The sequence below is a fragment of the Engystomops pustulosus genome, chromosome 7 (assembly GCF_040894005.1).
Source record: "Engystomops pustulosus chromosome 7, aEngPut4.maternal, whole genome shotgun sequence".
Taxonomy (NCBI): Eukaryota; Metazoa; Chordata; class Amphibia; order Anura; family Leptodactylidae; genus Engystomops; species Engystomops pustulosus.
The window spans coordinates 181,781,187-181,897,013 of NC_092417.1; the positions used below are offsets into that span (position 1 = coordinate 181,781,187).

The 115,827-nt window shown below is 45.4% G+C and overlaps 2 protein-coding genes across 2 annotated transcripts; one reads left to right on the plus strand and one right to left on the minus strand.

The window, feature by feature from the left end:
* Positions 1 to 1,590: 1,590 nt before the first annotated feature.
* On the minus strand, positions 1,591 to 56,092 carry LOC140070300 (vomeronasal type-2 receptor 26-like). Its single transcript, XM_072116652.1, has 7 exons — positions 55,997 to 56,092; positions 55,683 to 55,747; positions 42,403 to 42,691; positions 19,111 to 19,926; positions 5,503 to 5,724; positions 5,208 to 5,331; positions 1,591 to 2,507 (listed from the first exon to the last, which is right to left on the minus strand). The coding sequence occupies exons 1-7, from the start codon at positions 56,090 to 56,092 to the stop codon at positions 1,591 to 1,593; spliced, it is 2,529 nt and encodes an 842-aa protein (XP_071972753.1).
* Positions 56,093 to 83,387: 27,295 nt separating this feature from the next.
* On the plus strand, positions 83,388 to 112,300 carry LOC140070301 (vomeronasal type-2 receptor 26-like). Its single transcript, XM_072116653.1, has 6 exons — positions 83,388 to 83,437; positions 83,501 to 83,792; positions 104,230 to 104,904; positions 109,194 to 109,418; positions 109,587 to 109,710; positions 111,384 to 112,300. The coding sequence occupies exons 1-6, from the start codon at positions 83,388 to 83,390 to the stop codon at positions 112,298 to 112,300; spliced, it is 2,283 nt and encodes a 760-aa protein (XP_071972754.1).
* The last annotated feature ends 3,527 nt before the right edge of the window (positions 112,301 to 115,827 follow it).

Here is a 115,827-nt window from a genome sequence, read left to right on the forward strand (position 1 = left end):
ACCCGGTCCTCTGTTTTAAACAATTTTTGGGAGTGCCACATACAGGCACTCAATCTATTCAATTTTTCTGGAGGGCCACCTACCTGCTCCTCTGGTTTGAAAATTTTTTTGGACTGCCACATACAGGCACTCAATCTATTCCATTTTACTGGAGGGCCACCTACCTGCTCCTCTGGTTTGAAAAATTTTTGGGACTGCCACATACAGGCACTATCCAAATTAAATTGTCTCCATAGCAGCCTCCACACGTTGTCTCCATTGCTACCTCCAAAAGTCGTCCATATAGCTGCCTCCATACATCGTCCCTTTATCAAACGAGGTGTGTCAGGCAGAAATTTGGGTTGTTTTCATGGATTCCACATCAAAGTTGTTAACTTTGTCGCCACCCTGCTGTGTTATCCACAAAATATACTGGCAAACTTTTATCATTTACCAATATTATTTCAGCGCTTCTTGCGCATCTGTTTACATTCCCCTCACCCGGCATATCCTAAACTTATAAGAACGCTACTACACTTGATCTTATACAAAAGGTTCTTAGAAGTGCTGTTTGGGGAGTAGCCTAGAGACAGGGGCTTGGATTGGCGAAAGCTCGCCTGGCAGCGGAGCGCCAGCTCCATGCCAAGATCCAACTAACATAGTTTTAACTGCAGCACCTTTAATCTACTACTAGTTCACTGCCTCCATACATGGTCCCCTTATCAAACGAGCTGTGTCAGGCAGAATTTTGGGTTGTTTTCATGGCTTCCATGTTAACTTTGTCGCCACCCTGCTGTGTAATCCACAAAATATACTGGCAAACTTTTATCATGTACCGATATTATTTGAGCGCTTCTTGCTCACCTCCTTTGGTTCCTCTCTGCCACCCATTGGTTTGAAGCCTGAGTCCATTTAGGGTATGTCGCCATGCCACTCTCTAGCCTGCTGCCGCTGCCTCTGCATGCCGTCCCCTATAGTGTCAGGGTCAATTATTGCATGTTTTAGATGCTATCTAGCTTCATTCTGTCACTCTGTCATGGCCATGCTGTTGCCCATAATTTTGGCATAATGGTGCGATTATGCAGCCTCAGAGGCATCCATGCATGCTGCCCCTGCTGTTTCCTGTCCATTTCCGTGGTGTTTCCATCCTTTTCTGAGGTTCCCAGGTGTTTGGCCAAGCTTCCCTGTGCAGAGCCTTGGTCCCCTTGAAAAATGCTCGAGTCTCCCATTGACTTCAATGGGGTTCGTTATTCGAGACGAGCACTCGAGCATCGGGAAAAGTTCGTCTCGAATAACGAGTACCCGAGCATTTTAGTGCTCGCTCATCTCTAATCCCTACACTCTGGAAACAAGAGAATAATGGAAGAATAAAGTGATGGAAATTTACCGGTTAAAAAAACTCATATCCTGGGCGTAGGGAGATTCTTAGCAATATGGGACAGATGGGTAGATAATCATAAGAAAAGAGATATAGCAAAATGAGCTAAGTGAGGTTGAAAGAGCAGAATGAAGTAAGGTTCAGCCTAATGAAAAATAATAAGTGTATTATGTAAAAGAGGAGAGGAACCCGAATAATGGGAAACCCTAATTTACTCTCATCCCCCCGGATTACTAATGTAAGATAGCTTGTTTGTGTTCTATTATATATTTTCTTGCATTTAGTTCAGGCTTGAACAGAATTATATAACATTTTGGGAGGAATAGACATCCCAGCAGCCCAGCGTTAGAGGTCAGGATGGCAAATATCTCCACGGCCACCATGTATTTCCCTCTGGTGCTGAGATAAGCCGGGATCATGGCGATCCAGACACTGCAGAACACCAGCATGCTGAAGGTGATGTACTTGGCCTCATTAAAACTGTCCGGTAATGTCCTGGCTAAGAAAGCTGTAATAAAACTAACCGCAGCCAGAACCCCCATATAACCCAGGACAGAGTAGAACCAAAGATCTGACCCTTCATTACACTGAACTACAACCTTCTCCTTATAAGAGTGTGTGTCCAGCTCCTGGAAGGGAGGAGAGAGGGTCACCCAACTTATACAGAGGACAACCTGGACCGAGGAGCAGATCAGGAGCACACAATTAGGGAGTCTCACTCCAGTCCATGTTCTCCACACACTTCCAGGCCTGGTGGCTTTGAAGGCGATGTAAACCATGATGGTCTTGGCCAACAATGAGGAGATGGACACTGAGAGGAATATTCCAGTAGAGATCTGACGTAACATGCAGGTTATATCCACAGGACGACCGAGGAACAAGAAGACACAGAGGAAGCTCAGCATGATGGAGACCAGGAGAACAAAGCTCAGGTTCTTGTTATTGGCTCTCACTATGGGGGTGTCATGATTTAAAACAAATATTAAAAGTAATAAAACAGTCATAATACAGAAGAAAAGTGATGAACAAAGAAGAGCGATGGAAATGATATCCTCAGCATAAGATAAATATTCTAAGTCTTTCAATACACAGGATGTTCTGTTCTCATTGGGCCACGAATCTTCTGGACATTTCATGCAATCTTTACTATCTGTAAAAGAGAAAATAAAAATTAAGGATTATCCCGATATTTTTTATATGTAAAATGCACTGCAGATGATTAACCATTTAAAGTTACAGGGGAAAACAGAACTGTTTAGCTTTAATAAAGACAGAATTTTCAATCAGATTAGAAAGTCAAAAGTTCATCGAAATATATAATGTAAATAACAGTAATATTGAAAAATAGAACTCACCCCCTAAGAAACAAGCCCTCATACTTCCCTATTTAAATGCATAGATCTCTGATGCATTGATGCAAAAACAATTACATTAATTAAATGTTAACCCTGTTAGGACCGGGTTTTTTTTCGTTTTATGCGCTTTGCATTTTACCTTTAAAACGCTTTGGGAATTAGTTTTTATGCCTTTTGTGAACTCCAAGTGACCCCTGTGGTTTATTCCTATGGTTTTTTTCATTTTGCCCTATTCGGACACCAATAACTTTTTTACTACTTTTTACATAACTTTATATTTTACTTTCTGATCTTTCCTACCATATAATTTAATGCTACATTATGTGGAAAATGTGCTATGGATCAGGAATGACGGGTCATGGAGCCTCATACAGAGTCCAGGCTGCCGTGGGATTTGATCATTGGGGACCTTTGTGAAGCAACAAGCACATCCAAGATGGCGGCACTCAGGCAGGTAAATGGTTAGTCCCCCTTCGTTTGCACTTGTTAGCAGTAGGTGTTTGCAGCATAATGCAGCCAACACTCATCATGTATGAATATGGCTCAGCCTCTGAGACCTCTTCATATATCCTTAGTGGCATTATGTAAATGTCTATGACAATTCTTTTAGTGGTTAAGTAATAAAATGGTCAGTCATGGTTTTTCTATGGATAATGGAAAGGGCAAAACATAATAAGAAAATAGAAAAACAAATTCAGACATTCTACCAAAATCGAGATATTTCTTATAGTAGCAGGTGGACTCGCAGTGATACAATAAATCCAATGTAGGTTGTATCTGAGCAATGAATATAAACAAATAAAAGAGCCTTTCCCCATTCATTTCTCCAATGATCATTCACTGTCTTTTGATTGTAGTACTGAGTCTACAAGAGCGGTTCAATGAAGTCACCATTTTTTTTAAAATTTTTCAATATAGTCTTTTAGAAAGATTCACTTCTCCCAACGTTTCTGCCATTTTTATAACCCCTCTAAAAAATTCTCCAAAAAAACTCTCCAAAATACACCTCTGTCTTGGCCATGACTTCCTCGTTTGAGCTAAATTTTTCTCCCACGAGCCATTTCTTCATGTTAGGGAACAAGTAAAAGTCACAGGGAGCCAGATCAGGTGAATGCTGGGGGGTGCGGCAGCAAATTATAACACAATTCATGCAGGTAGGTGGCGACAACTCCGGATGAATGTGGTGGTGCGTTATTGTGGTGAAACAGCACCTTCTTTTTTGCCATTGCCATGTCTCCTTCAATTTTTTGTCGAAGCCGTCCAATAACTCACTGTAGTATTGTCCAGTGATCGTTCTTCCTTTTTCTAAAAAAATCCATGAGGATGACGCCATTCGCATCCCAAAAAATCATCGCCATGACCTTTCCGGCCGATGGGACCGTCTTCGCCTTCTATAGAGCAGATTCACCAGGAGAAATCCATTGTTTTGCTTGTTACTTAGTTTCGGTTGTGACATGATGAACCCAGGTTTCATCAACGACTTGATGCAAAAACTCCTTCAGATCTCTCTGAAATTTCTCCATACACGAAGCTTAGAAGTTATCAGCCGCATCCACTTGTTGTCCACTGTGAGCAATCACGGCACTCATCGGGCCGACAATTTTTTCATCACCAACTTATCATGTAAAAGTTTAATTGCCGTTGAGGTCGACGCACCTACGCCTCTGCTACTTTGCACACTTACGTTCGTCGATCAGCAAGTATTATGCCGTGGACTTTTTGAACAATTTCCTCAGCAACCGTGTCTGCCGGGCTTCCTGGTCGCTCCTCATCAAAAACATATGTTCGCCCACGTTTAAATTTGTTGAACCAATATCTAACTGTGCTCATAGATGGCAAAGTGTCCCTCATAAACAGCATCCAACTTTGCTTTTATCTCCTCACATTTTTTCCCATCCAAAAAAAAAAAGCGAATTACCGAACGATACTGCTCTTTTTCCATCACCAAACACGTCGTAGGAAAATGGCTGCCAAATCCAAACCAACCAATCAATCAGTCTGCAATTTGTTTTGCCGTTGTTTGATAGATAGCAGCACACGATGATAACACCAACTTCTCTCAGGAACGCCCTCTGTCGTTAAACTCGGGGACTTATTGAACCGCCCTCCTATAGTGATGTCATATGGCGCTGCTACAGCTTCTCCTACTCCTGCATGGATTTTAGAAGCAGGATGAGTCTCTGGCTGTCAGACATAAAACAAGTCCTTGAAAAGTCACATTAATGGTAAAATAAAAACGTTTACATTTTTTAGACTACCTAAAGCTAAAAAACCATTGCTAATAATATGTGAAATACTGATTTTGACTTTTCCCCAATATCCATAGTAATTGAACAGCAGAGGTTGAGTCTTTACTCAGTGCTATGAGTAAGTGTCTGAGTTGTGTCTCTCAGGTTCTCTACTAACACGAGTGTGTTGTAGAGCGATGCCCTCGGATGTACTAGTGTTACATGTGACCTGTCATGTGTAGACAATAGATGGTCCATCAGATCTACCTGATGTATTAGATATTTCCCCTTCTGCACATGGGGAACATTGGTAACAGCACAGGTGTATGTCAGAACCTGTCACTTTCCTCTCTCCAGGTAAACATCTTGGTGAGCATCGAGAGATGGGGATCTGAAGAAAGCAGACAAGATTCATATACAAGTTCTCCATCATGATTACGGCTGCCCTAATATAAGAGACCAAGATCCCTGTATTTTCTCTTTCCACATTCCCCCCTGCCATAAAATATTCCAGTAATAAACGTCCTGAGAAAGTAAGAATAGAAATCCTCCCACAACTCACTTTTGCATTATTTTTCCAAATTATATTTTTAGTTTTAAGCCCAAATTTCAAGCCGCCCATTGAGCTTATTTTGGATATTCCCACTCGATTCCAGTTCAACTGATTCTTTAAAATAACATTATTAATGATGTAGGTGACTTCTGTTTGTCCTTTCTCAAGGAAACCTTTTTGTTGTGTCCCGGATCCATTCAGCTGCATCATTGCCTGTAGATAACGGTGGACCTTCCATAAAGAAAATGAAATCAATTAAATGTATTAGTAAAATTATGTCAAATATGGAGGAAGTCATAAAATTATCCTCTTAATAACTTTACACCATTTTGCGTCTTCCGCCCTTTTTTTCTAATCTGACTTATGATTATAACGTTGGAAGACTTTACCATATCCAGGTGATTCTGACATTGATTACTCCTGGGGGGATTCATTATGATTGGCAGGTCTGCTTCTTAATATTGGGAGGAAACTCCACCAGCTTGGACCAGGTCTGAACCGGCTGAGTTTTTGGCTATAGTCTATGCCGATTTTCTGGCAGATACTATAGTAAAAGCAGCGGGCCGGCCGTTCACGCCCTTACCTGACCCTCTCTCTTATTCCCTCCGGGACTCTTCCCTGAAATGCCTGAAGTATTGTGCAGGTTGGAAAAGCCAGGAAAGAGGAAGAGAGGAGGAGATTTATGTGACATTTCTTTTACAGCATAATAAATCTCCCTAATTGTGCTTCACGTTAGTTGAAAAATTTTTGTGATACTTCTTGCAACTACAAAATCAAATTTGTGGAAAATTCTTAAAAACAAAATAGATTTTTTCTAATTTTTTACATTTTCAGCTTTGCAGAATTATTTGCCCAAATGTTTTAAATACCGTATTTTTCGGCCTATAAGGCGCACCGGACTATAAGGCGCACCTCTAATAAATGCCTACTAAGACATCTAGGTTCATATATAAGGCGCACTGGAGTATAAGGCACAGGATCAAATTCAGTACCTAAAAATGACCAGCAGGTGGCAGACCTGTGCACAGTCTGTGCAAGCCAGCTACACTTCCCGGGAAACTTGTCTTCAGCGTGTCAGAGAGCTCCGATCTCAGAGGTATGGGCTGCTGGGGGTTAATGCAGGGTGATGCAGCAGGGGTTAAGCGGTCTCCCTCTGCCCCTTCTCCTTCCCTCCTCAGCCAGGGTGTTATTCCTGTGGGGTTCCCTGTGGCTCCTTCTCTTCCCCCTGTTACAGGGCTGTCAGGTATGGGGGATTGTTTACTGATGATGATGATTGCCTCGTGGTCGGCACTATGGCAGCTCCGGTCTCTCCGTGCTAGGGCAGGATGGGCACAATGTTAGTTGTGGTGCCAGGGCACTAAAGGAGCCAGGGACCCTGTATACTGTGTGGGAAGGTGCAGGAAATTTCTGGGGATGGAGCTATTAAACACTGGTAAGTGTACAGTACATCTTGTCTGTAGTACATTTCTGTATAAGTTCATATATAAGGCGTACCGGCCTATAAGGCGCACCTTTGATTTCTGAGAAAATTAAAGGATTTTTGGTGCGCCTTATAGGCCGAAAAATATGGTAGTCAATGTAGGACAGCATCCAGTATGGAACAGGCCAGCCGCAGTCTTATTGGCTTACAAGAAAGTATTGTGTTTTATTTGTGTGTTTTATAATTACCGTATAAACTCGAGTATAAGCCGAGACCCCTCATTTTACCACCAAAAACTGGGAAAACCTATTGACTCGAGTATAAGCCGAGGGTGGGAAATGGATTGGTCACAACCCCCCACCCCCAGTTTATAGCCAGCCAGCCCCTTATAGTATACAGCCTGCCCCCAGTAGTATACAGCCACCCCAGCCTGCCCCCAGTAATATACAGCCACCCCAGCCTGCCCCCAGTAGTATACATCACTGCCCAGCCTGCCCCCAGTAGTATACATCACTGCCCAGCCTGCCCCCAGTAATATACAGCCACCCCAGCCTGCCCCCAGTAGTATACATCACTGCCCAGCCTGCCCCCAGTAGTATACAGCACAGCCCAGCCTGCCCCCAGTAGTATACAGCACTGCCCAGCCTGCCCCCAGTAGTATACAGCACTGCCCAGCCTGCCCCCAGTAGTATACAGCACTGCCCAGCCTGCCCGCAGCAGTATACAGCCCAGCCAATCCTGCCCCCAGTAGTATACAGCCCAGCCCAGTCTGCCCCCAGTTGTATACAGCCCAGCCTGCCCCCATGTAGTATACAGCCCAGCCCAGCCTGCCCCCATGTAGAGCCCAGCCTGCCCCCAGTTGTATACAGCCCAGCCCAGCATTAAAAAAAAAAAAAAAAACTTACATACTTACCCTCCGGTGGCCCCGATCTGCAGCGCTGCTCCCCCGATGTCTGCGCGGGTCCTCTTCTGGCTACCGCGCCCGTCTCCTGTACATCGCACTGGGCACCGCCATTGCTCTCTCCCGGGCGGCGCCTAGTATGACGTCAGCAGCGGCGCCCAAGAGAGAGCATTGGCGGTGCCCAGCGCGATGTACAGCTGAAAGAAGACGGGCACGGAAGCCAGAAGAGGACCCGCACGGACATGGGGGGAGCAGTGCTGCAGATCGGGGCCATCGGAGGGTGAGTATATAAGTTTATTTATTTTTTAAGTATTTTTAAAGATACACTTACACTTGTGACTCGTGTATAAGCCAAGGGGACGTTTTTCAGCACATTTTGTGTGCTGAAAAACTCCGCTTATACACGAGTATATACGGTATGTTAATAATGGATTTTTATACTGATAATATGATATAATCAATGTTCATATTTAAATTATGCTGTATTTTAAATAATTTCTACTGAAATTTTAATAAAGATTTATTCCAACTACAAACTACATGTTTTAGAGCTAGTTTCATCGCTGTTATTTGAAAGTAATTGATTTCATTTGTATTTGACCTTAAAAGACCTAGAACTTTTTGTATCAATTTTACCTAACATTACTAATCTTAGTAGTATTTGTATCAGTTTTACCTGACAATACAATACAATGTCAGTCGACAGGCGTGTACGCTTATAGGTGATGATGCCACCATCTGCACTGAAAACCCGCTCTGACAACACACCAGCGGCAGGGCAGGCAAGATTCTCTAAGGCGTACAGCGCCAGTTCGGGCCACATGTCCAGCTTTGAAACCCAGTAGTTGTAGGGAGCTGTGTGATCATTTAGGACGATGGTATGGTCAGCTACGTACTTCCTCACCATCTTTCTGTAAAGATCAGCCCTACTCTGCCGAGACTGGGGACAGGTGACAGTGTCTTGCTGGGGTGACATAAAGCTGGCAAAAGCCTTGTAAAGCGTACCCTTGCCAGTGCTGGACAAGCTGCCTGGTCGCCTACTCTCCCTCGCTACTTGTCCCGCAGAACTACGCACTCTGCCGCTAGCGCTGTCAGAAGGGAAATACTGTTTCAGCTTGTGCACCAGGGCCTGCTGGTATTCATGCATTCTCACACTCCTTTCCTCTACAGGGATGAGAGTGGAAAGATTTTGCTTGTACCGTGGTCCAGGAGAGTGAATACCCAGTAATCGGTGCTGGAATAAATTCTTTGAACGCGAGGGTCACGGGATAGGCAGCCTAGCATGAAATCTGCCATATGCGTCAGAGTCCCAACTCGCAAGAATTCACTCCCCTCACTGGCCTGACTCTCCATTTCCTCCTCCTCCAACTCCTCTTCTTCTGCCCATACACACTGCACAGGGAAGGACTGAGCAATGCTCCCCTCTTCTGTCTCGCCAACATTCTCCTCCTCATCCTCCTCCACCTATTCTGATACACGCTGAGAAACAAACCGGAGGGTGCTTTGGCTATCAACAAGGGAATCTTCTTCCCCTGTCTCTTGTGACTTCATGCTGACTAGAGAGTTTTTCAACAGGCCAAGCAGCGGGATGGTGAGGCTGATGATGGCGGCATCGCCACTGACCATCTGTGTTGACTCCTCAAAGTTACTCAGACATCCACGTCCACTCTACCTCCACTCCTCATTGTAGACTTGAGGAAGCTGACTGAACTGACTACCAGTTCTGGTGGAAGTTGACATCTGGCAGTCTACAATTGCTATGCGCTGCTGTTAAACTCTGGATAACATGGTTATTGTTGAATTCCACCTCGTGGGCACATCGCACAACAGTCGGTGAGCGGGCAGTTGGAGGCGGCGCTGCACTGCTCTGGGAGTGGCAGCATCTGTGCTGGACTTTCTGAAATGTGCACAGATGCGGCTCACCATCACGAGCAAATTAGACAGATTGGGGTATGTCTTGAGGAACTGCTGAACTATGAGATTTAACACATGTTTCAGTCTGCCGAGTTGCAGAGCCGCCACCAGGTTACGGCTGTTCAGGTTCAGTGGTGCCAGCCACAGATCAGTCTGCGCCATGATGCCCTGTAATAGCTCTTGGGCGGTGTGCCTTTTATCGCCTAGGATTAGCAGTTTGAGCACCACCTGCTATCGCTTAGCGACGGCACAGCTGCTACGCCTAGAGCTACCGACTGATGGCGCCATGCCCACGGATGGTAATTCGGAGGAGGAGGTGGAGGAGGGGCGGGCGGGCGGTGGAGGAGGCATAGTAGGCCTGAGAGACCGTGACCGAGGTAGGCCCCGCAATCCTGGGCGTCGGCAGTACATGAGCGGCCCCAGTGTCAGACTCGGTTTCAGCCTCCACCAAGTTAACCCAATGTGCCGTCAGCAATATATATAGTGGCCCTGCCCAGCAGCACTCGTCCACGTGTCCGTGGTCAGGTGTACCTTGTCAGAAACAGCTTTGGTCAGGGCACGGATGATGTTATCTGACACATGCTGGCGCAGGGCTAAGAAGGCACATCGGGAAAAGTAGTGGCGGCTGGGGACCGAATACCGAGGGGCGGCGACCGCGATGAGGTTGCGAAAGTCCTCGGTCTCTACTGGCCTACAGGGCAGCATCTCCAGGCTGAGTAATTTGGAGATGTGGACGTTGAGGGCTTGGGCGTGTGGGTGGGTGGGTTGCATAGTATTTCCTTTTGCGCTCCAGCGTTTGGGGTATAAACTGCTGAACGCTGCGCATGGAGACATTGGTGGACGCTGTGGAGGATCGTGGAGGCGAAGGTGTGGTTTTCGCACGGGAGGTGTTTGGACCGGGGTCCTGGGCAGGGGGCTGACTAGCAGAGGCAGCAGATGACACAGGGGAAGGAGCAGTGGTGGATCTGGCCGAAGGTGATCGGCCTTGGTTCCATTGAGTGGGGTGTTTAGCATTCATATGCCTGCACATACTGTTTGTGGTTAAGCTAGTAGTGGAGGAACCTCTGCTGATCCTGGTGTGGCACAGGTTGCACACCACAGTCCGTCGGTCATCCGGTGTTTCTTTAAAGAACCTCCAGACTTCTGAAAATCTAGCCCTCGCCACGGAAGCTTCACTACGTGAAACATTTGGCGCTGATGCACCAGCTCTGGCCCTGCCTCTCCGTCTGGCCCCACCACTGCCTCTTCCAACCTGTTCTCCTATAATACTCGCCTCCGTCTCACAAGCACTGTGTTCACCCGGCCTATCAAGCCAGCTTGGGTCTGTCACCTCATCATCCTCCGATCCCTCAGTCTGCTCCCCCTCGGACTTCCTGCCCTGACAACAACTTCACCACTATCTGACAACCGTGTCTCCTCATCGTCCGACACCTCTTTACACACTTCTTCCACTACGTCAAAAAGGTCATCATAACCCACAGTCTTCGACCGGAGGAAAACCTGGGCTTTAGGAAAGAGCTCAGCAGCAACCTGACAAGTGGTTTGTGACTCTAGGAAGGGTCCAGAAAACAGTTCCTCAGAGTATGCTGGTTCAAATGCCAAATTTTCCTGGGAGGGAGCAGACTGGGGGGAAGGAGGTTGAGGTGGAGGAGCTGGAGGAGTGCTCACTTGGGCAACATGGTGGTGTCTCACCCCGCCCAGGACCACGGCCTCTGACCCCTGCAGTAGTTGGACACCCACACCCACGCCCTTGTCCTCTACCCCTAGCCCTCGGGTTAAACATTTTCAAAATTAAAGTCTATTATATAGACAAAACAGAAATCTAAACTAAAATCTAAACTTTGTGGGGGGTTTTGTGTTTATTGTTTTTTGTGTTTTTTTAAAAAAAAAATTGTGTTTTTTATTTTTTTTATAGAACAAAACGTGCAGAAAAAATCTCACAGCAACCACAGAAGATGATTGCTATGGCTAGTTTCTAGCCTACAATGACAGCACACAAAAGGATTTTGTGCTGTGTCTGTGACTTTCACTTTTGAAAAAAATAAAAATCGGCAGACTGTACCTAATTCAATCAAACCCCTAATAAATTGTCCCACTTAGGTATTCTAGATGGATATGTGTGTCACTAAGAGCTAAATATAATGTTCGCAAGTCTCCCTGCAAATGCGTCGCAATATGGTACTAGCTGCAATACTAGTGCCAGCAAGCCCAGCCACAAGCAAATAAAAAAAAAAATATATATATATATAACGTTATTGTAGCCCTAAGAAGGGCTGTTGGGTTCTTGTAGAATCACTCCTGCCTAACACTATTCTAATAGAACAGCCTAACGCTTTCCCTGACCAGCAGCAGCTCTCTCCCTAACGGCATCCAGACAGAGAATGATCCGAGCAGCGCGGGTAGGGGCTAGTATATTCCAGGGTCACCTAATCAGGCCAGCTAACCACTTCTATCGACATGTAAGTGTACCACGTGATGCTGGGTATAGTGCAGAGTCTCCTGGCTTGTGATTGGCACTGTTTCTGGCCGCCAAAAATCTAAACGCTGCAAGATGCCATTTTCTCGAGCGGCGAAATACTTGTCCGAGCACCGAGCAGTTTCGAGTACGCTAATGCTCGAACGAGCATCAAGCTCGGACGAGTATGTTCGCTCATCTCTAGTCATACACCATCCTCAGCTCTACCATTTTCATATACTCTTCAGCATAACTGGATAGTGGTTGGGTGGATGAAAAGTAGGAGGAGGCAAATCCCACAAAGAAAATGTTGTCCCTAATATGGCGGTCAGAAAAATTAACTTATAATAAGTTTTATTCTGATAAGATGTGATATTATTGATCTCTGGAAAGGCATCCAGGCCCCACTTGAACATAATATAAGTCTATACAACCTCCTGCGGAAGAGAGTCCAAGCGTCTCACAGTTTGCAAATGAAAGAATCAATGTCTACATTGATGTTAGAACAGCCTCCCCTCTAAGTAAAGAGGATGCCCCCTGTCTATGCTGATGGTAGAACCTCAACTCCTCTAGCTCCTCTATGGTGATGGTAGAACCTCCTCTCCTCTAGGTGTAGAGGTTGCTACCTGTCTATGGTGTCAGTAGAACCACCTCTCCTCCAGGTGTAGAGATTGCTCCCTGTCTATGATGATGGGAGAACCATCTCTCCTCTAGGTGTAGAGCATGTCACCTATCTAGAGGGATGGAAAAACCTTGTCTCCTCTGGGTGTAGAGGATTCCTTTCCTTCTTTTTCCTTATATAATGCACACAGATTACGCAGCACTGCAAAGAGCTTGCCAAATTAGTCTATGTCCCCATGGGGCTCACAAACTGATCAACCTCTCCTCTTGGTGTGGAGGATGCCTCTCGTCTATGGTGATGGTATAACCGCCTCTCCTGTAGGTGTAGAGGATATCCCCTGTCTACAGTGATGATAAAACTGCCTCTCCTTTAGGTGTAGAGGAAACTCCTTGTCTTTGGTGATGGTAGAACCACCTCTCCTTTTGGTGTAGAGGATGCCCCCTTCTATGATGATGGCAGAGCCCTCTCTCTTCTAGGTGTAGAAGATGCCCTTTGTGTATGGTGATGGTAGAACCACCTCTCCTCTAGGTGTAGAGGATTCCTCCTGTCTATGGTGATTGTAGAACCATCGCTCCTCTAGGTGTAGAAGATGCCCCCTGTCTGTGGTGATGGTAGAACCTCCTATCCTCTAGGTGTAGGGGATGCCCCTCGTCTATGGTGATGGTAGAACCATCTCTCGTCTAGGTATAGAGGATGTTCTTTGTCTATAGTGATGGCAGAACCTCCTCTCATCTAGGTGTAGAGGATTTCCCCTGTCTATGGTAATGGTAGAACCTCCTATCCTCTAGGTGTAGAGGATACCCCTCGTCTATGGTGATGCTAGAATCCTCTCTCTTCTAGGTGTAGAGGATGTCCTCTGTCTATGGTGATGGTAGAACCTCCTCTCATCTAGGTGTAGAGGATGCCCCTCATCTATGGTGATGGTAGAACCCTCTCTCTTCTAGGTGTTGAGGATGTCCCCTGTCTACAGTGATGATAAAATCGCCTCTCCTTTAGGTGTAGAGGATATTCCTTGTACTTGGTGATGGTTGAACCACCTCTCCTTTTGGTGTAGAGGATGCCCCCTTCTATGATGATGGCAGAGCCCTCTCTCTCTTCTAGGTGTAGAAGATGCCCCCTGTGTATGGTGATGGTAGAACCTCCTCTCCTCTAGGTGTAGAGGATGCCCCTCGTCTATGGTGATGGTAGAACCATCTCTCTTCTAGGTATAGAGGATGTTCTTTGTCTATAGTGATGGTAGATCCTCCTCTCATCTATGTGTAGAGGATTTCCCCTGTCTATGGTGATGGTAGAACCTCCTCTCCTCTAGGTGTCGAGGATTCCGCTTGTCTATGGTGATGGCAGAACCCTCTTTCTTTTAGGTGTAGAAGATGCCCCCTGCGTATGGTGATGGTAGAACCACCTCTCCTCTAGGTGTAGAGGATTCCTCCTGTCTATGGTGATTGTAGAACCATCGCTCCTCTAGGTGTAGAAGATGCCCCCTGTCTGTGGTGATGGTAGAACCTCCTATCCTGTAGGTGTAGGGGATGCCCCTCGTCTATGGTGATGGTAGAACCATCTCTCGTCTAGGTATAGAGGATGTTCTTTGTCTATAGTGATGGCAGAACCTCCTCTCATCTAGGTGTAGAGGATTTCCCCTGTCTATGGTAATGGTAGAACCTCCTATCCTCTAGGTGTAGAGGATACCCCTCGTCTATGGTGATGCTAGAATCCTCTCTCTTCTAGGTGTAGAGGATGTCCTCTGTCTATGGTGATGGTAGAACCTCCTCTCATCTAGGTGTAGAGGATGCCCCTCATCTATGGTGATGGTAGAACCCTCTCTCTTCTAGGTGTTGAGGATGTCCCCTGTCTACAGTGATGATAAAATCGCCTCTCCTTTAGGTGTAGAGGATATTCCTTGTACTTGGTGATGGTTGAACCACCTCTCCTTTTGGTGTAGAGGATGCCCCCTTCTATGATGATGGCAGAGCCCTCTCTCTCTTCTAGGTGTAGAAGATGCCCCCTGTGTATGGTGATGGTAGAACCTCCTCTCCTCTATGTGTAGAGGATGCCCCTCGTCTATGGTGATGGTAGAACCATCTCTCTTCTAGGTATAGAGGATGTTCTTTGTCTATAGTGATGGTAAATCCTCCTCTCATCTATGTGTAGAGGATTTCCCCTGTCTATGGTGATGGTAGAACCTCCTCTCCTCTAGGTGTCGAGGATTCCGCTTGTCTATGGTGATGGCAGAACCCTCTTTCTTTTAGGTGTAGAAGATGCCCCCTGTGTATGGTGATGGTAGAACCACCTCTCCTCTAGGTGTAGAGGATTCCTCCTGTCTATGGTGATTGTAGAACCATCGCTCCTCTAGGTGTAGAAGATGCCCCCTTTCTGTGGTGATGGTAGAACCTCCTATCCTGTAGGTGTAGGGGATGCCCCTCGTCTATGGTGATGGTAAAACCATCTCTCGTCTAGGTATAGAGGATGTTCTTTGTCTATAGTGATGGCAGAACCTCCTCTCATCTAGGTGTAGAGGATTTCCCCTGTCTATGGTAATGGTAGAACCTCCTATCCTCTAGGTGTAGAGGATACCCCTCGTCTATGGTGATGCTAGAATCCTCTCTCTTCTAGGTGTAGAGGATGTCCTCTGTCTATGGTGATGGTAGAACCTCCTCTCATCTAGGTGTAGAGGATGCCCCTCATCTATGGTGATGGTAGAACCCTCTCTCTTCTAGGTGTTGAGGATGTCCCCTGTCTACAGTGATGATAAAATCGCCTCTCCTTTAGGTGTAGAGGATATTCCTTGTACTTGGTGATGGTTGAACCACCTCTCCTTTTGGTGTAGAGGATGCCCCCTTCTATGATGATGGCAGAGCCCTCTCTCTCTTCTAGGTGTAGAAGATGCCCCCTGTGTATGGTGATGGTAGAACCTCCTCTCCTCTAGGTGTAGAGGATGCCCCTCGTCTATGGTGATGGTAGAACCATCTCTCTTCTAGGTATAGAGGATGTTCTTTGTCTATAGTGATGGTAGATCCTCCTCTCATCTATGTGTAGAGGATTTCCCCTGTCTATGGTGATGGTAGAACCTTTTCTCCTCTAGTTGTAGAGGATTCTGCTTGTCTATGGTGATGCTAGAATCCTCTCTCTTCTAGGTGTAGAGGAAGTCCTCTGTCTATGGTGATGGTAGAACCTCCTCTCCTCTAGGTGTAGAAGATTCTTCCGTCTATGGTGATGGCAGAACCCTCTCTCTTTTAGGTGTAGAAGATGCCCCCTATGTATGGTGATGGTAGAACCACCTCGCCTCTAGGTGTAAAGGATGCCTCCTGTCTATAGTGATGGTAGAACCATGTATCCTCTAGGTTTAGAAGATGCCCCCTGTCTATGGTGATGGTAGAACCTCCTCTCTTCTAAGTGTAAAGAATGCCCCCTGTCTATGGTGATGGTAGAACCTCCTCTCCTCTAGGTGTCGAGGATTCCGCTTGTCTATGGTGATGGCAGAACCCTCTCTCTTTTAGGTGTAGAAGATGCCCCCTGTGTATGGTGATGGTGGAACCACCTCTCCTCTAGGTGTAGAGGATGCCCCTCATCTATGGTGATGGTAGAACCATCTTTCTTCTAGGTAAAGAGGATGTTCTTTGTCTATAGTGGTGGTAGATCCTCCTCTCATCGAGGTGTAGAGGATTTCCCCTGTCTATGGTGATGGTAGAACCTTTTCTCCTCTAGTTGTAGAGGATTCTGCTTGTCTATGGTGATGCTAGAATCCTCTCTCTTCTAGGTGTAGAGGAAGTCCTCTGTCTATGGTGATGGTAGAACCTCCTCTCCTCTAGGTGTAGAAGATTCTTCCGTCTATGGTGATGGCAGAACCCTCTCTCTTTTAGGTGTAGAAGATGCCCCCTATGTATGGTGATGGTAGAACCACCTCGCCTCTAGGTGTAAAGGATGCCTCCTGTCTATAGTGATGGTAGAACCATGTATCCTCTAGGTTTAGAAGATGCCCCCTGTCTATGGTGATGGTAGAACCTCCTCTCTTCTAAGTGTAAAGAATGCCCCCTGTCTATGGTGATGGTAGAACCACCTTCCCTCTAGGTGTAGAGGATGCCTCCTGTCTATGTTGATGGTAGAACCTCCTCTCCTTTGGGTGTAGAGGAAACCCTTTGTCTTTGGTGATGGTAGAACCACCTCTCCTCTAGGTGTAGATGATTCCCCCGTCTATGGTGATGGCAGAACCCTCTCTCTTTTAGGTGTAGAAGATAGCCCCTGTGTATGGTGATGGTAGAACCACCTCTCCTCTAGGTGTAAAGGATGCCTCCTGTCTATGGTGATGGAAGAACCATCTCTCCTCTAGGTTTAGAAGATGCCCCTCTATGGTGATGGTAGAACCTCCTCTCCTCTAGGTGTAGAGAATGCCCCCTGTCTATGGTGATGGTAGAACCTCCTCTCCTCTAGGTGTAGAGAATGCCCCCTGTCTATGGTGATGGTAGAACCTCCTCTACTCTAGGTGTAGAGGTTAGAGATGAGCGAGCACTAAAATGCTCAAGTGCTTGTTATTCGAGACAAACTTTTCCTGATGCTCGAGTGCTCATCTCAAATAACGAGCCCCATTGAAGTCAATAGGAAAGCATTTTTCACTGAAAGAACAGATTGAAAGAACACTAAAGAAGAACACATTGCAGATGTTTGCAGATGTTTTCACTGAAAGAACACATTGAAATAACACAGTGAAGAACACATTTTTGATGTTTCCATACATCTGCAATGTGTTCTTCACACATATTGTTCTTCACATACTATTGTGAGGAACACCCATGGCAATTGTGTCTTCCGATAAGTTAGCAGATGTCTGGAACATCTGCAATCTGTTCTTCACTGTATTCTTTCTGTGCTGTTGGTCCTACTCCAGCCCCGCTCCTCTCCAGCCTCCGCTTCAGCTCCGCTCCGATCCTCCATGCCCGCTCCAGCACCGCTCCGCCTGCTCCGCTCCATGATGCCCACTCCTCCATGCCCTCTCCGATCCCCCATGCCCGCTCCAGCCCCGCTCTGCTCCTCCATGCCCGCTCCAGCCCCGCTCCGATCCTCCATGCCCGCTCCAGCCCCGCTCCGATCCTCCATGCCTGCTCCAGCCCCGCTCCGTGATGCCCGCTCCTCCATGCCCGCTCTGATCCTCCATGCCTGCTCCATCCCCGCTCCACTCCATGATGCCCGTTCCTCCATGCCCACTACGATCCTCCATGCCCGCTCCAGCCCCTGCTCCGCTCCTCCATACCTGCTCAGGTGATGCCCGCTCCGCTCCTTCATCCCCGCTCCAGCCACGCTCCGTGATGCCCGCTCCTCCATGCCTGCTCTGCTCCTCCATGCCCGCTCCAGCCCCACTCCTATCCTCCATGTCCCCTCCAGCCCCACTCGGCTCCTCCATGCCCACTGCTCCATTCTCGCTCCGCTCCTCCATGCCGGCTTAAGCCCCGCTCCACTCTGTGATGCTCGCTCCTCCATGCCCGCTCCAATCCTTCATGCCCGCTCCAGCCCCGCTCCACTTCAGCCTCCGCTCCTGCATGCCTGATCCAGCGTCGGTGCTCGTGTCTTCGGCTAAGTGAGCAGATGTTCCGAACTTCTGCAATGTGTTCTGTGTGTTCTTCACTGTGTTCTTCACTTAAATGATCCTGTGTTCACTGTGTTCACTGTGTTCACTGTTTTAATTGTATTCTTCACTGTTCTTCACTGTCTTTTCTTAATTAAATGCTCGATCTCGAGCAGGGGAAATACTCGTCCGAGCAACAAGCCGTTCTTGTCCTGGTCACAGAACTAAGTATACAAAGATCTTTGAAAGATCTCTGTACGGAGCATTTAAACTCTCAAATTCCACATTTGCTGAATTCAAAATTCAAATCTGTCAGACACTGCAGTAGTTGTATTTGAAACAGAGTGAGTGGAAGGGTTTGTGGTTTGTTTCTTCTACTGTTATGAGAATAACTGTGCCAGAACACCAAGAGCTCCTTTAACTTAAAAGACATAAACATTATTTATGTATTTTTTTGTTATCATTAGTTTGTTTATTTCATTTTAGGGTTTTATAATTTCACTTCCCCATTTTGTCAGGGCAACTCTATTTTACTTTCATTTCTGAGGTACCCACCGGCTTCAACGGGGTTTGTGTTTGGGTTTAAGTCTGGATCCTGAACAAAATTTTTTCCCATTGGTCGGGACCATCTTGACAAATACAAATTTCGACCAACTCAATACAAATCAGTGTAACTCAAGTGATTACTAATCATCTATCCAGGAGAGATAAGAGCATTGAGGTTATTAGTAGAATATTTCTATAGATTTACCTTGTGTGGAGGATGATGCATCTGATGGTCTGTCTGGTGGCCATGAGAGATGGACATATCACATAAGGCAGTAGCCAGGGACTGGACAGCCTGATACATACTTAAAGTGTTGCCATACAACATGCCGTTAAAAATTGGTAACCACGGTTCTGTTCCTTTACATTTCTTAAAATGTGTTTGATGTACTTTTTTATACTTTTCATCTTTAGACTTTGATGCCGTTGAGCAATGAAAGAATTCAATAGCCATATCTCGAAGTAGAGGGTCCTCAGGATTCTTCAAGACAGAGGAATTCATTAAGTAACTTTTCAAGTCTAAAACTTTTCCTGGGTTCAGGGCAAAAGATAAACTGAGATTAAGTACCGGTATATTATAATAGCTGTTAAAGAAAGAAAGTGGAGAAAAGTTTGTATTTAATATAAAGGTTTTGTCCTCTATCACATCTCTGAGTCTTTTGAGAAAAATTAGCATATAATGAGAATGAGTTCCACATAATATAATGATCTTGGCAGAAGACTTCCTTATCTCCTTCCTGTATATTTCTTGCTTTTCCTCTCTTCCATATTTGAATGGATGTCCACATTGTAAGACAAAGGCCACACAGATGCCACGACTGGCGAGAAGATCTGTCAGTAATCGTGTCTCTCTATCCCCAGCGTCATCATCCGTGGCAATAATTCCAACCCAGTTCCATCCGAGGTAATTAATAGAATAAGCTATAAGTGAATAAGTTGTGTTGTCATCAGGAACGGTCCGGAACAAAGAAGGAAACAGATTCCTATCACTCAGCAATGTGTCTGTAGCTCCATAACTGATCTGTATTGTTAGAAAAGGACATTTATTATCAGTGAAATGGAATTAGATCATCATCAATGTATAAGGGGGGAGGGGTGATCATTCTGCATTCCTTAAATGTAAATGTCATATGATAGGGTCTTCCGCACTTCAGCAGGTTTTGCTTGATCATCTATGACAATCCTGTGTATTAACCCAAAATTCTTTGGGGCAGATTTACCTACCCGGTCCTGTCGCGATCCTGCGGTGCGTTGTCCAACGTGGATTCAGGTCTGCCGCGATTCACTAAGCTATTGAGTTCCTGCATTCGTCGCTTCCCCGCCGAGGTCCTCCGGAGTTCACCTGCTTCTTCCCGATGCTTGTAAGTGCGTGCCTTGCGACACAATTCTAAATGTAAAATGGTCCAAATCCGTCGGGTTGTCCGATAGCCCGCACGCCCCGTTTTCTTTAGCATGATGCGCCAGAATCCGATCGCTTGCGCCAAAATCCCGGGCAATTCTGAGCAAAACGGAATTCATTGGGAAACCCATCGAAAGGAAATGAGCCCCTTTGTGTCCTTGTCTCTGATTGCGTTTGGGACATGTTTAGCTGCAGTTACCGAGCTAATCCCTTACAGAATTTATTACTTGAATATGTCCGTCCACAGATGTCTTTACCAAGAAAAATTAGCGTGCTCGTGTGGACTAAGGGAAATATTTGTAATGTGACCTGATAAAATGGGGCAGATTTACTTACCGATCCAGCGGCGCGTTCTCTCCGGTGGTTTCAGGTCCGGCCGGGATTCACTAAGGTAGTTCCTCCGACGTCCACCAGGTGGCGCTGCTGAAGTCGCCGAAATGCACTCAAGTTCACCGGCCTATTCCTAGTGAAGGTAAGTGCAAGTTTCGCAACACTTTTATTTTTAAATGCGGCGTTTTTTCCGAATCCGTCGGGTTTTCGTTCAGCCACGCCCCCGATTTCTGTCACGTGCATGCCAGTGCCGATGCGCCACAATCCGATCGCGTGCGCCAGAATCACGGGGCAATACAGGGAAAATCGGCGCAAATCGGAAATATTCGGGTAACACGTCGGGAAAATGTGAATCGGGCCCTTAGTAAATGACCCCCATTGACCGGTTAAAGACTTTGCTTCCTTTACTCAAAATGAACCCCCTGATTCTGGCACAGTTTGACTCTTTTCTCTAATCCCCACTATTCCCGTTTAATCGTTGGCTTTTAGCCGTCTACTGTCAGACATCCGGTGCCAGGCTGTGCTCCGGCTCAGGACCATATATCTGACAGTAGAGCAAAGGACTAGTACAATTAGTTGTCTTGTGCTTTCAGCTTCCCGTATGCTTATTCTAAGTAGGAACCTGTCAGCAGAAATTGACCTAACAAACCAGGACCAGTATTTTGTCAAGTAGCTAAACACCTTCCATTCATTTTTCTTTCATGACCTACTGTGGTGGCAACACCTAGAAAACTGACTTTAAAGTGAGATGTAAATGTGTTGTATATAGTCATGTATGGAGAGTTTACCACTAAAATAAAGTTTCTGCATGAGAGGAGATTCCCAAAGTCCCTGGATGCAGGGATATTAATTACAGCGAGTTGGATCTTTGTGAGTATTCTGAGGCAGGGAGAACTGGACTTCAGCGATAAATTTTAAACCTCCATGACTTTATGCAACTAATTTATATCTCACTTCAAAGTTGATTTTCTTGTTGAAGCCACCACACTGGACCTGGAAATATACATTATTGTGTAGGTGTTAATATTCTCCACTCAATGAGCAAGTTGGTTGAAATTAAGGTTATATGGGTAAGTACAAATTTCTTATCCAAATTTGCTTCAGGACAAACTTTCACCTGAACATGAACCTGTACAACAAAGATGTCTGTAAGATGGGATAAGTATGGGCTAGAGGGCTGAAAAGTGGTAGGAATAACAGGGACGTTGTGCTGCCCATAATGGCCTAGAGAAAGAAGTTGAAATAATAACATAAAAAAAAAAATAAACAAAGAAATTGTTAAAAATATATATATATAATTAAAAAAATGATGTAACATTATAATGCACTCTGGGTGTTCAGACCAAGTTATACTCTCTGCGGTAAGAGAAGGGGATGGGAGAGCCAAAAGCCTCTGTGGATGAAGGAGCTCTAGGTATTCAGACACAGTATTAAAAGTTGAATAAATGCAGAATTGAAAAAAAAAATAATTTAAAATTCTGGGAATGGAGAATTGAAAAATTTCAAATTCAAGTTCTAAGAATCGAAATTTATTCAAACACTGGCAAAACCAAGTTGCATGAGATCTAGACTTAGTTCATCTTTCTAATGTTAGGATGTCCACTTTGACTGTAGAAATGTGGAACCTCTTGTTGGTGATGTCACCATCGGTTGTCCTGAAAACACTCTGACAGTACACAAGCCGCAGGGCCGAAAAGGGCAAGGCATTGGGGCACATTTACTTACCCGGTCCGGAGGAGTTCCGACGACAATGCCCTGCGCCACAATTCAATAAGATCGTTCGCCCGATTGTCGCTTCCCCGATCAGGTTCGACAGAGTTCACCTTCTTCTTCCCGGTGTATGTAAGTGCATTGTCTTGAGACACAATTTTTAAGTTTAATTCCGTAGTTTGTCCGAATCCGTCGCATCGTCCGACGGCCCACTCCCCGATTTGTGTCGCATGAAATCTGATCGCTTGCAAGACAATCGGCTGCTAAATACCTGTGCCAGTGGCGCAGTCCCCGAAAATGTTGGAAAACCCGATGGAAATGTGATCTGCGGACCTTTGGTAAATAAGCCCCATAGAGTTCAAACTGTGGCCAGGTGTCCAATTTTGAACATCTTTCAGTACCAGGAGACATTTGGACAGATAATCCTCCACCCTGTGAGTCACATTCTGCTTCCTAACATTACACAGATCCAGCTGGGTGTCTGCTCATTATTTAACAATTTTGAGTAACCACAAAACTTGGGTGTCAGGCACTGGAACATTTATTGGCTCATATGGACCAGGCTGCCCTGAGGCAAGGACACACTGACCTATGTGGAAGGTATCTCCTCCACTTCCTCTGCATCTCCCCAGCCATGCTGCAGTCCTCCATCTCCAAAACCAGACTAGGAAACCCCTGTAAGCTTGTGAGGACTGGCCTGGCAGCTCTTTCTACTCTTCTACCTGTAGAGCTGACAATGGTGTCGTCAGAGAAGACCATATCGGTAGAATATTGGAAGCAGTGCATGATTGAGTAAATGTTCATCATGGAAGCCTAGTCAGTGGTGAAGTGCTGCGGGTCACTACATTGACTCACCTGGGCGTTCTGGAGCTAGAATTCCACAATTGCCTGCGGCTGCTGATACTATTTGCAGCATAGGTAAAGTTGAATTCCACCTGGTTGGTACATCACATATGAGGCGGTGGTGGGTAGAGATGGGCGAATCGATTCTAACAATTTTAACTTCGGTTAGAATTTCAGGAAAAATTTGATTTGTCATAAAGCTGAAGTTTATGCCGATTCGCGGGAACAAAGTTTTTTTTCCCCCTCTTTTTTAAGCAACTGGTAGGCTTATGTGATGTCACACAGCGTCAGCATGGGTTTATGAGAGATCGGTCCTGTCAGACTAATCTGATTGGTTTCTACGAGGAGGTAAGTTCAAGACTGGATCTGGGGGACGCTGTGGATGTTGTATATCTGGACTTTTCAAAGGCATTTGACACCGTGCCACATAAAAGGTTGGTATATAAAATGAGACTGCTGGGAGTAGGAGAAAATCTGTGTATCTGGGTAAGTAATTGGCTTAGTGATAGAAAACAGAGGGTGGTCATTAATGGCACATTCTCAGATTGGGTTGATGTTACCAGTGGAGTGCCACAGGGGTCAGTATTGGGGCCACTTCTTTTTAATATTTTTATTAATGACCTTGTAGTGGGTTTACACAGTCAAGTTTCAATATTTGCAGATGATACTAAGCTGTGTAAAGTAATAAATACCGAGGTCGATAGTTTAGCATTACAGAGGGATTTGTGGAAGCTTGAGGGATGGGCAGAGAAATGGTTGATGAGGTTTAATGTAGATAAATGTAAAGTTATGCACTTGGGCCATGGAAACAAAAAGTATAATTATGTTCTAAACGATCAATTACTTAGTAAAACTGAAGCTGAAAAGGACTTGGGGATATTGGTGGATGGTAAACTTAATTTTAGTGACCAGAGCCAGGCGGCTGCTGCTAAAGCAAATAAAATAATGGGATGTATCAAGAGAGGAATAGATTCTCATGATAAAGACATAGTTCTGCCCTTATACAAATCCCTGGTCAGACCACACATGGAATATTGTGTACAGTTTTGGGCACCAGTATATAAAAAGGATATAGTAGAGCTGGAACGGGTGCAGAGGAGAGCAACCAGGATTATTAGGGGAATGGGGGGACTAGAATACAATGACAGATTACAAAATTTGGGATTATTCAGTTTAGAAAAAAGACGACTGAGGGGAGACCTCATTACAATGTACAAATACCTGAACGGACAGTACAAGGATCTCTCCAAAGATCTTTTTATACCTAGGCCTGTGACCAGAACAAGGGGGCATCCTCTACGCCTAGAGGAGAGGCGATTCTACCATCACCATAGACAAAGGTTCTTTACTGTAAGAGCAGTGAGACTATGGAACTCTCTGCCGCAGGAGGTTGTTATGGCGGACTCTATGTACATGTTCAAGAGAGGCCTGGATGACTTTCTGGAGAGAAAAAATATCACAGGTTATGTGGATAAAACATTTATTTAATTCTTGAAGGTTGGACTTGATGGACTTGCGTCTCCTGCCAGCCTTATATACTATGATACTATGATACTATGATACAGCCCTATAAAACCCAGCCACCTCTCACTATATCATTGTGCCACTCTGCGGGTCCTGCTGCCGCTGCTGCTACTGATGCCACCTCCACACTATATCATTCTGCCACTCTGCCGGCTCCTGCTGCTGATGCTACTGATGCCACCTTCACACTACATTTTTGTGCCACCCTGCAAGGTCCTGCTGCTGCTCATGCCACCATAACACTATATCATTGTGTCACTCTGCGGGTTCCTGCTTCTGCTGCTACTGATGCTACCTTCACACTATATAATTGTGCCACTCTGCGGGCTCCTGCTGCTGTTGCTACTGCTGCCACCTCCACACTATATCATTTGACCACTCTGTGGCCTACCATGTTGCTGCCACCTCCACACCTCTGACCTCATGTTGCGGCTGCTGATGCCACCTTTGCAGTTCTTTTTTGTCAAAGGCCGGATATTTACAGGAAAACTATAATGTATAATGGATGTGGCGTCTCTAATCTACAAATTAAAATTTACATTGAATATTTGGAATTCAAATTAATTTCCAACTTCATCGTTGTGCCACAAAGTGGCCTCCTCTGCTGTGGGTTTTGTGGGCTCCCCACTATATCATTGTGCCACTCTGTGGCTTTCCCTGTTGCTGACACCATGTTGCTGACACCTGCGGGCTCCTGCTGCTGCTTCTTCTGCCGCCACCCCCACACTCTTATCATTGTGCCACTTTGCGGCCTCTTGTTGCTGCTGCTGCTGCTTCTGCTGTCGCCACCTTCCCACTTTTATCATTGTGCCACTTTGTGGCCTCCTGTTGCTGCTGATGCCACCTCCGCATTATATAATTGTGCCAATCTGTGGCTTTCCATGTTGCTGCCACATGTGGGCTCCTGCTGCTGCTTCTGCTGCCACCGCCACCTCCACACTCTGTCATTGGACCACTTTGTGACTTTCCATGTTGCTGCCACCTGTGGGCTCCTGTTGATGCCACCTTCACACTATCTCAGTGTGCCACTCTGTGGCTTTCCATGTTGCTGCCACCTGTGGGCTCCTGCTGCTGCTTCTGCTGCCGCCACCTCCACACTCTTATCATTGTGCCATTTTGTGACCTACCATGTATTATGCTTCCATAATTTGTCATAGTGCCACTCTGCAGCCTACTCATGCTGCTGCCAAGTTACCGCTGCCTCCCTGGAACACCCTGTGATTTCCATAATGCTGTTTTCACCCTCCACCACTCTATGACATTGCCAGTGTTTGGTTTTCCCCTTCATGTCATCTGTCAGAAGGATGAAAAGCTTCAGGATTGATAACCAGAAGCAGGAGTGGATACAGAACACAGAAGACATGCAAGTATCCCATTTACTGCTCATCTCTATTCTGGATCAACTCCTGTTTGTTTTTGGCTTAAGCAATACTGATGGATTATTGAGCGATTGAAAGAGGACAGTGACGCGTGAAAAGAAGGGCAAAATGATCAGTGACATCAATGTAGAATTACTGCCAACATCCTCTGCACTCTTTAGGGGGGTTTCTACATGTATCTGCGTTTAACAGAACAGGTTCTGTCATAATCTATGGAATCATCTCATTAAAAAGAGTGCACTCTGTGATGTTATAGTGGGATCTTGGCCCTCAGCTCAGTCCTTTTGAGCTGGCACAGACGGTACCTTGTCAGGCTGCGTTCCTGCTTATTTGGGGAAGTTGGCCTCTGTAAGTGCACATGGAAGTGAAGAGTGAAGCGATTCTAAGAGCGGCGGCTGTCATGTGCGTGTCATACTAAAGCACAGCATTGTTTGAAGCCCAAACCACGCTCCCTATGCATATTTAAGCATGGCACAATGTTCTACAGCACCCTACAGGCTCTCTGCAGCAAGGAAATGCCTGTTTTTTTAACGTGATTCAGGTCGAATACAATTTTTTCCGAAAAATTTGATGAATCGGGACGAACCGCATTTTAACAAATTTGCCCATCTCTAGTGGTGGGCACGAGAGCATCAGCAGGGTGTGAATTCCGAAAAACAAAGCACATGGCACACACACAGGTCTGTTGGGCTGCCCAAGTTGAGCACACATGTAATACATGAGATGTGTGTCAACATAGTTGCTATAAGGTTCCAGCAGGGCCGGATTACGACTTCCATGGGCCATGGGCTGTATGATTATTATGGGCCTCTACAAGTCTGAAATTTACTTTTGACATACAATACCAAAATCCAGTTTCTTGTGGAATGGATGATGCATCCCTTCTGCCTGGTTTCAATCTGTGGTTTCAGGCCCTTTGGGGGACCTTCAAAGGTCCTGAAATGTCTCTTGTGTGCATGTGTATTGAGAGCATGAACAGATGTAGGAGAATTTCATGGGTGAAGGCACTTCTTAATATAGAATTTGATGGGTGGTTTTCAGACACTACTATTTTGTCAGCCAAGAGTTGTCATCCTGTACATACACTTAAATCAATCCCTTATAGTGAATTTCTTTGGGCCAAACCCATATGTATGAGGACCAATGTGGAGAGATTACAGCCAGATTGAGGAAAAGACGATAGGGCTCGTCTGAATTGAAAAAGACTAAGAAACTTTTAGATAAAAAGAAATGAATCTAAATCATAAGAGAAGATCTTTGCCCGTTTTTAGCACGACATATAGTCCATTATATCGAACCATTGTTAACATTATCAAAAGTTATCTCCCGTTACTGAATCAGGATTTAATTATACATTTTAAGAATATCTTAAAGAATGAATGTACATTTGTACCTAAAAGAGTAAAAAACTTTAGGGAACATCTTTTCCCCAGCATAGTGACTGTTCACACCACTCTGGGATATTGGCTGTCAAGGGTTTTTTAAAATGTGGAGGGTCCGATGTGATAAAATAAAAATTGATTGTGAAAGATTGTATGGGGGCTACTTATTATTGGTTTTCCTGGGATTTTTTGGTGTTAAAGTAGTCAAATTGAGGGTTTTTTAGACTTTTCACAGGACTACATACACCTCTTCATTAATCCGGCCTAAACATAGAACTACTGCTAGTGCAACACTGTGCAAAGCCAGATGCATGACCTGAGACTATTGCAAAAAATTTCATACAAAGTCTCAAACTTACTCCAGTCCCCAGCTGGTCTATGTGCTGAGACTTTTTATGCATTTTGAGACTTTTTTGGGGACTTTTTGAAAAAAAAATCCCAGACAGAAAATAGACCAAAGCCACTTTAATGAATCTAAGGCCCCTTCTACACTTGCGTTGCAGATCACGTCAGAGTCTGATCAGGGAGCAATCAGGGTTTGGTCAGTGAAAAACTGACATTTTGCATCAGAGCTCAATCAGTTTTCAGTTACAGTTTGTTCAGTGTCTCAGTTTTTCCTGCACGTTTTCAATGCAATTTCAATGAGTTTGACTTAGGACTGAGCTCTATCTTTTCTAAGGCAATTGATGCGTAAAAAACACATTGCACTTGCATTGGACTTACAAGGAGTCAGAGTTAGAGATGAGCGAACATACTCGTTGCTCGGACGAGTATTTCACCAGCTCGAGAAAATGGCATCTCCCGCCGTTTTGCTTTTTGGCGGCCAGAAACAGAGCCAATCACAAGCCAGGAGACTCTGCACTCCACCCAGCATGACGTGGTACCCTTACACGTCGATAGCAGTGGTTGGCTGGCCAGATCAGGTGACCCTGGAATAGACTAGCCCCTGCCCGCGCTGCTCGCATAATTCTCTGTCTGGATGCCGCTAGGGAGAGAGCTGCTGCTGGTCAGGGAAAGCGTTAGGGTGTTCTATTAGAATAGTGTTAGGCAGGAGTGATTCTACAAGAACCCAACAGTCCTTCTTAGGGCTACAATAACGTTTTATTTTACTTTTTTTTGGTTTGCCTGTGGCTGGGCTTGCTGCCATTAGTAGTGCAGCTAGTACCATATTGTGAGTAATTGGCAGGGAGACTTGCTACCGTTGTGTTTGGCTCTTAGTGACACACATATCCACCTCAAACACCGAAGTGGGACAATTTATTAGGGGTTTGATTTGAATTAGGCAGAGTCTGCTGATTTTTTTTTTTTTACGTTTATTTCTTTTTATAACTCAAAGTCATCTGGCACAGCACAAAATCCAGTTGTGTGCTGTCAGTGTAGGTTAGAAACTAGCCATAGCAATAGGATAGCATCGTTTTGTTTAAAAAAAAAAAAAATAATAAAATTTGAAGTTTACACTTTAATTTTGAAAATGTTTAACCCGAGGGCAAGGGGTAGAGGACGAGGGCGGGGACGTGGGCGTCCAACTACTGCAGGGGTCAGAGGCCGTGGTCCTGGGCGGGGTGAGACACCACCTGCTGATGAGGGAGCAGGGGAACGCCGCAGAGCTACACTCCCCAGGTTCATCATGTCTCAAGTTACTGGGACTCGTGGTAGAGCACTGTTGAGGCCAGAACAGTGCGAAGAGGTGATGTCGTGGATTGCGGACAATGCTTCTAGCCATTTGTCCACCAGTAAGTCTTCCACGCAGTCCACCCATGTCACCGAAATCAGCACTCCTCCAGATCCTCCACCTCAGCCTCCTTCCCCCCAGTCTGCCCCCTCCCAGCAAAATTTGGCATTTGAACCGGCATACTCTGAGGAACTGTTTTCTGGACCCTCCCCACAGTCACAAACCACTTGTCCGGTTGCTGCTGAGCTATTTTCCGATGCCCAGGTTTTCCACCAGTCGCAGTCTGTGGTGATGATGACATTATTGACGTAGTGGAAGAAGTGTGTAAAGAGGTGTCGGACGATGAGGAGACACGGTTGTCAGACAGTGGTGAAGTTTTTGTCAGGGCAGAAAGTCCGAGGGGGGAGCAGACTGAGGGATCGGAGGATGATGAGGTGACAGACCCAAGCTGGGTTGATAGGCCGGGTGAACACAGTGCTTCTGAGACGGAGGCGAGTCCTATAGCAGAACAGGTTGGAAGAGGCAGTGGTGGGGCCAGACGGAGAGGCAGGGCCAGAGCTGGTGCATCAGCGCCAAATTTTTCCCGTAGTCAAGCTCCCGTGGCGAGGGCTAGATTTTCAGAAGTCTGGAGGTTCTTTAAAGAAACACCGGATGACCGACGGACTGTGGTGCGCAACCTGTGCCAAACCAGGATCAGCATGGGTTCAACCACTACTAGCTTAACTACCACCAGTATGCGCAGGCATATGAATGCTAAACACCCCACTCAATGGCACCAAGCCCGTTCACCTCCGGCCGGGCACACCACTGCTCCTTCCCTTGTGTCATCTGCTAGTCATAGTATCATAGTATCATAGTATATAAGGCTGGAAGGAGACGCAAGTCCATCAAGTCCAACCTTTAAGAATTAAATAAATGTTTTATCCCCACAACCCGTGATATTTTTTCTCTCCAGAAAGGCATCCAGGCCTCTCTTGAACATGTACATAGATTCCGCCATAACAACCTCCTGCGGCAGAGAGTTCCACAGTCTCACTGCTCTTACAGTAAAGAACCTTTGTCTATGTTGATGGTAAAATCACCTCTCCTCTAAGCGTAGAGGATGCCCCCTTGTCCTGGTCACAGGCCGAGGTATAAAAAGATCTTTGGAGAGATCCTTGTACTGTCCGTTCAGGTATTTGTACATTGTAATGAGGTCTCCCCTCAGTCGTCTTTTTTCTAAACTGAATAATCCCAAATTTTTTAATCTGTCAGTGTATTCTAGTTCCCCCATTCCCCTAATAATCTTGGTTGCTCTCCTCTGCACCCGTTCCAGCTCTACTATATCCTTTTTATACACTGGTGCCCAAAACTGTACACAATATTCCATGTGTGGTCTGACCAGGGATTTGTATAAGGGCAAAACTATGTCTTTATCATGAGAATCTATTCCTCTCTTGATACATCCCATAATTTTATTTGCTTTAGCAGCAGCCGCCTGGCTCTGGTCACTAAAATTAAGTTTACCATCCACCAATACCCCCAAGTCCTTTTCAGCTTCAGTTTTACTAAGTAATTGACCGTTTAGAAAATAATTATACTTTTTGTTTCCATGGCCCAAGTGCATAACTTTACATTTATCTACATTAAACCTCATCAACCATTTCTCTGCCCATCCCTCAAGCTTCCACAAATCCCTCTGTAATGCTAAACTATCGACCTCAGTATTTATTACTTTACACAGCTTAGTATCATCTGCAAATATTGAAACTTGACTGTGTAAACCCACTACAAGGTCATTAATAAAAATATTAAAAAGAAGTGGCCCCAATACTGACCCCTGTGGCACTCCACTGGTAACATCAACCCAATCTGAGAATGTGCCATTAATGACCACCCTCTGTTTTCTATCACTAAGCCAATTACTTACCCAAATACACAGATTTTCTCCTATTCCCAGCAGTCTCATTTTATATACCAACCTTTTATGTGGCACGGTGTCAAATGCCTTTGAAAAGTCCAGATATACAACATCCACAGCGTCCCCCAGATCCAGTCTTGAACTTACCTCCTCGTAGAAACCAATCAGATTAGTCTGACAGGAGCGATCTCTCATAAACCCATGCTGATGCTGGGTTATAAGGTTGTGCACAGTGAGATACTCCAGGATAGCATCTCTAATAAACCCCTTAAATATTTTCCCCACCACAGCAGTTAGACTCACGGGTCTGTAGTTTCCAGGATCGCTATTTGATCCTTTTTTGTATATTGGTACCACATTTGCTATGCGCCAGTCCTGTGGAACATAACCAGTCCTCAGTGAATCTTCAAATATTAAAAATAACAGTTTGTCTATCACCGTACATAATTCATGCAGAACCCGGGGGTGTATGCCATCTGGCCCAGGTGATTTATCTATCTTAGTGGTTGCGAGGCGGCGCCGTACCTCTTCCTGGGTTAAACTGTTGACATTATAAAAAGAATTAACATTATTCCTCATTGTGTCTTCCACCAGGGGATTTTCCTGGGTAAAGACAGTTGAGAAGGCGACATTCAGTAGATTGGCCCTTTCCTCATCTCCTTCCACCATGACCCCCATGTTATTTCTAAGGGGACCCACACTCTCTGTTTTTAGTTTCTTATCATTTATATACTTGAAAAATAATTTGGGATTATTTTTGCTCTCCCTGGCAATATTTCTCTCAGTCTCTATTTTTGCGGCCTTTATCTGCTTTTTACAGGATTTATTTTTCTCTCTATAATCCTCTAATGCCTCATTGCTACCTTCACGTTTTAGCACCTTAAACGCTTTATCTTTCTCGCTTATTGCTTTCCTTACAAGACTAGTTAGCCACAAAGGGTTTTTCTTGTTCCTTTTATGCTTTTTCCCATAAGGTATGTGTTTCTCACAGGACTTTTTCAGAATATATAAGAAAAAGTCCCATTTTTGGGGTGTACTTTTGTCTTTGAGAACATTATCCCAGTCTATGCCTTTAAGGTTTTCCCTTAGTTGCTGAAAATTTGCCCTCCTGAAGTTTAGAGTGTTGGTTGCCCCTTCACTAACGCTCTTAGTAAAGCATAATACAAAATCAATAATATTATGGTCACTATTCCCCAGGTTCCCCCCAACCTGTAGTTTTGATACCCTATCAGGTCTGTTGGTAAGGATAAGGTCCAGCAGTGCCCCCCCTCTTGTTGGCTCCAGGACTAGTTGCGACAGGTAATGTTGACAAGAACCTGCTGCCTTTGAAGGACCTGCATGTTTCTGCCCCCCAGTCAATATCTGGGTAATTGAAGTCCCCCATGATAAGTACTTCACCATGCTTTGAAGCCGCATCCATTTCACTTATCAGCATTTCCTCTGCTGCCTCCATTATATTTGGAGCCTTATAACAAACCCCTAGTAATATTTTATTATTCTTTTTCCCTCCCCTTATCTCCACTGTGACACAGTCAGGGGTTTGTTGTTGGATGGGAGGTATTATCCTCTCAGCTTATGTTGCTCAGAGTAATGCAGCAAGCTGAAATCAAGCACCGGACCAAACTTCAAGCTCCGGTCCAAACCGGGTTTTCAGGGTGTTCCAGCTAACAAAGCTGAGCTGGAAGTGTGCACAAGGAGGGAGAGGCTTGTTCAAAGAGCAAACACGTGTCCTGTCTAGGAAGACAGGTTGGCTTTATTTGGACTTTAAACGGACTAAGTGCTATACAGCATTTTCTGCAAGGTGTGAACTTACACCAATAATTTGGACTATTTGTGAAGACCCTGCTTCTGGGTGAGAAGGCCAAGCCTGGTCTGTATGTTTATGTTTTAACCAAGCATGAAGACAATGCTGGATTTTTTGTTCCATTTGTTTTGTGGTGTGAATAAACACTGAACTGAACTGAGAACTGTCTCTTTCCCTCTGTCTGCGACCGCTACCTAGCTTATACCTGAGCAATACCCCACAATTGGTGGCTTGGAGCGGGCAAAACGCAGTGAGGGTGGTGCAAAACCGGAGTTTTTCTGGGCACCATTGCATGTCGTGGATTAAACCTGCAAAGTTTCAGCTAGCATCACCGGACAAGATGGAGGAGCTGATTAAACAACTTGTACAAGCTAATGTTCAACAGCAGATGGCACACTCTGAGGCTATGCAGGCCCAGCAACAGACTAACGACTTACTGCTACAACAAATAAAGGCGCTGCGTGAGACTCCAACAGTGGTGACCCAGCTACAGCCTGCGGCCAGAGAGAGAGTCCGAACTGCGCTGAGAAAGCTGACAGCGGAGGATGACGTAGAGGACTTCCTGGCGGTGTTCGAGAGAACGGCAGAGCGTGAGGGGCTGCAGCATGACCAGTGGGCTGAAGTGGTGGCCCCGTTCCTGACTGGCGATGCGTTAAAGGCATATTTTGACCTCACTCAGGAGGATGCCCTGGACTACAAGAAGTTGAAAGGTGAGATCCTGGCACGCATGGGAGTCAATGTTTATGTGCGGGCCCAACGTGTATATCAGTGGGGGTTTGTGGAATCCCGAGCTGCCAGGTCTCAAGCTTATGACCTACTGCACCTGGTGAAAAGATGGCTTCAGCCTGAGACTTTAACCCCAGCCCAAATAGTGGAGAGGGTGGTGGTAGACCGTTTTGTGCGCACTCTGCCGGTTGCCATTCAGTGCTGGGTAGGTCAAGGTGACCCAGGTAATTTAGACCAGCTGGTTGGTCTGGTCGAACGTTATATAGCCACCCAGGACTTTGTGCGGGACTGTACCCCTACGCGTAAGCCACCCCGTCCCTCACCCCCACTTGCAGTGACTGAGGAAAAGCCCCGACCTTCTGCTGGGAGTAGCTCCCCAACGATGTCCAAACAACGTTCCACAAAGATTCGGGAGATCCCCACACTCCGCTGTTGGCGCTGTCATGTCCTGGGACATATGGCTGCAAATTGCCCCTTGACCTCCGAACCTATGGACTGTGGGTACGTTCGCCGTACTTCCTTCTATGCACGGCCTGTATGTACCGCTGACGTCCTGGATGCAGGTAGGGCACCTCCCATGTGCCCAGTGTCCGTTGATGGGTGCAGGGCTAATGCATTACTTGACTCAGGGAGCCTAGTGACCATAGTACGGGATACCCTGGCGCTACCCTCTCAGTTCACTAGTCGCAAGGTTCGAGTTTTGTGTATTCATGGAGACTTAAAAGATTATCCAACCGCACTGGTGGTCATAAAAACACCTGCTGGGAGGAAAGTCCACGAGGTGGCAGTAGCATCAAATCTGCCCTATGACCTAATTATAGGAAGAGACTTTCCATTATTCTCTGCACTATGGCCATCGTTACTGCATGTCAGTCCCCAGGGGTCAGGGAGAGCAATAGCTGAAGGTCATGTTCCAGACCTAGAACCAGAACCTTGGGAACCCGAGGCGGAAGGGCCAGCGGTAGGGGTGACCGCCACTTCGGTGGATGATGGGGAGACACTACCAATGAATGTAATGGTTGGGGAAGTAGAGGACTTGCCGCCAGGCCCTGAATTGTCAGAATTAAACGTCTCTGGTGACAATTTTGGTACGGCGCAACTCCGGGACCAGACTCTGTCCCGAGCCTGGGGGAATGTGTTAATGGTTGAAGGTGAGCCACAACAACCAGGAGCTGAGGCAGTTTTTCCTCGTTTTGTGGTTCACCATAATTTACTGTATCGGGTCACCCAACTACGGGGTGAGAATGTTGAACAATTAATAGTGCCTCAGGCATATCGTAGGATGGTACTGGATCTTGCTCACCAACATGTTTTAGGTGGACACCTTGGGCCGCAGAAAACCCAGGACCGTATACTACAGCGATTTTACTGGCCCAGTGTGTTCAAAGAGGTGGAAGAGTTTTGTAAGTCCTGTCCGACCTGTCAAATAACTAGCCCCCAGCAGCACTTCCGCAGTCCCCTAGTACCCCTCCCAATTATCGAGGTACCTTTTGAGAGAATTGCCATGGACCTTGTGGGTCCAGTACCTAAATCTGCTAGGGGTCACCAACATATTTTAGTTGTCCTTGACTACGCAACCCGGTATCCAGAAGCAGTACCACTGCGTCATACCTCTGCCAAACTTATAGCTAAGGAGTTAATGGAGATGTTTTCAAGGGTTGGGATACCTAAGGAGATTCTGACAGACCAGGGGACTCCCTTCATGTCGAAGGTCATGAAGGAACTCTGCAAGTTGCTGGGGATTAAACAGTTAAGGACTTCAGTTTACCACCCCCAAACAGACGGCCTGGTGGAGAGATTTAATCAAACTTTGAAAAATATGCTGAAAAGAGCAGTGTCCAAGGATGGAAGGGACTGGGATCTGCTTCTGCCCTATCTTATGTTCGCAGTGCGAGAGGTGCCCCAGGCCTCTACTGGGTTCTCGCCCTTTGAATTACTATATGGCAGACATCCCCGAGGTTTGCTGGACGTGGCCAAAGAGGCATGGGAGCAACAACCCACTCCGCATAAGAGTGTCATTGAATATGTCACTAAGATGCAGGAGCGGATGGAGACAGTGTTGCCCCTTGTCAGGGAACATATGGAAGCGGCTCAGCGAGCCCAGAGTCAGGTCTACAATAGAGTAGCTAAGGTGCGGAGCTTTAACCCAGGGGACAGAGTCTTGGTTTTAGTACCAACGGTAGACAGTAAGTTCCTCGCAAGGTGGCAAGGCCCTTACGAAATTCTGGAAAAGGTAAGCAATGTAAATTACAAGGTACATCAGCCAGGGCGACGGAAGCCAGAGCAGGTCTACCATGTCAATTTGCTAAAGCCTTGGAGAGATAGGGAGACCTGCGTTGGGAGCACCCCGCAGCCGGTATGTTTAGGGGAAGGGAAACCAGTACCTCCAACTGTTCCCGGGGAAGCGGTTGCCACAGTGCACATTGCTGACAGCCTTTCCCCTAAACAGGCTCAAGAGGCCAAGGAGTTCATTAGTCGGAACACGGACGTGTTCTCTGACCTCCCTGGACGTACTTCCGTAATCCAACATGACATTGTCACGGAGCCCCAGGCAAAAGTCCGGCTAAAGCCATACCGGGTGCCCGAAGCTCGGCGACAAGCCATCACGGAGGAAGTACAGTTGATGCTGCGGCTGGACGTAATTGAAGAGTCAAGAAGTGAGTGGGCAAGCCCAATAGTTTTGATACCCAAACCAGATGGGACGCTACGTTTCTGTAACGATTTTCGTAAACTGAACGAAGTATCCAAATTTGATGCTTATCCCATGCCCCGGGTGGACGAGCTAATTGAGCGCTTAGGACAGGCCAGGTATTTTTCTACCTTGGACCTCACTAAAGGGTACTGGCAAGTGCCCTTGACGGAGGCTGCCAAGGAGAAAACTGCCTTTATCACACCTGAGGGCCTATTTCAGTATAAAGTGTTACCCTTTGGCCTGCATGGCGCCCCGGCCACGTTCCAGCGTTTAATGGACATTGTGCTTCGTCCACATCGGCGTTACGCGTCAGCGTACCTCGATGATATTGTCATTTTCAGTGCTGACTGGGAGAGTCATCTGGCAAAAGTGCAGGCTGTAGTAGACTCCCTCCGTAGGGCCGGGCTAACTGCTAACCCAAAGAAATGTGCCATAGGGCTAGAGGAGGCACGGTACTTGGGCTATATCATTGGGCGTGGAGTCATCAAACCCCAGATGAATAAGGTAGAGGCAATACGGAGTTGGCCACGACCTGTCACCACCAGGCAAATAAAGTCATTCCTGGGGATGGTGGGGTATTATATGAGATTTATTCCCCATTTTGCTACTGTAGCGGCTCCATTGACAGGGCTCCTGAAGGGACGTAAGACAGTGATGGTTCGCTGGAATGACCAAGCGGAGAAGGCTTTTTCCGCTTTGAAGTCGGCCTTGTGCGGGTCACCAGTCCTGGTGACACCCGACTTCAACAGGGAATTTGTAGTACAGACCGATGCCTCTGAAGTGGGCCTCGGTGCTGTACTATCTCAGGAAGTTAATGGGGAAGAGCATCCTGTTGGGTTCCTGAGTCGCAAGCTCACCCCAGCCGAAACCAGGTACAGTATAGTGGAGAGAGAGTGCCTAGCCATCAAGTGGGCACTCGAGTCTCTCCGCTATTATCTGTTGGGGAGGAAGTTCCGACTGGTGACTGACCATTCACCTCTCAAGTGGATGAGCCAGGCCAAGGAGAGGAATGCTCGGGTCACCAGATGGTTCTTGTCTCTACAGAACTTCAAATTCACAGTGGAACACAGAGCAGGCCGGCTACAGGGGAATGCAGATGCCCTGTCCCGGGTGCACTGTCTGGCGAGTGTTCATCCCCTCAAGGTTGAACAAAGGGAGGGGGTATGTGACACAGTCAGGGGTTTGTTGTTGGATGGGAGGTATTATCCTCTCAGCTTATGTTGCTCAGAGTAATGCAGCAAGCTGAAATCAAGCACCGGACCAAACTTCAAGCTCCGGTCCAAACCGGGTTTTCAGGGTGTTCCAGCTAACAAAGCTGAGCTGGAAGTGTGCACAAGGAGGGAGAGGCTTGTTCAAAGAGCAAACACGTGTCCTGTCTAGGAAGACAGGTTGGCTTTATTTGGACTTTAAACGGACTAAGTGCTATACAGCATTTTCTGCAAGGTGTGAACTTACACCAATAATTTGGACTATTTGTGAAGACCCTGCTTCTGGGTGAGAAGGCCAAGCCTGGTCTGTATGTTTATGTTTTAACCAAGCATGAAGACAATGCTGGATTTTTTGTTCCATTTGTTTTGTGGTGTGAATAAACACTGAACTGAACTGAGAACTGTCTCTTTCCCTCTGTCTGCGACCGCTACCTAGCTTATACCTGAGCAATACCCCACACCACCCATAGGGACTCCACATTTGCGTTACTGATGTCATCTCGCAGGACGGGCTTGAGGCGACAATTCACATATAAACAGACCCCTCCCCCTTTTTTTGGGTTAACTTGGTGGAGGCTGGGACCGAGTCTGACCCTGGGGCTGGTCAAATACTGCCGACGCCGAGGGTTGCGGGGCCTACCTCGGTCCAGGTCTCAAAGGCCTACTATGCCTCCTCCTCCTCCTACCCCTCCTCCACCTCCTCCTCTGAATTACCATCCGTGGGCATGGCGCCTTCAGTCGGTAGCTCTAGGCACAGCAGCAGTGCCATCGCTAAGCGACAGCAGGCGGTGCTCAAACTGCTGAGCCTAGGCGATAAAAGGCACACCGCCCAAGAGCTATTACAGGGCATCACGGCGCAGACTGATCTGTGGCTGGCACCGCTGAACCTGAAGCCAGGCATGGTTGTGTGTGACAACGGCCGTAACCTGGTGGCGGCTCTGCAACTCGGCAGAACTGACACATGTTCCATGCCTGGCCCATGTGTTAAATCTCATAGTTCAGCGTTTCCTCAAAACATACCCCAATCCGTCTGATTTGCTCACGAAGGTGCGCCGCATCTGTGCGCATTTCAGGAAGTCCAGCACAGATGCTGCCACTCTCAGGGCAGCGCAGCGCCGCCTCCAACTGCCCGCTCACCGACTGTTGTGCGACGTGCCCATGAGGTGGAATTCAACATTAACCATGTTATCCAGAGTTTACCAGCAGCGCAGAGCGATTGTAGACTGCCAGATGTCAACTTCCACCAGAACTGGTAGTCAGGTCAGTCAGCTTCCTCAAGTCTACAATGAGGAGTGGACGTGGATGTCTGATATCTGTCAGGTGCTGAGTAACTTTGAGGAGTCAACACAGATGGTCAGTGGCGATGCCGCCATCATCAGCCTCACCATCCCGCTGCTTGGCCTGTTGAAAAACTCTCTGGTCAGCATGAAGTCGGAAGCTTTGCGCTCGTCACAAGAGACAGGGGAAGAAGATTCCCTTGTTGTTAGCCAAAGCACCCTTAGGTCTGTTTCTCAGCGCATATCGGAGGAGATGGAGGAGGAAGAGGAGGAGAATGTTGGCGAGACAGAAGAGGGGACCATTGTTCAGTCCTTCACTGTTCAGCGTGTATGGGCAGAAGAAGAGGAGTTGGAGGAGTTGGAGGAGGAGGAAATGGGCAGTCAGGCCAGTGAGGGGAGTGAATTCTTGCGCGTTGGGACTCTGGCGCATATGGCAGATTTCATGCTAGGCTGCCTATCCCGTGAATTTATTCCAGCACCGATTACTGGGTGTTCACTCTCCTGGACCTACGGTACAAGCAAAATCTTTCCACTCTCATCCCTGGAGAGGAAAGGAGTGTGAGAATGCATGAATACCAGCAGGCCCTGGGGCACAAGCTGAAACAGTATTTCCCTTCTGACAGCGCTAGCGGCAGAGGGCGTACTTGTGCGGGACAAGTAGCGAGGGAGAGTAGGCGAGCAGGCAGCTTGTCCAGCACTGGCAGGGGTACACTTTACAAGGCCTTTGCCAGTTTTATGTCACCCCAGCAAGACACTGTCACCTGTCCCCAGTCTCGGCAGAGTAGGGCTGATCTTTACAGAAAGATGGTGAGGGAGTACGTAGCTGACCATACCATCGTCCTAAATGATCACACAGCTCCCTACAACTACTGGGTTTCAAAGCTGGACATGTGGCACGAACTGGCGCTGCACGCCTTGGAGGTTCTTGCCTGCCCTGCCGCTAGCGTCTTGTCCGAGCGGGTTTTCAGTGCAGCTGGTGGCCTCATCATCGATAAGCGTACACGCTTATCAAGATGAATAAAGCCTGGATTTCTCAGAATTTCCATTCTCCACCAGGTGAAAGAAGCTTAACCTGAATAATGTATGCACTCCTCCTCCTATGCTGGCGACCTGAAGTTTCAATCATAGCTGCGCAATATGGATGCCCCATACTGTCGCTCTTAATCATGGAAGTCGTCTCCATGGCTGCCTCCACATGTCGTCCCCTTATCAAACGAGCTGTGTCAGGCGCATTTTTCAGGTGTTTCACCAGATACGTTATGGAACTTGGTCACTATGTCGCCACCATGCTGTGTTATCGACTAAATATACCGTCAACCTTTTGTTCACAGAGTAAATCATTTCAGCGCTTCTTGCTCACCTCCTTTGGTTCCTCTCTGCCACCCATTGGTTTGAAGCCTGAGTCCATTTGGGGTATGTCGCCATGCCACTCTCTAGCCTGCCGCTGCTGCCGCTGCCTCTGCATGCTGTCTTCTATAGTGTCAGGGTCAATTATTGGATGTTTTAGATGCTATCTAGCCTCATTCGGTCACTCTGTCATGGCCATGCTGTTGCCCATAATTTTGGCATAATGGTGCGATTAAGCAGCCTCAGAGGCATCCATGCATGCTGCCCCTGCTGTTTCCTGTTCATTTCCGTGGTGTTTCCATCATTTTCTGAGGTTTCCAGTTGTTTGGCCAAGCTTCCCTGTGCAGAGCCTTGGTCCCCTTGAAAAATGCTCGAGTCTCCCATTGACTTCAATGGGGCTCGTTATTCGAGACGAGCACTCGAGCATAGGGAAAAGTTCGTCTCGAATAACGAGCACCCGAGCATTTTAGTGCTCGCTCATCTCTAGTCAGAGTGCAATGCAAAGTTCTGCACCGCCACCTCCACGCTTTGTCATTCTGCCACTTTGTGGCTTACCATGTTGCTGCCACCTCCAAAATTTTTGCATTGTGCCACTCTCGGACCTCATGCTGCTGCCGCCACCTCCACACTATGTCATTGTGCCACACTGTGGCCCACCTTGTTGCTTCCACCTGTCACTCTCTGACCTCCTCCTGCTGCTTTCACCACCTCTACACCCCAGGCTTTAAGGGTTCTGTCACACTGTGCGTTTTTGGACCATTTTAAACCATGTTTACCATGCATTTGGCTGGTTTTAATCCATTTTACAGCTGCCTACACTTCAAGAAATGAAGATAAACAGATTCAAACCAGCCAAAAGCATGGTAAACATACAAAAATGCATGATTTTTAAAAACGGATCAAGAACGCACTGTGTGACAGTACCCTAATAGTACCACCGAGGAGCTAAGAGCCGGCCCATGACGTCAGAGAGCCGTTGCGTAGAGAGAGTAGGGCGTGCACTCTCTCTCCTAGCTCCTCCAAAGGGAACTGGAGGTCAGTTCACAGTAAGTGGCGGAATACATTAAAATCCATCAATGCCGAGGGGCGCTCAGCTGACATCAGCCTGGGTGAATGCTGGTAATGCTGGATGTAAGTGAAACTGATGGTAGATGTCCAAAACTGTATTGATGAAGCTGTAATCAATTTCAGTGCTAAACTTATACAATTGTAATACTGATTGTACCTTATTTAGTGAAATTGAAAAAAAAAAAAAAAAAGAATAAGTACGGCAAATATAATCCCATGAAAGTTGATGCACTCTCTGCCATGTAATTGACCAATGCCTCAACTTTATGTTGCCTACTGGGGGTCTACAAGTACACGCTGCACTCCCTGGCACCTACTTCCATCAGAGGAGCTTGGAGTTTGCCGCATCAGTTTCATCACCCCCAACAAAAAAACCATGGTTACAGATTTGCAGTACCAAAATGCACGTCATCTTTATGATCAAGGTATCACTGGATGCTAGTCACTGACAACGGCATTTTTATGATCCACATATTACTGCACGCTGTACACTAACAGCTAAAGTATGTTTGATAATGATTTATGATTTTTCTGGAGCTAAATCCTATGCAGTGAAGGGACCTTCAAGATCTTGCTGGATGATTCAGTAAATGTCAATAATCCTGCCTAGTCTTTCCAGTAATACTGTATAACCCCCTATAAGCAGTAAGAGCATCCTTGCCTACTGAATTTCTTCAAAGTGCCCTAAATAAAACAGTTATTTCAGATTTCCTAGTGTCCTAATAACAGGGGTCTCCTCTATACACCTAAGTGCCCTAGAAAGGGCAAATGCTGGATTTTTAGAAGTTCCTGCCTCTCTGACTGACGCTATGTTAATCAGTCACCTCCTTTTAGATGTCTCTTGCATGTTATGGTGTCTGGCCCTGCTCTTATACCTGTGAATTTCAATACGGGGTACATAATGTGGTTGTGCGCCCCTGGGCTGTTAGTGCAGTGTAGTGTCAGGGATTCTTCTGTGTTTAGTTTCCCTGACAGATGGATGCTGGGTGCTTAGAAAAATAGTGTAGAGATGCCGTTTTGTGAAGGTGGGAGGGGCTCTATAGGCTAAATGGTGAGGTTGCCTAGTGCAGATGCACCCCGTGATTAGAGATGAGAGTGGGGGATCATCACAGGCAGTAAATTTCTTTGATGTCCTATATGATTCTTCTGACAGGAGGATGTGACTCAGGATCAGTACAGGAGAAGTCATATCATGTATCATGGTACATTTTCATATAGTCTGACCATATGACTGACCTGTGTGTACGGATATATCCCCAGGAGCTGAGCTATTGGTAAAGTGGTGGATGTGAAATGATCTCCAATAAAACCCATAACTTTATTCCGAGTGCAGGAATAATTAGGGACAGCATTTCCGGGTCCAGATAATATTTGTATTATGCTCTTTATCGCAACCTTGTAATCTGAACACGAGTCATAGATGTGATATCCCAGAGTCAGGTTTGGGAGAATAGAAGGATTTTTATTGATTTCATCAACTGCATAGAAGAAAGCCACAAGATTCTTGTAGTAAGGAGGAGTTACACTGCAAAATAAAGAGAAGAATCTAAAAAACCTAAAATTATGAAAGAAAGGGTAGGGAGGGCACAATCTGCACGTAGAGGACATAGACATCTGTTGGAAGCTGATGATGCTCTCCATGTAGTTGTACAAACACAGAAAAACCCAAATAAATCCACCAGAAATGACTGCCTCACAGCTGTATAGGTCCTAGTTGTTCAGGTGAAACACTGGCGCACCAGACCAGATCTGGATCTAGTCAAACCTATAATATATGCAACCACAGTCTATCAGACATCCAGTGTAATGCAATAATATAAAGAAAGGAAAACATACACATTACAGGAGTCGTGCATCTCAGTTGCGTTGGGCAGAGCCATAAGAGATTCCGGTAGTCAGTCTCCCGAGGGGAAGGGTAAGAAAGTATGTTCTATAACCAGTCCCTAACTCTCCTTAATTGCTCCTGTTCTGACAAGTCCCCAAGACAGTCACGGACATGTTTTTGCTCGAAAGACCATCTTCAGGGGGAGCAAGAGAATACAGTGCTTTTTCGGGGGGGAAGGGGGGCTTTAGGTAAACTGACAATATTATTGGGTATACAGAGGGCAGTGTCCATAGAGTGGATAAGGAGAAATAGAGGGCCTATCGCCCAGTGGTCTCTGTGTCTTGGGAGATCTATTGTGTCCACTTTGGCAGCCTGGTGTCAGTTCTTGAAGTCTTCCTCCTGAACAGAGAGAGGGAATGAAGATGCTTTTTGTTTTTTTAGACCACCCCAAGCTTATAAAGTAAAATATAGTAATCCAGTGCAACACATTTAATGGCCAAGATCAAGGAAAGTACTAATTTGCAACAATTAACTCTTTAAATACAGAGGTGAATAGCGCCTATGCCTTATCATCTTATAGATGATTTATTTTTATGTAATTGAACGTCTCACAAATCCACATTGTGTAGTCCCCCCCCCCCCCCCCCGGAAGTTATATTATTAGGACAAAGTTTCAGTTTTATAGCTCAGCAGTGAATTTGTACATCACTACAATTTGTATGTTGTGCAGAAATTGTTGTATGTAAATTGCAGAAATATTGGAAAATATAATGTAACCTCCCAATAAATAAAATGTTAAATGGAAAAATTCCAAAAACAAAATATAAAGTCTTGTACTTCAGGCTAAAGAAAATGAATAACAACAATACCTGCTCGGCTAAGCTCTAACTGCACATTGTCTTTCCTGACTACTGAGATGAGTTACTACCAGCCACCGGACACTAAAGAAAGCAAAGTTGTGGGTTTTACCACACACAATCACAGTCCTTGGACAGGCTTGCAGACCTCAGCACAGGAGACTCCAGACAGGTAGATAGGACATGTCTCTCCACATGGTCCCCCTATAGTCACACAGTGCAGACATTGGTAGCTCAAGAAGAGCGGAGCTTCAACATCTGTGTATCCTGTGTGCTACAAGTATAACCTGTGCTGGACAGAAAGGGAATGACCATCCCCACTACCAGACTCCAATCATCCCAAAAATCGAGGCCTAAAAACAGGACTTACCAAAATCCCTTGGCAAGCTATGTCTTGCTAAAGGCACCCAGCTTTCTTGGACATTTTCCATCTCACTCAGCTTCCCATAGGTGAGATGTGAACTTCCTGTCCCTTAAAAGACAGATGCAAGAAACCTCGTAGAAATATAGCGATCTCCAACCACTTTACCAGTCGCTGTCTCACAATCTACAGAATTGATTTATAAGATTTGTGTAAAACTAAGAAATAAACTGCAAGAAAAAAGTCACCCTACTTTGGAAAGGATAAATCCGATGAATACAGCTCTTAAAATTAAAAATATAAAAATAAAGGGAGAATTTTAATATTCTTACTTAATACTAAGCTCTGTAAAGCAATGATTACAGAAGAGGATAGTATCATATTGTGAAGGGGTTTAGAGGAGCTTGAAACTTAAGTGAAGAAATGGGAAATTTATTTTCACGTGGAGAAATTTGAGGTTCTGAATCAAGATCATCGAATTCAAAACCAAATGTATGTATTGTATAGGATGCGCTTTGGTAGAGGCAGGACAATCGGTTCTAACAGATTGATACACTGAAACAGATTTAAAAAGTTTCAAACACAAGACTGGGCTATACTTTATTAAGAATTTAAGACCAAAAAAAAGGAGAAGAAAACCTGAGCTCTAACCTGACTATATCAGGCAAATCTCCTAGTGGTGTTTACAGACCCAGACTTTGTGGTCACATCTATCAAATTCAGCTCCACGAGACAGAGAGACCCACAGTCTGTAGCTGATTGCATAGACATGTGGTCCAAAAACCCGAGATGGGCAAGAAATTGGAAAACCTACCCTCTCTCCAGGGCCCCTTTTATTCCAGCTTATACAATCTTTTCTACGAATTTGGGCACCTGTATTAGTTGGTGGATGAATTAGACTTGGTGCAGAGAACCAATGTCCTAACATAACTATGTCACAGGGGTCCAGCTCCTCACTTGTGCTTTTACCTTTTATCTCCACTACATTATCATAAAGACTTTGAAGGTTCAGCCCTGGAGCTTGGTGGTGGAACCCATAGTAACACGGATCCTGGGATTTTGATATGTGAAATGTCTTCCCTGTGAACATATGAGTTTCCTCTGAAAAATAACATTTCTACAAAGAAAGTGGGATCTGCCTGGACCTGTTATTTCTCTGTTATTATGAAAACTATGTGTTCTTCATATCAGGTCAAGGATGGTGCTACAGTTTTCTGTAGGATTTTCCACAATCTGGAGTTCTAGTAAAGTAATGATATAATATGCACATCCAGCCCTGGTCCCTGATATCATGTCCTCACACTTACGTTTCACACATAGAGAAGCCCCGGCCTTTAGTAAAATGTACAAAAGGAATAACCTCAAGGTTGACAGAGACAACTCCTCCGATCATAACATCTCCATCCTGTACATATTCATAATCTTCCCACAATTTCTCAATGTCTAGTCTACAGGCTGGAGCTAGAGTCTGCCCGGTGAAGATACAAGGTGACAGACACAGGAGTAACACACATAGCAGAGTTTTCAGTGAAGATGATTCTGTTGAAGCTGAAGATGATAATATGAAGGAAAGAGTAAAACATCCTAGAATAACAAGGAGTAACCCCGGAGCAGCTGCATTGAGTAATGTGGTGACTGACAGTAACTTCTGTAGCATCTTAGTGTCAATGCAGCCGGAGCTGAATCTCCCCACCTTTTATAGAGATTGCGGAGAACTGTACCACACTGCGCTCTAAATTTATTCTCAGATCTCATCTGTGATGTCTGGAAATGTTCTTCACTCATCAGAAATAGAGGTTACAATTAAAACAAGAATAAAGAAAACTAAATGGTTGAATGATTTCTTTAACACTTGCAGAGACAGAGAACATTTCCTGATCTTTCTCATGAAGGATTCTAAACTTTAAAAATCTAAGTGTCTAAGTGGCACCTGGTTTTCACCAGAGCCCGTTGCAAAGCAGGATGGATTTGCTGCGGCAGGGTACCACCTCACCTGAAATATGCCGTCCAGTTCTGGGCTCCGGTCCATAAAAAGGAGGACCTGGAGCTGGAGAGAGGACAACGAAGAGCCACAAATATTGTAAGGGTTATGGAGGGTCTGAGTTATGAGGAAAGATTAAAACAACTAGATTTATTTAGTCTGAAAAAGAGACGACTATGAGGGGACATGATTAATTTATATAAATATATGAATGGTCCATCTTTTTGAAGCCGCCATAATGGCGGTGATCTGCGGGTAAACACCCCCGATCGGTGCTTGCACCGACCGCGGGTGTTACCGGTAAGCTTTTGCTGCAATATGCAGCAAAGACTTACCGGCTATGGAGAGGGCTCAGCCCAAGAGCCCTCTCCATGCACCCGCACCCGGCATGTGACATACTGCTACGTCACATGCCGTTATTCGAATCGAATTTTCTCAGAAAACTTGGTGAACTGGGTCGAATTCTAATTCTGTCACATGATGAGACTAATGTTAAATGGGAGAAATTCAAATCTATCCTGGGTCATTATACTTATAAATTTATTCCAATAGGTAACAAGTATGGACGGGTGACATTACACCCCATGTGGCTACAGCTACAGGTAACAAGTATGGACAGGCGAGATTACACCTCATGTGGCTTATAGCTACAGTTAAAAGGGCAATTAATGATAAAAAGAGGGCATTCAAAAATATATATCTGATGGGTTAACTAAGGCTTTCAATACTTACAAAATACTTGCCAAAATCTGTAAGAAGAAGAAAAAAACTGCCAAAATACAAAATGAAAGACAGGTGGCCAGTGATAGCAAAACCAATCCTAAGAAATTTTTTAAATATATCAATGCGAAAAAAAATGGGTCAGAGCAGGATGGACCCCTTTATTCTGAAAACGGGGCATCGGTGACTGGAGACCAAGAGAAGGCGGAGATACTAAATGGCATTTTTAGCTCTGTTTATACGATAGAAGAAAGAACTTCTGATGGGGGAGGTGCCAGTGCGGGTCATGCATCCTGTAATATACTAGTCTGGCTGAATGTAGACATGATCCAATCTAAGCTCAATAAAATCAATGTGTGCAAGGCTCCTGGACCAGATGGGTTACACTCCAGAGTTCTTAAAGAACTCAGTTCTGTTATTGCTGTACCACTGTCTAAAATCTTCAGGGATTCCGTTATGTCTGGTGTGGTGCCAAGTGACTGGTGCAAGGCAAATGTTGTGCCAATATTTGAAAAAGGCTCTAGCACTTTGCCAGGCAATTACAGACCTGTAAGCTTAACTGCAGTTGTGGGGAAAATATTGGAAGGGTTAGTAAAAGACTATATACTGGAGTATGTAACATCACATGGTATAAAAAGTGACAGCCATTGAGGGGTTACTAAGGATGGAAGTTTTCAAACTAACCTGATCTGCTTCTATGAAGAGGTGAGCCGATGCCTGGATGGAGGAGCTGCTGTGGATATTGTGTCCCTCATAGACGCCTGATGGGTAAAATTAGGGCTATTGGTTTGGCAGGAATCATTTGCAAGTGGATTAAAAACTGGCTGAAGGATCGTATCCAGAGAGTTGTGGTCAATGATTCCTACTCAGTATGGTCACCAGTTCTAAGTGGTGTACCCCAGGGTTCTGTGCTTGGCCCACTGTCAGGATCTGAGGTAGTTGATCCTCTGTACCACCGTGAGCGATGGAGTAAGCCGACACCCGAGAGCGGAGTCTAAGTGGCACCTGGTTTTCACCAGAGCCCGTTGCAAAGCAGGATGGATTTGCTGCGGCAGGGTACCACCTCACCTGAAATATGCCGTCCAGTTCTGGGCTCCGGTCCATAAAAAGGAGGACCTGGAGCTGGAGAGGGTTCAACAAAGAGCCACAAAAATGATAAGGGGTATGGAGGGTCTCAGTTATGAGGAAAGATTAAAACAACTAGATTTATTTAGTCTGGAAAAGAGACAACTATGAGGGGACATGATTAATTTATATAAATATATGAATGGTCCATACAACAAATATGGTGGTAAGTTGTTATAGACTAAATTAAATCAAAGGATGAGGGGGCGGAGTCTGCATCTGGAGAAATCAAGGTTTAATCCACAGATTCAACAGGGATTCTTTACTATGAGAACTGTCAATCTGTGGAATAGCCTGCCTCAGGTGCTGGTCACAGGAGCAGAGCACAGCAGGGACATCAGAGAGCTCAGGCGCTGGTCACAGCAGGGACAGCAGAGAGCTTCAAGAAGGGTCTAGATGCCTTTTTTACACCTAAATAACATTGAGGGATATGTTATATAGAATTGTTTCCCCTAAATCCCTTCCTCATCCAATCCCTTCCCTTCCTTGGTTAAACCTGATGGACATGTGTCTTTTATCAACCATATATACTATGAAACTATCCTTAACTGATTTTGAAAGCCTCCATTTAAAACAAAGTTCACAAAGTGTGTGCCCTGTTTACTACTAGTTGGGTTTTCACAAGCCCTACATGGTCTGATTCAGAATACATAACCCAGAAGAAATTGATCCAAAGATGACCACTCCCCCACCACAGGAGGACAGTGAGCAGTAAAGCTAGACACCCCCTTCTGCCCCTACCTAATCTTACCCTAAGCAGTGGGTGACAACTAGTGGATTTTCCTTTCCTGCACCAAAGTGATAACACTGAGGCAAAAACTGGATAAAACAAACGCAATAGAATAGAAATATGGGTCAAATCCAATTGGACAATCGAGAATCTAAAGACACACAAATGGTCAGAAGACAAGCAATAAGTCAGAGAATTCAAAATACGCAAGTCCTGAAAATGATAGTAAGTTCCAAGGACGTCCTATAGTAAGCACTGGGAATAGGCCATGAGATATCAGATCCCCATTCCAGAAATGTATTGGACGGCCTTCCCGACCATCCAGGCTACCATAGGATGAATGTGAGTGGAGGAGGCATCTGTCACACGCAGTGAGTTAACCATCTGCTGTCCAGAACAAAGCCAACAGGATTGATTTCCAGCACCAGAGTCTGGAGGAAATTATTTAAGAAGCCAGTATGGGAATAAATGGAGTTCACACTACTGCAGGACAAAATGCACTAAAATTATAGCCCGTCTTCTGCCGTACTTTAGGGGCAAAGGGTAATGCAGAACCTGGGCACAGGATTTACATTACATATACAATATGCATGCATGTGTGTTAATTCTATAGGGTTAACCAACTTCATATACCGCTTTTTTTTTTGGACTATAAGGCGCACAAAAAATCCTTTGATTCTCTCCAGTGCAGCTTATACACTCACTGGCCACTTTATTAGGTGCACCATGCTAGTAACAGGTTGGACCCCCTTTTGCCTTCAGAACTGCCTCAATCCTTCGTGGCATAGATTCATCAAGGTGCTGGAAGCTCCTCAGAGATTTTGCTCCATATTGACATGATGGCATCACACAGTTGCCGCAGATTTGTCGGCTGCACATCCATTTTGCGAATCTCCCTTCCAACACATCCCAAAGATGCTCTATTGGTTTGAGATCTGGTGACTGTGGAGGCCATTTGAGTCCAGTGACCTCATTGTCATGTTCAAGAAACCAGTCTGAGATGATTCCAGCTTTTCAACGTGGCGCATTATCCTGCTGAAAGTAGCCATCAGATGTTACAGGGTACATTGTGGTCATAAAGGGATGGACATGGTCAGCAACAATACTCAGGTAGGCTGTGGTGTTGCAACGATGCTCAATTGGTACCAAGGGGCCCAAATAGTGCCAAGAAAATATTCCCCACACCATGACACCCCCACCACCAGCCTGAACCGTTGATACAAGGCAGGATGGATCCATGCTTTCATGTTGTTGACGCCAAATTCTGACCCTACCATCCGAATGTCGCAGCAGAAATCGAGACTCATCAGACCAGGCAACGTTTTTCCAATCTTCTACTGTCCAATTTCGATGAGCTTGTGCAAATTGTAGCCTCAGTTTCCTGTTCTTAGCTGAAAGGAGTGGCACCCGGTGTGGTCTTCTGCTGCTGTAGCCCATCTGCCTCAGAGTTGGACGTACTGTGCGTTCAGAGATGCTCTTCTGCCTACCTTGGTTGTAACAGGTGGCGATTTGAGTCACTGTTGCCTTTCTATCAGCTCGAACCAGTCTGCCCATTATCCTCTGACCTCTGGCATCAACAAGGCATTTCCGCCCACAGAACTGCCGCTCACTGGATGTTTTTTCTTTTTCGGACCATTCTCTGTAAACCCTAGAGATGGTTGTGCGTGAAAAATTGTGCGAGAATTTTTTAATTCCAAAAAAGTCGTAAAAATATAAAGAAAAACATGGGGTCCACCATAAGTGCTAGATGGTCATAGTACCCATTGTTAAAAAAATACATGGTAGCCGACCTACGAGTTTCGGGCATAAACTTGCATGTTGCCCTTATTCATGGTCTGTGTGCTTATGGTTAAGGCGTGGTACTTATGCTAAAAAATCAGGTGTGGTTGTTACACGGCTTTGGAAGACACGCGCAGTAGAGGAAGAATGGAAGGGGCGTTTTTTTTTTGTCATTTGTATGTAATTTTAAAAATACCCATTATTGTATAAATGTTTTTTTTTGTTGTGTGTATATATTAGTAGAAATATATTGTATCCGATCTATTATTAAGACCTTGTGGATAACGAGTATCTAATTTAAGGATCCGGTATATCTCTCTATTTCTTAATTTGTGTGTTCTGTCTCCACCCCGTGCTGGGGCCATGACTTTTTCGGTTGCTGTTATGCGTAGCTTGGATACATCCCCTTGATGCGTATGAATGAAATGTTTGGATAAGCACAATATGTTCTTAGTAATTGAGTTGTCAATTTTTGTGCCATCCCTTATGTGTTCAGCTATTCTGGTTTTCAGCGGGCGCATGGCGCTGCCTACATACTGGAGGTTACATTGGGTACATGCAGGTAAGTATACTACATACCTAGAGTTACAGTTACTGATAGTGGAAATACTGTATATTTCCTGCTTCTGGCAAGAAGAAAATAGTTTAGTAGGGGGTCATATATTTACATATATTGCACCTATTACCTCCACAGGGATAAGAACCTTTACTGGTTAACCATGTGGAGGGTTGGTGCATCTTATTAGTATACACTGATGGTGATGTGATGCCTCCTATTGTATTTGCTTTGCGTGCCACAAAACGACAGTATAGCATAGGATTCGTCATCTCCATGGTAGTCGTTGCTGTATGGCGTAGAAAAGACTTTCTGATCTGTATTATCTCTATTCGCTGTTGTTTTTTGTTGATGTATTAGCATTTGTCGATCCATTTTTTTTCTTCTTTGTTTGCTGCTGCATCCAGTATCTGTTTAGTGTAGTCCCTACTTGTTAATCTGTCTCTTATGTTTTTTTTCTTCTTGTTTGTATCAATGTTCGTGGCTGCAGCTACATTTTGCCCTTATAAATTCTCCAAGTGGCAGATTGTGTATTACATGATTGGGATGGTTGCTTTCCTCATGAAGTATGGAATTGCCACTAATGGGTTTTCTGTATAGTGATGTATTAACCGGTTAAGGACCGGGCCCTTTCCTGTTTTTTCATGTCCATTTTTCACTCCCCACCTTCAAAAATCTATAACTTTTTTATTTTTACACGTAAAGAGCTGTGTGATGGCTTGTTTTCTGCGTAACAAATTGCACTTCATAATGATGGTATTAAATATTCCATGCCATGTACTCGGAAGCGGGAAAAAAATTCCAAATGCAATGAAAATGGTGAAAAAACGCATCTGCGCCATTTTCTTGTGGGCTTGGATATTACGTCTTTCACTGAGCGCCCCAAATGACATGTCTACTTTATTCTTTGGGTCGGTACGATTAAGGGGATACCAAATTTGTATAGGTTTTATAAAGTTTTCATACATTTACAAAAATTAAAACCTCCTGTACAAAAATAATTTTTTTTATTTTGCCAACTTCTGGCGCTAATAACTTTTTTATACTTTGGTGTACGGAGCTGTGGTTGGTGTCATTTTTTGTGAAATTTGATAATATTTTCAATGATATCATTTTTAGGACTGTACGACCTTTTGATCACTTTTTATAGATTTTTTTAGATTTTTCAAAATGGCAAAAAAGTGCCATTTTTGACTTTGGGCGCTATTTTCCGTTACGGGGTTAAACGCATTGAAAAACCGCTATCATATTTTGATAGATCGGGCATTTTCGGACGCGTCGATACCTGATGTGTTTATGATTTTTACTGTTTATTTATATTTATGTCAGTTCTAGGGAAAGGGGGGTGATTTGAAATTTTAGGTTTTTTTATTATAATTTTTTTTTTTAAACTTTTTTAAATTTTTATTTATACTATTTTTCAGACTCCCTAGGGTACTTTAACCCTAGGTTGTCTGATCGATCCTATCATATACTGCCATACTACAGTATAGCAGTATATGGGGATTTTCTAACTCATCCATTACAATGTGCTATCAGCACATTGTAATGAAGGGGTTAAAACGAAATAGCCTCGGGTCTTCGGAAGACCCGAGGCTACCATGGAGATGGATGACGTCACGGGGAGCGGCGATCCCAGGTAAGATGGCGGCGCCCATGCGCCGCTATCTGTTTGAGGCTGCCGGCAGCTTTGCCGGCAGCCCACGCTGTAAAAACACCCGCGATCGGTGCTAGCACCGATCGCAGATGTTACCGGTAAGCCTTTGCTGCAATATGCAGCAAAAACTTACCGGCTATGGAGAGGGCTCAGCCCGTGAGCCCTCTCCATGCAGCGCGCCGCGACCGCCGCCGTGAATACACGGCGGGCGGTCGCGAACCGGTTAATAGAGGATAAGGATAAAGTACAGTAAATGACCAACATCCAGAGGTCCGTTTGTAACTAGGGGTCGGGTGTTCTTATGTAGGGGACCGCCTGTGTACATATATATATTGATTTCCAGGCAATTCAATGCAAAATGTATTAATGAAGGATAAGTTTTGTGTTTATATTAATACATAATATAGTAAGTTTATTGGTACATTATATAACAACACATGATGTGTGAGGATTAACCTGAAACACATTGATAGACAGAGAGATGCATGATGGACAATAGACAGGCAGTCAGATAGATGTTGATGTTGTTGATATTATATTTCTGGTTTGCGTTGCTCTCGGTTCTCTGTGGATAATGATAGATTTCTCTCTGACTTTTCTCTGGTGACTACACAGTTTATTCTGAATTTCTTGATGACTATTTTTCATGCTGTGTAATTACCCGAGAGGGAGGATGATGTCACCTTAATGACACCTTACACGGAGAACTTCACTGAATCCATTGTTAGCTGCTAAATCTGAGTGGAAGATCCCCGAGGAGACAGACGCTGTGAACAGAAGAGAAATCCATGAGCTCAACTTATTAACTTTATCAATGCTGAATGTTATACTGCATTTCATGGCCAAATTACTGTAGAAATTTAACATTTTTATTAATTCATTTCTCTATTACATTCTTTGTAGTTTAGACTTGTTTTGTTTTTAGGCTTACTTTTGAAAAAATAAATAAATCTGTAATGCAGGATCTGGAAAGGATTCACACATACACAATGGAAACAATGGAAAATAAGGCTATTTCCCTTCCCAACTGTCCCTACCTATTGCCCTTCCCTCCCTAAGTGGTAGGTAGACAACTAGGAGACTCTTTGCACCAAAGTGAAAAACACAAAAACAAAGAAAAAACTGTTCAAATATGGAAGAGTAATCGCCAGAACCGATATACAACAAAGAGGGAAAACAGGGTACAAAGTCACAAGGCAAAAGTGTAGCTTAAATACAGGCAGAAGGTTAGGAAAGAGACGCGACAGGGGAGAGAAAGTAGCTGAAAAGGTAAATGAATGGGAAATGAGGAGGAGGTGTAGGATAAGGAATGAATTGAAAGGAAGTATAACAAATACAGATTATGTTATGTATAAGGGAGATGATGAGAATTGTGGAAAGGAAATAGTAGTGATTGAGATTAAATGGAAAGTGTTACAATGAGGAAAGCATGAAATACAATGGATTGAATGAATAGAATGAATTTAGGTGAAATGGATTAAAATTCAATACACTAAGGTCAATGAAATAAAAGCAATGAAATACAATAATAACTAAGGAGCTAAAATGAAATTCATTAAAATTATTACATTAACCCATTTAGGATGCAGCCAGTTTATAGGCTATGGCTGAACCCACCCCATCTTTTGTAATCTGAAATGCATCTTTTCAAATGGTTTTAACTTACCAAAGGGATTTAGAGAAGTTTTTCTTTACCAAATAGTGTACTTATCAAAATTAAATGGTGAATTGTTTTGAAAAATTTGCCATTTTCAAAATTTACCACCCAGATTAGTTAATTAATTGCCCATATGTCTAATTTATGTTGTCATCATTTTTAAAATGTCTAGATATTTTATTTTGATGTCATGTGACTTAAAAATCAAACATTGGGTTTCCATTGTCAGGGTTCAGGGTAAGTGGACTGCCTGGACCACCGCACAGCCGACACCTGGGACCGGAGTCTAAGTGGCACCCGGTCTTCACCAGAGCCCGCCACAAAGCGGGATGGTCTTGCTGCAGGGGGGTATCACCAGGTCATTCCACAGGGGGCGAATCTTAGCTTTTACTAAGATAACTTGTTAACTAAATAGAGGTGAAATTTAGAATTTTACGATTTTATCAGTAAAACATTCATTTAGCCCTAAATTCACAAAATATTAAAAGTTTAAAATTAGCTACGGAGTCACCTCACACATGGATATGCTCTGCATGGATATTGCAGTGCAAGGCGCAGAAGGGAAGGAGGGCCATGGATTAGCCCCAGTTTAGTCCCATAGAATTTTAGTGTTTTTTAGTTGGATCATGGGCACTTTTGAAAGCTATAAAATATTAGTTTTACTGTTAATGTTGCCATGTAAGGGTTTACTATTTATGGGATAAAAATAATATTTCAGTGGTATGATTCAATTTCTCAAAATGTATTCACTTTTTTTGTGGGGGAAGGGGGGTTGTAAAAAAAAAAATCAACACGACTACACCAAATTTCTATATTTTTGCTTACATTTTACAAGTCGATAATTTTTATTAATGGTCTATATACCTGGTCGAGAGGTTGATTTTTTGTGGTCAAACTATAATGTAAAAACACTGTTTATATTTTGATGGTATTGAAAACTCAACATCAACAGTCCTTTTAAGATTTTGTTGGAACTGTTAACTATAATGTGTCATGGGCACACACATGCACCTCTGGGTTCCCCCACCACGGGCACCACAAGGTGCCTCCCTCCTCCAAGTGCATCAGCGCCGACTTTCCTGACCTCCTGCCTGACCACGAGTCTGATTATGCCTGCCGATTCTAAACCTCGCCTTGGCCACTTCTGCAAGCAATACTACACCTGTGGAGCCACCTGGTGGCATCCCGCAACAAGTCCAACCTACTTTTTGGCGGGCTCTGGTGAATACCGGGTACCACTTAGACTCCGCTCCCAGGTGTCGGCTTACGCCAACGCCCTCGGTGGTTCTGTGGGTTCACCAGTGGGTCCACCACCCTGATAGTAAGATCTGGCCTTAAGGTGAAAAAAGGAAAGTCAGCTCACCCTGATAACGTGGCTCATAGCACCTGGAACCATCCGAGCAAGGATCACTCCATCTTGAGAATAGTAAACTTGAAGAAAAGGAAAAGATCCAGGTTCCAAGTATGCAACAGGAAAACAATGTAAAATTTCAAGGCTTTATTCCATCACATTAAAATGAAAGGTATGGCCTCAGCAATCTCAACAGATTTCCATGCAGGGCCAGTAAATTTGCCATCTTACCGCCATCTTGCAGCAGTTATTGGCCACCCCGCAGCAGTGACAAGTGGCACCTTCCACTACAGCATCTTCTGCAAAACCCAGACTGCGTTTGTCCATGCCTACCAAGTATGACGGAAAGGCCAAGTTGTGCAGGGGCTTCATCACTCAGTGCTCACGGAACATCAAACTCATGCCTACACAGTTCACCACAGAAAGGACTTAGGTGGCATTCATGGTCAGACTACTTTCTGGGAAAGCTCAGGCATGGGCTACCCAGTCACTTCCAATTTCACCGTATTCCTTGCTGAATTCCGGTCCATTTTCAAAGAACAAGCATGGGTATCCTCTGCTGAAATCGCCCTGCTGAACTTATGTCAAGGAAAGTTGTCAGTTGGCAACTACACAGTTCAATTCCGCACTTTTGCCACCAAGCTTTCTTGGAATCAAGTGGCCTTGGTCGCCACCTTTAAGAAAGGACTGGCTAGTCAAATCAGAGATGCCCTGTCTTCATGGGACCTGCCATGTTCTCTGAGTGACCTTATCAACCTGGCCACTCGGATTGACATCTGGTTCTCAGATCATCTGGAGGAGTAACGTCTTGAACATGCACAGATCATGACCCATAGACTAGCCCATTTGGCTCCAGTCTTCCAAATATCACCACAGCCATCCTCCTTGTCTGCTGCAGAGGATGCCATTCAGGTGGATAAAGCTCGTCTGACACCCCAAAAGAGTGGCAGGAGAATCTATGTCTCTACTGTGCCAGCCGGAGAATTTTCTCAGGACTTGTCCTTTCCGCCCAGAGCGTCCGGAAAATGTACGCACCTAGGGTTCCTGAGATAAGAAGTTACTGGGAGAAGCAAAGCTTCTCCACGCCTGAATATTCCTTTCCTACTCAGTGCTGGAACAAGCAGCCAGTTTAGAGCTTCTGCCTTCCTGGATTCCGTTTCTTCAGGGAACTTCGTGGATGCTGCCCTGGTCTCTCAAGATCATCCTCCTGTGGTCCGACTTGAGAAGCCGTTGGTCATCTTATCCATCAGTGGGCAGATCTTCTGTGATCCGGTACCACACCAAGCCCCTGTGCCTGCAAATTGGGGCATTGTACATGGAAAGACTGACGTTTTTTGTGCTACCTCGGTCTGACTCCTCTGTTCTACTAGGTGTTCCATGGTTGGAACATCATGCTCCTGTGTTCCCCTGGCAGGCTGGGGAAGTTCTTTGTTGAGGACCGGAATGCCCAACTCGCTGTCTGGTGGCACATCATCCTGTGTCCACAATGGTGGGTCTCCCCAATTTATATGTGGAATTTGCTGATGTCTTCTTGGGAAAGGAAGCACAGATGCAGCCACTGCACTTTCCCTAAGACTGCCCTATAGACCTGTGTCTGGGTATATCTCCTCCACGAGGTTGGGTGTAACCACTTTCTGTGCCTGAAACCACAGCTATATCAGCCAATGTGAAGGAGAATCTGCAGAAGGGGTTCATACACAAGTCATCTTCCCCTGCCAGTGCTAGGTTCTTCTTTGTGGCCAAGAAGAACGGTTCACTCTGTCTCTGCATAGACTATCGCAGTCTCAACAAAATTATGGTGAAGAACCGCTAACCACTATCTCTGATTGCAGAACTCTTCGACTGCTTACGTCTTCACCAAATAAGACCTACATGGGGCGTATAATTTTATCCGCTTTCACGAAGGTCATGAATGGAAAATACCTTAAAATACTCATAATGGACACTTTGAGTATCTTGTCATGCTGTTTGGACTCTGCAATGCACCAGCCATATTCAGAGACTTGCTATATACCTGAGTTGGGTTCTACCTGGATGATATCCTGGTGTTCTCTGTGGACCTACAGTCCCATCAGGCTCAAATCCGTCTAGTACTCGGGCACCTAAGCACCAATCACCTGTATGCCAAGCTCTAGAAGTGCCTATTCCATCAAAAGATTCTTCCATTCCTCGGGTATATAATCTATGACAAGGGACTACAGATGGATCCCACAAAATTGTCTGCAGTCCTTCAGTGGCCTTGCCCAGTGGGACTTTGGGCCATTTGGAGATTCCTGGGATTCGCTAATTACAACCAGCAGTTAAACCACATTTTTTCCTCCCTTGTGTCACCCATTGTTTTGCTCACCAAAAAAAACGCCAGTCCTAAGCTTTGGCCCCCAGAGGCCGAAGAAGCTTTCTCCAGACTGAAGTCTGCCTTTGCCTCTGTTCTCACATGGCCTGATACGGAGAAACCTCGGTAGAAGCTGGTGCCATTCTCAATCAGAAAGGGCGCAAAGGCCGAACTCTGACTTGCGGCTTCTAGTCAAAAATCTTCTCAGCCCCAGAGAGGATCTACTCTATTGGTGATTGGGAGGTTTTGACCATAAAGCTTGCTTTTGAAGAATTACATTATCTTCTGGAAAGAGCTCGTCATCCGGTCTGTATCTATACTGCTCGGCCTCTCAATCTAGACTGGTCAGCCTCTCAATCCACGACAGGCTCGTTTGTCTCTCTTTTCTCATTGTATCTTCCTGATCCATTTCTATCCAGCAGAGAAGAATGTCAAAGCCAATACCCTCTCTCATACCTCTTATGTGATTGGGGAAGAGCCGAATCCTCGACATATCATTCCTCCTGAATGGCTTGTTCTTGCCGCTTGTCTGGTTGGGCATCTTGAAGTGCAGAGATCTGTCACTTTCATCTCTCGTTTCTACTGGTGGCCATGCCTGGTCAAGGATGTATGAGACTTTGTAAGCTCCTGCACTTCCTGTGCCCGAAATAAGTCTTCATTGCTCAAGCCAACAGGTCTGCTCCTGCCGCTGCCAATATTTAGCTGCCCGTGGACTCACATAGCCTTGGGCTTTGTTACGGACCTTCCGCCATCTTTCGGTAATATCATCATCTGGGTGGTTACAGACCATTTCTCTAAAATGTCCCACTTAATTCTTTTGCCTGGGTTACCATCGTGTCCTGGTCTTGCCAGCCTGTTCTTTCTCCACATCCTCTGGGTTCATGGACTTCTATAGCATATTGTCTCAGACTGAGTGGTCCAGTTTGTTTCTAGGTTCTAGTGTTCCTTGTGCAACCAACTCCAATTAAAGCTGGACTTCTCCTCTGTCTATAATCCACAGTCTAACGGGCAAGTGCAGAGATTCAATCAGACTCTGGGTTGCTATCTACGACACTTTGTTTGTGCTCGACAGGATGACTGGTCCACCCTGTTACCTTGGGTGGAATTCTCCTATAATTCTTTGGACTCTGAATCTGCCCACCTCTCCCTCTTTCCATGCCTTCTGATGTTCCTGCCGTAATAAAGGTTCAAGAACTTAAGTTTACCTGGGAGCAGACTCTACTTTGGGCATCCGCCTGCAACAAGACCCAGGCCGACAAGCAACACAGGTCTGTTCTGGTCTTCTCTCTGGGTGATAAAGTGTCCTCCAGATATGTCCGGGGGAAGATTCCCAGCTACAAACTCGTTCCTCGTTTCCTGGGTCCATTCAAGGTTCTGAAGTGCATTTATCCCATAGTTTAAAAGCTTAGTCTTCCTTCCACCATGCACATCCCTAACTCCTTCCACGTCTCCATTCTAAAGCCTATAATCTTGAACAGCTTCCCCCTGCATATAGCTCCTCCTGCTTCTGGGGCTGATTCCACCAATGTCTTTGAGGTAAAGGATATCCTAGTAACAAAATGGTTAGAGGAAAATGATAGGGGTTCGGGCCAACGGTGATCTTGTAAGCCTGAAGATAACATTGTAGACTCTGGTGTTCTTCGGGGCCAAGAAGAAGGGGAATCTGAATGGGTGGGCACTTTAATGGGTGCTCCTGTGAGCCATGTCCTGGGTCTCAGGTGCACACATACACGTCTAGGTCCCACATTGCGGTCACCATAAGCTGACTTACCCGTCCGCCCTCCAGCAAGGCTCCTGTGGTTCACACGTGTGTCCCCATCTCCTAGTGCATGCAAGCCAGCTTTTTGAGAATTAAAGGGCCAACAAGCTGCTTATTGGCACTGGCCATTCACTGACCAGATGAAAAGATGACTTCTTCCTGTGACTCCTGCCAGATCTTTGTGCCTCATAACCTTAGAGAAAGCGTTAGATTGTGACTCCTGTGTCACATCAGATGTGTTTCCGTTCCTGACCTTGATTCTCTGTCGCCTGTCTTGACCTTTAGCAATCTTGATCTTCAATCCAACTCCAATCCTGTGCTGCTTGTCCTGACATCCTGCCTGACCGCAACTCTGATTTTGTACCTCGCCTTGGCCACTACTGCAAACCAAGTCGCGCCTGTGGAGCCACCTGGTGGTATCCTGCCACAGCAAGTCCAACCCACTTTGTGGCAGGCTCTGGTGAATACCAGGTGCCACTTAGACTCCGCTACTAGGTGTTGGCTTACGTCATCACTCGCAGTGGATCCATGGGTCCACCACCATCCTGACAAAATGCAACAGTACCTTTAAGATTTTCATGAACTGCCAACTACACTGCAAAGGCAAATATAATATTTTTGATGAAACTGGCAACTATACTGCAACATCACCTTAAACATGTTGAAATGAAGAAACTTTAAGCTATAATGCAACAGCACTTTTAAGATTTTGGTGGAGCTGCAAACTATAATAACCCTGCCTGTCTGACTGTGACCTATCACAACTACGAAATTTGGTACGGACCCAAAATTGGCAGTTCAAGTGTTGCTCATCACTACAATTCACATTGATGACCTGGTAAGCCTATGGTAGACTCGATTTTGATGTCATCTGCTTGAACTGAAATCATAGCCTGGATGGCTTTGTTATAGAAGGATTCTTGGAATCTACAAAGACAATAATGAACTTTATATCTGGTCCGGGGCCTGGACCTACTATTGAAGCATTAAGGTAGCTCAGATCACATCTCACATCACCTAATCTGCCTCCCTGTTTTTATTTTGTAATGGACTGTCCACTGATTAAAAAATAAAACAGTGATGTTAAAGGATAAGTGTAAGCAGGAGGCCAAAAAGATAAAGAATAAAAAGTAGGGTAACATACAATCTCCTGTCCAAACTAACCCTCTAAGTAAAACAAACTCCATCTGGTTAAACTTTCAAATTGGCTCCTGGCCTTAGATGGAGATGTGAGATAAGTGTTTGGAGGGGCAGCACTACTTTGAACACCCTGATATTACAAACAATTTTATAATTGATTGATTAGACATACATTAGGGCTCAATAAGTGATAGGAACCAGATAAGGAGCCAGTACACATCACTCATTCTTCAGCTTCCATGGGAGTTATGTCCCACCTCACACAAGAGTTTTGGAAGCCATTTAGAAATTTACCCCAAGCATCAAGTTCTAGAAGACAGTAAACTCCTTCATGGGAAAGATCAGGAAATGTTCTTGGAGAATATGACTCCGTCTCTGTAAGTGTTAATGAGATCATTCGACAATTTAGTTTTTCTTATTCTTGTTTTAATTGTAACCTCTATTTCTGATGAGTGAAGAACATTTCCAGACATCACAGATGAGATCTGAGAATAAATTTAGAGCGCAGTGTGGTACAGTACTCCGCACTCCCTATAAAAGATGGGGAGATTCAGCTCCGGCTGCATTGACACTAAGATGCTACAGAAGTTACTGTCAGTCACCACATTACTCAATGCAGCTGCTCCGGGGTTACTCCTTGTTATTCTAGGATGTTTTACTCTTTTCTTCATATTATCATCTTCAGCTTCAGCAGAATCTTCTTCACTGAAAACTCTGCTGTGTGTGTTCTTCCTGTGTCTGTCACCTTGTATCTTCACCGGGCAGACTCCAGCTCCAGCCTGTAATCTACAAATTGAGAAATTGTGGGAAGATTATGAATATGTTAAGGATGGAGATGTTATGATCGGAGGAGTTGTCTCTGTCAACCTAGAGGTTATAAATTATAAACATTTTACTAAAGGCAGAGGCTTCTCTTCTTGTCAAACGTAAGTGTGAGGACATGATATCGGGGACCAGGGCTGGATGTGAAGGTCGGGGATGGTATATATTATATCATTACTTTACTAGAACTGCAAAATGTGAACCAGGAGCAGCTGGAGATGATATGGAAAACATCAGCACCATCTTTGAAGATTTAGTTTTTCATAATAACAGAGAAATAACAGGTCCAGGCAGATCCCACTTTTTTTGTAGAAAGGTATTTATTCAGAGGAAACTTATATGTTCACAGGAAAGACATTTCATATTTCAAAATTCCAGGATCCATGTTACTATGGGTTCCACCACCAAGCTCCAGGGCTGAACCTTCACAGTCTTTATAATAATGGAGATTGTTACGTCTTTGCCTGTATCGTCTTCTGTCCGCGGTATGCGGCTTAGAAGGCGTTGAGGTTGTTCAGTGTTCCTGTGTGTGAACTGAGACTGAGATTGCTGCAGGGTTGATTGTTGCACCACACCCGCTTCCCTGCAGTCTAGCAACAGTTAACCTGCTGTGAATGACAGATCCCTCCTCCAGTCACCTTGAGGGGAGGTTCCCCAGTCACCTATATTACTTCCCAGCACAGGTTTCCCAGCGCTGGTAATACTCGTATTTTCAGCTCCCCAGTCCTTTCAGCGTTTTGTTCTTATATTGACTTCTCTGGCATTCTGACTTTGGCTTTCGTTACTTACCTCGGCTCTCGCTTTCTGATTCTGCTTATATATTGCTCTCTCCGTTGTGACCCGGTTTACCTGACTTCGCTACCTTTGTGTATTGTTTGTTTGTCGTGTTCTTTGTCTGCACTGTGGCCTAGGAAGGGATCGTCTTCGTGGTTGTCCCGTATCAATAGGATACCGGAGGCAAGTAGGCAGGTGACAGCATTGGGGGGCTCAGACTTAGGGCTCACTGTCTGGTTTGTTGTCCCTGTATCCCCGAGCCATCATTACATTATTACCAGCCCTTTAAAAATCCTTAGTTTGCTACGTCTTCCGGATCCGCCAGGATGAGCTCCATCCCGGATCTTGTGCATCGCATGGAAGGCCTAGCAGGCATTGTGGCTGATCTGGCTAACCAGGTCCATGTTCTAACTCAGTTTAGAGCAGAGACCCCTGCCACGTCTCCTGCTGCTCCGCAACCTCCACTCCCCAGTATTAACAAGGTAAAAATGTTACTCCCGGATCGATTCTCAGGTGATAGAGAGAAATTTGAGACTTTCAGGGAATCCTGTTTGCTTTATTTTCGGGTTAACCCGTTATACTCCCAAACTCAAATGGTGGGGGTGGTTATTTCCTTACTCCAGGGGGATCCCCAGGCATGGGCCCTGAAACTACCTCCAGCCGCAGAGGAGTGGTCCTCTTTGGAACGCTTTTTTCAATCCTTGGGGGCCATATACTCAGAACCCGATCATGTTGGGCTTGCGGAGTCCAGTTTGCTGTCTCTTTCGCAGGGTACCCGCTCTGCGGAGGAATACTGCATGGAATTCCGCAAACACTGCGTAACCTTGAACTGGTGTGAACCGTCCTTGAAAGCCCTTTTCAGAAAAGGCCTGTCAGAACCTGTAAAGGATGCCTGGATTGGTCATCCTGATCCAAACTCACTGGAGCAAACCATGGCCTTAGCAGTCCGCATTGATCGTCGCCTACGGGACAGACGAAAAGATAGAGTAGATGCGAGTCACTCCTCCGGGTCACCTTTACTTTCTCCTAAAAACTCTGTCTCTCCTATATCTGAACAAGAACCTATGCAGTTGGGCACGGCGAGAGCCAAAACCCGGAAAGAGCATCGCCAGAAGAATCGTCTTTGCTTTTACTGCGGTGAATCTGGACACTTCCTGAGAGGCTGCCCTACCAGACCCAGGCCACAGGCGGAAAACTTCAGCGCCTGAGTGATAATCGGGAGTGTCACTCAGGCGCACAGGTATCTTCCGACTCTGTATCTAAAATTTTGTTGCCAGTGTCTCTGTTTGCTAATGATAAGTCTATATCTGGACAAGCTATGGTTGATTCTGGATCCGTTGCTAATTTTATTGACTCAACCTGATTTGAATCACCCTTTTGTAGTCGAAGTTGATGCATCCGAAGTAGGGGTGGGAGCAGTGTTATCTCAGGGATCAAAGTCTCTCACTAACCTAAAACCTGTAGCGTTCTTCTCCAGGAAGTTCTCCTCTGCCGAACATAATTATGATGTGGGTAACAGAGAGCTTTTGGCCATAAAATGGGCATTCGAGGAATGGAGACTAGAGATGAGCGAACACTAAAATGCTCGGGTACTCGTTATTCGAGACGAACTTTTCCCGATGCTCGAGTGCTCGTCTCGAATAACGAACCCCATTGAAGTCAATGGGAGACTCGAGCATTTTTCAAGGGGACCAAGGCTCTGCACAGGGAAGCTTGGCCAAACACCTGGGAACCTCAGAAAAGGATGGAAACACCACGGAAATGGACAGGAAACAGCAGGGGCAGCATGCATGGATGCCTCTGAGGCTGCATAATCGCAACATTATGCCAAAATTATGGGCAACAGCATGGCCATGACAGAGTGACAGAATGAAGCTAGATAGCATCTAAAACATCCAATAATTGACCCTGACACTATAGGGGACGGCATGCAGAGGCAGCGGCAGCAGGCTAGAGAGTGTCATGGCGACATACCCTAAATGGACTCAGGCTTCAAACCAATGGGTGGCAGAGAGGAACCAAAGGAGGTGAGCAAGAAGCGCTCAAATAATATCGGTACATGATAAAAGTTTGCCAGTATATTTTGTGGATTACACAGCAGGGTGGCGACAAAGTTAACATAGAAGCCATGAAAACAACCCAAAATTCTGCCTGACACAGCTCGTTTGATAAGGGGACCATGTATAGAGGCAGTGAACTAGTAGTAGATTAAAGGTGCTGCAGTTAAAACTATGTTAGTTGGATCTTGGCATGGAGCTGGCGCTCCGCTGCCAGGCGAGCTTTTGCCAATCCAAGCCCCTGTCTATAGGCTACTCCCCAAACAGCACTTCTAAGAACCTTTTGTATAAGATCAAGTGTAGTAGCGTTCTTATAAGTTTAGGATATGGCGGGTGAGGGGAATGTAAACAGCTGCGCAAGAAGCGCTGAAATAATATCGGTAAATGATAAGTTTGCCAGTATTTTTTGTGGATTACACAGCAGGGTGGCGACAAAGTTAACAAGTTTGTTGTGGAAGCCATGAAAACAACCCAAAATTCTGCCTGACACAGCTCGTTTGATAAGGGGACCATGTATGCTTACAGTTCATGCCAGTCGCTGCACTGGCTGCCAGTCTCCTTTCGAATACAGTTTAAAATAATAATAACCCTCATCCATAAAGCTCTGTATAATGCTGCACCCCCCTACCTCTCCTCTCTTATCTCAGTCTATCGCCCAACCCGTGCTCTTAGATCCGCCAGTGATCTTAGATTAACCTCTACCCTAGTGCGGACCTCCCACTCGCGTCTCCAAGACTTCTCTAGAGCTGCACCAATTCTATGGAATGCTCTGCCCCGGACTATCAGACTAATACCTAACCTCCAAAGTTTCAAACGTGGTCTTAAAACCCATATCTTTAGGCAAGCCTATAACACTCATTAACTGCATGAAGTTTTAACTCTTCTACTAACCCGTCCTGTGTCGTCCTCCCATCTGTTATCCAGCAACCAACAGGCACCAGACTTCTCTGCAGTCCCATTCACCCTGGACCTGGTATATAAGATGACGGCTGAGTGGTTCAAGCGACAGCAATTCCATTTATTATATTTTTTTCTATTCCCTAAGAAGAATGGCTTGACCATTAAATATTCTTTTACCTCGTGTTACCCCATCATCTTCATAAACCGTAAGCTCTGGCGAGCAGGGACCTCACTCCTGTTGTTCCATACAAATGTTGTGCTCTGTTACATTACATTTGTATTTGTTTCCTATGATTTGTAAAGCGCTACAGAATATGATGACGCTATATAAATAAAGATTATTATTATTATTATTATGGAGGCAGTGAACTAGTAGTAGATTAAAGGTGCTGCAGTTAAAACTATGTTAGTTGGATCTTGGGATGGAGCTGGCGCTCTGCAGCCAGGCGAGCTTTCGCCAATCCAAGCCCCTGTCTCTAGGCTACTCCCCAAACAGCACTTCTAAGAACCTTTTGTATAAGATCAAGTGTAGTAGCGTTCTTATAAGTTTAGGATATGGCGGGTGAGGGGAATGTAAACAGCTGCGCAAGAAGCGCTGAAATAATATCGGTTAATCATAAAAGTTTGCCAGTATATTTTGTGGATAACACAGCAGGGTGGCGACAAAGTTAACAACTTTGATGTGGAATCCATGAAAACAACCCAAATTTCTGCCTGACACACCTCGTTTGATAAGGGGAGGATGTATGGAGGCAGCTATATGGACGACTTTTGGAGGTAGCAATGGAGACAACGTGTGGAGGCTGCTATGGAGACAATTTAATTTGGATAGTGCCTGTATGTGGCAGTCCCAAAAAGTTTTCAAACCAGAGGAGCAGGTAGGTGTCCCTCCAGAAAAATGGAATAGATTGAGTGCCTGTATGTGGCAGTCCCAAAAAGTTTTCAAACCAGAGGAGCAGGTAGGTGTCCCTCCAGAAAAATGGAATAGATTGAGTGCCTGTATGTGGCAGTCCCAAAAAGTTTTCAAACCAGAGGAGCAGGTAGGTGTCCCTCCAGAAAAATGGAATAGATTGAGTGCCTGTATGTGGCAGTCCCAAAAAGTTTTCAAACCAGAGGAGCAGGTAGGTGTCCCTCCAGAAAAATGGAATAGATTGAGTGCCTGTATGTGGCAGTCCCAAAAATGTTTCAAACCAGAGGAGCAGGTAGGTGGCCCTCCAGTAAAATGGAATAGATTGAGTGCCTGTATGTGGCAGTCCCAAAAAGTTTTCAAACCAGAGGAGCAGGTAGGTGTCCCTCCAGAAAAATGGAATAGATTGAGTGCCTGTATGTGGCAGTCCCAAAAATGTTTCAAACCAGAGGAGCAGGTAGGTGGCCCTCCAGTAAAATGGAATAGATTGAGTGCCTGTATGTGGCAGTCCCAAAAATTTTTTAAAACAGAGGACCGGGTAGGTGGCCCTCCAGAAAAATTAAATGCATAAAGTACTATAGCAAGAGCCAGTGGGCCCTGTCAAAAAATAGCCAGTTTCCTCTGCTTTACTGTACAAAGAGGAGAAGGAGGAAAATGAGGAGGAGGAGGAGTGGATCAATTATTCAGGTTGAGCTTCCTTCACCTGGTGGAGATTGGAAATTCTGAGAAATCCAGCCTTTATTCATTTTAATAAGCGTCAGCCTGTCAGCGCTGTCAGTCGACAGGCGTGTACGCTTATCTGTGATGATGCCACCAGCTGCACTGAAAACCCGCTCGGACAAGACGCTAGCGGCAGGGCAGGCAAGAACCTCCAAGGCGTACAGCGCCAGTTCGTGCCACATGTCCAGCTTTGAAACCCAGTAGTTGTAGGGAGCTGTGTGATCATTTAGGACGATGGTATGGTCAGCTACGTACTCCCTCACCATCTTTCTGTAAAGATCAGCCCTACTCTGCCGAGACTGGGGACAGGTGACAGTGTCTTGCTGGGGTGACATAAAGCTGGCAAAAGCCTTGTAAAGCGTACCCTTGCCAGTGCTGGACAAGCTGCCTGCTCGCCTACTCTCCCTCGCTACTTGTCCCGCAGAACTACGCACTCTGCCGCTAGCGCTGTCAGAAGGGAAATACTGTTTCAGCTTGTGCACCAGGGCCTGCTGGTATTCATGCATTCTCACACTCCTTTCCTCTGCAGGGATGAGAGTGGAAAGATTTTGCTTGTACCGTGGGTCCAGGAGAGTGAACACCCAGTAATCGGTGCTGGAATAAATTCTTTGAACGCGAGGGTCACGGGATAGGCAGCCTAGCATGAAATCTGCCATATGCGCCAGAGTACCAACGCGTAAGAATTCACTCCCCTCACTGGCCTGACTGTCCATTTCCTCCTCCTCCAACTCCTCCAACTCCTCTTCTTCTGCCCATACACGCTGAACAGTGAAGGACTCAACAATGGTCCCCTCTTGTGTCTCGCCAACATTCTCCTCCTCTTCCTCCTCATCCTCCTCCACCTCCACCTCCTCCGATATGCGCTGAGAAACAGACCTGAGGGTGCTTTGGCTATCAACAAGGGAATCTTCTTCCCCCGTCTCTTGTGACGAGCGCAAATCTTCCGACTTCATGCTGATCAGAGAGTTTTTCAACAGGCCAAGCAGCGGGATGGTGAGGCTGATGATGGCGGCATCGCCACTGACCATCTGTGTTGACTCCTCAAAGTTACTCAGCACCTGACAGATATCAGACATCCACGTCCACTCCTCATTGTAGACTTGAGGAAGCTGACTGACCTGACTACCACTTCTGGTGGAAGTTGACATCTGGCAGTCTACAATCGCTCTGCGCTGCTGGTAAACTCTGGATAACATGGTCAGTGTTGAATTCCACCTCGTGGGCACGTCGCACAACAGTCGGTGAGCGGGCAGTTGGAGGCGGCGCTGCGCTGCCCTGAGAGTGGCAGTATCTGGGCTGGACTTCCTGAAATGCGCACAGATGCGGCGCACCTTCGTGAGCAAATCAGACAGATTGGGGTATGTCTTGAGGAAACGCTGAACTATCAGATTTAACACATGGGCCAGGCATGGCACATGTGTCAGTCTGCCGAGTTGCAGAGCCGCCACCAGGTTACGGCCGTTGTCACACACAACCATGCCTGGCTTCAGGTTCAGCGGTGCCAGCCACAGATCAGTCTGCGCCGTGATGCCCTGTAATAGCTCTTGGGCGGTGTGCCTTTTGTCGCCTAGGCTCAGCAGTTTGAGCACCGCCTGCTGTCGCTTAGCGACGGCACTGCTGCTGTGCCTAGAGCTACCGACTGATGGCGCCGTGCCCACGGATGGTAGTTCGGAGGAGGAGGTGGAAGAGGGGTGGGAGGAGGAGGAGGCATAGTAGGCCTGAAACACCTGGACCGAGGTAGGCCCCGCAATCCTCGGCGTCGGCAGTATATGAGCAGCCCCAGGGTCAGACTCGGTCCCAGCCTCCACCAAGTTAACCCAATGTGCCGTCAGCGATATATAGTGGCCCTGCCCGGCAGCACTCGTCCACGTGTCCGTGGTCAGGTGGACCTTGTCAGAAACGGCGTTGGTCAGGGCACGGGTGATGTTGTCTGACACATGCTGGTGCAGGGCTGGGACGGCACATCGGGAAAAGTAGTGGCGGCTGGGGACCGAATACCGAGGGGCGGCCGCCGCCATGAGGTTGCGAAAGGCCTCGGTCTCTACTAGCCTATAGGGCAGCATCTCCAGGCTAAGCAATCTGGAGATGTGCACATTAAGGGCTTGGGCGTGCGGGTGGGTTGCACTATATTTGCGTTTCCGCTCCAGCGTCTGGGGTATGGAGAGCTGAACGCTGGTGGATGCTGTGGAGGATCGTGGAGGCGACGATGGGGTTTTTGTGGCAGGGTCCTGGGCAGGGGGCTGACTATCAGCTGACACAGGGGAAGGAGCAGTGGTGTGCACGGCCGGAGGTGAACGGGCTTGTTGCCACTGAGTGGGGTGTTTAGCATTCATATGCCTGCGCATACTGGTGGTAGTTAAGCTAGTAGTGGTGGAACCCCTGCTGAGCCTGGTTTGGCAAATGTTGCACACCACAGTCCGTCGGTCATCCGGTGTTTCCTTAAAGAACCTCCAGACTTCTGAAGATCTAGCCCTCGCCGCAAGAGCCCTCACCACGGGAGCTTCACTAGTTGACACATTTGGCGCTGATGCACCAGCTCTGGCCCTGCCTCTCCGTCTGGCCCCACCACTGCCTCTTCCAACCTGTTCTGGTCGAGGACTCTCCTCCGTCTCAGAAGCACTGTGTTCACCCGGCCTCTCAACCCAGCTTGGGTCTGTCACCTCATCATCCTCCGATCCCTCAGTCTGCTCCCCCCTCGGACTTCCTGCCCTGACAACAACTTCCCCACTGTCTGACAACCGTGTCTCCTCATCGTCGGACACCTCTTTACACACTTCCACTACGTCAAGAAGGTCATCATCACCCACAGACTGTGACTGGTGGAAAACCTGGGCATCGGAAAATTGCTCAGCAGCAACCGGACAAGTGGTTTGTGACTGTGGGAAGGGTCCAGAAAACAGTTCCTCAGAGTATGCCGGTTCAAATGCCAAATTTTCCTGGGAGGGGGCAGACTGGGGGGAGGAGGCTGAGGTGCAGGAGCTGGAGGAGTGGCGATTTCGGTGACATGGGTGGACTGCGTGGAAGACTGACTGGTGGTGGACAAATTGCTCGAAGCATTGTCAGCAATCCACGACATCACCTGTTCGCACTGTTCTGGCCTCAACAGTGCTCTACCACGAGTCCCAGTAACTTCAGACATGAACCTAGGGAGTGTAGCTCTGCGGCGTTCCCCTGCTCCCTCATAAGCAGGTGGTGTCTCACCCCGGCCAGGACCACGGCCTCTGACCCCTGCAGTAGTTGGACGCCCACGTCCCCGCCCTCGTCCTCTACCCCTAGCCCTCGGGTTAAACATTTTTAAAATGAGAGTTATAGCTTTAATTTTTTTTTTACTTTTTTTTGTGTTTTTTTTTTTTTTTTGAGTTTTTAAAACCAAACAATGCTATCCTATTGCTATGGCTATTTTCTAGCCAAGTATGAAAGCACACTACTATGCCAGATGAGATGACACTGAGTTATTAAACAAAATAAACGTAAAATAAAAAAGGAAAAATGGCAGACTGTGCCTAATTGAAATCCAACCCCTAATAAATTTTCCCACTTCGGTCTTTGCAATGGATATGTGCGTCACTAAGCGCAAAACACAGCGGTCGCAAGTCTCACTACAAATTGCTCACAATTGGCTAGTAGATGCACTGCAGCAAGTACAGCCACCAGCAGATCAACCAGAAATCAAATATATAACGCTACTGTAGGCGTAAGCCGTTTGGATTCTCCTTTGGCTATTTTCTAGCCAAGTATGAAAGCACACTACTATGCCAGATGAGATGACGCTGAGTTATTAAACAAAATAAACGTAAAATAAAAAAGGACAAATGGCAGACTGTGCCTAATTGAAATCCAACCCCTACTAAATTTTCCCACTTCGGTCTTTGCAATGGATATGTGCGTCACTAAGCGCAAAACACAGCGGTCGCAAGTCTCACTACAAATTGCTCACAATTGGCTAGTAGATGCACTGCAGCAAGTACAGCCACCAGCAGATCAACCAGAAATCAAATATATAACGCTACTGTAGGCGTAAGCCGTTTGGATTCTCCTATGGCTATTTTCTAGCCAAGTATGAAAGCACACTACTATGCCAGATGAGATGACGCTGAGTTATTAAACAAAATAAACGTAAAATAAAAAAGGACAAATGGCAGACTGTGCCTAATTGAAATCCAACCCCTACTAAATTTTCCCACTTCGGTCTTTGCAATGGATATGTGCGTCACTAAGCGCAAAACACAGCGGTCGCAAGTCTCACTACAAATTGCTCACAATTGGCTAGTAGATGCACTGCAGCAAGTACAGCCACCAGCAGATCAACCAGAAATCAAATATATAACGCTACTGTAGGCGTAAGCCGTTTGGATTCTCCTATGGCTATTTTCTAGCCAAGTATGAAAGCACACTACTATGCCAGATGAGATGACACTGAGTTATTAAACAAAATAAACGTAAAATAAAAAAGGAAAAATGGCAGACTGTGCCTAATTGAAATCCAACCCCTACTAAATTTTCCCACTTTGGTGTTTGAGGTGGATATGTGTGCCACTAAGAGCTAAACACAACGGTAGCAAGTCCCCCTGCTAATTCCTCACAAAATGGTACTAGATGCAAATAAAAAAAAAAAAAGTAGAACGTTATTGTAGCCCTAAGAAGGGCTGTTGGGTTCTTGGAGAATCACTCCTGCCTAACAGTAAGCTAATAGAACACCCTAACGCTTTCCCTGACCAGCAGCAGCTCTCTCCCTAGCGGCATCCAGACACAGAATGATCCGAGCAGCGCGGGCAGCGGCTAGTCTATCCCAGGGTCACCTGATCTGGCCAGCCAACCACTGCTATCGACGTGTAAGGGTACCACGTCATGCTGGGTGGAGTGCAGAGTCTCCTGGCTTGTGATTGGCTCTGTTTCTGGCCGCCAAAAAGCAAAACGGCGGGAGCTGCCATTTTCTCGAGCGGGCGAAGTATTCGTCCGAGCAACGAGCAGTTTCGAGTACGCTAATGCTCGAACGAGCATCAAGCTCGGACGAGCATGTTCGCTCATCTCTAATGGAGACACTTCCTAGAAGGAGCTAAACATCCCATAACTGTGATTACTGACCATAAAAACCTGTTATACTTAGATAATGCTAAACGACTGTCCCCCAGACAAGCTCGCTGGGCACTCTTCTTTACTCGTTTTAATTTTGTTGTTACTTACCGTCCAGGCACTAAGAATATCAAAGCTGATGCTCTATCACGTAGCTTTGGTAACGACAATACCCCAGAGGTTGTCCCAGATAAGATTCTATCGCCTGGTATTGTGTTATCTAATATTGACCATGACCTCGCCACCGCTATCTCGAACTCTCAAGATCTTGCGCCTAGTAATCTTCCTATGGGTAAATTGTTTGTGCCACATAATCTCCGGCTCCGGGTCTTGGAAGAGATCCATTGTTCTGTGCTCGCCGGACATCCTGGTATTGCCGGCACTAAGTATCTCTTAGAAAGGTTGTACTGGTGGCCCTCGTGGTCACGTGACGTTCAGGAGTTCGTAGCAGCATGTGATATATGTGCCAGGTCTAAGGTGCCCAGAAGAGTACCAGAGGGACTTCTCCAACCTCTCACTCTGCCTAAAAAACCCTGGACTCATATCTCCATGGACTTCATAACTGACTTACCTGTCTCTCAAGGGAAAACTGTCATTTGGGTGGTTTGTGACCGATTCTCGAAAATGTGTCATTTAGTACCCTTCAGGAAATTACCCAGTGCTAAATTATTGGCCTCATTGTTCATAAACAATATTTTGCGTCTTCATGGTATACCAGAAAATATTGTCTCTGATCGGGGGGTACAGTTTGTCTCTAAATTCTGGAGAGAATTTTGTGGTCAATTGGGAATCTCTCTTTCGTTTTCTTCCACTTTCCATCCTGAGACTAATGGGCAGACAGAGAGACTTAACCAATCGCTTGAACAGTTTTTAAGATGCTTTATTTCCGATGACCAGGAGAAATGGAGATCCTTCCTCCCGCTCGCCGAATTTGCCTTAAACAACAGGGTTAGTACCTCATCTAAAATGTCGCCGTTCTTTTGTAATTACGGGTTCAACCCAAAGTTTTCGTCCTGCCAAGACATTGAGTCTGTTAACCCTTCCGCTGAAGCAACGTTCCAAAGGCTGAGCTCAGTCTGGGCACGGGTTCTGTCGAACCTGGTGAAAGCCCAAGATACCCAACGGCGTCAGGCTAATAAAAAACGATCTCCCGGTCCTGAATATAATGTGGGGGAACAGATGGCACTCTGAGACGCAAGAAATTTGCGTCTCAGAGTGCCATCTGGGAAATTTGCTCCTCGATTCATTGGGCCATACACGATTAATGAAATTATTAATCCCGTCTCTTTTAGGTTACAATTACCTAGCTCTCTTCGCATTCATAATGTTTTTCACAAATCTCTTCTGAAAAAATATATCCCTCCCGTGTTACCCGTGACTAAACCACCAGCTCCTGTGGTGGTCCAAGGTGAACTAGAGTTTGAGGTAGAAAAGATTTTGGATTCCCGCAGGGTACAAAACTCTGTCCAATATCTGGTCCATTGGAAGGGTTATGGCCCGGAACATCGTACCTGGGTCTCTGGTAAAGATCTCCATGCTCCACGTCTCCTCAACATATACCACCGCCAAAATCCTTCTAAACCAGGTGGGAATAGTGAGGGTCCAGTGGCCCCTCATAAAAGGGGGGGTACTGTTACGTCTTTGCCTGTATCGTCTTCTGTCCGAGGTATGCGGCTTAGAAGGCGTTGAGGTTGTTCAGTGTTCCTGTGTGTGAACTGAGACTGAGATTGCTGCAGGGTTGATTGTGCACCACACCCGCTTCCCTGCAGTCTAGCAACAGTTAACCTGCTGTGAATGACAGATCCCTCCTCCAGTCACCTTGAGGGGAGGTTCCCCAGTCACCTATATTACTTCCCAGCACAGGTTTCCCAGCGCTGGTAATACTTGTATTTTCAGCTCCCCAGTCCTTTCAGCGTTTTGTTCTTATATTGACTTCTCTGGCATTCTGACTTTGGCTTTCGTTACTTACCTCGGCTCTCGCTTTCTGATTCTGCTTATATATTGCTCTCTCCGTTGTGACCCGGTTTACCTGACTTCGCTACCTTTTGTGTATTGTTTGTTTGTCGTGTTCTTTGTCTGCACTGTGGCCTAGGAAGGGATCGTCTTCGTGGTTGTCCCGTATCAATAGGATACCGGAGGAAGTAGGCAGGTGACAGCATTGGGGGGCTCAGACTTAGGGCTCACTGTCTGGTTTGTTGTCCCTGTATCCCCGAGCCATCATTACAGAGATACTGACCATAAATGGTAAAAGCACAAGTGAGGAGCTGGACCCCTTTAACATAGTTATATTAGGACATTGGTTCTCTGCACCAAGTCTAATTCATCCGCCAACTAATACAGGTGCCCAAGTTGTATTGCATTGTATAAGCCATAATAAAAAGGGGCCCTGAAGCTGGACTAGGATAAGAGAGGGCCACTTTCCTGATCCATGGTCCATCTCAGACTTTTGGACCACATGTCTGTGCAATCAGCTGCCAATCAGGGTCTGCTCTCTATGGTAGTGTATATAGCCTTATTCTACACCCATACACTACTCCATCAGTCAGAGACGCTCTCTGTTTTTTCTCCAAGTACCTTGCAATCTGATCAAGGTCTAAGTCCAGACTGTAATGTTACACATATTTGAATTGCTATGCATTGAGTACAAATACATTTTTCCTAATGGCACCTACATACGGTGAGCCAAATGTTTCTTTAAAGATATCAGGTGCATAAAAAACTGCAGACTTTGGGTCTCCTGAAGATTCACATGAGAGTTGAGACCACAAAGTCTGGGACTGCAAACACCGTTGTGAGCTTTTCCATCCTAGGGCCTGGTCCTAGGCTCCTGCTATAGTCAGGTTTCACTTGTGCTTAGTTACAGCTCAGATGAGCAGGTTTTGTTCTTGGTTGTTCCAAGGAAATGCTGTGTTTTTTTTAATTAAACACAGGCCAGTCCTGTTTTGAATCTTTTTGAGTCTGTGTCGGGGTCTCGATCTGTTAGAACAAATTTCGCTGCCTCTACCAAAGCTCATCCTCTAAACCTAAAATAAATTTCCCATTTCTCCACCCAAGTCTCCAGCTACTCTAAACACCTTCACAATATGATACTATCCTGTTCTGTAATTATTCCTCTACAGACCTTAGTATTAAGCACAAATATTAAAATTCGCCCTTTATATTTATTTATATTTACATTTTTAAGAGCTGTTTTTACCGTATTTATCCTTCTACAAGGATCCTTATACAAGGGCTTTTTTTCATAGGACGTGATTTTTTATAGAAAATATTACTCAATGCCCCATATAATGTACCGTGACATAAATAAAAGAAAATTTAAAAAAACACAAAAAGTTTTACAACTTTTTCAAGTTTTATTTTTTAATACCATACAAAGAAAGGAGACTTTTTATTTCTTTGAATTTATTTCTTAGTTTTACACATGTGTATATTTTTCAATATTTCTGCAGTTTACATACAAAGAAAACACTTTGATTTTGCAAGATTGATCATAAAATACACTGTAGAACATATTGGGATTTATTTACTAAGGGTCCGCGGATCACATTTTCGTCGGACTGTTCATGATTAGAGATGAGCGAACATGCTCGTCCGAGCTTGATGCTCGGTCGAGCATTAGGGTACTCGAAACCGCTCGTTGCTCGGACGAATACTTTGCCCGCTCGAGAAAATGGCAGCTCCCGCCGTTTTGCTTTTTGGCGGCCAGAAACAGAGCCAATCACAAGCCAGGAGACTCTGCACTCCACCCAGCATGACGTGGTACCCTTACACGTCGATAGCAGTGGTTGGCTGGCCAGATCAGGTGACCCTGGGATAGACTAGCCGCTGCCCGCGCTGCTCGGATCATTCTGTGTCTGGATGCCGCTAGGGAGAGAGCTGCTGCTGGTCAGGGAAAGCGTTAGGGTGTTCTATTAGCTTACTGTTAGGCAGGAGTGATTCTCAAAGAACCCAACAGCCCTTCTTAGGGCTACAATAACGTTCTACTTTTTTTATTTTAATTTGCATCTTTTACCATTTTGTGAGGAATTAGCAGGGGGACTTGCTACCGTTGTGTTTAGCTCTTAGTGGCACACATATCCATAGCAAAGACCGAAGTGGGAAAATTCAGTAGGGGTTGGATTTCTATTAGGCAATAACTCAGTGTCATCTCATCTGGCATAGTAGTGTGCTTCCTTTGATACTTGGCTAGAAAATAGCCATAGGAGAATACAAACAGCTTCTTGAAGCCTACAGTAGCGTTCTATATATTTGATTTCTGGTTGATCTGCTGGTGGCTTTAGTTTCTGCAGTGCATGTACTTGCCAATTCTGAGCAATTTGTAGTGAGACTTGCGACCGCTGTGTTCTGCGCTTAGTGGCGCACATATCCATAGCAAAGGCTGAAGTGGCAAAATTCAGTAGGGGTTGGATTTCTATTAGGCAATAACTCAGTGTCATCTCATCTGGCATAGTAGTGTGCTTCCTTTGATACTTGGCTAGAAAATAGCCATAGGAGAATACAAATAGCTTCTTGAAGCCTACAGTAGCGTTCTATATATTTGATTTCTGGTTGATCTGCTGGTGGCTGTAGTTTCTGCAGTGCATGTACTTGCCAATTCTGAGCAATCTGTAGTGAGACTTGCGACCGCTGTGTTCTGCGCTTAGTGGCGCACATATCCATAGCAAAGGCTGAAGTGGCAAAATTCAGTAGGGGTTGGATTTCTATTAGGCAATAACTCAGTGTCATCTCATCTGGCATAGTAGTGTGCTTCCTTTGATACTTGGCTAGAAAATAGCCATAGCAATAGGATAGGATTGTTTGGTTCTAAAAACTCAAAAAAAAACAAAAAACACAAAAAAAAACAAAAAACACAAAAAAAAAAAAAAAAAAGTAAAAAAAAAAAAAAAGTTATAACTCTCATTTTAAAAATGTTTAACCCCAGGGCTAGGGGTAGAGGACGAGGGCGGGGACGTGGGCGTCCAACTACTGCAGGGGTCAGAGGCCGTGGTCCTGGGCGGGGTGAGACACCACCTGCTGATGAGGGAGCAGGGGAACGCCGCAGAGCTACACTCCCTAGGTTCATGTCTGAAGTTACTGGGACTCGTGGTAGAGCACTGTTGAGGCCAGAACAGTGCGAACAGGTGATGTCGTGGATTGCTGACAATGCTTCGAGCAATTTGTCCACCACCAGTCAGTCTTCCACGCAGTCCACCCATGTCACCGAAATCCCCACTCCTCCAGCTCCTGCACCTCAGCCTCCTCCCCCCCAGTCTGCCCCCTCCCAGGAAAATTTGCCATTTGAACCGGCATACTCTGAGGAACTGTTTTCTGGACCCTTCCCACAGTCACAAACCACTTGTCCGGTTGCTGCTGAGCAATTTTCCGATGCCCAGGTTTTCCACCAGTCACAGTCTGTGGGTGATGATGACCTTCTTGACGTAGTGGAAGTGTGTAAAGAGGTGTCCGACGATGAGGAGACACGGTTGTCAGACAGTGGGGAAGTTGTTGTCAGGGCAGGAAGTCCGAGGGGGGAGCAGACTGAGGGATCGGAGGATGATGAGGTGACAGACCCAAGCTGGGTTGAGAGGCCGGGTGAACACAGTGCTTCTGAGACGGAGGAGAGTCCTCGACCTGAACAGGTTGGAAGAGGCAGTGGTGGGGCCAGACGGAGAGGCAGGGCCAGAGCTGGTGCATCAGCGCCACTGTCAACTAGTGAAGCTCCCGTGGTGAGGGCTCTTGCGGCGAGGGCTAGATCTTCAGAAGTGTGGAGGTTCTTTAAGGAAACACCGGATGACCGACGGACTGTGGTGTGCAACATTTGCCAAACCAGGCTCAGCAGGGGTTCCACCACTACTAGCTTAACTACCACCAGTATGCGCAGGCATATGAATGCTAAGCACCCCACTCAGTGGCAACAAGCCCGTTCACCTCCGGCCGTGCACACCACTGCTCCTTCCCCTGTGTCAGCTGCTAGTCAGCCCCCTGCCCAGGACCCTGCCACAAAAACCCCATCGTCGCCTCCACGATCCTCCACAGCATCCACCAGCGTTCAGCTCTCCATACCCCAGACGCTGGAGCGGAAACGCAAATATAGTGCAACCCACCCGCACGCCCAAGCCCTTAATGTGCACATCTCCAGATTGCTTAGCCTGGAGATGCTGCCCTATAGGCTAGTAGAGACCGAGGCCTTTCGCAACCTCATGGCGGCGGCCGCCCCTCGGTATTCGGTCCCCAGCCGCCACTACTTTTCCCGATGTGCCGTCCCAGCCCTGCACCAGCACGTGTCAGACAACATCATCCGTGCCCTGACCAACGCCGTTTCTGACAAGGTCCACCTGACCACGGACACGTGGACGAGTGCTGCCGGGCAGGGCCACTATATATCGCTGACGGCACATTGGGTTAACTTGGTGGAGGCTGGGACCGAGACTGACCCTGGGGCTGCTCATATACTGCCGACGCCGAGGATTGCGGGGCCTACCTCGGTCCAGGTGTTTCAGGCCTACTATGCCTCCTCCTCCTCCCACCCCTCCTCCACCTCCTCCTCCGAACTACCATCCGTGGGCACGGCGCCATCAGTCGGTAGCTCTAGGCACAGCAGCAGTGCCGTCGCTAAGCGACAGCAGGCGGTGCTCAAACTGCTGAGCCTAGGCGACAAAAGGCACACCGCCCAAGAGCTATTACAGGGCATCACGGCGCAGACTGATCTGTGGCTGGCACCACTGAACCTCAAGCCGGGAATGGTTGTGTGTGACAACGGCCGTAACCTGGTGGCGGCTCTGCAACTCGGCAGACTGACACATGTGCCATGCCTGGCCCATGTGTTAAATCTGATAGTGCAGCGTTTCCTCAAGACATACCCCAATCTGTCTGATTTGCTCACGAAGGTGCGCCGCATCTGTGCGCATTTCAGGAAGTCCAGCCCAGATGCTGCCACTCTCAGGGCAGCGCAGCGCCGCCTCCAACTGCCCGCTCACCGACTGTTGTGCGACGTGCCCACGAGGTGGAATTCAACACTGACCATGTTATCCAGAGTTTACCAGCAGCGCAGAGCGATTGTAGACTGCCAGATGTCAACTTCCACCAGAACTGGTAGTCAGGTCAGTCAGCTTCCTCAAGTCTACAATGAGGAGTGGACGTGGATGTCTGATATCTGTCAGGTGCTGAGTAACTTTGAGGAGTCAACACAGATGGTCAGTGGCGATGCCGCCATCATCAGCCTCACCATCCCGCTGCTTGGCCTGTTGAAAAACTCTCTGGTCAGCATGAAGTCGGAAGCTTTGCGCTCGTCACAAGAGACGGGGGAAGAAGATTCCCTTGTTGATAGCCAAAGCACCCTGAGGTCTGTTTCTCAGCGCATATCGGAGGAGGTGGAGGTGGAGGAGGATGAGGAGGAAGAGGAGGAGAATGTTGGCGAGACACAAGAGGGGACCATTGTTGAGTCCTTCACTGTTCAGCGTGTATGGGCAGAAGAAGAGGAGTTGGAGGAGTTGGAGGAGGAGGAAATGGACAGTCAGGCCAGTGAGGGGAGTGAATTCTTACGCGTTGGTACTCTGGCGCATATGGCAGATTTCATGCTAGGCTGCCTATCCCGTGACCCTCGCGTTCAAAGAATTTATTCCAGCACCGATTACTGGGTGTTCACTCTCCTGGACCCACGGTACAAGCAAAATCTTGCCACTCTCATCCCTGCAGAGGAAAGGAGTGTGAGAATGCATGAATACCAGCAGGCCCTGGTGCACAAGCTGAAACAGTATTTCCCTTCTGACAGCGCTAGCGGCAGAGTGCGTAGTTCTGCGGGACAAGTAGCGAGGGAGAGTAGGCGAGCAGGCAGCTTGTCCAGCACTGGCAAGGGTACGCTTTACAAGGCTTTTGCCAGCTTTATGTCACCCCAGCAAGACACTGTCACCTGTCCCCAGTCTCGGCAGAGTAGGGCTGATCTTTACAGAAAGATGGTGAGGGAGTACGTAGCTGACCATACCATCGTCCTAAATGATCACACAGCTCCCTACAACTACTGGGTTTCAAAGCTGGACATGTGGCACGAACTGGCGCTGTACGCCTTGGAGGTTCTTGCCTGCCCTGCCGCTAGCGTCTTGTCCGAGCGGGTTTTCAGTGCAGCTGGTGGCATCATCACCGATAAGCGTACACGCCTGTCGACTGACAGCGCTGACAGGCTGACGCTTATTAAAATGAATAAAGGCTGGATTTCTCAGAATTTCCAATCTCCACCAGGTGAAGGAAGCTCAACCTGAATAATTGATCCACTCCTCCTCCTCCTCCTCATTTTCCTCCTTCTCCTCCTCTTTGTACAGTAAAGCAGAGGAAAATGGCTATTTTTTGACAGGGCCCACTGGCTCTTGCTATACTTCATGCATTTAATTTTTCTGGAGGGCCACCTACCCGGTCCTCTGTTTGAAACAATTTTTGTGAGTGCCACATACAGGCACTCAATCTATTCCATTTTTCTGGAGGGCCACCTACCCGGTCCTCTGGTTTGAACAATTTTTGGGACTGCCACATACAGGCACTCAATCTATTCCATTTTACTGGAGGGCCACCTACCTGCTCCTCTGGTTTGAAAAATGTTTGGGACTGCCACATACAGGCACTATCCAAATTAAATTGTCTCCATAGCAGCCTCCACACGTTGTCTCCATTGCTACCTCCAAAAGTCGTCCATATAGCTGCCTCCATACATCGTCCCTTTATCAAACGAGGTGTGTCAGGCAGAAATTTGGGTTGTTTTCATGGATTCCACATCAAAGTTGTTAACTTTGTCGCCACCCTGCTGTGTTATCCACAAAATATACTGGCAAACTTTTACCATTTAGGGATATTATTTCAGCGCTTCTTGCGCATCTGTTTACATTCCCCTCACCCGGCATATCCTAAACTTATAAGAACGCTACTACACTTGATCTTATACAAAAGGTTCTTAGAAGTGCTGTTTGGGGAGTAGCCTAGAGACAGGGGCTTGGATTGGCGAAAGCTCGCCTGGCAGCGGAACGCCAGCTCCATGCGCATCATGCGCTTCTTGCGCATCTGTTTACATTCCCCTAACCCGCCATATCCCAAACTTATAAGAACGCTACTACACTTAACTTGGTGCAGGCTGGGACCGAGTCTGACCCTGGGGCTGGTCATATACTGCCGACGCAGAGAATTGCGGGGCCTACCTCGGTCCAGGTCTCAAAGGCCTACTATACCTCCTCCCACCCCTCCTCCACCTCCTCCTCCTCCGAATTACCATCCGTGGGCATGGCGCCATCAGTCGGTAGCTCTAGGCACAGCAGCAGTGCCGTCGCTAAGCGACAGCAGGCGGTGCTGAAACTGCTGAGCCTAGGCGATAAAAGGCACACCGCCCAAGAGCTATTACAGGGCATTCCACATCAAAGTTGTTAACTTTGTCGCCACCCTGCTGTGTAATCCACAAAATATACTTGCAAACTTTTACCATTTAGGGATATTATTTCAGCGCTTCTTGCGCATCTGTTTACATTCCCCTCACCCGCCATATCCTAAACTTATAAGAACGCTACTACACTTGATCTTATACAAAAGTGCTGTTTGGGGAGTAGCCTAGAGACAGGGGCTTGGATTTGCGAAAGCTCGCCTGGCAGCGGAGCGCCAGCTCCATGCGCATCATGCGCTTCTTGCGCATCTGTTTACATTCCCCTCACCCGGCATATCCTAAACTTATAAGAACGCTACTACACTTGATCTTATACAAAAGTGCTGTTTGGGGAGTAGCCTAGAGATAGGGGCTTGGATTGGCGAAAGCTCGTCTGGCAGCGGAGCGCCAGCTCCATGCCAAGATCCAACTAACATAGTTTTAACTGCAGCACCTTTAATCTACTACTAGTTCACTGCCTCCATACATGGTCCCCTTATCAAACGAGCTGTGTCAGGCAGAATTTTGGGTTGTTTTCATGGCTTCCATGTTAACTTTGTCGCCACCCTGCTGTGTAATCCACAAAATATACTGGCAAACTTTTATCATGTACCGATATTATTTGAGCACTTCTTGCTCACCTCCTTTGGTTCCTCTCTGCCACCCATTGGTTTGAAGCCTGAGTCCATTTAGGGTATGTCGCCATGACACTCTCTAGCCTGCTGCCGCTGCCTCTGCATGCCGTCCCCTATAGTGTCAGGGTCAATTATTGCATGTTTTAGATGCTATCTAGCTTCATTCTGTCACTCTGTCATGGCCATGCTGTTGCCCATAATTTTGGCATAATGGTGCGTTTAAGCAGCCTCAGAGGCATCCATGCATGCTGCCCCTGCTGTTTCCTGTCCATTTCCGTGGTGTTTCCATCCTTTTCTGAGGTTCCCAGGTGTTTGGCCAAGCTTCCCTGTGCAGAGCCTTGGTCCCCTTGAAAAATGCTCGAGTCTCCCATTGACTTCAATGGGGTTCGTTATTCGAGACGAGCACTCGAGCATCGGGAAAAGTTCGTCTCGAATAACGAGTACCCGAGCATTTTAGTGTTCGCTCATCTCTATTCATGATATTTGGGATTTGCGCCGCTGGGAGAGGTAATTAGAAGGGGATTGTGTCGTGCCCGATCGGATTTTGCCGCAGCGGCTCCGGCTTTCACGTGACAGGAATTGGGGGGCGGGCGGGTGGTGAGACGATCCGACTGATTCAGACTGAGTGCGGAATTTAAGATTAAAACTGTGTTGAAACCAATGCACTTACATGCACCGGGAAGAAGATGGTGAACTCCGGGGACCTGAGCGGGGAAGCGACACATGCAGTATATTTGGCACACAATGTTAGTGATTGCGGCAGAGTGCATGATCGTCGGACAATGCACTTTGGGGAGCTCCTCCGGACAGGGGATCACTGCTGATCTATATAACTCAAGCTTTGTCAGACTAATAGAACTACTCAGGGGGGCTCTACACATTGCGGATTTGTGAGACATTCAATAGGGTGAAATTAAACTATCTATAAGATTATAGGCCACTGCTATACATAAAGGGTAAAATGATGCAATTCGGTTTCTAGGTGTTAAATTGGTTGCCCTGACCGGGTTGGTACATTTTACATTACATTACTGTTTTACCTTTACTCTACAGCCGCCACCACAAAATATTATAAATTGCGTTACACATTTTTAATACAAAATGACCATATAGGTGAGGAGTGCGACTGCATGGAGAGCATCAACCTCCAACAGATGTCTATGTCCTCTACATGGAGATGGTGTCCTCCCGACACTTCTTTACTTACTTTTAGGCTTTTCACATTCTTCTCTTTATTTTGCAGTCTCCACGTTCCTTACTATAAGAATCTTGTGGCTTTCTTTTACGCTGTTGATGAAATCAATAAAAATCCTTCTATTCTCCCAAACCTGACTCTGGGATATCACATCTATGACTCGTGTTCAGATTACAAGGTTGCGATAAAGAGCATAATACAAATATTATCCGGACCCGGATACCTTGTCCCTAATTATTCCTGCACTCGGAAGAAGAAGGTTGTGGGTTTTATCGGAGATCATTTCACATCCACCACTTTACCGATAGCTCAGCTCCTGGGGATATATCCGTACACACAGGTCAGTCATATGGTCAGACTATATAAAAATGTACCATGATATGTGATATGACTTCCCTGTACTGATCCAAAGTTACATCCCCCTATTAGCAGCATTAGCAAAATCATGTAGGACTTTGAAGACAATTACTGCCTATAATGATCCACCACTCTTGAGTCCAATTACTTTCTGCTTCTGCACTAGGGAGCCTCACCATTTAGCCCATAAATACCCACCAACACAGATGGTGTCTCTACGCTAATTTCCACTGCCCTAGCACCCAGCTTCTGATTGTGTCAGGAAAACTAAACAAAAAGGTGTCTGTGACTACTACACAACCACACTATTTGCCGCCCTGGCACTTACATGCCTATGGAACGCCAATGCACTGAGCCACTCTACTCCCTGATGCAGTCACATCCGTATTCCCTACACTTCCTCACCGCCACAATTCGCAATTTCAGCTTATGAGATGCCTAAACCAGGACCACACACATACACCCAGATACACTCTTCTAGATGCCATACAGCTCACCTGGACACACATTGACTCTAGCTAAAGCTTGCACACAGACACTCACAGAGTAACACGGCTTAGCAGACATTCACTTCTCTTCACAGAGAAAGAACTTATTAAATGACAATTTAATATTCAAAAGGCACAATGCTAATAGGTTACAAAAATGGTAAAATAACAAGACATACATAAAAACTGTGATTCATTGAAACTGATGATAAATGTCCTTTAGAGGGATTACTTACTGTAAGCAAATTTCAGCAAATAATCGCCATAAATTTTATAATGAACGTTTTTTTTCTCCCTCACTCCCCTACATAATATTCCATCAGACCTCTGAAGCCTAAGGTCTTTCATATTCCATGATAAATCGAGTTTGGCGCAACCCTAGGATTAGTAAAAAATGATTTTAAGATGTCGCTGGTAACAAAAGTGGTGACCTGCACCCCACTTCAATATGGATCCTAGATAGAACCACTAAAAACAAGATAAAAACCGCAGTACCTGCACCAATCAATCTGTCACTCAAATCCTCTTTCGTACATGTGATAGCTACAATACAGCAATAATTAATCAGTGCAAAATAGGTATATGCACAAATACACCCTGCGTTGTGCTAAATGTGGAGGTGTGTGAACAGTAGGTTAATACATGGATACCTGGAGGAGGGAGAAAGCAAACTTGTTGGTAGAATATGAGGCATGTCCTCCTTGGTCCCGGACTGTTGTGTTTTGATAAATCCACGGAAACGGTTCTCCAGAAGTATTTTCCCAAGGCAATCCAATGTAGCGTTCCTAAACTTGGGGATCGCTGTTGCACATGGAATAGAGCCCTGGCCGGCGGCTACAATATGTGTGAAGAACACATTGCAGATGTTTCCATACATCTGCAATGTGTTCTTCACACATAATGGTGGTCATTTACTAAGGGCCCGATTCGCATTTTCCCAACGTGTTACCCGAATATTTCCGATTTGCGCCGATTTTCCCTGTATTTCCCCGGGTTTTTTGGCGCACGCAATCGGATTGTGGTGCATCGGCGCCGGCATGCACGCGACGGAAATCGGGGGGCGTGGCCGAACGAAAACCCGACGGATTCTGAGAAACAGCCGCACTTACCTTCACCAAGTATAGGATCGTGAACTCTGGCGGGCCTCGGCGGACTTCCGTGCAGCAGTGACACTTAGTGGACGTCGGAGGAACTGCCTTAGTGAATCGCCGGAAGACCCAAATCCACTGCAGAGAACACGCTGCTGGATCGCGAATGGACCGGGTAAGTAAATCTGCCCCAATGTTCTTCATATACTATTGTGAAGAACACCATTCGGCGCACGTGTCTTCCGATAAGTTAGCAGATGTTCGGAACATCTGCAAAGTGTTCTTCACTGTGTTCTTTCTGTGCTGTTGGTCCTGCTCCAGCCCACTCCGCTCCAGTCTCCACTTCAGCCCCGCTCCGCTCCTCCATGCCCGCTCCAGCCCCGCTCTGCTCCTCCATGCCCTCTCCAACCCCCGCTCTGCTCCTCCATACCCGCTCCATGATGCCCACTCCGCGTCTCCATGCCCGCTCCGCTCCATGATGCCCGCTTCAGCCCCCGCCCGCTTCACTTCAGCCTCCACTCCTGCATGCCTGAACCAGAGTCGGCGCTAGTGTCTTCGGCTAAGTGAGCAGATGTTAAGAACATCTGCAATCTGTTCTTCACTGTGTTCTTTCAATGTGTTCTTCACTTAAAAGATCCTGTGTTCACTGTGGTCACTGTTTTAATTGTATTCTTCCCTGTTCTTCACTGTCTTTTCTTAATTAAATGCTCGATCTCGAGCAGGGGAAATACTCGTCCGAGCAACGAGCTGTTTCGAGTACTCTAATACTTGCACGAGCATCAAGCTCAGACGAGTATACTCGCTCATCTCTATTTATAATGTTTAGATAAGGGGTGTTCTTCCAGTCTCTTTGTAATATTGCGTCTATGCTCATTAATACGTTTTGTTAATTTTGTCTTAGTACGACCCACATAAAGTTTGTTACAGGCGCATATAATACAGTATATAACTCCCTTGGTAGAACAGTTCATGTGGTTTTTGATCTTATATTTCTCTGCACATGTAATGGGTCCAAAAGTTTTAATCACCTTTTTGTTTTTAGAGAACAGAAAATTGCTGAGAAAAAGAAACGCAAGTTTCTGAGAGATTCGGTCCCACATGTAGAAAATCTAGATATTGATAAAAATTGATAGCACAGCGATTAGTCTGGGAGCTACATCGAATGTGTATAATACAATTGATGATCTTGAACAAGACTTAACCAATCTTGACATCACAACACACACTGGGGGTCATTTACTAAGGGCCCGATTCGCGTTTTCCCGACGTGTTACCCGAATATTTCCGATTTGCGCCAATTTTCCCTGTATTGCCCCGGGTTTTTGGCGCACGCGATTGGATTTTGGTGCATCGGCACCGGCATGCACGCGACGGAAATCGGGGGCGTGGCCGAACGAAAACCCAACAGATTCGGGAAAACCGCCGCATTTAAAAAAAAATGTGTAGCGAAAATTGCGCTTACCTTCACTAGGTATTGGCCGGTGAATTTCAGGGCATTCCAGCGGGCCTCCGGGAACTTCAGCGCAGCAGCGCCACCTGGTGGACGTCGGAGGAACTACCTTAGTGAATCCCGGCCGGACCCGAATCCACCGCAGAGAACCCGCCGCTGGATTGCGAACGGACCAGGTAAGTAAATCTGCCCCACTGAGTCTATTATATCTATAGAAGACCAAACCAATTCAGTATTAGAGCAGCGTGTGCCATTAGAACCTAGAATCATAATAAATCAGGAAAGAACATCAGTAGTAAATGAGACTCGCACACCTATCTCAACTTCTAATAGATATGACATCTTATGTGACAATATTGATATTGAAGAAACCCCAGAAAGGGAATATATGCACATAAGGTAAAACAAATAACTAATAAGGAGGGTAAAATGATTAAGACCAAAAATATTACTACAAATAAACTACAAATAAGCAGAAAGATGTACAAATTGAAGAAAAAGAATCGGCAAACAAAAATATTGAAACAAGATCACAAACAAAAAAATAAACAAAATACACCGAAGCAATTGTAATGAACCAAAAAATTTTCAGGCGACCAAAAAGAAAAACAGTGGACAAAGAGCGGGGAAACTCGCCAAAAAGAAAATGGCGACAAGAATAGAGTCTAAAACTAAAAATAACAATATAATGGATACAAGACAAAAATTTTTTTATTTCAGTGACCATACATTAACAGAGGGAGAAATTAGATTATTAAATAAGGGATTGAAATTTGCCCCTACAGCACGATTCGACAGATTCGATGCATTTATTGGGATAAAAAAAATTTTAAGAAAACATTTTATTAGAAAAACAGCAACCAGTAGTTTACCCGATACTGCAGACCAAATCATTCACACATCATTAAAACCTAAGTCGAATTTTAATCCATCAAATAAGTATTCTGAGGCATTTAAAGTATTTCAAAACCGGTTGTAAGGGATATTAAGAACGTTAAAGACAAGAATAGAGAGAGATATAGGGGCAATCTTAACCAAAAAGAACAAAAAGCCATTATTACATTACAGAAAAACAACAATATAATTGTCCATCCCATGGACAAAGGAGGTAGTATAGTGGTCTAAAACGCCTACGATTACCATAAAGAAGAGAAACGCTTGCTGGGAGACGAGCGCACATATCTAAAATTAAAATCTGATCCTTCCAATGGCTTCAAAAGAGAATTGGGGGATTTAGTGAAAAGTGGTGTGATGCTAAACATTCTAAACAAAAAAGAAGCTCAATATATCAAAAATTTTGACACCACGGATTCCGGTCATGTACCACATTCCAAAGATTCACAAATCGGAAACCATACTCCTGGAAGACCCATTATATCGGGGATCGGATGCCTTACATTCAATCTATCCGAATACATAGATAACCTGTTACAGCCTCAAGTACAGAAACTCCCCGCGTATCTAAAGGATACTAAACATGTCCTACAAATTTTGGACACAATTAAGTGGGAACAACATTTTATCATTGGTGCTCTAGACGTAACATCATTGTAAACCGTTATTGAACACAACAAAGGACGTAATTCGGCAGAATACTTTCTGAGCAAATCAGGATTATTACTAGAAAGACAAATCAAATATATAGGGGACTGCATCATGTTTATTTTGACCCACAATTACTTTAAATATGATGACTCCTTTTATCTCCAGACATGGGGCACGGCCATGGGGATCAAGTTCGCACCAAGCTATGCCAATTTATATGTGGGGAGAAGGGAGGATCGATATATTTTCCCCACAGGCGAATCTGGTCCTCTGGCATAGATTTATAGACGATGTGCTGTTTATCTGGTCTGGGGGAGAGGAATCCCTTCAAAAAATTTTAAATCAAATAAACAAGAATGATTATTTCTTGGAATTTACACCAACATATAGTCAGACAAGTGTAAACTTTTTGGACCTAACCATCTATATTGATAATGGGAATATTGAAACTAAGACCTTCAATAAACCCACGGATAGCAACAGTTTTATTCTAAAAACGAGTCGCCACCTTCCGATATGGTTGGATGCAATTCCAAAAAGCCAGTATCTTCGCCATCGTAGAAATTGCACTGACTTAACAATATTCAGAGAGGAAGCCAAAATACTCCAGAAAAAATTTGAGGAAAAGGGAAATAAAGAGACCCAATTAAAAAACACCATGCGGAGGAAATAAATGCTTCCATAATAAAAGTCCCTATTGTAACCCAGTATACACAAGATTGGGAAATCCTCAAACGGATTGCACAACGTCGTTGGAATGTTCTATTCCAGGACAAGGTCATTGGACAACAGTTGTCAAAGAAACCCAGATTCATTTTTTTAAAAAGGCTAGAAATATTGGACCTTAATAGCACCAGCTATAAAGAATCACAACAATAAAAATTCAGAACAAAGCTGTACACAGAAAAACTTTTTACAAACTAATGGGTTTTTTTCCCTTTACAAATTGCAATGCATGTAAAATCTCTAAAAACAAAAAGGTGATTAAAACTTTTGGACCCATTACATGTGCAGAGAAATATAAGATCAAAAACCACATGAACTCTTCTACCAAGGGAGTTATACACTGTATTATATGCCCCTGTAACAAACTTTATGTGGGTCGTACTAAGAGAAAATGTATTAACGTAACTAAGAGAAAAAACGTATTAATGAGCATAAACGCAATATTACAAAGGCACCGTAAGAACACCCCTTATCTAAACATTATAGACTATTCCATCAAAAACAATTTGATGGTTCAAAGTTTTTTGCTATAGAAAAAGTTATTCCCAGCTGGAGAGGAGGAAATTATATCTCCCAGATGTCAAGGACAGAAAGTAGATGGATCTTTTGACTTGATTCTCCAGCACCCGAAGGACTAAATCAGGAGATAGAATTATTAGCATTTTTGTAAGAGCAATTCGGGTATCTCAACATTTTTAACTTCAGAATATAATATGGGTGTGCTAGGTATACTACATACAAGATTATTATTAAATATTTTTAAATAAACAGCCGAAAAACCTTACTACCTAATAATAAGCAACAGTTTTATATATTTTTAATATGCACCAGTATAATCACAGTTTTTAGTTGATAAAAATTAAATAAAACGTTTTTATTTGTATGGAAACATGCAGAAATACACATTTTATATACTTCTGGTATAAATGCACTTACCTAGACGGTCCATCGCTATAAAGCACACCTTATGCACAGTGACACAATTCCCTGACGAAGAAGGCAGTAGTCTTCGAAACGCGTAGGAGCAAGTTTGTCTCTCTGGACTTACCGTACTTGGTGACATCACCACACGGATCGCATCAGAACTGTATATGGAGCAGTAGCCACCAGCCGGGGCTCTACTCCATGTGCAACAGCGATCCCCAAGTCTAGGAACGCTACATTGGATTGCCTTGGGAAAATACTTCTGGAGAACCGTTTCCGTGGATTTATCAAAACACAACAGGCCAGGACCCAGGAGGACGTGCCTCATATTCTACCAACAAGTTTGCTTTCTCCCTCCTCCAGGTATCCATGCAGTAACCTACTGTTCACACACCTCCACATTTAGCACAACACGGTGTATTTGTGCATATACCTATTTTGGACTGATTAATTATCGCTGTATTGTAGCTATCACATGTACGAAAGAGGATTTGAGTGACAGATTGATTGGTGCAGGTACTGCGGTTTTTATCTGTCTTTCATATTCCACCCACCGTTACTCATCCATCAATCACATTGATGAAGAGAAAAAGATAAATATTAAATATAAAAATAAATAAATAGATAAATAAATAAAAAAGAAGAAGGGAAAGAGAGAGAAAAGAATTAGGAATAGACTCAAGAACAAATTGTGTTTTTACGTAGACCTCTTCTTCCTCTTTTTATTTATCTTTATAGGCATCTTGTATGCAAGTCAGGGTTATATAAAATTCAACTAACCTCCGCTACTAGAACTTTAAATGTCCATTACCACTATGTATCATCTATATTAGCAGCAAGAGGGTATCAGTTAAAAAACAAGTTTATTAAATTACTTATTAAAAGTATCAATATTAAATGCAAAAGCTCACACCAGAGGTAACACGCCCCAATATCACACCCTAGTGGGGTCATGTACGGGCAAAGTAATCAAATAATCAAACAATTATCAGGCACATTGAATATATCAAAGGAAGACTGCAAGTAATAACTGGATAAGTAAAGGACCATACCTGCTTCCTGTAGAGATCGGACCCATCAGGGGTCCTGCTTACCCATCTCTTAGTCAGTCTCCAAAAAATACAGGGCTGGGGGGGAATTACCTTTTCCTCTTTTTGATGGTAAGTTGGGGAGGGTGTGGTGCCCTAAAACACACTTGCCCTAACCCCCAGATAGACTCCCGCCCTTACAAGGGCAGTCCCAAGTACTTTCCCTTGTACTAACTACACACCACACCTCCCTGACGCGTTTCCACAACAGTTTCATCAGAGGGAGAAAATCCAAACAAAAGTCGCCCTGAAAATAATGAGTACATATGCTTTAGAATGTACTTTATCAAACATCTCATCCCCTTTACTGGGGTCCAAGCCGCCTGTCATGCTTACCACGGTTCGGCAAAGTTAGTCCACCTGCGGCGTCTAGGTGGGGAAGGAGTGCCTACACCCACCGGTCTGTGCCCTTTGATCACGCCGGGTTCATGGCATGTGACACCTCTAAAACATGTGTGGGCTTTATTTAAAAGCCTGCCCGTGCTCTCCTACGTGACATCACTGTATTGTAATTGGACTTACCGGCGTGTCGTCAGCATCCATTCATGTTCCCCAGAGTGTGTATCGTATGCTGAAGATCAAACCGGAAGTACACCATACGTCACTTCCGGGTCGGCGGACGGGAGATACAGAGCTGTGTGTCGCCATGGCAACACCCATACAAGACGCGCCTGCGTCGTAATCTACAAGCAGCCGTCTTAGACTCTTAATAGTATGGCTAGAGCAACCTGATAACAGGGGAATAGAATTTTGATGCATGGCGTGACCTAATCCTGTCTCCTCGTGCATCCAACCACCCAAACAACTTTAGTGACAGCATATAACAGGTATAGAAGCATTAATTAAACTAAGTCAATATTCAGATAGCAATACTGTATATCCTTAAAAATCGGGTTTAAGCTCATAAACTGGCCCATATCGGTGGGTGTGTATCGATCACTTATAAATGAACAGGGTAAGCATATACCCCCATGGAATTTTTTACACGATAGAGGTTGACAGAATGACCATATGACCTAGGGTATAGTCAGTCACACGCTCATATGTCAGGTAACCCATCTCCCTGCAAGACTGCCTACTTCTTTCTCGACACTAGTCAGGGGCATTATTATATAAAGCAGGCATAGTGTAGCTGGAGATTGAGACCTCTGGGAGCCACTGTATTTAGCAGATAAATCCACCTTGCTTCCCTCTGTAATACCCTCCGGTCCCAGTCTCCACCCCTTGGTGACGGGTGTTCGAGTTCAATCCCTGTGAATTTCACAACCGAGGCTTGACCGTTATGCATGGCCTGTACATGACGCGCAATTGGGGTATCACGGTTGTGTTCAATATCCCCAATATGGTCTCCAATTCTTCTGCGGAACTCTTGAATGGTTTTTCCTATATACTCGAGTCCGCATATGCACGTTGCCATATAAATCACTCCTTTAGATCTACAGTTAATAAAGTCTTTAATGGAAAAGATCTTATTGCTGTTATTCCCTACAAAAGTTTTGCCTGTCATTAGAAAGGGACATGCTATACAGCCGCTGCATTTAAAACAGCCAGATATCTTGCGGTCAAGCCAAGTCCCCCTGGGAGTCGGAGCCACATAGTGACTATGGACCACTATGTCCCGAATCGACCTACCCCGTCGGAAAGTCACCATGGGTCTGTTCCCTATTACATCCTCCAGATCTGGGTCCATCCTTAAGATGGGCCAGTGTTTGGCTAAGATTTTCCTAGCCGAATCTGCCCCAAACGGACTTGTCATCCACCGATACCGATCTGTCAGAAACAGAGAGTAGAGGAAGGGGGAGAAAGGGTGGACAAAAATCTAGAGGAACAGGGAGAGGAAGAGGTAGACCAAACACATATACACAACCCCCCCAGCAACATTTTTTAGAAACAGCTTACCCTCTGAGGAATCGGAATCCACCTCAGAATCCCAGGTAATAAACCTATCATCAAGACCCCTGACTATAGAGGAGATAGGAATCCTAAAGAAAGGCCTCAATGTCCCCACCACAGACTTTGACCCGTTTACTTGGACGAAAGATCTACACCTCTTTGCTAGAAGACTAGGCTGGCACAAATTCTTTAAAAGGAAAGATAAAAAGTTGAGTACAGACCTAGGCATCCCGACCGAGATGTTAGAAGAGGTTAGATTGTTACAAAGTCTGGAAGATGACTCGAATATGAGGGGGTTAGGACTAGAGATGAGCGAACACTAAAATGCTCGGGTACTCGTTATTCGAGACGAACTTTTCCCGATGCTCGAGTGCTCGTCTCGAATAACGAACCCCATTGAAGTCAATGGGAGACTCGAGCATTTTTCAAGGGGACCAAGGCTCTGCACAGGGAAGCTTGGCCAAACACCTGGGAACCTCAGAAAAGGATGGAAACACCACGGAAATGGACAGGAAACAGCAGGGGCAGCATGCATGGATGCCTCTGAGGCTGCCTAATCGCACCATTATGCCAAAATTATGGGCAACAGCATGGCCATGACAGAGTGACAGAATGAAGCTAGATAGCATCTAAAACATCCAATAATTGACCCTGACACTATAGGGGACGGCATGCAGAGGCAGCGGCAGCAGGCTAGAGAGTGGCATGGCGACATACCCTAATTGGACTCAGGCTTCAAACCAATGGGTGTCAGAGAGGAACCAAAGGAGGTGAGCAAGAAGCGCTCAAATAATATCGGTACATGATAAAAGTTTGCCAGTATATTTTGTGGATTACACAGCAGGGTGGCGACAAAGTTAACATGGAAGCCATGAAAACAACCCAAAATTCTGCCTGACACAGCTCGTTTGATAAGGGGACCATGTATGCTTACAGTTCATGCCAGTCGCTGCACTGGCTGCCAGTCTCCTTTCGAATACAGTTTAAAATAATAATAACCCTCATCCATAAAGCTCTGTATAATGCTGCACCCCCCTACCTCTCCTCTCTTATCTCAGTCTATCGCCCAACCCGTGCTCTTAGATCCGCCAGTGATCTTAGATTAACCTCTACCCTAGTGCGGACCTCCCACTCGCGTCTCCAAGACTTCTCTAGAGCTGCACCAATTCTATGGAATGCTCTGCCCCGGACTATCAGACTAATACCTAACCTCCAAAGTTTCAAACGTGCTCTTAAAACCCATTTCTTTAGGCAAGCCTATAACACTCATTAACTGCATGAAGTTTTAACTCTTCTACTAACCCGTCCTGTGTCGTTCTCCCATCTGTTATCCAGCAACCAACAGGCACCAGACTTCTCTGCAGTCCCATTCAGCCTGGACCTGGTATATAAGATGACGGCTGAGTGGTTCAAGCGACAGCAATTCCATTTATTATATTTTTTTCTATTCCCTAAGAAGAATGGCTTGACCATTAAATATTCTTTTACCTCGTGTTACCCCATCATCTTCATAAACCGTAAGCTCTGGCGAGCAGGGACCTCACTCCTGTTGTTCCATACAAATGTTGTGCTCTGTTACATTACATTTGTATTTGTTTCCTATGATTTGTAAAGCGCTACAGAATATGATGACGCTATATAAATAAAGATTATTATTATTATTATTATTATTATGGAGGCAGTGAACTAGTAGTAGATTAAAGGTGCTGCAACTATGTTAGTTGGATCTTGGGATGGAGCTGGCGCTCTGCAGCCAGGCGAGCTTTCGCCAATCCAAGCCCCTGTCTCTAGGCTACTCCCCAAACAGCACTTCTAAGAACCTTTTGTATAAGATCAAGTGTAGTAGCGTTCTTATAAGTTTAGGATATGGCGGGTGAGGGGAATGTAAACAGATACGCAAGAAGCGCTGAAATAATATCCCTAAATGGTAAAAGTTTGCAAGTATATTTTGTGGATTACACAGCAGGGTGGCGACAAAGTTAACAACTTTGATGTGGAATGCCCTGTAATAGCTCTTGGGCGGTGTGCCTTTTATCGCCTAGGCTCAGCAGTTACAGCACCGCCTGCTGTCGCTTAGCGACGGCACTGCTGCTGTGCCTAGAGCTACCGACTGATGGCGCCATGCCCACGGATGGTAATTCGGAGGAGGAGGAGGTGGAGGAGGGGGGGGAGGAGGTATAGTAGGCCTTTGAGACCTGGACCGAGGTAGGCCCCGCAATTCTCTGCGTCGGCAGTATATGACCAGCCCCAGGGTCAGACTCGGTCCCAGCCTGCACCAAGTTAAGTGTAGTAGCGTTCTTATAAGTTTGGGATATGGCGGGTGAGGGGAATGTAAACAGATGCGCAAGAAGCGCATGATGCGCATGGAGCTGGCGCTCCGCTGCCAGGCGAGCTTTCGCCAATCCAAGCCCCTGTCTCTAGGCTACTCCCCAAACAGCACTTCTAAGAACCTTTTGTATAAGATCAAGTGTAGTAGCGTTCTTATAAGTTTAGGATATGCCGGGTGAGGGGAATGTAAACAGATGCGCAAGAAGCGCTGAAATAATATCCCTAAATGGTAAAAGTTTGCCAGTATATTTTGTGGATAACACAGCAGGGTGGCGACAAAGTTAACAACTTTGATGTGGAATCCATGAAAACAACCCAAATTTCTGCCTGACACACCTCGTTTGATAAAGGGACGATGTATGGAGGCAGCTATATGGACGACTTTTGGAGGTAGCAATGGAGACAACGTGTGGAGGCTGCTATGGAGACAATTTAATTTGGATAGTGCCTGTATGTGGCAGTCCCAAACATTTTTCAAACCAGAGGAGCAGGTAGGTGGCCCTCCAGTAAAATGGAATAGATTGAGTGCCTGTATGTGGCAGTCCCAAAAATGTTTCAAACCAGAGGAGCAGGTAGGTGGCCCTGCAGTAAAATGGAATAGATTGAGTGCCTGTATGTGGCAGTCCCAAAAATTTTTCAAACCAGAGGAGCAGGTAGGTGGCCCTCCAGTAAAATGGAATAGATTGAGTGCCTGTATGTGGCAGTCCCAAAAATGTTTCAAACCAGAGGAGCAGGTAGGTGGCCCTCCAGTTAAATGGAATAGATTGAGTGCCTGTATGTGGCACTCACAAAAATTGTTTCAAACAGAGGACCGGGTAGGTGGCCCTCCAGAAAAATTAAATGCATGAAGTACTATAGCAAGAGCCAGTGGGCCCTGTCAAAAAATAGCCATTTTCCTCTGCTTTACTGTACAAAGAGGAGGAGAAGGAGGAAAATGAGGAGGAGGAGGAGTGGATCAATTATTCAGGTTGAGCTTCCTTCACCTGGTGGAGATTGGAAATTCTGAGAAATCCAGCCTTTATTCATTTTAATAAGCGTCAGCCTGTCAGCGCTGTCAGTCGACAGGCGTGTACGCTTATCGGTGATGATGCCACCAGCTGCACTGAAAACCCGCTCGGACAAGACGCTAGCGGCAGGGCAGGCAAGAACCTCCAAGGCGTACAGCGCCAGTTCGTGCCACATGTCCAGCTTTGAAACCCAGTAGTTGTAGGGAGCTGTGTGATCATTTAGGACGATGGTATGGTCAGCTACGTACTCCCTCACCATCTTTCTGTAAAGATCAGCCCTACTCTGCCGAGACTGGGGACAGGTGACAGTGTCTTGCTGGGGTGACATAAAGCTGGCAAAAGCCTTGTAAAGCGTACCCTTGCCAGTGCTGGACAAGCTGCCTGCTCGCCTACTCTCCCTCGCTACTTGTCCCGCAGAACTACGCACTCTGCCGCTAGCGCTGTCAGAAGGGAAATACTGTTTCAGCTTGTGCACCAGGGCCTGCTGGTATTCATGCATTCTCACACTCCTTTCCTCTGCAGGGATGAGAGTGGGAAGATTTTGCTTGTACCGTGGGTCCAGGAGAGTGAATACCCAGTAATCGGTGCTGGAATAAATTCTTTGAACGCGAGGGTCACGGGATCGGCAGCCTAGCATGAAATCTGCCATATGCGCCAGAGTACCAACGCGTAAGAATTCACTCCCCTCACTGGCCTGACTGTCCATTTCCTCCTCCTCCAACTCCTCCAACTCCTCTTCTTCTGCCCATACACGCTGAACAGTGAAGGACTCAACAATGGTCCCCTCTTGTGTCTCGCCAACATTCTCCTCCTCTTCCTCCTCATCCTCCTCCACCTCCACCTCCTCCGATATGCGCTGAGAAACAGACCTGAGGGTGCTTTGGCTATCAACAAGGGAATATTCTTCCCCTGTCTCTTGTGACGAGCGCAAAGCTTCCGACTTCATGCTGACCAGAGAGTTTTTCAACAGGCCAAGCAGCGGGATGGTGAGGCTGATGATGGCGGCATCGCCACTGACCATCTGTGTTGACTCCTCAAAGTTACTCAGCACCTGACAGATATCAGACATCCACGTCCACTCCTCATTGTAGACTTGAGGAAGCTGACTGACCTGACTACCAGTTCTGGTGGAAGTTGACATCTGGCAGTCTACAATCGCTCTGCGCTGCTGGTAAACTCTGGATAACATGGTCAGTGTTGAATTCCACCTCGTGGGCACGTCGCACAACAGTCGGTGAGCGGGCAGTTGGAGGCGGCGCTGCGCTGCCCTGAGAGTGGCAGCATCTGGGCTGGACTTCCTGAAATGCGCACAGATGCGGCGCACCTTCGTGAGCAAATCAGACAGATTGGGGTATGTCTTGAGGAAACGCTGAACTATCAGATTTAACACATGGGCCAGGCATGGCACATGTGTCAGTCTGCCGAGTTGCAGAGCCGCCACCAGGTTACGGCCGTTGTCACACACAACCATTCCCGGCTTGAGGTTCAGCGGTGCCAGCCACAGATCAGTCTGCGCCGTGATGCCCTGTAATAGCTCTTGGGCGGTGTGCCTTTTGTCGCCTAGGCTCAGCAGTTTGAGCACCGCCTGCTGTCGCTTAGCGACGGCACTGCTGCTGTGCCTAGAGCTACCGACTGATGGCGCCGTGCCCACGGATGGTAGTTCGGAGGAGGAGGTGGAGGAGGGGTGGGAGGAGGAGGAGGCATAGTAGGCCTGAAACACCTGGACCGAGGTAGGCCCCGCAATCCTCGGCGTCGGCAGTATATGAGCAGCCCCAGGGTCAGACTCGGTCCCAGCCTCCACCAAGTTAACCCAATGTGCCGTCAGCGATATATAGTGGCCCTGCCCGGCAGCACTCGTCCACGTGTCCATGGTCAGGTGGACCTTGTCAGAAACGGCGTTGGTCAGGGCACGGATGATGTTGTCTGACACGTGCTGGTGCAGGGCTGGGACGGCACATCGGGAAAAGTAGTGGCGGCTGGGGACCGAATACCGAGGGGCGGCCGCCGCCATGAGGTTGCGAAAGGCCTCGGTCTCTACTAGCCTATAGGGCAGCATCTCCAGGCTAAGCAATCTGGAGATGTGCACATTAAGGGCTTGGGCGTGCGGGTGGGTTGCACTATATTTGCGTTTCCGCTCCAGCGTCTGGGGTATGGAGAGCTGAACGCTGGTGGATGCTGTGGAGGCGACGATGGGGTTTTTGTGGCAGGGTCCTGGGCAGGGGGCTGACTAGCAGCTGACACAGGGGAAGGAGCAGTGGTGTGCATGGCCGGAGGTGAACGGGCTTGTTGCCACTGAGTGGGGTGTTTAGCATTCATATGCCTGCGCATACTGGTGGTAGTTAAGCTAGTAGTGGTGGAACCCCTGCTGAGCCTGGTTTGGCAAATGTTGCACACCACAGTCCGTCGGTCATCCGGTGTTTCCTTAAAGAACCTCCAGACTTCTGAAGATCTAGCCCTCGCCGCAAGAGCCCTCGCCACGGGAGCTTCACTAGTTGACACATTTGGCGCTGATGCACCAGCTCTGGCCCTGCCTCTCCGTCTGGCCCCACCACTGCCTCTTCCAACCTGTTCTGGTCGAGGACTCTCCTCCGTCTCAGAAGCACTGTGTTCACCCGGCCTCTCAACCCAGCTTGGGTCTGTCACCTCATCATCCTCCGATCCCTCAGTCTGCTCCCCCCTCGGACTTCCTGCCCTGACAACAACTTCCCCACTGTCTGACAACCGTGTCTCCTCATCGTCGGACACCTCTTTACACACTTCCACTACGTCAAGAAGGTCATCATCACCCACAGACTGTGACTGGTGGAAAACCTGGGCATCGGAAAATTGCTCAGCAGCAACCGGACAAGTGGTTTGTGACTGTGGGAAGGGTCCAGAAAACAGTTCCTCAGAGTATGCCGGTTCAAATGCCAAATTTTCCTGGGAGGGGGCAGACTGGGGGGGAGGAGGCTGAGGTGCAGGTGCTGGAGGAGTGGCGATTTCGGTGACATGGGTGGACTGCGTGGAAGACTGACTGGTGGTGGACAAATTGCTCGAAGCATTGTCAGCAATCCACGACATCACCTGTTCGCACTGTTCTGGCCTCAACAGTGCTCTACCACGAGTCCCAGTAATTTCAGACATGAACCTAGGGAGTGTAGCTCTGCGGCGTTCCCCTGCTCCCTCATCAGCAGGTGGTGTCTCACCCCGCCCAGGACCACGGCCTCTGACCCCTGCAGTAGTTGGACGCCCACGTCCCCGCCCTCGTCCTCTACCCCTAGCCCTCGGGTTAAACATTTTTAAAATGAGAGTTATAACTTTATTTTTTTTTTTACTTTTTTTTGTTTTTTTTTGTGTTTTTTGTTTTTTTTTGAGTTTTTAAAACCAAACAATGCTATCCTATTGCTATGGCTATTTTCTAGCCAAGTATCAAAGCACACTACTATGCCAGATGAGATGACACTGAGTTAGTGCCTAATTGAAATCCAACCCCTACTAAATTTTCCCACTTCGGTCTTTGCTATGGATATGTGCGTCACTAAGGGCAGAACACAGCGGTCGCAAGTCTCACTACAAATTGCTCAGAATTGGCTAGTACATGCACTGCAGAAAGTACAGCCACCAGCAGATCAACCAGAAATCAAATATATAGAACGCTACTGTAGGCGTAAGTAAGCTCTTTGTATTCTCCTATGGCTATTTTCTAGCCAAGTATCAAAGCACACTACTATGCCAGATGAGATGACACTGAGTTAGTGCCTAATTGAAATCCATCCCCTACTAAATTTTCCCACTTCGGTCTTTGCTATGGATATGTGTGCCACTAAGAGCTAAACACAACGGTAGCAAGTCCCCCTGCTAATTCCTCACAAAATGGTACTAGATGCAAATTAAAATAAAAAAAGTAGAACGTTATTGTAGCCCTAAGAAGGGCTGTTGGGTTCTTTGAGAATCACTCCTGCCTAACAGTAAGCTAATAGAACACCCTAACGCTTTCCCTGACCAGCAGCAGCTCTCTCCCTAGCGGCATCCAGACACAGAATGATCCGAGCAGCGCGGGCAGCGGCTAGTCTATCCCAGGGTCACCTGATCTGGCCAGCCAACCACTGCTATCGACGTGTAAGGGTACCACGTCATGCTGGGTGGAGTGCAGAGTCTCCTGGCTTGTGATTGGCTCTGTTTCTGGCCGCCAAAAAGCAAAACGGCGGGAGCTGCCATTTTCTCGAGCGGGCGAAGTATTCGTCCGAGCAACGAGCAGTTTCGAGTACCCTAATGCTCGACCGAGCATCAAGCTCGGACGAGCATGTTCGCTTATCTCTAGTTAGGACCATTTACAACGCTGAGAGATAGTAGTAAAGCTATGCCTCCCAAGACAGATATTTCATGTATTGACGTTTTTGTTGATCTAGTCGAACATGACCTACGACTACTGACAAAATGCAACAGACAATTTAATCTCTCCAAACAGGAAATGAGAACGCTAGAGAAGGACCCACATATCGTAATAAAGCCCTCAGATAAGGGCGGGAATGTCGTAGTGTTAGATAATATGCAATACCATCAAATTTGCGTGGATATTCTGAAGGATAAAACTGGGTATGATACCCTGAAGGGTAACCCCACCATGACATACAGGAAAGAACTTATTAAAAACAGCATTAGGGAAGAAACTGATTTCTGAAACAGAGCATAAGTTCCTTCTCCCCGCATACACGACAGTAGCAACCTTTTATACCCTGCCCAAGATTCATAAAGGTATAAATCCACTAAAAGGGAGACCCATCGTGTCGGGGGTTAATTCACTCTGTCAAAATATTGGGGTGTATATAGACAAGATCTTAAGACCATTTGTATTGGCACTGCCATCTTACATCAGAGACACAACGGACCTTCTTAGACATCTTGAAGGGATCCAGGTTGACGAAGAAATACATCTTTAAAGTATTGATGTGGAGGCTTTAAACTCCTCAATACCACATAATAAAGGAATAGAGGCTATCGGGGCGTTTTTATCCACAAGGGGCAGACATTTTGGCCCCCATAATGCATTTATTGTGGAGCTTTTACAATTTTCCCTCACTCACAATTTCTTTTTATTTGATAGGAAGTTCTACCACCAGCTCAGGGGCACTGCGATGGGGAGCCCATGTGCTCCCACCTACGCAAATTTGCTCCTGGGCTGGTGGGAGAAGACCGTGATTTTTGGTGACTCCCCCCCATCAGATATTGAGAGGGTTGAACTCTTCCTTAGATATATCGATGATATATTTGTTCTGTGGAGAGGGGACAAGGAGTCCTTCCAGACATTTGTTAAAAACCTGGATAAGAACAACATGGGGCTTCGCTTAACATGTGAAATTCATAAGGACCAACTCCCCTTTTTAGATGTACTGATCACAAAGGACGACAGGGGATGTCTGCAGACATCTGTCTTTCGTAAGCCATCCTCCACTAATGCGCTATTGCGTTGGGAAAGTAACCACCCTCGAGCGCTATGTAAAGGTATCCCTAAGGGACAATACCTGAGGATGAAACGCAATTGCTTGAACAGGAATGATTTTAAAAGGTTTGCAGATGACTTAAGATTTAGAGAAAAGGGGATACCCTGAGCAGTGTCTACGGACAGCATACCAACATGCTGCGGGTAAGAGAAGACAAGATCTTCTCACCCCTAAACCAGATGAACAGAGTGGGACACAAAGAATCATGAGAATGATTGGCACCTTTGACAATGGGGCAGATTCGGCTAGCAAAATCTTAGCCAAACACTGGCCCATCTTAAGGATGGACCCAGATCTGGAGGATGTAATAGGGAACAGACCCATGGTGACTTTCAGACGGGGTAGGTCGATTCGGGACAGAGTGGTCCATAGTCACTATGTGGCTCCGACTCCCAGGGGGACTTGGCTTGACCGCAAGATATCTGGCTGTTTTAAATGCAGCGGCTGTATAGCATGTCCCTTTCTAATGACAGGCAAAACTTTTGTCGGGAATAACAGCAATAAGATCTTTTCCTTTGAAGACTTTATTAATTGTAGATCTAAAGGAGTGATTTATAAGGCAACGTGCATATGCGGACTCAAGTATATAGGAAAAACCATTCAAGAGTTCCGCAGAAGAATTGGAGACCATATTGGGGATATTGAACACAACCGTGATACCCCAATTGCGCGTCATGTACAGGCCATGCATAACGGTCAAGCCTCGGTTGTGAAATTCACAGGGATTGAACTCGTACACCCGTTACCAAGGGGCGGAGACTGGGACCGGAGGGTATTACAGAGGGAAGCAAGGTGGATTTATCTGCTAAATACAGTGGCTCCCAGAGGTCTCAATCTCCAGCTACACTATGCCTGCTTTATATTATAATGCCCCTGACTAGTGTCGAGAAAGAAGTAGCCAGTCTTGCAGGGAGATGGGTTACCTGACATATGAGCATGTGACTGACTATACCCTGTCAACCTCTATCGTGTAAAAAATTCCATGGGGGTATATAATTACCCTGTTCATTTATAAGTGATCGATACACACCCACCGATATGGGCCAGTTTATGAGCTTAAACCCGATTTTTAAGGATATACAGTATTGCTATCTGAATATTGACTTAGTTTAATTAATGCTTCTATACCTGTTATATGCTGTCACTAAAGTTGTTTGGGTGGTTGGATGCACGAGGAGACAGGATTAGCTCACGCCATGCATCAAAATTCTATTCCCCTGTTATCAGGTTGCTCTAGCCATACTATTAAGAGTCTAAGACGGCTGCTTGTAGATTACGACGCAGGCGCGTCTTGTATGGGTGTTGCCATGGCGACACACAGCTCGGTATCTCCCGTCCGCCGACCCGGAAGTGACGTATGGTGTACTTCCGGTTTGATCGTCAGCATACGATACACACTCTGGGGAACATGAATGGATGCTGACGACACGCCGGTAAGTCCAATTACAATACAGTGAGGTCACGGAGGGCGGCACGGGCGGGCTTTTAAATAAAGCCCACACATGTTTTAGAGGTGTCACACGCCAAGAACCCTGTGTGATCAAAGGGCACAGACCGGTGGGTGTAGGCACTCCTTCCCCACCTAGACGCCGCAGGTGGACTAACTTTGCCGAACCGTGGTAAGCATGACAGGCGGCTTGGACCCCAGTAAAGGGGATGAGATGTTTGATAAAGTACATTCTAAAGCATATGTACTCATTATTTTCAGGGTGACTTTTGTTTGGATTTTCTCCCTCTGATGAAACTGTTGTGGAAACGCGTCAGGGAGGTGTGGTGTGTAGTTAGTACAAGGGAAAGTACTTGGGACTGCCCTTGTAAGGGCGGGAGTCTATCTGGGGGTTAGGGCAAGTGTGTTTTAGGGCACCACACCCTCCCCAACTTACCATCAAAAAGAGGAAAAGGTAACTCCCCCCCAGCCCTGTATTTTTTGGAGACTGACTAAGAGATGGGTAAGCAGGACCCCTGACGGGTCCGATCTCTACAGGAAGCAGGTATGGTCCTTTACTTATCTAGTTATTACTTGCAGTTTTCCTTTGATATATTCAATGTGCCTGATAATTGTTTGATTATTTGATTACTTTGTCGGTACATGACCCCACTAGGGTGTGATATTGGGGCGTGTTACCTCTGGTGTGAGCTTTTGCATTTAATATTGATACTTTTAATAAGTAATTTAATAAACTTGTTTTTTAATTGATACCCTCTTGCTGCTAATATATATTAATGATCAAAGGCTGATCCACCTCTGTATTACCCAACAAGAACAGAAGGTCATTCACAAAAAGAGATATTTTACATATATAAAGTCAGAATGCAGAAGAATGATCACCCTTCCCCCCAAATATATTGATGATGTTCTAATTCCATTTCACAGATAATAAATGTCCTTTTTTAACAATACAGATCAGTTATGGAGCTACAGACACATTGCTGAGTGATAGGACTCTGTTCCCGGCCCTTTTCTGCACCGTTCCTGATGACTCCACAACTTATTCCTTCATATCTCATTTTTTAAACTACCTTGGATGGAACTGGGTTGGAATTATCGCCTCGGAGGATGACGCTGGGGATAGAGAGACACGATTACTGACCAATCTTCTCGCCAGTCGTGGCATCTGTGTGGCCTTTGTCTTACAATGTGGAGATCCAATCAAATATTTAGAAAAGGAAAAGCAAGAAATATACAGGGAGGAGATAAGGAAGTCTTCTGCCAAGATCATTATATTATGTGGAACTCATTCTCATCATATACTGTTTTTTCTTAATAGACTCAGAGATGTGATAGAGGACAGAACCTTCATATTAAATCCAAACTTCTCTCCATTTTCTTTCTTTAACAGCTATCATAATAGACCAGTAGTTAATCTCAGTTTATCTTTTGACCTGGACCCAGGGAAAGCTTTAGACCTGGAAAATTACTTAACGAATTCCTCTGTCTTGAAGAATCCTGAGGACCTTCTACTTCGAGATATTTCTATTGAATTCTTTCGTTGCTCAACGGCATCAAAGTCTAAAGATGAAAAGTACAAATCTACACATCAAACACGTCTTAAGAAATGTAAAGGAACAGAACCGTGGGTACAATTATTTAAGTGCATGTTGTATGACAACACTTTAAGTATGTATCAGGCTGTCCAGTCCCTGGCTACTGCCTTACATGATATGTCCATCTCTCATGGCCACCAAACAGACCATCAGATGCATCATCCTCCACACAAGGTGAATCTATAGAAATAATCTACTAATAACCTCCAAGCTCTTATCTCTCCCGGATAGATGATTAGTAATCTGATGAGTTCCGTTATATGTATTGATGAGCTGGTTGGTCAAAATTTGGGAACTTAATTGTAACACCCAAAAATGGCTGTAAAATGGGGTTAATAAGGGGTAGGGGGCTGCATAATAGTGTTCATAACAGGTAAGTTGCCCTGACAAAAATGGAAGTAAAATGAGGGTAGTCTGTTGCCCCGATAAAAAAAATTCCCACCTAGAAAAACAAACAAACTAAGAAAAAAAATAAAAATAAAGATAATATTAATATCATTTACGTTAAAGGCGCTCTGAGGGTTCTAACCAAGTTTTTATCATAGAAGTAGAAGAAGAAATGGGAAAACCACAAAACCTTCACCTTACTGCGGTTAAAATGCAATTACAGTAGTATTTGACGGATTTGAATTTTTAAGCCAGCAAATGTGGAATTTAAGAGTACAAAGTTACCCTAGAGACCTAGTGGAGAGGCTGTTCTACCATCACCATAGACAGGGGGCATCCTCTACACCTAGAGGAGAGGAGGTTCTACCATCACCATAGACGGGGGAATCATCTACAACTAGAGGAGAGGTGGTTCTACCATTACCATAGACAGGGGCATCCTTTACACTTAGAGGAGAGGAGGTTATACCATCACTATAGACAGGAGACATCCTCTACACCTAGAGGAGAATCTACCATCACCATAGACAGGGGACATCCTCTACACCTAGAGAAGAGGTGGTTATACCATTACCATAGACAGGGGACATCCTCTACACCTAGAGGAGATGAGGTTCTGCCATCACCATAGACAGGGGGCATCCTCTACACCTAGAGGAGAGGAGGTTCTACCATCACCATAGACAGGGGGCATCCTCTACACCTAGAGGAGAGGAGGTTCTACCATCACCATAGACAGGGGGCATCCTCTACACCTAGAGGAGAGGAGGATCTACCATTACCATAGACAGGTGACATCCTCTATGCCTATAGGGTAGGAGGTTCTAACATCACTGTAGACAGGGGGGATTCTCTACACCTGGAGGAGAAACAGTTCTACAATCACCACAGACATGGTGCATCTTCTACACCTAGAAGAGAGGAGGTTCTACCATCACTATAGACAGGGGGCATCCTTTACACCTAGAGGAGAGGAGGTTCTATCATCACTATAGACAGGGGGCATCCTTTACACCTAGAGGAGAGGAGGTTCTATCATCACTATAGACAGGGGGCATCCTCTACACCAAGAGGAGAGGCGGTTCTACCATCAGCATAGACAGGGGGCATCCTCTACACCTAGAGGAGAGGAGGTTCTATCATCACTATAGACAGGGGGCATCCTCTACACCAAGAGGAGAGGCGGTTCTACTATCACCATAGACAGGGGACATCCTCTACACCTAAAGGCGAGGAGTCTCTACCATCGCCATAGACAGTGGACATCCTCTACACCAAGAGGAGAGGCGGATCTACGATCACCATAGACAGGGGGCATCCTCTACACTTAGAGGAGAGGAGGTTCTACCATCACCATAGACAGGGGACATCCTCTACACCTAGAGGAGAGGAGGTACTACCATCACCATAGACAGGGGCATCCTCTGCATCTAAAGGAGAAGCAGTTCTATCTTCACCGTAGACAGGTGGCATCCTCTACAGATAGAGGAGAGGTAGTTTTACCACCATCATAGACAATGATTCTTTTCTGTGCGAGCAGTGAGTCTCTGGGACTCTCCTCGGCAGGAAGCTGTAATGGCGGATAATCTGAACATGTTCAAGTGGGGCCTGGGAGCTTTTCTGGATTACAATAATATTACATCTCATGGAAATAAAACTTTTTAAAGTAGTTTCTGATGATTCAGGAAGTTATTGTATAATATAGAATTAAGTGGGAACTTGATGGGCGTTTTCTAAATTAGTTTACTATGATATTTTGGTACTATGAGTGTTAAATCCAGAGATTACAGAATTTGACTTAATTGGGCTATCCTACTAATCACTCGCTGGCACAGCCAAGACATATGGGATCCGTGCCTGTTTTATCATAGCGAAAAAGAGAATGTTGGCCGTGGATAGGTATATTATCTTGTGGATGATGAAACCCCTGACGGTGATGAAATCAAGCTCCGACAGTACACTTCCACAGGGCAGAACAGCACCTCCAAAACATAAAGGGCAAGCTCAGACAATATGTCCTATTTTCCCAACCAGAAATAAAATTAGGAATACCCATTGTTGAGTGCCTCCTGGTACTATGTGCCATATCCATTGGTGGTGAAGGTTGAGGAGAAATAAACATGGTGTTCCACATTCTGACCATGCTCCTCTCTATCTTGAGGTGGTGCTGGTGCCCATACTTAATTTGCATCTACCTTGTTCTACAAGTTAGCTCTCTATGGGATGGGTTTGATGGAAACTCTGAAAGTAGTGTTTTTTCTCCATCACTCTACTGGTGGAATGAAAAATGCTAAGGTATCCTTGTAGCATGGACCCAGCAGGGTGGCCACCCAATATTTGACATTGGTCACTATCTGGGCAACTCAGGTGTCACTGTACAAGCAAAGCAACATGTATAATAATAATACATTTTCATTTTCTTGACTTAGGTGCATAACCTTACATTTATCCACGTTAAACTTTATTTTCCATTTTTAGCCCAGGCCACCAGTTTCCACAAATCCCTCTGTAATGTTATACCATTAACATCGGTATTAATTGATTAGCTGCTAATAGTGAAACTTTAATTTGAAAACCATTCATGGGGTTATAAATAAAAATATTAAAGAGAAGGGGGCCCAATACTGACCGCTGTGACCTCCACTGGTAATTTAAGCCAAATCTGAGCTTGTACCATTTATAATGACCCTCTGTTTTCTATCACTGAACCATTCGCTTACCCAATGTAAGAGATTTTTATCTGGGGCTCAAACCCCCCATTGCATTGCGACTTTCAAATGAACCCTTTCATGGCTGCCCCGGTACTGGGGAGAGAGAACAATCCCAATTCGCAGACTCATTCTTCAGCTGCACTCAAATCACACTGTATATTTACAAATCACACCCAGCATTGGGCGTTAAAAAGGAGATAAGAATACTGTAATACTATTAATCAAAATGAATTTACCAGCACATTCTCTAAGACATTCTCCCAAATGGTTAATGACCCATAAACTATTTCTTTTCAGACATGTTAATCTACAGAATGTACGGACAATGTACAACCCAAACATTTATGATTAGAAGGAGAACATACCGATGGTCAATCATTTCTCACATGTGCCAATAAAAAATTTTACAGGCAGGTTACACAAAAATGGCTGAATCATGACATTAGCTTGAAAATGGTCAGCAAACATGTCCGCTGTATCTAAAATGGCTGACAGTATGCAAGATGGTGTCCAAAACCAGTGCGATCTCCTTAACACTAAATACACAGATTTTCCCCTAGTCCCAGTCGTCTCATTTTATGAACTGACCTTTTATGTGGCACCGTATCAAATGCCTTTGAAAAGTCCAGATTCACAAAATCCACTACAGCCTCCCCAAGGTCCCGTCTAGAGCTAACCTCCTCTTAGAAGCCAATTAGATCAGTCTGACAAAACAGGTCCCTCATAAGCCCAGTGGTGATGTTGGGTTATAAAGTTATGTGCAGTTATTAGAGATGCTACTAGAGTAGCATCTCTAACAAACCCTACAACAGAAGTTAGACTCACAGGTCTGTAGTTTCCAGGATCACTTTTTGACCAATTTTTAAATATTGGCATGTGTTATGCACCAGTCATGTTGAGCCTTGAGGAATCATCAAATATTAGAAATTATGTTCTGTTTATCACTGTACATATTTCAGTACACAGGGGTGTATACCATCTCGGCTGGGAGATCTGCCTATTTTACTGATTTAAAAACCTTAAGGACCAAGCAGCTTTAGGGCTTCTAGATCAAGCCCAATTTGTTAAATCTGCCCTAAGTTTGAGGCTGTTTTCTTGTCACACATTGTAATTCAAATTAGTGGAAAAATGTGTATGATATCTTAAATTTTAATTCTATGACTTCTACTGCATTTGACATAATTTTACTAATTCATTTTATTGATTTCATGTTATTCATGGCAGGTCCACCGTTATCTACACGCAATGATGCATCTGAATGGATCCGGGACACAACAAAAAGTTTTCCCCGACAAAGGACAAACAGAAATCCCCTACATTGTTAGCAACATTATTTTCGGGGATGGAATTACCTTGAACACGGTTGGAGGATATCGAATAAGCTCAATGGACGACTTGAAATTTTGGCTTAAAACAGAAAATATAATTTGGAAAAATAATGCAGAAGAAGTGAGTTGTGGGAGGATTTCTATCCTTATTTTCTCAGGATGCTTTTTACTGGAATATTTCATGACAAGGGGGAATGTGGAAAGAGAAAATACAGGGATCTTGGTCTCTTATATTCATCACGTAATCATGATGGAGAACTTGTAAATGAATGTTGTCTGCTTTCTGCAGATCCTCATCTCTCGATGCTCACCAAGATGTTTACCTGGAGAGAGGAAAGTGACAGGTTCTGATATACACCTGTGCTGTTACCAATGTGCCCCATGTGCGGAAGGGGAAATATCTAATACATCAGGTAGATCTGATGGACCATCTATTGCCTACACATGACAGGTCACATGTAACACTAGTATATCCGAGGGCATCGCTCTACAACACACTCGTTGTGATGGGAAATTTAGAAGAGAACCTGAGAGACACAACTCAGAGCCAATGTATGATAGCATTGAGTAAAGACTCAACCTCTGCTGTAGACTCAACTACTATGGATGTTGGGGAAAGGTCAAAATCAGTATTTCCCATATGTATTTCCAATGTTTTTTGTAGCTTTGTGAAGTCTAAAAAAAATGAAATGTTTTTTATTTTACCATTAATGTGACTATTTAGGGACTTGTTTTATGTCTGACATAAAGAGACCAGTCCTACCAGTTCTACAAACTGCAGCAAAGCCAAAGGACATCACTATAGACTCAGTACCTGCTGCACCCAAAAGACAGTGGGAGGTCATAGACGAGATAAATGGGTCAAGGCTCTTTTATTTTATATAGATTAGAGTGTCAGAGTGAGTCCAACTGTTACTATAATGAAGTATCTTAGTAGAACGTTTAAAGGGAATTATTTTTAGTATGTTTATTATGTTTTGTCCTTTCCAACATCTATAGAAAGAGCGTGACTGACCATTTTATTACTAAACCCCTTAACGAATTATGACATACATGTACATCGTAATGCCGCTAAGGATGTATCAAGAAGGCTTAAAGACTGAGCCCTATTTGTACTTGATGGGTGTTGGCTGCATTATGAAGCAAACACCCACTGATGACAACCGCAATCACAAGAGGATTAACAATTTACCCGAGTGCCGCCATCTTGGATGCGCTTGTCGTTCCACAATGATCCCCAACTATCCAATCCAATGGAAACCTGGACTCCGCGTGACACTCCAGGACCTGTCATTCCTGATCTACAACACATTTCCACACACTGCAATAATGCAGTCTTGCAGTTTACGATAGGAATGATCAGACCCCCAAAGATTAAAGTAAAGTAAAAAGTTGTAACAAAAAAGTTAAAACAGTAAAACAAAAATAAATACAAATTCAAATCAACCCCTTTCCAAAGAACTGAAGATAATTTTTTAAAAGCTACTTCAACATAATAAAACCAAAATAAGTTTGGTATGACAGCAATTCGACCCAAGTAATAAACCAGAGGTGTCATTTGGTACAGTAAAAACTGCGCCCACAAGAAAATTTCACAAATGTGTATTTCCACAATTTCATCAGGTCCTCAGTAACTTGCATGGAATATGAAATGCTGTTACTAAGATGTACAATTTCTTAGGTAGAAAACAAGACTTTCTAATGTTCTACTGGAAACAATAAAAAGTTTTAAAGACGGGGATTGAAATTGGAAGCACAAAAAAAAATAAAATAGTTTAGTCCTTAAAGTTTTATCATTGAATCAATTTTACTGTTTTAACATCAATGCATCAGAGATCTATGCATTTATATGTAGATGTACGAGGGCTGGTTTTTTGGGGGGTGCGTTCTGTTTTACAATATTACTCTTTCAGAAAATACAATTTACAATATATGTTTCATAAACTTTTGACTTTCTTTTCTGAGGCGAAATTCTGTCGATTTTTTAAGTAAAACTGTTATGTTTTCCCTGTTATTTTAAAAATCTGCAGAGCATTATACATATAGTAAAATGTGGAAATTATAATTTTTATTTTCTCTTTTACAGATAGTAAAGATTGCATGAAATGTCCAGAAGATTCGTGGCCCAATGAGAACAGAACATCCTGCGCATTGAAAGACTTAGAATATTTATCTTATGCTGAGGATATCATTTCCATCACTCTTTCTTGTTTATCAATTTTCTTCTGTATTATGACTGTTTTATTACTTTTAATTTTTGTTTTAAATCATAACACCCCAATAGTGAGAGCCAATAACAAGAACCTGAGCTTTGTTCTCCTGGTCTCCATCATGCTGAGCTTCCTCTGTGTCTTCTTGTTCCTCGGTCGTCCTGTGGATATAACCTGCATGTTACGTCAGATCTCTACTGGAATATTCCTCTCAGTGTCCATCTCTTCATTGTTGGCCAAGACCATCATGGTTTACATCGCCTTCAAAGCCACCAGGCCTGGAAGTGTGTGGAGAACATGGACTGGAGTGAGACTCCCTAATTGTGTGCTCCTGATCTGCTCCTCGGTCCAGGTTGTCCTCTGTATGAGTTGGGTGACCCTCTCTCCTCCCTTCCAGGAGCTGGACACACGCTCTTATAAGGAGAAGGTCGTAGTTCAGTGTAATGAAGGGTCAGATCTTTGGTTCTACTCTGTCCTGGGTTATATGGGGGTTCTGGCTGCGGTTAGTTTTATTACAGCTTTCTTAGCCAGGACATTACCGGACAGTTTTAATGAGGCCAAGTATATCACCTTCAGCATGCTGGTGTTCTGCAGTGTCTGGATCGCCATGATCCCGGCTTATCTCAGCACCAGAGGGAAATACATGGTGGCCGTGGAGATATTTGCCATCCTGACCTCTAACACTGGGCTGCTGGGATGTATATTCCTCCCAAAATGTTATATAATTCTGTTCAAGCCTGAGCTAAATACAAGAAAATATATACTAGAACATAAACCAACAATGTTACATTAGTAATCTAACAGCAAGTAGATGATGGATAAGATAAGATAAATGTGCTGGGTACACGGCAGGTTGGATACATTTTAGTTCTCATCTTATATAACCTATAAAGTAAATTCTGTAGGTGACCCGTGTTTAGTCCTATACTGTCCAAAACGCATGGAGCCAGAAGCCGTCAGCCATGTCTCCTAGTAGTGACCATTGACAACCAGAATATGAAAAGTACAAGTGAGCGGCATCTATAGAGATGACCTCCCCCTACTACAGGGACATGAAAATAAGTCTATAAGAACAGCAGTATGGGGTGTCACCCTCCACAAGCTATTGTTGATGGTTAACGCCATGGAAACTTGAAATTCCTTTTAGTCAATTACCAATAGCGTATATTTAAATAGGGCCGGTTCCACACTTGCGAGTGTGATGCGATGACCTCGCATCACACTTGCAACGCATGCTGCCTGGATCGCACGGCCTGAACGCTGCGAACCGGGACTGAACTCAGCATGTCCGTTCGGTCCCGGCTCGCAGCATTCGGGCCGTGCGATCTGGGCAGCATGCGTTGCGAGTGTGATGCGAGGTCATCGCATCACACTCGCAAGTGTGGAACCGGCCTAAGAAATAAATTATCGGATACATCATACAGGTTTATGATATAATGTACACTTCCTGATATATCTTCTATCTCTCATTTATCTATCTATGTATCCAGATATCTATATCACATCTTTTTGATCTAATTATCTATCCAGCTTTTACAGATCTGGTTTCTAGTTAGAGGATAAAAACAATTTCCAGTAGAAATGTGTAGTATTTGAAGATTCTAGATTCCTCATCTTGTGTGTTATGAATAATCAAAAATTATGTTTAACCATTACATATCTGTGTCTGCTGTGCCGTCGTATCAGTAGTTTAGACTGTAAATAATTCTGATGATTATTGGGGGTGTTATGCTGCTATAAGGGAAAGACTTACAGGGACTGGAAGAACAGACAAGGACAGAGAGCCCTAAGACTAAGCCCCTTCCCAGTTGTCCCTACCTAATTGCCCTGCATACCCTTAGTGGTAGCTGACAAGCAAACATCAAAGAGAAGTCAACAAGATAAATGTCAGAACCTACAAGACAAATTCAGCACAAAATCAAAAGGTAAACTGATGGTCAGAAAACAAGCAACGGGTCAAAGAACACAGAATTCAGAAGTATGAGTTGGAAGGTTAAGCCGACACCTGGGACTGATATCTACGTGATAACCGTTTATTTACCAGTGCCCGCTGCAAAGCTGGTTGGACTTGCTGCGGCGTGGTACCACCAGGTCATTCCACAGGTGTGACTTTTCCTGCGGTGGCGGCCAAGGTGGGGTACAGAGACGTTGAGTGAATCATAGTTGGGAACAGGCAGAAAGTTAGGATGGGCAGCTCGGGATCAGAGCCGGGGACGTAACAATAGGTCAAGGCAGGAACAGAGGAGCCTAGTGTGGAACGGAACCGAGGTCACAATGGGAATTCAGAACATGAGAACGGGGTATCAGGAATAAAGCTTTCTCAAAGGCACAAAGCAAAAAGATCTGTCAGGGTGTGCAGGGAGAGGCTGGATTATGAGGAATTTTTGGAATGGCCGGGCGCAAATAAACGGTGTGCTGGCCCTTTAAATCTTCTGAAGCTGACGCATGCGTGCCCTAGGAGACATAGACGTGTGTGCATGGCCAGACTGGGAGCAGGAGCGAGGATGGGTGAGCTGGAGCTGCGGGGTGCTGGGGCACAGAGAGGGGCACGGGTGAACCTGTGACATGGGTCGCAGAAGCACTCGTGACATATAAATATTGCTGCTATACTGATAATTATAGATAGTTTCAATATTCTGTATCTACAAATAGGGCATTTACATAGTATTATTTTTATATTATGATCTTCGAGTTATTCTGCCAACTTTATATTATACACAGAATCATTACAACGATGTATTGATCCGACCTGCTAAACTGGATAGTGCTACCAAATGGTTCCCATAGATAACACATCTATATAGTGATAGTTTTATTGTATTATGATAGAATTGTGCTGTAATGTGCCCACCCCGAACACATGTACATACCTAGCTCACTTTTCAAGAACTATAGAGCGATTCTGTGCCCATAAATATCTTTCACAGAGTCCGATTTTTCCCATTTATTAGGATATATGAATCTGAGTTATGTTAATTACAGAGATTTGATCACCAATGACCCTTTAATATTTGTAAAAAATTTGGCTGGGTTCACATCACATTTTTTGCATACACTTAGCGTTTACATTGGCAAATAGTGGCAGGCTAAGGTTTAGTTGTTGCCTCCGTCTGGCCACTATACCTCCCGTATGTCAAAAAGTGCAGCAAGCTATGTCTTTTCATCCTTCATCTTCTGCCTGAGCGTTGTATGTGCTCAGCAGAGGCAAAAGAAGCCAATGGGGAGCGGATGCAGCATATTGCATCTCTCCCCACAGCTCCGCCGAGCGCACACCTTGCTCGGCAGGATGGAGGACCCGGTGAGGTGACATCACTGGGGGCAACACCCCGTTCATCAGCAGCAGCCAGCGATTTAGACTGCTGCCCCTTATTTTGGAGGTATGGAGGGTCCCCCGGGCGACGTATCCCACTGTACAGGCATAATCCCCCTGATGTGTCCTTACAAATTATACACAAAAACAAGGTGTGAACCCGGCCTAAAAGAGGTAAAAATCAGCAGCAATAAAGAATCCATCAAATTGTTATTTATTTTATAATAATATTTTATCCTTGATGCAATGATGTATATATGTGTTATTGTACAGGAGTTGTGAAGTTCTATGTATATTGCACCTTATAACCCTTTACACATCAATAATGAGACTGGCTCTGTAGATACTGCTGAGATTATTGTATAATATTAAACAAATCAATATTGATTATTATTTCATCATATTTTGATGAGTATTTTGGCCTTTCCTATTAAAAATATTTCAGATCCCTCATTACCATAGATTAGTTGAAGGTTATAGACACTGAGACTTCTCTGACTCTGGTGTTGGGATTGGATTGGACTCTATGGCATCATCCTGACGTCTCCTCTGTACTGAGATCCGAGAGGTGAATACTGTAGCCCTTGGTGCTGCCTTCTGCTCCACAGCTTCCTGGTTCTCTGACCTTCTACTTTTGGCATTTATATATCAATCTCCAAACAGTGGAGGGATGGACATGTCTGTAGACCAGGTCCTATACATCTCTTAGACTTCTCTGGTTTAAAGGATCCAGAAAAGGCAAAATCTTCCTAAAACTCTTTCTCCCAAAGGTTATTTGTAGGAACGAGAATTGCAGTGAAAGTTCAGTCGCTCAATGCAAGTAATTCAGGTTGTTCCATGGTTGGTGTTTTGGCAACATGGCCGTCCAGACCCGGTCTCTAAGGAAGGAAAAGTTATTAGGAAATAGGGGAGGGGAAACCATTAAGGACAAAAATGGTAGAAGGAGGCCACCACCACAAAATATAGAAGATATTAGATGAAAAGTTGAGAGCCCTCAGTTGTTGATACCT

Coding starts and splice junctions, on each gene's coding strand:
- LOC140070301 (XM_072116653.1), top strand. CDS start 83,388: ATGGAGAGCATCAACCTCCAACAGATGTCTATGTCCTCTACATGGAGA. Junction 83,438..83,500: donor ATGTCCTCTACATGGAGATG/GTGTCCTCCCGA, acceptor TTTATTTTGCAG/TCTCCACGTTCCTTACTATA. Junction 109,711..111,383: donor GGAAATATCTAATACATCAG/GTAGATCTGATG, acceptor TCTCTTTTACAG/ATAGTAAAGATTGCATGAAA.
- LOC140070300 (XM_072116652.1), bottom strand. CDS start 56,092: ATGGACAAACGCAGTCTGGGTTTTGCAGAAGATGCTGTAGTGGAAGGT. Junction 19,927..42,402: donor GGATATATCCGTACACACAG/GTCAGTCATATG, acceptor CTAACAATACAG/ATCAGTTATGGAGCTACAGA. Junction 5,725..19,110: donor TGCATCATCCTCCACACAAG/GTAAATCTATAG, acceptor TCTTTATGGAAG/GTCCACCGTTATCTACAGGC.